Below are 134,382 nucleotides of genomic sequence, written 5' to 3'. Positions count from 1 at the left end.
AACTATATAAAAAAAACTAGTTTTGATGTATCACTATGCTTGAAAAAGGCTCCATGGAGGAGCTGAAACGTTGCTATTTGTATATTTCACTTTCTTTTTTTTTGCCATATTGGAGTGCTGCACCATTGCTGTGAATAGATGTATAGATAGATAGATATATATGAGATAGATATAAGACAAATAGATAGATAAATTATAGATAGATATGAATATCTAAAGAGCTGCATATTATTTTTGATAAATATCCAAACATTATTATTATTATTTTTAATAGCAGCCAAGTCAGTATGAATATTTGTCTGAGATGTTAGGACGACCATAACCCCCTGTTCTCTTATACTCACACTTTTGTAGACATCGTTGTTGCCGTCTTCATACTTGTGCTGGATTCGTTCTTCCAGAAAGTAGATCCTCAATTTGAGGCTGAAATTTTCTTTTTTCAGATCATTGAGGTGCTGCGACAATGTTCGATATCCGATAGACATGGTCATTATTTAATCCACCTCCGTTTCTTACACTTTAGCATATTTTAAAAATAAAATATATCTACCGGTATACAAACTCTACACTACCAATCCCAAACAAACACATAAAGCATAAAAAATGTGCATTTCAGCTCCTATGAAATCATAGTGAGAAGTTCTCAGCTGACTGGGAGCTAAGACCCTGGGTCGCCTCCTGCCAGCAGTCCAGCTGAACAGGCTTAGGGGAGACCAGTTGCCTTTTCTTTTTTTACTTTAGGAAGATATTTATGGAATCTCCAGCAGACAACTGTCCGAAATCTCTGACAGGCACAAGTGCTGAAAGCTGATCCCAATAGAAGAGCTGTCACTGGAGCTGGGCTGGGACTTCTCGGTGAAGCAGCTGTCACTTCGGTCAACACGATGGGAACATTTGCTATATTCTGTGCCTTGCAGTAAACAAGTGCTCCAGCAAGACATGGTTGCAAGATAAAGGTGCATAATGCAATAGTATATAAGAATATTTCATAATATGTCATATCAAATCTTAATCTTGCAAACTGTGTAGAGAAACGCGATGGAAAACGCACTCACCAGGAAACTTGCTGGGATGAACAATTTCTTATTTTATTGTAGCGTGCTGTACAGGAATTCAACAGGTACACAGGGAGCTGTAGATGGAAACAGGCAGGGGGCGGCAACTAGTTTCACGCACGTAGGCGCTTCCTCTGGCTCGCAGGGAGCTGTAGATGGAAACAGGCAGGGGGCGGCAACTAGTTTTGCGCACGTAGGCGCTTCCTCTGGCTCACAGGGAGCTGTAGATGGAAACTGGCAGGGGGCGGCAACTAGTTTTGCGCACGTAGGCGCTTCCTCTGGCTCGCAGGGAGCTGTAGAAGGAAACAGGCAGGGGGCGTGCAGGGGGCAGCAACTAGTTTCACGCACGTAGGCGCTTCCTCTGGCTCGCAGGGAGCTGTAGATGGAAACAGGCAGGGGGCGGCAACTAGTTTTGCGCACGTAGGCGCTTCCTCTGGCTCGCAGGGAGCTGTAGATGGAAACTGGCAGGGGGCGGCAACTAGTTTTGCGCACGTAGGCGCTTCCTCTGGCTCGCAGGGAGCTGTAGATGGAAACAGGCAGGGGGCGGCAACTAGTTTTGCGCACGTAGGCGCTTCCTCTGGCTCACAGGGAGCTGTAGATGGAAACTGGCAGGGGGCGGCAACTAGTTTTGCGCACGTAGGCGCTTCCTCTGGCTCGCAGGGAGCTGTAGAAGGAAACAGGCAGGGGGCGTGCAGGGGGCAGCAACTAGTTTCACGCACGTAGGCGCTTCCTCTGGCTCGCAGGGAGCTGTAGAGGGAAACAGGCAGGGGGCGGCAACTCGTTTTGCGCACGTAGGCGCTTCCTCTGGCTCGCAGGGAGCTGTAGATGGAAACAGGCAGGGGGCATGCAGGGGGCAGCATCTAGTTTCGCGTACGTAGGTGCTTCCTCTGGCTCGCTGTGCGAGCCAGAGGAAGCGCCTACGTGCGTGAAACTAGTTGCCACCCCCTGCCTGTTTCCATCTACAGCTCTCTGTGTACCTGTTGAATTCCTGTACAGCCACTAGTTGCCGCTGTGCGAGCCAGAGGAAGCGCCTACGTGCGTGAAACTAGTTGCCGCCCCCTGCCTGTTTCCATCTACAGCTCTCCTGTACAGCACGCTACAATAAAAAAGGAAATTGTTCATTGTTTTCCATCTCGTTTCTCTACACAGTTTGCATTTGCTTTTCTGCCTTTTTGGATTATCGCACCGCCATCTGGGGAACATTATAGCGATATCACAGATACATTCATTGATTGCCTCTACCCAGCACACTGCTTTGTTGCTTTCTACTTCAGCGGTGCCGGACGTATACAAACTCTCTTCCTCCAAAATCTTAATTTTCCAGATCCCATACTGTTTTCTAGTCAGCAGCTTACGTTCCATATATCACCAGCAGATCATAAGTGCTGATCTGGCAGATATTATGATAGGTCAATGCCAGGTCTATTTTAACACATTGGTTAACACAGTGTAAACGTTTAATAAGTGCCCCACCTCTCTTAAAGGGGAACTCCAGTGGAAAAAATATTTTTTTTTTAAATCAACTGGTGCCAGAAAGTTGAACAGATTTGTAAATTACTTCTATTAAAACAAAACATCTTAATCCTTCCAGTACTTATCAGTTGCTGTATACTACAGAGAATGTTGTGTAGTTCTTTTCTGTCTGACCACAGTGCTCTCTGCTGACACTTCTGTCCATGTCAGGAACTGTCCAGAGCAGCAGGAAATCCCCATAGCAAATCTCTCCTGATGTGGACAGTTCCTGCCATGGACAGAGGTGGCAGCAGAGAGCACTGCGGTCAGACAGAAAAACTCAACTTCCTCTGTAGCATATAGCAGCTGTTAAAGGGGTATTCTGGGCAAAAACATTTTATCCTCATCGAAAGTATAGGGGATAAGATGTCTGATTGCGGGGGGCCCACCGCTGGGACCCCTCGCGATCTCCCTGCAGTAGCCCGCATTCTATGCGTAGCTGCATCTGAAGTTTCGGAAACCACTGGGCTTCCGAGACGGGGACATGACGTCACGCCATGCCCCCTCCATTCATTTCTAGAATGCAGGCTGCTGTAGAGAGATCGCGGGGGGTCCCAGCGGCGGGCCCCCCGCGATCAGACATCTTATCCCCTATCCATTCGATAGGGGATAAGATGTTTTTTGCCCAGAATACCCCTTTAAGTACTGGAAGAATTAAGATTTTAGATTAAGATAAGATTTTATTAGAAATAATTAACAAATCTGTTTAACTTAATTTAACATTGTTTTTTCCACTGGAGTACCCCTTTAACTTCTGTATTTTCTGGGATTTATTAAAAAACTGTATTTCTAGCAGTGAAAGTTGACTGGTCCTTTGTGGGTCACTTTACGTGTATTTTGTGAGTTTAATAAAACACAGAGTATTCCTAGGGGTGAGACTGAAACTTTGCTGGCAGTGTCTCTGACACTTGACTAGTTGGTGAGTGACAAATCCCCCTGAAAACAAAACCAAACAAAAAGAAAAACACTTCAAAATCTTTAAAAAAAAAAATAAAAAGAAGAAAGAGCCCCCTGCCATGTTCTCTGTCAGTAAACATGATGGTGGCTGTACCAGCACTGTGGGCACCACCCATTTGCCAAGGCTCAGTACTGGTAGCACCGGAAGCCAGGTGCCTGGGGGTAGTAGCATCAGAATCAGCAAGCAAAATGCCTCCATTTCTTTCAGGGGTTGTGTGGTTTTGGGGGATAATATGGCAATTTTGCACTAGATGGCGCGTTCTTGGCCATTTCAGGAGGAGCCAGGTGTCTGTGGAATTTCCACACCACAGTATCCTGCGGTGTGGAAATTCTTTTCTACTTTCCCAGATGCAGAAAACGTCTTTGCAAACAGAAAGTAAGCCGTAGGCAGGATACTTGTATAGAATCTACAGCTTCACGTACACACATAGAGAAGCATCACAAGGCCGGATGAAACAGTAGAGATGCCCCACAATGTGCAACCTTGTGGCCACTGCTGCTGCTCCTCCAGATATCCGTCATCTCTCTAGCAGCCAGGCCTCGTCCACACGCAGCACATTCTCTGTCTTTCTCTCAGTGTCATGTCCTTCTCTATTCCGTCCGTTGTTTATTGGGCAATCTATGTTATACAGACAACAATATACACCCAGTAACCCTATTGTAGTGCAGCTTAAGGCTGCATTCACACCACGTTTTTGCAATACAGTTCCTGTATAAGGTTTTTGATGAAACTAAACTGTATCAAAACATGTGTACAAATTTTAACCCTTATACGGTTGAAAACTGTATACGGTTTGAAAAATTATGTGCGGTTGCATCCGTTTATTAAGAAAAAAACGTATACGTTTTTAACTTTTCACTCCATTTTGAATAAAGTTTCACTTGTTTGATTAAAATTCCAAGAAAAAAAAACTGTGCAAAGTCAAAAACCGTATGGTGCAAACCGGATGGAACTGTACGCACATACGGTCCTGTACGGTTCCCATTGACTCCCGTGTTAAAAAAAAACGTATATGGTTTAATACAGTTTTTCACCCGGACGAAAAAACATGGTAGACTACGGTTTTGGGTACGGGGAAAAAAACTGACAAAACCATATAAGACGCAAAACGGACTAAACCGGTCTAAAAAGATTTTTTAATAGAAGTAATTTACAAATCTGTTTAACTTTCTGGAGCCATTTGATATATACATTTTTTTTTCCTGGATAACCCCTTTAAGTTCAATGATCTCACTGAATGTTTCCAGAAGACCACTTGTTACCCCATGAATAAAGAACTTAATTCTATACACAATCTGTTCTGACATTCATTATAAAAATATTTTTTCTTATTATAGCACCACGTTGTGTTTCACCCCTCCTGCTAATAGGTTGTCCACCTTAAGGGATTCTACTAAGGGATTCTACCTGATAGGGGCATTACCTACCTATTTACCTATGGTGAGCCTCTACCTGTAATAGAGGGGATTCCCTACCTACTGGAGTCTTCTATCTAATAGGGGAAAATTACTTACAGTGGGGAAAAAAGTATTTAGTCAGCCACCAATTGTGCAAGTTCTCCCACTTAAAAAGATGAGAGAGGCCTGTAATTTTCATCATAGGTATACCTCAACTATGAGAGACAGAATGAGAAAAAAATCCATAAAATCACATAGTTTGAGTTTTAAAGAATTTATTTGCAAATTATGGTGGAAAATAAGTATTTGGTCACCTACAAACAAGCAAGATGTCTGGCTCTCACAGACCTGTAACTTCTCCTTTAAGAGTCTCCTCTCTCCTCCACCCATTAACTGTATTAATGGCACCTGTTTGAACTTGTTATCAGTATAAAAGACACCTGTCCACAACCTCAAACAGTCCCACTCCAAACTCCACTATGGCCAAGACCAAAGAGCTGCCAAAGGACACCAAAAACCAAATTTTAGCACCAGGCTGGGAAGACTGAATCTGCAATAGGCAAGCAGCTTGGTGTGAAGAAATCAACTGTGGGAGCAATTATTAGAAAATGGAAGACATACAAGACCACTGAAAATCTCCCATGATCTGGGGCTCCACGCAAGATTTCACCCCATGGTGTCAAATTGATCACAAGAACAGTGAGCAAAAATCCCAGAACCACACGGGGGGAACCTAGTGAATGACCTGCAGAGAGCTGGGACCAAAGTAACAAAGGCTACCATCAGTAACACACTACACTGCCAGGGACTCAAATCATGCAGTGCCAGACGTGTCCCCCTGCTTAAGCCAGTACATGTCCGGGCCCATCTGAAGTTTACTAGAGAGCATTTGCATGATCCAGAAGAGGATTGGGAGAATGTTATATGGTCAGATGAAACCAAAGTAGAACTTTTTGGTAAAAACTCAACTTGTCGTGCTTGGAGGAGAAAGAATGCTGAGTTGCATCCAAAGGACCCCATACCTACTGTGAAGCATGGGGGTGGAAACATCATGCTTTGGGGCTGTTTTTCAGCAAAGGGACCAGGACGACTGATCCGTGTAAAGTAAAGAATGAATGGGGCCATGTATCCTGAGATTTTGAACGAAAACCTCCTTCCATCAGCAAGGACATTGAAGATTAAAAGAGGCTGGGTCTTTCAGTATGACAATGATCCCAAACACACTGCCCGGGCAACGAAGGAGTGGCTTCGTAAGAAGCATTTTCAAGGTCCTGGAGTGGCTTAGCCAGTCTCCAGATCTCAAACCCATAGAAAACCTTTGGAGGGAGTTGAAAGTCCGTGTTTCCCAGCGACAGCCCAAAAACATCACTGCTCTAGAGGAGATCTACATGGAGGAATGGGCCAAAATACCAGCAACAGTGTGTGAAAAACTTGTGAAGACTTACAGAAAATGTTTGACCTCTGTCATTGTCAACAAAGGGTATATAACAAAGTATTGAGATTAACTTTTGCTATTGACCAAATACTTATGTTCCACCATAATTTTCCAAATAAATTCTTTAAGAAACGACAATGTGATTTTATGGATTTTTTTTCTCATTATGTCTCTCATAGTTGAGGTATACCTATGATGAATATTACAGGCCTCTCTCATCTTTTTAAGTGGGAGAACTTGCACAATTGGTGGCTGACTAAATGCTTTTTCCCCCCACTGTACCTACTGTATGTATCTACCTAATAAAAAAAATGACCTACCTACTGGGGGCAGCTAACTAATGGACAGGGTTGCCTACTCATCATCACCATCCAATCCCCCTACCTTTCCCTCACAAATACACTAACAATGCAGGGCTCTAATGGAGGCATTATGTAGGAATGTGCTGGAAATGTGCTGGAAAAGTAAGGAAACTAATGTGTTTCTGGCAGATTCTGCCGAGATGAGTCATGGTTGGAAGGAGTCTTCATGGTGGTCTGAGTCAGATAAAGAACAAAAGGAAAGAAAAAAACTCCAAGAAGACACCACCTGTGAGTCACTGGATATAACTGCACTGTAATCACTTTATGGTCTGTAGATACAGCTGAGATCTACCACTATATGGGCACTGTACTGGGGAATATTGGCCTGTATATAGTGGTTTTTGCTCAATATCAGTATGGTGATATTATCCAGTCACTATGTGGTGGTAATGGTAGTGGTCATAGTGTGTTTCTTCCCCAGGGTGTTGGGGTAGAGGGGAGGGGTCGGGTTAGGGTATGTGATTGTATGCTGGGGGGAGGTGGGGTTAGAAAGGGTGCAAAAAAATAGCATTTTCTTTTTTTTTATTTGTGTATGCCTATACCATGCAGGCTAAAAGGCTTCATAGAATAATCCCATTGTAACGACTGGAGGTGGAGAAGTGGATCCGCTGGACCTGTGTGGATGATGACGTGGGCCGTCCCAGGGAAGGTGAAGTGTAAGGTGGCCTGGTATTCACCAGAGCCCGCCGCAAAGTGGGATGGACTTGCTGCAGCAGGCGGCACCCAGGTTGCTACCCCTGATTAGTGTTGAGCGGCATAGGCTATATTCAAATTCCCGATATTTAGCGAATATTTGGATGAATATTCATCATATATTCGCTAAATTCGCATATTCATAATATTCGTGTTTATTTTTGCATATGCTAAAATTCGCATAAGCGAAAATTAGCATATGCGAAAATTGGCATATGCAAATTTGCGCATATGCGAAAATTCGTACGCCAGTCTCACACAGTATTATTAGAGCCTTCTTTACACCACACAAGCTGGAAGCAGAGAGGGATGATCACTGTGTTGTGTACAGTGAAGAAAAAAAAAACGAATATTCGTAATTGCGAATATATAGTGCTATATTCGCGAATATTCACGAATTCGCAAATATGCGATATTCGTGAATAAAATTCGCATTGCGAATATTCGCGAGCAACACTACCCCTGATACGACTCGTCCACACAGGCTTCCGAGGTGTAACATGGCGCAGGAAGGATGAGACAACTTGTAGTAAGGACAGGCAGAGGTCAGGGCAGGCGGCACAGGAGCATGGTCTGGAACGTAACAAGGAGGTCAGAGGGCAAGCGGCACAGGAGCAAGATCAGTTCACAGAGCAAGAGGTCAGGCTCATGGCAAGACTAAACACTGGGGAATGCTTTCTCTCAGGCTAAGGAACATAAAGATCCAGCAAGGTAAAAGAGAAAGTGCTGACCCTTATAAGGTCAGCGAGCAGCATAAACCAATTAAGGGCCTACTGGTAGCGGCCACACGCACGCATGCAGACAGAGGGAGCAGGAGCGTGGAGAGGTAAGTTACAGCACGGCCGACGCCTGCGACTGGATCCCTACGTGCTGACAGCTGCGCACCGGGGGACAGAACAGGGGTTCGCTCGTGGCCAGCATGTCTGGCTGCAGTGTAACCCCTAATGTTCATTAATACTTAGACCATTAAATCCCAGTGTATTTTATGTCCCCGTGTGCCCACATTAACCTTGCGTGAAGTCAGGTCGCCCTAAATCAGGGCACACAGGTCAGATATTTGCTAGTAGTCAATACAAGAACATAATGTTCCATACACACAATGGGGGAGATAATTAAAAACAGTGTAATTCTTAGACAGTGTATACTTAGACAGTCTAGGAATGTGCCACATTTATCCCAGTGGTTCACGCTGTTTGATAAGTTAGTAGTATCTTTTAGTTGGCTCATGTTTATGCACTGAAGAGGCCCGCACATCACAAGGAACCACATCCACTGGTGAAGTGAGGTGCAAAAATGGCCAAAAAGTGTCTACAAGAATTTGAAAATGTGGTTGAAAAATTGCTCCAATTTTTTTGAGCAGGCAGTGTTTTTTTTAATCTCTCCAGTAGGTTTTGTTGGTAGCATTTGTTTTGGCATTTTTGACTCCAAACACTACATGATCTAGGTGTGGCATTTATTAAAGAGGAACTCCTCTGCCCTAGCATTGGGAACATTTTATTTCGAATGATTGGAGCAGGAGGCGCAGGTTGTGACGCCACACCACGCACCACATGACGTCACGCCACCCCCCCCCTCAATGCAAGTCTATGGGAGGGGGCGTGGCCCTCCCATAGACTTGCATTGAGGGGGGGGGGGGGGTGGCGTGATGTCACCAGGGGCGTGGTGGGACGTCACAACCCCTGCTGCCTGCTCCAAGCAATCTAAACAATCCTTTGGATAGGGGATAAGATGTCTAGGGGCGGAGTACCCCTTTAAGGGAAAAGTCTTCTTGCAAGTATCAAGAGAATTTTTGTTTACATTTTTTGAGTGGAACAATTGATCACATTTATAATAATTACTATTCTAAGAATATGACCACAACTAAGGATATTCAAAAATAGTTTTAAGTTTTATTTTCACGTAGAGCAGTTTATCCACATATCACTGTCTTATGAAATTTACTACTATTTAAAATGCACGAGAATTCTGGCTAGAGATTAGCACCATATTTATTCAGTGTTTTATAACCTTTTTTTGCTCTGCTCTAGACAAGGGTTGTGATACACTACATTAAACAAACACTTGGCAAACATTTTTTTTTAGTCAGCCAGCCAAGAGGGGGCAATAAGTTTGACAAAAATCTCTAAATATTCACTAAATGTATACAGTGATCCCTCAACTTACAATGGCCTCAACATAAAATAGTTTCAACAAACAATTGTCTTTTCTGGACCATCGTAAGTTGAAACCAGACTCAACATACAATGTACAGACAGTCCAAATCTGTGAAACGTGTCAATGGCCGGAAGAACCGACCAATCAGAATGGGCATTTCACTGGTAAAACCCCTGTATTACTGAAGTGTATGCACTGACTGGTGTCTGGCAGCACCCCCTACAGTACAGGGAGGTATTACATGTTCTGTACTACTCTTTACCTGTATTACTGAAGTGCATGCACTGACTGGTGTCTGGTAGCGCCCCCTACAGTACAGGGAGGTATTACATGTTCTGTACTACTCTTTACCTGTATTACTGAAGTGTATGCACTGACTGGTGTCTGGTAGCGCCCCCTACAGTACAGGGAGGTATAATTATTACATGTTCTTCCCTGTTTTGATATCATCCTGAATAAAATAAATATGGGTATAAATGATGGTCTTCATGGTCTCTGTCCTCTCATTGTAGAGATATTTAGATTAAAAGTGATTTTTCCACTTACATGATATTTACAAAACGACATTATGTTACATGGGGCACATTGACATCCATTATTAGAGTTAAACCTTATCATCATCTTGTTCTATAAGAAATGTCTTGGCATTTGCACTTTTCTACAACGTTTCATTATATATCAGCTATATAGGGATAAAAGAAAAAAAAAGTATACATGTGTGTATATGTATGTGTATGTATGTATATATATATATATATATATATATATATATATATGTATATATAACATTATTGGTACACACGCATTCTACCACGTAAGTTATCTCGGAGATGTTATATTTCCTTTATTTTTATTTATTTTACTTTAGTCTTTTTATTTCTGTTTTTGGTTTGGTTAAACAACTGCCTATCTTATATGTAAGATTGAATCGACAATCAAGTCTTCCTATATGCAGTAAACAACTGTTCGCTGTTTTTGTTGTTGTAAAATAATAAGATGACAGCTGCGCCTGTCCTTTATACATGTTTGCTTTTCTATTTTGGTAAAATTCAATAAAAAAAACTATTGAAATAAAAAAAATGATTACATGTTCTGTACACTTTACCTGTATTACTGAAGTGCATGCACTGACTGGCTGTCTGGTAGCGCTCCCTACATTACAGGGAGGTATTACATGTTCTGTACACTTTACCTGTATTACTGAAGTGCATGCACTGACTGGCTGTCTGGTAGCGCTCCCTACATTACATGGAGGTATTACATGTTCTGTACACTTTACCTGTACCAGGGTTAGCTGCTCCTTTGGACACCAGGTGAGGGCGACTCCATGTTACTTTTTTTAGGACATTGCGTGTACTGTACAGGACCCCGAAGAAGCTCCTGTCCTCTACATAGACCAGTGTTTCCCAAGCAGGGTGCCCCCAGCTGTTGCAAAACTACAACTCCCAGCATGCCCGGACAGCCAAAGGCTGTCCGGGCATAATGGGAGTTGTAGTTTTGCAACAGCTGGAGGCTCCCTGCTTGGAAAACACTGAAATAGACAGTGATTACAGCTCCCAGCAGATCTTTATTACTTTTATATGTAAGGATTTTCTTTATCTATATTAGTTATCTACTTTTTCTTTAATCCTCACTTTTTCCTATTTTGTTGGATGACATTTTGGTGCCTTTAGAACCAATTACCAGGTTTCCATAGAGTTCTGGTCTCAACATACAATGGTTTCAACATACAATGGTCGTCCCAGAATCAATTAATATTGTAACTTGAGGGACCACTGTATTAGCACTGTCAAAATAAAAAACGTTGTATTTGTTGTACGTCCATCGTGAAAAAACATGAACCTTTCTAATAGACTTCATTTCATTTTATCCCATTTTTATAGAGATCATGACATAAAAACAAAAGACCACTAGGGGTCCCCATATCATCCAGAACATAACCCTGTCCAGCTGCAGCATCATCTTCGTCCCATTTGAAGCAAAGTCTAGGACATAGTCCAGTAAAGGAGGGCAGGACTAGTACTACTCTTGGTTGAAGAGACCCAGTGCAGCAGACACAGAAAGGAAGTGAATGCATGGGGAGTGAGGGCGGGCTCAGTGCTTGCCTCAGAATCGCCCCTTCCTGAGCAGTGGATGTCAGAATGAGTGAGTAGCCGAACCGATGGATTTTTGAGCCAAATACAGGAGCTAGACACAGAACAAAAAGACATGTAAAGCATCTGAATGACCGAGTAAGTAACATATATAAGCATTATTCTGTTTCTGTGATATGACAGCTACACTTTAACATTCATTATGAGTCACTATGATAAGTTTGATGAATCTAGATTAGTTCTAATCTGTATATTTTTACTGCACTGCTGAATATGCTGTTATGAAGTAAAACAAAAATATGCCCCCTTTTGTTTCCCTGCAGAATAAGCCAATGCATTGCTGTTCTTGTAAAGTAAAAGAACACTTACTTTGTTTCTACCAAGGGCTTATCCAGAAAAGTATTTAAAGGGGTACTCTGGCGCTAAACATCTTATCCCCTATCAAAAGGATAGGGGATAAGATGTTAGATCGCGGGAATCCCGCCGCTGGGGCTACGCCCCCTCGTGACGTCACGCCCCGCCCCCTCAATGCAAGTCTATGGAAGGGGGCATGGCGGCCGCCATGCCCCCTCCCATAGACTTGCATTGAGGGGGCGGGGGGTGACGTCAAGAGGGGGCGTAGCCGTGATGTCACAATACTCTGTCCCCTGCACAGCCCATCTTCAGCCATCCTCGCTCTGTGCAGCTGAAAAACAGGGGTGCTGCAGGAGAGATCGCGGGGGTCCCCAGCGGCGAGATCCCCGCGATCTAACATCTTATCCCCTATCCTTTTGATATATCCTTTAAACATTTGTTAGGCTGGGTTCACACTACGTTTTTCAAATACGGTTACCGTATACGGTTTTCCGCTAAAAAACGTATGGCAAAAACCGTATGCAACCATATACAACCGTATGACTCCAAATACGGTTTTTCCCCGTATACGGTTCCAAAACGTAATTACGGTTCTATCCGTTTGCATCCGTTTTTGCCTACGGTTTTGCTATTTTGTTGGAATTAGTTTTCAAGCAATTTAATAAAGTTACTATTGTTCTATTGAAATTCCTTCTGCGCATGTGTCAACTCCAAAAAACGGATTAGAAAAACGGTGTGCAACCGTATTCTGAAATTCTGTGTACGGTTCTCATAGACAACAATGTTAAAAGAACCGCATACGGTTCGCATATGGTTTTCCAACCGGAGGCAAAAACGTGGTCGACAGCGTTTTTGCCTACGGTTGAAAAATCGGCAAAACCGGATCCGAGGCAAAACGGATGCAACCGTACACAACATTTGGAATACGGTTTACAATGCATATGTTTTCGGATACTGTCGTATACGTTTTTTTGCGGAAAACTGTATACGGTTACCGTATTTGAAAATCGTACTGTGAACCCAGCCTTAGATGGCTAGGGATGAATTGCAATATATACTGAAAGTTTGGGGTTTTAAGATGTATTTAATGTAATTGTGATGAATGCATACTGCTTAAAATGGAAAAAATAAAGGAATTAAAAAAGAAATAACATCCAGACTAAAAAAATCCAACAGGAAAAAAACGGTAGAAACAATGTGAAATAATTTTTTTTTTTTACAGAAAAGTGGTATTTTTATTCATTTTTTTTTTTTTACAATTAATTTACATTGGAATCAGTAATTGAGGGTCAAACATTGTAAATGAGGCCTCCTAAATGGAACATTGATATCCAAGACAACTTTGTCAAGAAGACGTTACGTTTATTGAAATTGTTATTCGCATTTAGACCGTCTTGAAGTGCTGTTCTTTGTGCCAAAATTTATTCTTTTAGAGAGTTTCTCGGCTTTGGACAATTCCTATTTGTTAGTAGGGTCCGTTGTGATCTGTGAAGAAATCTGGTATTAAGTATTCAATCATCCTGCAGCACCGCCACAGGTGAAATGAAGCATTACACAACACCAATGGGTTGTTTGTGTAATGCAGGACTAAACAGGTCCTCCGGAGCAAGAGGCGCTCTCCACTCCTGAACAGAGGGCTCCCCAATACTTACACAGAATTCTTTAATAGGGTATATGGAAATGGTTTTTCTAGACTGGAGAAGCCCTTTAGAGTATGCTGGAAAGTTAGCAATTTTACTATTTTTAAGCAAGGCATCAAGATAACGCTAACAAAGTGGTAAATTTCTCCAAGAGAAAAACTATATAATAAAATCAAAGAAAGACAACCATTATTTTACATCCTCTTCCCATTATAAGGCCTGTGGGTATAAGTTATAAGGCAGACGTTGGTACATTTTACAGTCATCTTCATCAGTTGAGTTTTGGCACTTGGTTTCTTTGTAAACTGTATTCCTTTGCCTTGAGTCTGAGATTGGCGATGCTGTTAGCCATGTTCATTCCCTGGGCAGGATGGGCATTGACACAAGTGGAAGAATAAGATGTCATGGCACTATGGAAACAAAAATGGCAAGAATGAATTGGTAAGACTTAAGATATATCTCAGCCCCCCAAAATGGCCCCTATCTGCCTTGCACTACTTACAGTCTATGGGGCAGATGGAAACTGATCAGGCCCCCACCTATTCTATATATATATATGTACAGTGACCCCTCGACCTACGATGGCCCCGACATACGATCATTTCAACATGCGATGGCCTCTTAGAGGCAGCATCAACATACGATGCTTTTGTATGTCGGGGCCATCGCATAAACGGCTATCCGGCAGCGCAGACTGCTTCAGCTGCCACCGGATAGCAGTTTACGGTGCCCCGTGAGCTCCGGTGATGTCTCTTACCTGTCCTCGGGGCTCCGGCGCGTCCTCTTCGGGATCCCCTCCATCGTCGTCGCTCTCCATCGACGTCATCATGTCGCTGCGCACGCCGTGCCGTCATCCAATAGGAGCGGCGTGCGTAACAACGTGATGGCGGTGACGGAGCACGCGGATGCGGGGGAAGCAGAGGCCTTGCCGGAACGTCGGGGACACCTCGGGGACGCGGCAACAGCGATGGACGGCAACATCCCGGGCAGCGGTGACGGTCCGGAGCGGCGGGGACAGGTGAGTATAACCTCCTCTAACAGTGGTCTACAACCTGCGGACCTCCAGATGTTGCAAAACTACAACATCCAGCATGCCCGGACAGCCAACGGCTGTCCGGGCATGCTAGGTGTTGTAGTTTTGCAACATCTGGAGGTCCGCAGGTTGTAGACCACTGTCCTATACTTTACATTGCACGGATCCCTCAACATACGATGGTTTCAACAAACGATGGTCCATTTGGAACGGATTACCATCGTATGTTGAGGGACCACTGTATATGTATATATATATATATATATATATATATATATATATATATATTTCATAAGTGTCAGTTGAAATTCACATAATACTTTAAATTATTTAAATATAAAAAAGTTTTAGCACCTGCGCACTGGGATAGCTAACTGAGCAGCCTAGATACAACAAGGTGGATCCCTGTAGTTCCACTCAGAAAGGGGTTAACAGTAATAGAAATCTGTGTATCGGCGCTTATAAATAATGGAATAAAAGTAAGAACTTTAGTTTATCTAATATAACGTATAGATAGCACTTACTTTAACTGATGGCATAAATTCAAATAATTGCAGGGAGTAAAGGGTGTAGCACTCAGTGTTCACTGCAAAAAGGACATACACACAATAATTGGTCCGTAAAAAAATCCTCCAATGCTGTTATAAACCCAGTCTTACTTAATTAACAAAGAGGCAAGCTGGTAATAAACAACACTATAGTATTGCACGACCGGTACTACCTGTACTGTAGATATCGGTACTGTAGAGCTGGAGTTCCACAATGCTAGGGAGCCGATAGCCGGGAGATCTTCCCCGGCCGGAAGCGTCTCACCGGCTGGCTTCCCCGATGTTACTGCACTAAAGCCGTGACCCGCGATATGCTAGTGACGTCACTACTGCATAGTTCTAGGACCAAAAAGGTTCTGACGCGTTTCTGAAAGTACGCTTTCCTTCCTCAGGGGATCAGCTTGCCTCTCTGTTAATTAATTAAGACTGGGTTTATAACAGCATTGGAGGATTTTTTACGGACCAATTATTGTGTGTATCTCCTTTTTGCAGTGAACACTGAGTGCTACACCCTTTACTCCCTGCAATTATTTGAATTTATGCCATCAGTTAAAGTAAGTGCTATCTATACGTTATATTAGATAAACTAAAGTTCTTACTTTTATTCCATTATTTATAAGGGCCGATACACAGATTTCTATTGCTTTAAATTATTGAATTTGAAAAAAAAAAATCATTCATTTAATGCAGACCTGTCAGTTGTTTGGAGGGGAGTTCATACATTACTGTAGTGTTGGTCATACAGCTTGCATTACTAAGATAGACGTCGGGCTGGGTTCTTCTTTATTGAGAGTGCTAATGGCCCCTACTCTTGGCTATGACTGATAGCTTGAGCGTTCAACTAGGAGACCACCCAAGATATCAGTCATAATTGAGGAGCAGGCCATGAATGCTTTCGATACAGACTTCTTTTCTTTTTGAACTTCCTTTCTGTCTGACCACAGTATTCTCTGTCCATGTCAGGAACTGAGTAGGAGCAAATCCCCATAGTAAACCTATCCTACTCTCGACAGTTCCTAAAATGGACAGAGGTGTCAGCAGAGAGCACTGTGGTCAGACAGAAAGGAAATTCAAAAAGAAAAGGACTTCCTGTGGAGCATACAGCAGCTAAGTACTGGAATGATTAAGATTTTTAAATAGAAGTCATTTACAAATCTGTTTAGCTTTCTGGCATCAGTTGATTTGAAAAAAATAAAAAATCTTTTCCAGCCAGAGTACCCCTTTAATTCAAGGTTAATATGAATCATATAAAATACAAGAAGCTGGGCAATGTGTTTGATATGAATCATTTAGAAATATATGAATTAGACCCAGTTCACATGTACATTGTGGCGTCCATAGAAGAAGCCACAACAGAAGCCACAATGCTCTGCCCAATAAATTGCTTGTCAGATACCAATGGTGACTAATGGACTCTATTAACCTATAATGGGATCTGTCAGGTTCTGCTGAGTATTCTTGCATTATGACTAGTTCCAGGTGTATTTGGGAAACTTCAGTGCCACCTCCCTAGACTTTACAAGCGTAGAACATGTTTACCCAGGCTATTCACCAAGGCCATTGTCTGATAAAGCTTTCATTATATTAAAGGGGTACTCCACCCCTAGACATCTTATCCCCTATCCAAAGGATAGGGGATAACATGTCTGATCGTGGGGGACCCCCCCGCAATATAGCATGCGGCACCCACCTGTTTCTGGTCCGGAAGCGCTGGAGGTTCTGGGTCCCAACCACCGGAACGGAAGTCTGTGACCACACGACTACGCCCCCGTGTGACGTCATGCCCCGTCCCCTCAATGCAAGTCTATGGGAGGGGGCGTGACGGCCGTCACGCCCCCTCCCATAGACTTGCATTGAGGGGACGGGGCGTGACGTCATATGGGGGCGGAGTCGTGACATCCCAGACTTCCATTCCGGTGGTCGGGACCCAGAACCTCCAGCGCTTCTGGACCAGAAACAGGTGGGTGCCGCATGCTATATTGCGGGGGGGTCCCCCACGATCAGACATGTTATCCCCTATCCTTTGGATAGGGGATAAGATGTCTAGGGGTGGAGTACCCCCTTTAAATAAGCATAATAGTTACAGAAAGCCCTTACTATATATATTACAGGTGCTATGCGCTTCTTATTATTGTATCTCTCCTGGTTCCTTCTTTCACATAAACACGCGGCTTGACCTCTGGCGGGGGCTTATCCCACTGAGAAAAAGGATCAAGCAGTTGAAACCCAACATGCCTGATCCTTCATTCCCCAACATCATTTGTTGGGGGAGAGTTGAGAGGCCCCAATACACATTAGACTGTCAGACAGTCCTGTCAAAATCAGCCAAATTGTTGCTAATGTGTATGGGGGCCACATAAAGAAATTATTGCTACAAAGTGTCCTAGGGGATATGCAGCCTTATATAAAAACTGTAAATCCAGTAAACAAAAACAAAAAACAAACAAAAAAAAGGTGAATAAACTCAGTTTTAAACTAGGTAAAGTATGTCTTTGGTGATATTGGGGGAGATTTATCAAAACCTGTGCAGAGGAAAAGTTGCCCAGTTGCCCATAGCAACCAATCAGCTCGCTTCTTTCATTTTCATGAAGGCCTGTGAAAAATGAAAGAAGTGATCTGATTGGTTGCTATGGGCAACTGGGCAACTTTTCCTCTGGACAGGTTTTGATAAATCTCCCCCATTGACTACACCCATTATGTGACTCTGCCCCCCCACAGTCATTGATATTCATGAGGACATTATACCTCCGCCCACCGGCCACTGACTGACAGCTGTTTCCTATACTGTATATAACTGGTGGGAGGTGGGTAGGAAGATAGTGTAAGTACTGCCACAAGTAAACACCCTAGATGCAAAGTAGTGGTAGTGTAGGTTGAACTCCGACCCAATCAGGGTCCGTGCGCGGCACACAAAAGGGCCCAACGCACCCTAAACAGTTCGGGGCACAATGGCAGTGCGCACTTAGCCTAAATTAAGAAATAGCTGCGGGAAACTGTAAATTACTTTTCATACTGAGACCAGGAGCCTCTTCAGGGCCCTGTACTGTGCATACAGCATATGAAAACGTTTTCTCCAAGAATCCAGGCTGTCAATCCATGTAGGAAAGTAAATATATATATATACAGTGGTCCCTCAACATACGATGGTAATCCGTTCCGTTTGTTGAAACCATCGTATGTTGAGGGATCCGTGCAATGTAAAGTATAGGACAGTGGTCTACAACCTGCGGACCTCCAGATGTTGCAAAACTACAACACCCAGCATGCCCGGACAGCCAACGGCTGTCCGGGCATGCTGGGAGTTGTAGTTTTGCAACATCTGGAGGTCCGCAGGTTAAAGACCACTGGTATAGGAGGTAAGCCGCTCCGGACCGTCACCGCTCGTCACCGCTGCCCTGGATGTCGCCCTCAATCGCTGTCACCGCGTCCCCGGGGTGTCCCCGACGCTCCGGCAAGGCCTCTGCTTCCCCGGCATCCTCGCTCTCTGTCGCCGCCATCACGTCGCTACGCACGCCGCTCCTATTGGATGACGGGACGGTGTGCGCAGCGACGTGATGACGACGATGGAGAACGCCGACGATGCAGGGGATCCCGAATGAGGACGCGCCGGAGCCCCGAGGACAGGTAAGTGATCGTCAGCGGACCACACTGGGCACCGTAAACGGATATCCGGTGGCAGCTGAAGCAGTCTGCGCTGCCGGATAGCCGTTTATGCGATGGCCCCGACATACAAAAGCACCGTATGTTGATGCTGCCTTCAACATGCGATGGCCCTGAGAGACCAACATATGGTGAAATGATCGTATGTCGGGGCCATCGTAGGTCGGGGGGTCACTGTATATAAGTTTATATATCTATATATATATATATATATATACATATATATATATATATATATATATTAGTGATGAGCGACATTGGCCATATTCGAATTTGCGATATTTCTCGAATATATAGACGAATATTCATCCTATATTTGCGAATTTCGCGTATTTGTTATATTTGCATATTCGCGTATTCGGGGAAGAAAACAGTGACAGGGTGGGCAACTTTCCTATTGGTTGCTAGGGATGTTGTTGATAACCTCTGACAAGTGTATTTGCATCATTCTAATTGGCCCACAAGTGAAAAGAAGGAAAATGCGCATATGCGGAAAAACGAATATTTGCAATTTCGAATATATAGCAAATATACTTGCAATATTCTCAAATTTGCGATATTTGTGATAAAAATTCGAAATGCGAATATTCGTGCCCAACACTAACATATATATATATATATATATATATATATATATATATATATACATACTTACAGCTCACATTGAACTCTATAATAAATTCCTATGCAGTTAGCTCCCCTTAGTGGTAACAGATAGAAAGTGATCATGTTACTCAGCTTCTCGTGGACGGCTCAGAGGGGGATTCTAGGCACTAGAAATAACAACTTTCAAGGTTTGTGCATGAAAGGCATAAAAAGAAATCAAAAGGCCCCATAGAAAATCTCAGACCCCACTCCTGCTAAGAGCTCAGAGAAATGCACAATTTATTTATAGGGAACCTGTCTGCTGCAATTCATATTCCAGACTGCTGACACTGTTAGGCCCTGTTCACACTATGGACAATCCCCTTGCATTAGCCTTCCTTTGATTTCAATGAGAGTTCGGCTGCACAGTACACACCAATGGGCTTATTGAAGGCCCCTGCCACCCCTTTTCATTGCTTATCAAGCGATGCTCTGTACATTTTGTTCTGGCTCTGCCTTGTTCTGCAGCTTCCTGAGTCTTATTACGTTTCTGACCTTTGCTGTCCCTGTTTGCACCAATATGTTTTTGGGTTAAAATGTCCATGAAACCTTTTATCATTGCATTTGCTGATCGTTTGCTCATCATTGCATTTGCTGTTTAATTCAGAGCTAGTATTTTGGAACAAAGATTAAAAGGGGTATTCCGGGCAAAAACATTTTGTCCCCTATCCAAAGAATAGGGGATAAAATCTCCAGTTTCGGAAACCTCCACGTCACCCCACGCCCCCTCCATTCATGTCTACGGCCGTCACGCCCCCTCCCATAAACATGAATGGAGGGGGTGTGGCGTGACATCACGTCCCCAGTCACGGAAACCCGGAGGTTTCCAAAACTTGAGACCCAGCTCCCGAATAGAATGCGGGTGCTGCAGGGAGATCGCGGGGGGTTCCAGCAGCGAGCCCCCCCCCCCCCCGTGATCAGACGTGTTTTTGCCCGGGGTACTCCCGTGGAGAACTTTTTTTTTTTAATCAACTGGTGCCACAAAGTTAAACATATTTGTAAATCACTTCTATTGAAAAATCTTAATCCTTCCAGTACTTTTTAGGGGCTGTATACTAAAGAGAAATCCAAGAAAGAAATGCATTTCCTATGATGTCATGACCACAGTGCTCTCTGCTGACCTCTGCTGTCCATTTTAGGAACTGTTCACAGCAGCATATGTTTGCTATGGGGATTTTCTTCTGCTCTGGACAGTTCCTAAATTGGACAGAGATGTCAGCAGAGAGCACTGTGGTCATGACATCATAGGAAATGCATTTCTTTCTTGGATTTCTCTTTAGTATACAGCCTCTAAAAAGTACTGGAAGGATTAAGATTTTTTAATAGAAGTGATTTACAAATCTGTTTAACTTTGTGGCACCAGTTGATAAAAAAAAAAAAAAAAAAAGGAGTACCCCTTTAAGTTGTATAGCATGACAATGCAATGGCTGTTTTCGAGTTTCAAAATCAGAATTTTTGAGCATGTTAAATTGGTTCATTATTTTTTTGGAATAATTCCTTCAAAAATTTGGCTTAAGTTATGTCTGAACGACAGCACTACTGTGTCCTATGAACACTTCTGGAGCGGTTATTCTGATTGCTCCAATTCATCTCAAACAAAAAAAAAATTCCAACTTTGAATGAAAAGTCATTGGAATTATTGATCCGTCATGAAGTATCATCATTCTTGTATATTCACTACCAAACAAACCAGTGAGCCTCCATGTGTCATACTGTGTCACCGATACACCGATATTGTCTGATCCTGCAGTAAATTATTACTCTTCTCTTTTTTTTGTTCACCTTCAAATAGTAGAAGAGGAACATACCGAAAAGATAGTTACACAAGACTGGAGGATCAGACTACACAGGGTTTGTTTGAAGTATGTAACTATTAGGAGACATAGCTATGCATAGAAGCTGTATGCACAGAAATTCAGTTCCAGATTTCAAAAGTAGTGGAACAAATTATAAGAATTCTTTGCCAAAATGGAAGCTATTTTACTTCAATAGTAACAGTATCCTAAAATAGTACGATATATTTCTCCAACCCATATGGTTACATCTCTTCATGAAACATCTGCATACATTATGGCTCATGTGCTCTAAATGGGGTGAAGAGCCGCTTTCTATCTTCCCCCTACATCTGCCGTCACTGGGGACTTGGTAGGCCTCCATAAACATTAGATGGTTGGCTGATCCTGCCAAAATCAGCATATTTGGCCAACATAAATATATACAGGACCTTAAAGGGGTTATACCAAGATTTAAAGGGCTACTCTGCCCCTAGACATCTTATTCCCTATCCAAAGATAGGGGTAAGATGTCTGATTGCGGAGGGTCCGGCCGCAGGCACCCCCGTGATCTCCGGACCAGCATCCTGGTGTTCTGATCATTTATGTTTAGATCGTTGGCTTGGGGCTTCTGTGATCCAGGAGTCAGACCCCCGCAATCAGACATCTTATCCCCTTAGAGAGTAAATGCAGTGGAGGCCAAGCATGCGCACTGCTGATCAGTTCACTCAGGGGACACAGGACCTCCATCCTTGTGAACAGTCCTAGGGGGTCACACCGCCACCAATCAGCTAGATATCACCTATCCGCGATTCTGTAGAATCTTATTTTATGGGGAATGCAAGTACTTAAAAAACAAACATGAGAGTTAAGAGGTACTTTTTAATATCTACTTGAAGTTTGGTAAAATGTCAGCGTCTTGTACTCACATACTCACCATGGGTAGTTATATTTGGTATTCAATTTTCTCACCAATCTTGGAAAAGGTAAGTTCGCACTTTCGGAGTTTGGGACCACCCACTAAAACGTAGGAGGCAAAACAAAATCTACTGTCAGTCTTAAATCTGCAGCTTAAATATCTATACAAAGAAATATCCTAAGTTATTGAAGGACACAATAGTTAAATGTTATATTTACAGGGGGTAAAATAAGAACTGAACACGTCGCCATTTTTCTCACTAAATATATTTCTATAGGTGCTATTGACATGACATTTTCACCAGATGTTAGTCACAACTTTAGTAATTCATACAAAGAAACCAAAACAAAAATAACCCCAGAAATTACTGTATTTATCGGGGTATAACATGCACTGGTCTATAACACCCACCCTCATTTTTCCAAATTTACAAATTTACCAAAAAGGTTTTTTAACCAAATATCCTTGTTAAAATGTGGGTGCGTGTAAGTGCACGTATACCCCTATAAATCTTTCTGGCCCTGCAAAAGCCGCTGTGGTTCAAGATTTAGAGAGCCTGCCGCCGTCGAGTTTCCATGTCCCTCCCCATCCCCGGCTTTCATATTTACCTGTTGGCGACGTCTTCTGCAGGCTCCTGCAGCGTCCTGCGCCATTGCTGTGCACTGACGAGTGACATCTTCAGCGCGACGTCAATCGTCAGTGCACAGCCACAGAGCAGGATGCCGCCAGAGCTTGCAGGAGATGGCACTGACAGGTAAATATGAAAGCCGGGGATGGGAGGGACATGGGAAACAGGCAGCGGCGGGACTCTGGCCCCACAGAAGCAGCTGCAGTTACATGATTTAAAGCAGCCACACTGCGGGGCCAGAAAGAGTTTATCAGCGTATAACACACAGATAGACTTTTTGCTTAAAATCTGAGCTTAAAAAAATGCATGTTATTTGTGTGTAATAATTTTAAATGGCACAAGAAAAAGTATTGAACACATGAAGAAAGGGAGGTGCAAAAAGGCATGGAAAGCCAAGACAACAGCTGAAATTCATCAGTAATTAAAAAGCAATCTGGCCCCTTTTCAATGCAAATTAATATCAACTGGTACAGTCTCAAATGATGGCTACAAAAAAGTCTCATTGCAAAAGTGTCATACAAGACACATCTCATGATGGCATAAAGCAAAGAGCTATCTCAAGACCTTCACAACATAATTGTTGTAAAACCTAACAATGGCGTTGGCTACAGGCGCATTTCTAAGCTTCTGAATTTTCCAGTGAGCTCTGTTGGGGCCGTAATACAGAAGTGGAAAGACGATCATTTTACCATAAATTTGCCTCGGCCAGGTGATCCTCCCAAAATCTCTGACAGAGAAGAGAAGAATAATGAAGAGTTGTCCAAGAGCCAAGGACACTTGTGAAGTATTTAGTGAGAAAAATGGTGATGTGTTTAATATTTCTCTCACCCGCTGTATATGGCAGGATTTGTTTGTAAGCCCATGATAATGTTAAGCCACTCTAAGTACTAAAATAAAAAACTCTATTTAAAATATAATTATGTGATACGGCTTCTAATGCTAAAGAGGTTATCCTGGAGATATTCCGAGAGGAGATTCTGTCTGGAGTGGGAAGCAGTAAAACAAGACTGTGCTAGGACCGCTCGTCCGCCTGTGCTAGGACCGCTCGTCCGCCTGTGCTATGTAACATCTCGATAGACGACAAAGCATTTATAGCAGATTCTTACGAGTCTTTTGGTGGAGTCTAGGGTCCAGAATTTCCACAGCTTCAAAGAATTCTATAGTTTGAATAGTGCAGCAGAATCCCATTAAAAACAATGGGAGGCTGCTGCACTGTATTTTCAAAGTCATCAGATGTGTATTACACACAAGTACATTTATGTAAAGGAGTGCATATGTGTCATTTTGTATGTGAAATCACCTATATCTCTGTACTGTTCTTCTTCCCCATGGATCTGATCACTTTCTGGTTTCCTCTCTGAATTTTGACCTTGCTGTTGCCAGGCAACAGAGGAAAACTTTCCCACAATCCCCCTTGTTGCACACACAGTAAAGACTAACAAGCAAAATAAAGTTGAACTGAGCATGTGTGACCATCTCTGTGGATGCCCTAAGATGATGGTAACCAATGGCAACAGACAAAGAAGGCGCATAGGAGATAAATATGAATACTACAGCACTAAAAAATATATCCCCTATTCGCAGGATAGGGCATAAGTGTCTGATCACTGGGGGGCCCAACCTCTGGGACCACCCGCAATCTGCTAAACTGGGCCCTCCCTGGTGCATGGAGCGGTGGGTCAGTATGAGCTACATACAGTACATTGTCTATGGGAGCACCAGAGATACCAAATACAGCCCCAGGGATTCCAGAGGTTGGACCATGCACATTCAGACATTTATCCACTATCCTGATGCATGTGCTGGAGTACCCCTTTAAGGCTAGGATTCCACTGAGGTTTTTTGCATTGTGTTTTTTAGGCTTAAAAACGCCAGACAAACTGCCAGAAAAGCTGCCACTGATTTTTTTCTGGCATTTTTTTCTGAAGTTTTTGCCTTTGAGTAGAAATTGCATTTTGGGGCCCTAAGGCCAAATTTGTTGGGTTACAAAAAAAATAAAAAATAAAACTGGAAAAAGAAAATTATTTAACAAAATTTTTATATTTTATAACAAATTTTTTATTAATTTATAAACAGGGACCAATTTATGTGGGCAGACAGAGGCCTAATAATTTAACCGACAATAATAAAAATGTAGAAAGGGGCCATTTAAATGTAAAAATAATATTTTTTTTATAATATATTTTTTTTTATTAGTAATGTATTTTCATAATGTTTTAATAAAGTGTGTGTGTTTTTCACTTTTTTTCTCTATTTTTTAAATTTTTTTAGGTAGTACTACTACAGACTGTTCCATGATGGGAGTAGTAGTACCTGTACTAATAGACAGATCACCCCGGGTGTTACTCCTGACACCCGATGCAATCGTCCTTTCTATTCCAGAGATGCGGAGTGGGTTTCTCCTGCGCTCGCATCTCTGCACTATACAATGGCCAGCCAGTGATGTGAATAGAATTCACATCACTCATTCATATTTTCCGCCCAGAGTGGTAATTGGCCGGATGGTGGCAGCAAATCCCCGCTCTCAGCAGGAAATATGAATTCTATTCACATCACTGGCCGGCTGCAGAGATGCGGAGGGCAGGAGAAAGCCGCTCCGCATCTCTGCAATAGATAGGACGATCGCATCGGGTGTCAGGAATGACACCCGCTGTGATCTGTCCTTAACAGCAGGTACTACTACTCCCAACATAGAGCACACTCTGCTCCATGTTGGGAGCTGTAGTACCTGCATTAATAGACAGATCGCAACAGGTGTCACTCCTGACACCAGATGCGATCGTCCTGTATAATGTACAGAGGCGGGCCGCTCTTCTATGGTCCCCTGTACTGCCGTATATATATATATATATATATTTTATTCATATTTCCCGCAGACAGTTGTGATTGGCTCTAACCATCTGGCCAATCACAGCTCTTTGCGGGAAATATGAAACTGTGAAGTGAATAACTTCACATCGCAGAACATAGTGCAGGATAGCAGGGAAGAGAGGCCATGCTGCCGGCTTCTATACATTATATAGGAGGATCGCAATGGGTGTCAGAAGTGACAACCGGGGCGATCTGTCTATTAGTACAGGTACTACTCCCATAATGGAACAGTCTGTTCCATGCTGGGAGTAGTAGTACTACCTAAAAAAATTTAAAACTAAAGAATTATAAAGTGAAAAAAGTTAAAAACATACACACTTTATTAAACACATTATTAAAGGAAATCTGTCACCAGTGTCACCTGCACTAACCTGTCGGTATCGACAGGTAGTACAGGTGACACTGATGATAACGGTACTCACCTTGTCCCGGTCCGTGGCGAGGATCTCCTGTAATCTTCTCTGGTATCTTTGCTTTGCCTAATGACATCACCGCTGCTGCCCGGGACCCTGCAGAAAGCAGCAGTGGCTTTGGGCATGAGCGGAGCTTAGTGACGTCACCGCTGCTGCTCTCTACTGGTTCCCGGGTCATGGGAACAGCCGCGGTGACGTCATTAAGCTCCGCCCATGCTCCAAGCCGGTGCCCAGAGAAAAGATACCGGAGAAGATTACTGGAGATCCCCGCCACGGACCGGGACAAGGTAAGTACCATTGTCATCAGTGTCACCTGCACTACCTGTCAGTAACGACAGGTTAGTGCAGATGACACTGGTGACAGATTTCCTTTAAAATACATTACTAATAAAAAGTTTAACAAAATTAATTTAAAAAATATATACAATTTTTACATTTAAATGGCCCCTTTCTACATTTTTATTATTGTCTGCTACATTTTTACTTCCCTGCCCGCCCACATAAATTGATCCCTGTTTAAAAATGAATAAAAATGTCATTATAAAAAATATAAATTTCATTAAATACAATTTTTTCCATCACTACTGCATCCTTCTTTCTTTATTTTAATTTTTTTAATAAAAATAAAAAAGGTATCGCCATTCCTTTTTTGGATCGCTAAAGTTCAAAAAATGAATAAAAACCGCTGGAAAAAAACGCCAAATTTAAAACCCACGTGGCATTTTTCTTGCCGTTTTTTCACTCCCATAGACCAATGTGAAAAAACGCCATACTCTGAACTTAAGGTATACTCAGCCCAAAATAGCTGAAATAGCTGAAAAATGCCCAAAGGATTAAAAATTAAAATAAAAAAAAACGCCAAAATGAAAAATACCAAGTGAATCTGGCATTTTGCAGTTTACTATTGACGTGCAGCAAAATGGGCGTTTTTTTCAGCATTTTTGCATGAAAAACCTCCATGGAATTCGAGCCTAAGGGTACTAAAAATGTAGGCTACTAAACTTTTTCAGGGTCACACAAAACTATAAAATTTAGGCTCTTCTCACACTGTTCTCTTTTTGCTGTTCTACTTCTCTATGGAAGCAGCGTGCCCGATTTCATATAGAAAATGAATATATCACAGGGGCAATTAAAATTTTTGTGTTTTCATTTTTGCCCTCCTCACCTTCTAAAAGCCATACATCTTTTATTTTTTCATGTTCAAATCTATTATGAAGTTTTGTTTTTTGTGGGGCCAATTGTATTCTGTATTCCTTTATTTTAACATAAAATATACTGTAAAACTAAAAAAAAAAAAAAAAATGATACATTTTGTAACTTTTTGGTTGGGTTAATTTTACATTTTATGTTCACTGTGGGTTAAAATTGTCATTTTATCTTTATTCTTCAGGCCAGTATGATTACAGTGATGAGGAATTTTAATCATTTTTGTTATGTTTTGCTACCTTTAAATGGGCACTGTCAGATACAAAAACATTTTATATGTTATACATCTTGGCAAAACATTAACCTTTCTAATATACTTCATAAGAAAATTAAAAAAAAATTCTATGAGACAGGAGAGAGCACAGAGGAGTGCTAGTCCACCCTCACTTACTGGACTGTCCCAGAGCATCCCTGAGGTGTTTAGGAGCCCCCCCTGTCCCCTTACGCCCCAGTACTCTCTCTTAAATGGTGGGGAGGATGCGGAGGGGGGGGGGGGGGGGGGGGAGCCCAGGGTCATCCCAACATGTGACCCCTGTTCATATGGCTGACATGTTGCCCTCTCCTGGGGGTACTACTGGTGTGCTCCAACAGCAATTACTCCCTGGACCTTCTGCTGCCCCCTCACCTGCAGTGGGGGATTTACCTGCTGTGGACCCTTTTACTTCATCCTTACCTCCCCCCGCTCAGGCGGTGGCGCTACTCAAAGGGCACCCTGAACTTCAGGCACTCCTGATGCTCCTCCCTACTAAAGCGGACGTATCTGCCTTGGCCCATGATCTGAAAGTAGCATGGCAGTGGGATCTCCAACCGGTCCGACAAGGAGTGTCAGCCCTGCAGGGTAGAGTTGAGGCACTTGAGACCTTCCAAACCTCTGTTCTTGACTCTATAAAGGACATGCAATCTTCCTTACACTCTCATGCCCTCACTCACCATGCGTTAGCGGACCATTTGGACGATATCGAGAATAGGAGTAGGCGGAACAATGTCCGGAACAACATCAGAGGGCTCCCGGAGGCGACATGGTCTCAGGATCTGATACCCACGGTTACGGGCATATTTAACATGATTTTGGGGCGCTCACCAGAGACACACATAGAGATCGATAGAGCACACAGGGCCCTGAGAGCTCCTAGTACAGACCCCGCTCGCCCCAGAGATGTCATCTGCCGTATTCACCGTTACAGCCTGAAAGAACAACTTTTGATGAAAGTGCCTCAACAGGGGGACCTGGACTTTGACGGGGCTAACATCCAAATCTACCTGGACCTATCTAGACGCACCCTTTGTCAGAGAGCTCTGCTCAGACCCCCGTTCCATGTTTTGCAAGAGCGTCGACTGGCATATAGATGGGGCTTCCCCTTTGCACTACATGTCACTTCTGGTGACTCTGTGGCTACCCTGCGTGTCCCGAAGGACCTGCCTAGATTCTTGGAGACACTTCAACTACCACTGATCACACTTCCTGACTGGATTGAGTTCCTGAGAGATCCCTATGACCCTGTACCTATGTATGGGGTGACCCAAAGGCTGGCGACCAGGAGGCCCCACCCTGACTGGCAGTTGCCTCAATGCCAAAGACGCCCCAGATACCGCTCGGAGGGTCTGCCTCCGGAACTCTGAACTGTTGGTGACCTTGTTGTCTCTCCGCAGAGACTGTACCAGACCTAGCCCTACTGTTGTTGGACTTGTTGTTGCTGAACTTTTTCTCTCCTAGGTCCTGTCCTTGCTGTTTGCTCGGATCCCTCTTAGTGATAATATTACTAGCATCCCCCGTTATTATAGTGTTGCTCGCGAATATTCGCAATTCGAATATTATTCGCGAATATCGCATATTCGCGAATTCGCGAATTTCGCGAATATAGCGCTATATATTCGTAATTACGAATATTCGTTTTTTTTTTTTTTTTTTCTTCACAGTACACATCACAGTGATCATCCCTCTCTGCTTCCAGCTTGTGTGGTGTAAAGAAGGCTCTAATACTACTGTGTGAGACTGGCGTGCGAAAATTCGCATATGCGATAATTCGCATATGCGAATTTTCGTATATGCGCATTTTACCTTATGCTAATTTTGTATATGTTAATTTTCACATCTGTAAATGTTCGCATACGCGAATTTCGCATACGCGAAAATAAAACGAGGATATAACGAATATGCGAATATATGACGAATATTCGTCCATATATTCGCGAATATTCGCGAATTCGAATATGGCCTATGCCGCTCAACACTACTTATTACGTGTATTCTATTGTCCTATCATGGCTGTGGACGGTTCTCCACTGCCCCTAGTTATTTGAGTATTGTTATATTAGACCTGATAAGGGTGGGCGTGATCATACACGCCTGTTTGGCAGATTGCATTTCTGCACTCCTATAGACCCTTGCAAGTTCACTTGCTTATTGTTTTAGTTAGGTTCTCCTTTTGGTTTTCTCCCTACCACTCCTTACCTGACTTGTCCCCCCCCCCCCCCCCCCCTCTTATTTCTCTCTTTCCCCTGTCCTAACCTTCTTCTTTCTCTAATTTTTTTTTTTTTATAGTTTGCTCCTGTGGTCTCTGGTCATTGCCTCTCGACTGGTCTTCTTTGCTGAATCTACCGGTCTCTGACTTATGAATTGTGAGTATGTCCACTGTCACTCTAGCTACGTTAAATGTTCAGGGGTTTAATGTCCCAGATAAAAGGTCCAAGATCCTGTACCACATGCACAAACACAGGGTGGGAGTCCTCTGCATACAGGAGACACATTTCAAATCAGGACACGTCCCTGACAATATCAGTCGCTATTATCCCACTTGGTATCACAGCACCAATCCTGATGCGCGTCCATTGGTTTTCACCGTTCATGCCCATTCACGGTTCATGATGTCGTGATGGACCTGGCTGCCAGATATTTATTTGTTAGGGGCCGGATCCTTGACCAGGATGTGACGATAGCGACTATATATGTTGCCAGTTGCGTTCTTCAAGAGACTAGAGACCCTTTTCCGCTCTTTCATCTGGTCAGGACGGCCGTCGAGGATCTCCAGAAAAACGCTCATGAGGTGTAAGCGTTCGGGGGGTCTAGCGGTCCCAGACTGTAGAGCCTACTACGTTTCGGCCACCCTGACCAGGTTATTGGACTTCTTCCACAGCCGTTCTTCCAAAAGGTGGGTGGAGGTGGAATTGGGTGGATCACCCCTGGAGATGAAATCCGCACTCTGGCTGCCATCTGGAACAGTGTCCTCCCGTGTTAGGAGCTCTCTCCCATGGGTTTCTGGAGAACTGCTTGCATCCATTCAAAGACATTTGCCTCGCACGGAGCTCTTCTCGCCGGATGGTCCCTTGACACCACTCCTGGGTAATCCTCAGTTCCCGCCGGGGTCCTTACACTCTTCCTTTCTTGGTATCTCGGGCCCAGCTGCCTTGCCACTGAGGGTGTTCCTAGACGGTACAGCCCTCGATTGCGTTTGGGTAGATCCCTTCTTCCGTTTGAGAATCTGTGCACTTCCCCCTCCCTGACACCTAGAGCGGTCTCCCACATTTATGCTCTTCTGCTAGTGGAGGCAGTGCAGCGCCCGCCGCCCTTTGTCGCGGCATGGGAGGAGGAACTGCAGACTTCAACTGCCCCATATGACTGGACTGCTTCCTTTACATTATGCCACAAGCTTTCGATTTCTTGTAAGGCTCAAGAAACCAATTACAAGCTGCTTTCTCGCTGGTACAGAGTCCCCGTGGCCTTGCACAGAATGTTTCCGTCTGTCTCTGAGCTCTGTTGGCGCTGTGGATTGGCAAGGGGTTCGATGGTCCATATATGGTGGTCCTGTTCCCTCCTTAGCCCCTTCTGGACTATGGTGGTGTCTCGTATTGCTTTGATTACTGGAGTCACGTATCCTAATGACACCAAGGTTCTGCTCTTGACCATCTTGCCTGTGTCCCACAGATCCCCAGTTAAAGTTCTGGCCCACCTTCTGTTAATGGCAGCACGTACAGTGATTCCCAAGAGATGGAAGAACTCGGATCCCCCGACTCTGTCAGAATGGTACTCGGAAATCCTTTTCATATGTAGGATGGAGGAGTTAATGGCAGACTCCTCGGGCCGAGTTGATCGGTTTACAGCTATTTGGAGCCTGTGGCTCTGGTTTGTAGACTCCACTCTGTATAGGGTACAGTAGACTTCTGCCCCCCCCCTTCCCACACACCTCTCCCTGGCCCTGCCCAGCCAATGCCATTCGGCTAGGCGTCCCCTCAAACTGCAGTAGCTCAGAGACTGGCGGATGACAATCTTACAGAGCAAGCAGTTAGTGGGGTAGAAATGGAGGTTGGAGAAACTAGCCAGGAGGCCCAAGTAGGGAGCTGGGTTAATGTAGTTAGAGGGACTGGAAAGGGGGCAAGGAAAAGGAAGGTCACTTCTGCTTCTGATCTCCCAAGTAAAATTGCCAAGTTGGGCGATGATGCGAGGGCCTCAGTATCAGAGATGGCAACCCTAGTGGATACTGTTCTCCCTAACAGCCGGGGGAACAGCTCAACTAGTAGTGTGGGGGATGGTAACGCAGGTAGGCCAAGACAGTTAGTTGTGGTAGGGGACTCTATAATCAGGAAGACGGATAGAATAATTTGTCGCCAAGACCACCTCAACCGAATGGTTTGCTGTCTCCCTGGTGCCAGGGTTCGGCATGTGGTGGAAAGGGTGGACAAATTACTAGGGGGGGCTGGGGATGACCCAGCTGTCGTGGTCCATGTGGGAACCAACGACAGAATACATGGTAGGTGGAGGTCCTTGAAGAATAATTACAAGGAACTAGGTGCCAAGCTGAAGGGAAGGACCTCTAAGGTTGTGTTCTCTGGAATACTTCCTGTGCCATGCGCATCGCAGGAAAGACAGCGGGAGCTTAGGGAGTTAAATGCATGGCTTAAGTCGTGGTGTGAGGGGGAAGGGTTGGGGTTTTTAGAGCACTGGGCTGACTTTTCATTGGGGTACAAACTCTATTCTACGGATAATTTGCACCTGAATGGAAGGGGGTCTGCTGTGCTGGGGGAGAGAATCCTGGAAGGGGTGGCTGAGTATTTAAACTAGGTGAGTGGGGGGAGGATAATAAAGCAAAGAAAGCAGACAGTGGGATGGATAGGTTAGAGAGGGGTCAGGACATAATGGCGGGTGGAGAGGAGTCCTGTGGGGGGAGGTTAAGAGCAGTGGATAAGGAGATTCATGCGTTACAAACCAGCTGTAAAAATAAATGTAGCCCGAAAAATTGTAATCCCAATAATTCAAAAAATTCCATTAGCCCCAATAACTCAATAACTACAATAAGCCCCATTAACTCAAAAAATACCGTTAGCCCCAATAACTTAAATAACAACGTTAGACGCAATAACACAAAAAATCCCATTAGCCCCAATAACTTAAATAATAACGTTAGACCCAATAACTCAAAAAATCCCATTAGCCCCAATAACTTAAATAGTACAATTAGCCCTTATAACTCAAAAAATGACATTAACCCCAATAACTCTGAAAATCCCATTAGTGAGACTATATGTGTAAAACTTAATGGAAATGTAAAGTGTATGTTCACAAATGCCAGAAGCCTAGCAAATAAAATGGGGGAGCTTGAGGCCTTGATACTGGAGGAACATATTGATATAGTTGGGGTCACTGAGACATGGCTGGACTCCTCGCATGACTGGGCTGTTAATCTGCAGGGGTTTACATTGTTTCGCAAGGATAGAATGAACAGAAAAGGTGGTGGAGTCTGTCTGTATGTAAGAAGTGGTATGAAAGTCAATGTGAACGATGCCATAGTGTGATGATTCTGAGGAGGTGGAATCACTGTGGGTAGAATTACAAAAGGAGGGAAATACTGAAAAAATAATATTTGGTGTAATCTACAGACCCCCTAATATCACTGAAGAGATAGAAGGTCGGCTGTATAAACAAATAGAGAGGGCCGCCCGGGCAGGTACAGTGGTAATAATGGGAGATTTTAACTATCCAGATATAGATTGGGGCCGGGGGTTGGCTAAAACTACAAAGGGGAGAAAATTCCTAAATTTATTGCAGGATAATTTTATGGGCCAGTTTGTGGAGGACCCAACAAGAAGTGATGCCTTGTTGGATCTGATCATTTCCAACAACGCAGAGCTGGTTGGTAATGTAACTGTGCGGGAAAACCTTGGTAATAGCGACCACAATATAGTTACTTTTGACTTAAAATGTAGAAAACAAAGACAGACGGGGAAAGCAAAAACATAAAACTTTAAAAAGGCAAATTTCCCTGGGCTGAGGGCTGCACTACAGGACATAGACTGGGGGGAGGTGTTCTCAAATACTGATACAGAAGATAAATGGGACATCTTTAAATCAACTCTAAATAACTATACAGCTAAATATATACCAAAGGGGAACAAATATAAACGATTAAAACTAAATCCTACATGGCTGACACATGATGTTAAAAGAGCAATAAACAACAAAAAAATAGCCTTCAAAAAATACAAATCTGATGGGTCAGCTATAACATTTAAACAGTACAAGGAGCTTAATAAAATCTGTAAAAATGTAATAAAAACAGCAAAAATTCAAAATGAGAGACAGGTGGCCGAAGAAAGCAAAACTAATCCTAAATATTTTTTTAGATATATAAATACAAAAAAACCAAGGACAGAGCATGTAGGACCCCTTAATAATGATAATGGGGAGGTTGTCACGGGCGATCAAGAGAAGGCGGAGCTACTGAATGGGTTCTTTAGTTCTGTATATACTATGGAAGAAGGAGCTGACATTGGCCAGGTCAGTGCTGGTAACACATCATATAATGTATTGAACTGGCTTAATGTAGAGATGGTGCAAGGTAAGTTAAGTAAAGTAAATGTAAGCAAATCTCCAGGGCCGGATGGACTACACCCAAGAGTTCTTAGAGAGGTAAGTTCAGTAATATCTGTACCCTTGTTCATGATATTTAGAGATTCTCTGGTGTCTGGTATTGTGCCAAGGGACTGGCGCAAGGCCAATGTGGTACCAATCTTCAAGAAGGGCTCTAGGTCTTCGCCAGGCAATTATAGACCGGTAAGTTTAACGTGCATTGTGGGTAAATTGTTTGAAGGACTTATAAGGGATTACATACAGGAATACATAGGGGATAATTGTATTATAAGTGATAGCCAGCATGGGTTTACTAAGGATAGAAGTTGTCAAACCAATCTAATTTGCTTTTATGAAGAGGTGAGTAGAAGCCTTGACAGAGGAATGGCTGTGGATATAGTGTTTCTGGATTTTGCCAAAGCGTTTGATACTGTCCCTCACAGACATCTGACAGGTAAGTTAAGGTCCTTGGGCTTGGAAACTTTAGTTTGTAACTGGATTGAACACTGGCTCATGGATCGTACCCAGAGAGTGGTGGTAAATGATTCGTACTCTGATTGGTCCCCGGTTATTAGTGGTGTACCCCAAGGTTCAGTACTGGGCCCGTTGTTGTTTAATTTATTTATCAATGATATAGAGGATGGTATTAACAGCTCTGTTTCTATCTTTGCAGATGACACCAAGCTTTGTAGCACGGTACAGTCTATAGAGGATGTGCATAAGTTACAAGATGACTTGGATAGACTAAGTGTCTGGGCCTCCACTTGGCAAATGAGGTTCAATGTGGATAAATGTAAAGTTATGCATCTGGGTACTAATAACCTGCATGCATCGTATGCCTTAGGGGGGATTAAACTGTCAGAGTCACTGGTAGAGAAGGATCTGGGTGTACTTGTAGATCACAGACTACAAAATAGCACAATGTCAGGCTGCTGCTTCCAAAGCCGGCAGGATATTGTCATGTATCAAAAGAGGCATGGACTCAAGGGACAGGGACATAATACTCCCCCTTTATAAAGCATTGGTACGGCCTCACCTGGAATATGCTGTTCAGTTTTGGTCGCCTGTTCATAAAAGGGACACTGCAGAGTTGGAAAGGGTGCAGAGACGCGCGACTAAACTAATATGGGGCATGGAACATCTTAGCTATGAGGAGCGATTAAAGGAGTTACAATTGTTTAGTCTTGAAATGAGACGTTTAAGGGGGGATATGATAAACGTATATAAGTATATTAATGGCCCATACAAAAAATATGGAGAAAAACTGTTCCAGGTTAAACCCCCCCAAAGGACGAGGGGGCACTCCCTCCGTCTGGAGAAGAAAAGGTTTAGTCTAAAGGGGCGGCACGCCTTCTTTACCGTGAGGACTGTGAATTTATGGAACGGTCTACCTCAGGAACTGGTCACAGCAGGAACAATTAACAGCTTTAAAACAGGGTTAGATACATTCCTGGAACAAAATAACATTAAAGCTTATGCAGAATTATAAAACTACATCCCTTTCCCTTATCCCCTTACATCCTTCCCTCCAATCCCCTGGTTGGACTTGATGGACGTATGTCTTTTTTCAACCATACTAACTATGTAACTATGACCGACGGTCGGGGGGTGCTGACCAGCGGACCTCAGGTTAGTGCGCTGCTTTTTTCTTTTTCTCTTTTCCTTTCCTCTTGCCCCTCCTCTCCTCTCCCTCTGTTCCTACTCTACCTTTGTCCCTCTAGGTCTCCCTTGCCTCCCCTTCCCCTTTTGGTTGGTTTAGTGGATTTATTTTTGTCTGTGTTGACTGGCTTCACCCACCAGTATACTGGTGTTTACAGCCCCTCACATGCACGTCTCTCAGTCTCTCAATTTAGCTCCGCTTAACTCCGATTGATATGTGCTACTAGGCGGTGTTATCAGAATGTTTTCTTATGCCTTATTCACTTGCCTATATTGTTCTTATGCTCGTGATGCTGCCGTTTGTCCTCATGACTTTTGTCTGTATAGTTTTGTCTTTTTTGCTTTTTCTTACAATAAACATATTTTTGAAAGCTAAAAAAAAAAAAAAGGAAATACAATTTTCTTATGACGTATATTAGAAAGTATATTAAAAAGGTTAATGTTCTGCCAAGATGTACAACAGATAAAAAGTTTTTGTATCTGACTTTGACCATTTAAAGGGATACTTGGGTGGAAAGCATTTTTTTTTTAAATCTACTGGTGCCTTAAAATTAAACAAATTTGTAAATTACTTCTATATAAAAATCTTAATCCTTCCAGTACTTATCAGTTGTTGTATGCTCCAGAGGAAGTTCTTTTCTTTTTGAATTTCTTTTCTGTCTGGCCACAGTGCTCTCTGCTGACACCTCTGTCCATGTCCGTCCAGAGCAGAAGCAAATCCCTATAGCAAACCTCTCCTGCTCTGGACAATTCCTGACATGGACAGAGGTGTCAGCAGAGAGGACTGTGGTCAGACAGAAAGGAAGTTCAAAAAGAAAATAACTTCCTGTGGAGCATACAGCAGCTGATAAGTACTGGAAGGATTAATATTTTTATATAGAAGTAATTAAAAAATCTGTTTATTTTTCTGGAACCAGCTGATTCTAAAAAAAATGTTTTTACTGCAGTACCCCTTTAACCCCTTCCTGCCCCAGGACATATGCATACGTCCAAGTTGCTAGCTTGTTAGCGCAACTGGACATATGCATACGCTCTAGCGATCTCCTGCTCTGCGCTGCAGGAGATTGCCGATGGGACCCAGCTGTCAATCACAGCCGAGGTCCCGCTGCAGCTGCCGGGGCTGCGATTGCGATGGTCCCAGCAGCATTAACCCCATAGATGCCGTGATCAATGCTGATCATGGCATCTATAGTGTTGACAGGGGGAGGGTGCTCACAGGGGGTTCAACAATGGTGGCGCCGCGATACGATCGCGGGGCACCGTTGGTTGCTTTGGGAGCAGGAGGTCAGATGATGACCTACTGTCTACCTGCTATGGAAGCCTGTGAGATCCAGCCAGAGGTTGGATCGCACAGGCTGTGGTGTGTGCAGCTAATCAGGTCATACTGTGCTGCAGTACAAATGTATTGCAGCATAGTATAACCAGTAAAAAATGAAAAAAATTATAATAAAAAGTTCTTCAATAAAAGTATAAAGTGTAAATAAAAATAAATAAATGCACCTTTCCCAATAAAAGCCCTGTATAATCATAAAAAAAAATACACAAATCATATACATAATAGGTATTGCCACGTCCGTAATGAGGTGTACTATAAAGTTATAATGTAAATATTTAACAAAATTTTCCAATTTTGGTGCAAATAGTGGAATAAAAAAGATCAAAAGGTAGCATGTATTGCAAAAATGATACCAATAAAAAAGTACAGCTTGTCCTGCAAAAAATAAGCTCTCAATGGCGTTGGACGAAAAATTAAAAAGTTACGGCTGTCAGAAAATGCTAACACAAAAAAGGGAAAAAAATAATTTTGCTCAGAAAAGGAAAAAGAACATATAAAGCTATATAAAATGGGTATCGCCATAATCGTACCAACCTACAGAATAAATATAACATCACTTATACCTCACAGTGAAAACCATGTAAAAAATGCCAGAAATTTTTCAGTTTTTCACAATATTTTTGAATTTTTCACAAAAAATGCCACGTGTGTCAAGAAAAATGCACCACTTATATAAAGTACAATATGTAACAAAAAAAAATCTGAATCGCTCCGCTCAGCTCAGAGAAAGCATTCTAAAGTTATTAGCATTTTAAAGAGACACATGTCAAATAAAAAATAAAAATAAAAAAGTCTGGTCATTAAGGTATAAAATGGGTCCATCCTTAAAGGGGTACTCTGGTGAAACTGGTGCCAGAAAGTTAAACAGATTTTCAACTTACTTCTATTAAAAAATCGTAATCCTTCCTGTACTTATTAGCTGCTGAATACTACAGAGGAAATTATTTTCTTTTTGAAACACAGAACTGTCTGCTGACATCACGAGCACAGTGCTCTCTGCTGACATCTCTGTCCATTTTATGAACTGTCCAGAACAGCATATGTTTGCAATGGGAATTTCCTTTTACACTGGACAGTTCCTAAAATGGACAGAGATGTCAGCAGAGAGCACTGTGCTCATGATGTCAGCAGAGAGCTGTGTTTCAAACGGAAAAGAATTTCCACTGTAGTATTCAGCAGCTAATAAGTAATTTACAAATCTGTTTAACTTTCTGGCAGCAGTTGATTTAAAAAAAAAAAAAAAAAAGTTTTTCCCGGAGTACCCCTTTAAATGGGCACTGTCATGAAAACAAAAAATTGATATGTTGTAGTACTTAAGTACTACAACATATCTCTAATATAGTTTAAAGGACATCTGCAGCGGTACAAACACTTATCCGCTATCCTCAAGATAGGGGATAAGTGTTTGATCACGGGGGGTCCGAACGCTGGGGCCCCCGGCGATCTCCTGTACGGGGCCGCGGCTGTCCCGTGCAGGGGGCGTGCCAGCCGCAGCATGACGTTGCGGCCGGCACGCCTACTCCATACATCTCTATGGGAGAGGCGGGGAGGCAGCATTCGTGCCTCCCCGCATCCCCCATAGAACTGTATGGGGACGGGGAGGAGACGGGGCGTCACCGTCGACCTCTAGGTCGATGCTACGTCACCATGGGCGCTAATGCCGGCGCCCCATTAGGGAGATCGAGGGGGGTCCCAGCGGTCGGACCCCCCGCGATCAAACACTTTCCCCTATCCTGTGGATAGGGGATAAGTGTAATTCCGCTGCAGTTGTCCTTTAATTAAAAAAAGTGATTTTAAAACAGTTTAAAATCACTTTTAAATTCGGCCACTAGGGGTCGCCCTCCTAGTGGCCGAATGCATTCAGCAGTCACGTCACTAATGAATTCCGACTCGTTGAAGCCTGGCAACGAGTCGAAATTCAATCACTGCTGTGCTCGCTCCCGCCTGTCAATCAGACAGGCGGGAGCGAGCGCTTTGAAGGAAGAGGACGCGCGCAGGCTCGGGGACAAAGTAAAGTATTATGTATACATGTATTATGTATATGTTCAAGTATTATGTACACTGTTCACCTATACAGTATGCCTCCAGTTTCCCCACTACAAGTCCCAGCATGCCCTGGGAGTTGTAGTGGGGAGACAGCTGGAGGGACACTGAATAGGTGAACTAAGGGGGAGTGGGTTGAGCGGAGCGGCGGGGCTGGGGGGGTTGCGGGCTGCGCGGCGGGGGTACTCTGGATGAACTAAGGGGGAGGGGGAGTGAGTTGAGCGGTGCGACGGGGCCGGGGGGGGGGGGTTGCGGGCTGCGCGGCGGGGAGCGGTATGTGCTCCGGTGTTCACCTATACAGGGTGCCTCCAGTTGTTTCCCCACTACAACTCCCAGCATGCCCTGACAGCCAATAGATGTCAGGGCAAGCTGGGGGTTGCAGTGGGGAAACAGCTGGAGGAGCCCTGTATAGGTGAACTACGGGCGGAAGTTTTGGCCCCAGCAGGCATCAGTGACGTGGTGCCTGCTGGGGAAGTCTGCCTGGTAGTGAGCACACTACCAGGCAGACAAAAAAGCATTTTTAACATGTGGAAAAAAAAATTAAAGGCAGGGAGGGGGTTAGGGATAGATGGGTAATAGGCAGCGACAGAAAAAAAAAGTGAGGTGGGAGCTACCCTTTAAGGGGTTAATAAACTTTACATTTTTTTTTAAAACAAATAAATGCTTTGAATCACCCTAAATTGACCCCTATAACTTCTTATTTTTATGTCTATGGAGCTGTTTGAGAACTGTTTTTTGCACCTTGATCTGTAGTTTTTATTGGTATTATATTGCGTGGATGCAACCTTTTCATTGTTTTTTATTCAATTTTTTCTGGGATGTGAGAAAAAAAATTACATTTTGACATTTGACATCTAGAAAGTTAGGCTGGGTTCACACATGTCCACCATAGGTGAATTCAGCCTAGATTTCAATGCAACTGATGCCATAACTGATGACAACATGTATCAGTTGTCATCAGTTGTATGGAATCCGGCATCCATTGTCCGGCATCAAAATTGAGAAGCTGGATGACTGTGAACTGAACTGTCAAATGAATGGGATCAATTCTAGCATCAGTTTCCCTCCGGCGCACAGAATGTGAACCTATCCTAAAATAGCTAACATCAGGCCACCTATGAATTACTAATGGTGGCTGTAAGCTGCTCAAAGTAGGCATGTATACAGAGAGGTCAGCTCCCAGAAATGTATGTCATTGGTCACCAATGTTGTAAACTGATTAGAGGTCAAAATAAAAAATTTCAGATATTGAAACGCTATCAATAAGTTTACCATGTGTGTTGGAAGATTTCCCAACACATACAGTACTCACGAATAGAAGAAAAGATTACCAGGTTTTCGGTGCAGTCCACCAAACAGATGAAGCGAGGTATTCTTAGAGTAGATTTATTAGCCAAACATGACGCGTTTCGGAGCATAGGAGCTCCTTGTTCAGATGAAATGGTTCCTATACCATCTGAAGAAGGAGCTCCTATGCTCCGAAACACATCATGTTTGGCTAATAAAACGACTCTAAGGATACCTCGCTTCATCTGTTTGGTGGACCGAAAGAGTGCATACGGTTCGGCTGGAATCCTTCCAGGTTTGGACATCGGGAGGCTGCACCACTTGTATTGATACATGCGCATATCTGGTTGTGTCTATTACACAACCGAGCAAGGTGGGCAGAATACAGTCACATTTGCAGACCATTCTCTAATAAAAAATACAAAAAGCAAAAAAACACAAACAAAAAAATAACAACTTTCCTTTCTCTTTATATATTCTTCATAACTAACTAACTAAATAAATAAATTCATAAATGTTTCCCCACAATTACCTTTACCTTTGCTTTATCATTTACCACTGATCATTTTGTACATTTACACTGGGAGATCATCTTTACAATCAATTCCACTTGCGGATTTTTCACTGCAGAACTTATTATATGGCTTTATATGTTCCTTTTTCTTTATTACAACAAAATCCTCTTTTCCCCTTTTTTGTGTTGCCATGTTATGACAGCCATAACTTTTTTACTTTGTGTCCTACAACATTGTGTGGGGGGTTATTTTTAGTGGGACGAGCAGTACTTTTTATTGGTACCACTTTTCCACTTTTTGGACCAAAATTTGCAATTCTTGCGCTATTATGTTGTTGTTGTTTTTTTAACGGTGTTCAACGTGCAGGATAAATAACAATGGTGTTTTATATAGTACAAATCATTATGCATGTGGCAATAAATATTACCGTATGTATAGGTTTTCTTAATCATTTTTTGGAAAAAAGACATTTATTTTATTTATTTTTTCACACTTTATTTAATGAAAAAGATCAAACCGATAGTTCACCTGTGAGATCTGGCCTATGGCTAGACCTCACAGGCTTCCGTACTCGGCAGTCAGGAGGCCATCAGCTGGTTTCCTGTTGCCATGACAAACATTGGGACCCTGCAATCACATTGCGTGGTCGCTGATGGGGACAGGAGAGCCCCCTTCTCCTGTCATTCCTATGGCAATGAGTAAGCAGCGGCGAGAATCCTACTGGATTTACAAGATTAATAGTCTGCATCCATCAGGTTTAAATGAAGCAATATGATCCACTAATTGAGTGTTTTCCTTACTCAGCATTTGTAGATTACAATTTACTTACCTCATTCAGTCCATTCTATACGCGCAGTTCTTTTTAAATGTGTATAAAATATACACTGTAAATCAAAAACATATTAAACTTTGCACAATGGTAGAGTGTTATATTGTGCTTGCACTCATGTAACATAAAGGTCATGGGTCACATGATCTGGCAGCCATTTTGTTTTATGTGACGATGTCTTTCTGAAACCATTAAAGATACAGAAGTACAAATTGTAGTGTATAGTTACACAATGACCTAGATTCATACATGTTTGTTTCACGTTATTCAACCAAATGGTTCGGCGGCCATACTGAATAATATAAATATTATATTCATTCTATCCGCTGCTGCATGTAATAGTTGCACTGTTACTCCAAAACTCACGAAACGTTGCATGGTGGTAGAGCCGTGAGCTGTGCATAATCTTATGTAACATAAAGGTCATAGGTCACATGACCTGGTAGCCATGTTGGTTTTGTGCCAATTTTTGCAAAATATTCAAAAATCTTGAGTCAGATTTGTTCATTGCAGGTCTATTGATCACACGGTTTAGCCGCCATATTGAATTGTGCAATATTCTACAAACTTTTTCTCTGAAATCGTTTATTAAAATAACCTATAATTTGGCAGACAAAGTTACATAGTTACATAGTTAGTACGGTCGAAAAAAGACATATGTCCATCAAGTTCAACCAGGGAATTAAGGGGTAGGGGTGTGGCGCGATATTGGGGAAGGGATGGGATTTTATATTTCTTCATAAGCATTAATGTTATTTTGTTCCAGGAATGTATCTAATCCTGTTTTAAAGCTGTTAATTGTTCCTGCTGTGACCAGTTCCTGAGGTAGACCGTTCCATAAATTCACAGTCCTCACGGTCCTCACATGTTCTCACAGTCCTCACATGTTCATTGTTACCGCCTGTACCAAGGTTGTTAAAGCATAATCAATATGGCCACCGCTCGCCAATAACATTTAGATAGCATTAATAATAATATGCAACTTTTTTAAATGTGTGTAATATGTAGACTGTTAATCTAAAATGTTATGTTTCTTTGCACAATAGTACAGCACTCACTTTCTGTACCACAATTGATAACCATATTTGGTGGCCATATTGGATTGCACAATATTGTGCAAACTTAGTTATCTCTAAAATAACTGGACAGAACATTACAAAAATTAGCATACATGTTCGCGTTCATGTTCTGTACCACAATTGATCGCTATAATTGGCGGCCATATTGGATTGCACAGTATTCTGTAAACATAGTTTTCTCTAAAATTACTGGTCAGAACAGTGCGAAAATTAGCACCACATTTGGCGGCCATATTGGATTGTGCAATATTCTGCAAACATAATTTTCTCTGAAATTGCTGGTCAGAACAATGTGAAAATTAGTACACATACTTGTGATCACTTTCTGTACCACTCTGAATCACATGGTTTGGCTTCCATATTGGATTGCGCAATATTCTGCAAACATAGTTTTCTCTTAAGTTAATGGTAAGAGAAAACTAATGTGAAAATTAGCAGACATGTCCATGACCATCAGGGGTCACAGCAATCGTGTGCTATACCCCGGCTGTGCAGCTTGGCCACCTGTATTGCTGCTTGCAACTATACTTATTATTATTATTATTATCCTGCCGCAATTAAATGCATGTAACAGCTGCACCATTACTCCAATACTTATGCAACTTTATAGAAAAAATAAATCATTACCTCAAGGCTAATACCAGGCAACCTGATACATGATATTAATGTAAAAATAGGATCGTGCTTCAATTTTGTGTTAAAGAATTGCAAAATTTATTAAAATACATAAGCTAATAAAATTATACAAATGTAATAATTAATATATTAAACCTACTTCCTACCACCATCAGGGGTCACAGCAATCGTGTGCTATACCCGGCTGTGCAGATTGGCCACCTGTATCGCTACTTGCAGCTATGTTTTTTAATGCATTTATTCACTCTTTCATGGAATACATATTTATGGCTCCTATTATAATTTTAATCGTGATCTTGACTTCATAATTATTACTATTATTTTTAGTTTTGTATCTACATCTTCTACATATTCTATGTTTGATTGCTATCTCTCTCTGTATGCGTTTTAAACTTTCATCAGAGGGAGATTCGGACATTGGCACTACTGTCTCTATATTAGACACTTCCACAAACAGAGGCTTGAAAGGCTCGTGCATAAGACTATGGGGGGTGCTCACATTAATAAGGTATAGTTCACATCAAATATTCCATGAAATTTTCAGACTGCTGGAACGGAGCGTCACGACCCCTGCACGAAGTGGGGTGGGCTAGCCACCAGTCCTTTGATAAAGCTGAGGATCCTGCGAAACGTCAAGGCACTGGCTATGTTGACGTCTTGTCGAGTTAGCTTGCAACTAAATAGATATACAGTCATGGCCGTAAATGTTGGCACTCCTGAAATTTTTCAAGAAAATTAAGTATTTCTCACAGAAAAGGATTGCAGTAACACATGTTTTGCTATACACATGTTTATTCCCTTTGTGTGTATTGGAACTAAACCAAAATAGGGAGGAGAAAAAGCAAATTGGACATAATGTCATTCCAAACTCCAAAAATCGGCTGGGCAAAATTATTGGCACCCTTTCAAAATTGTGGATAAATAAAATTGTTTCAAGCATATGATGCTCCTTTAAACTCACCTGGGGCAAGTAGCAGTGTGGGCAATAAAAAAAATTACACTTGAAAGCAGATAAAAAGTTCACTTAGTATTTGCATTGTGTGTCTGTGTGTGCCACACTAAGCATGGACAACAGAAAGAGGAGAAGAGAACTGTCTGAGGACTTGAGAACCAAAATTGTGGAAAAATATCAACAATCTCAAGGTTACAAGTCCATCTCCAGAGATCTAGATTTACCTTTGTCCACAGTGCGCAACATTGTCAAGAAGTTTGCAACCCATGGCACTGTAGCTAATCTCCCTGGGTGTGGACGGAAGAGAAAAATTGATTAAAGGTGTCAACGCAGGATAGTCCGGATGGCGAATAAGCAGCCCCAAACAAGTTCCAAAGATATTCAAGCTGTCCTGCAGGCTCAGGGAGTATCAGTGTCAGCGCGAACTATCCGTTGACATTTAAATGAAATAAAATGCTATGGCAGGACACCCAGGAGGACCCCACTGCTGGCACAGACACATAAAAAAGCAAGACTACATTTTTGCCAAAATGAACTTGAGTAAGCCAGAATCCTTCTAGGAAAATGTCTTATGGACAAATGAGACCAAGAGAGAGCTTTTTGGTAAAGCACATCATTCTACTGTTTACAGAAAACGGAATGAGTCCTACAAAGAAAAGAACACAGTACCTACAGTGAAATATGATGTTTTGGGGTTGTTTTGCTGCCTCTGGCACTGGGTGCCTTGAATGTGTGCAAGGCATCATGAAATCTGAGGATTACCAATGGATTTTGGGTCGCACTGTACAGCCCAATGTCAGAAAGCTGGGTTTGCGTCCAAGATCTTGGGTCTTCCTGCAGGACAATGACCCCAAACAAACGTCAAAAAGCCCCCAGAAATGGATGGCAACAAAGCGCTGGAGAGTTCTGAAGCGGCCAGCAATGAGTCCAGATCTAATTCCCATTGAACACCTGTGGAGAGATCTTAAAATTGCTGTTGGGAAAAGGCGCCTTCCAATAATAGAGACCTGGAGCAGTTTGCAAAGGAAAAGTGGTCCAACATTCCGGCTGAGAGGTGTAAGAAGCTTATTGATGGTTATAGGAAGTGACTGATTTCAGTTATTTTTTCCATAGGGTGTGCAACCAAATATTAAGTTAAGGGTGCCAATAATTTTTTCCAGACTATTTTTGGAGTTGGTGTGACATTATGTCCAATTTGCTTTTTTTCCTCCCTTTTTTGGTGTAGTTCCAATACACACAAAGGGAACAAACATGTGTATAGCAAAACCTGTGTTACTGCAATCCTTTTCTGTGAGAAATACTAAATTTTCTTGAAAAAATTCAGGGGTGCCAACAATTACGGGCTCATTGAACGTCCATACAAGTTTTAGTGCACATTCTTACAGAGCTACTAACATTACAGTATTATGAGACGGAACTTATCTAAAGCTGTAATTTTAACAGTGGTGTGGTTCTGACACCTTGTGGTGTAATTTATTATTACTATATTTTTTGGAACACAATAAAAGGTATACTTTATAGGGAGGGTTCTTAGTTTAGGGTACCCCTTTAGGGGTGTTTTCCCTAAAATTGTTGTTATTTTTTTGCATCACCATGGCACCCTCTGGGGATTTGTGGTATCAAATTGGAAGTTTGAATGGGACTGTTTAATAAATAAACATGGCTGCTGCATGCTTCTCCCTGCTTGTTCCCCTATTCAGTAGGGGTCTCAACAATGAGACAGCGACCGATCAATACTTTTGCCATGCCTCTGTACACTTTTCACAAATTTTGCTTAACAATAATATGCAGAAAAAGAGATAACACCCTCTTTAAATTCCATGTTTTCTATATCAAAACATAATTTGAAAAAAAGTCTGGTCCTTAGAAAGTTTTAAAATACAACATCAGATGAAAAATAAACCATGACAAATCATACCCTGTCATTATTTACTATGCTCAAATGCGGAAGTAGTATGTGAAAAATTAATTACCCCTTTACTACTTAAGAGGTTAAAGTAGAACTCCAGCCAAAATTACCTTATCCCCTATCCCAGCAGTCGGACCCTCCACGATCTCCGGAATGGGACCCCGACTCTGTCAGTGAGGAGCACGTGTTGCCTACTGGTAGCCAGCATGCACTCCATTCATTTCTATGGGAATGCTGTACCGAGATCTCTTCAGTTCTCCCATAGAAATGAATGGAGCGTGTGCCGTCTACCGCACGTGCTCCACACTGAGAGCACTATCCTGTGGATAGAGGTTAAGGTCATTTTGGATGGAGTTCTCCTTTAAATACCAGCCAGGTGCTGCCAGTCAAATGCCCTTGACAATTGATTAACTGATCATCAGCAAGTGACCAGCTTTATTTTCTAATAGCAGTAGGTTTGTCAGTTTTTTGGTCTGGAGCATTTAGTCCTCTGGACACTGGTGAGTGCCTCTTAGTGTTGAGCGGCATAGGCCATATTCGAATTCGGGAATATTCGCGAATATATGGACGAATATTCGCCATATATTCGCATATTCGTAATATTCGTGTTTTATTTTCGTATAAGCGAAAATTCGCGAATGCGAAAATTAACATATACGAAAATTCGCATACACAAAATCAACATATCAGTATTAGAGCCTTCTTTACACCACACAAGCTGGAAGCAGAGAGGGGTGATCACTGTGATGTGTAATGGGAAAAAAAAAATGCGAATATTCGTAATTACGAAAATATAGTGCTATATTCGCGAATATTCGCGAATATGCGATATTCACGAATAAAATTCGCATTGCGAATATTCACGAGCAACACTAGTGCCTCTCCAGAGAGGATGAATAGACCTGGCCACACATGTGTGGTTTACCTCCTTCATTGTGGGAATATATCACCTCCTTTCTGGTGATCAGAGGGTGTCCACCAGTCACGTAGTCACCTATAACTATTTAGAAAAATAGTCACCTACATAACTTTAAATTGTGAGATAATCTCTCTAAACCACCTGCTTAATATTATGTACTTCCCCCTTGGGCAGCCAAAACAGCTTTTATTTATCAAAGCATGGACTCCATTGACCTCTGAAGGTGTCCTACAGTATCTGGCTCCAAGATGTTAGCAGCAGATCCTTTAAACCCTAACATTATGAGGTGTGACCTTATTTTTCCAGCACATCCCACAGATACTCGTAGAGGCCAAGTCAACACCTTGAACTCTTTGTCATGTTCCTTAAACAATTCCTGAACAATTTTCTGCAGTGTGTCCTGCTAAAAGAGTCCACTGCCATTAGAGAATACCACTACAATGACTGAATCAGTGTTTAGGTAGGTGGAATGTGTCAACGTAACATCAACATGAATGTCAAGAGGACCCAAGGTTTTCCAGCAGAACATTGCCCAGAGCCTCAAGCCACTTCCATCAGCTTGACTTTTTCCCATAGTGCATCCTGGTACCATCTCTTCCCCCAGGTAATTAATGTACTAGCACCAGGCCACTTTCTTCCATTGCTCCATGGTCCAGTTTGGATGCTCATGTTCCTATATGTAGGTGGCTTCTGCAGTAGACAAGATCGGCATTGGTATTCTAACCGGTCTACGGCTACACAGCCCCATACACAGCAAATTGCAATAAACTTTGTGTTCTGACACTTAAAGGGGTTATCCAGGAAAAAAACTTTTTTATATATATCAACTGGCTCCAGAAAGTTAAACAGATTTGTAAATTACTTCTATTAAAAAATCTTAATGCTTTCAGTACTTATGAGCTTCTGAAGTTAAGGTTGTTCTTTTCTGTCTAAATCCTCTCTGATGAGACCTGTCTTGGGAAACGCCCAGTTTAGAAGAGGTTTGCTATGGGGATTTGCTTCTAAACTGGGTGTTTCCCGAGACAGGTGTCATCAGAGAGGACTTATACAGAAAAGAACAACCTTAACTTCAGAAGCTCAAAAGTACTGAAAGGATTAAGATTTTTTAATAGAAGTAATTTACAAATCTGTTTAACTTTCTGGAACCAGTTGATATATATAAAAAAAGTTTTTTCCTGGAATACCACTTTAATATCAAAACCAGCAGTAACTTTGCATTACTGTAAGGGTGCGTTCACACTGCGGAATCTCTGCTCGCTGAATTCAGTGAGCGGAGATTCCGTCTGGCGGCAGCTGCCGAAAATACTTCGGCACTAGGGCCGTGGGGCACTGAGCCGTCACCACTGATGGCGGAATCTGCGCAAAGAATGAACATGTTCTTTCTTTGTGCGGAACAAGTTCAGCAGTGTCAACAGGTCTCGCGGAGACCCATTCACACTAATGTTAAGTTCACACCACGGAATTAGGCTTGCAGAATTCCGCCCGTGGAATTCCGCTGGAATTTTGTAGTGTGAACGTACCCTAAGTCTTCTGTCGGATTCGGCTAAACAGGCTAGTCTTCAATGACACCTAGTTACTCTGTCACCTGTTCATTTATTGTCCTTCCTTGGGCAACTATTGGTAGGTACCAACCACTGCATTCCAGGAACATCACACAAGACCAGCATTTAGGAGATGCTCTGACCCAGATGTCCAGGCAACACAATTGGGCCCTTACCAAAGTCTCTCAGATGCCTTCACTTCCTTATATATCAGGAATTCTATTGTCATGAGATAATTGATGCCATTCACCTCACCTGGTTTAATCCAATAGCTGATCAGTCTACCGTATATACACGAGTATAAGCCGACCGGAATTTAAGCCGAGGCCCCTAATTTCACCCCAAAATCCCAGGAAAAGTTATTGACTCGATTATAAGCCTAGGGTGGGAAATACATCATCCCCCCTGTCATAAACCAGACCTCCGTCATTAACACCCTCATCATCATCACCCTGTCATCATCCCCCCTTCATCATCACCGCCTGTCATCATCCCCTTGTCATCATCCCACACCCCCCCTTCATCATCCCCTTGTCATCGTCCCACACACCCCCTTCATCATCCCCCTGTCATCATCCCACACCCCCCTTCATCATCCCCTTGTCATCATCACACACCCCCCTTCATCATCCCCTTGTCATCATCACACACCCCCCCTTCATCATCCCCTTGTCATCATCACACACCCCCCTTCATCATCCCCTTGCCATCATCACACACCCCCCCTTCATCATCCCCCTGTCATCATCCCACACCCCCCTTCATCATCCCCTTGTCATCATCACACACCCCCCCTTCATCATCCCCCTGTCATCATCCCACACCCCCCTTCATCATCCCCTTGTCATCACACACCCCCCCTTCATCATCCCCCTGTCATCATCCCACACCCCCTTCATCATCCCCTTGTCATCATCACCACATGTCATCAGCCTCCCCCTTCATCATCATCACCGCTTGTCAATATCTGATACAGTGGTCTTCAACCTGCGGACCTCCAGAGGTTTCAAAACTACAACTCCCAGCAAGTTCACTCGAGTATAAGCCGAGGGGGGTGTTTTCTGCATGAAAAATCGTGCTGAAAAACTCGGCTTATACTCGAGTATATACGGTATATGTTCAATGCTGTTGAACCCAGTAAACCTCTGCAACAATAATATTTAACATAGCGGAATACTGTGAACATTTACCTATAAGGTGCTGCAGGCCCCCAGGATAGATATTCATTTGGCCGAGGGGCTGGTCGCGGTATTATAGGTTGTTCTACTGCTGTCAGTTCTCCTGAATATGATTTGAGAAGCGATGCGTTCTTATTGGCCAGCATTGCTCTTTCATTTCTTCGAAATTTTGCTCTTCTGTTCTGGAACCAAACCTTAAAAAAAGACATATAACAATGTAAAAAACTATTCAGCATACAAAGCATTATTATTGTTCCTGGGCCAACAATATAGTGAGAATAACAACTGCCCCTGAACTAACCCTGACCAGGAAAGAAGACAAATAAACCAAGATTTCATTTTGGAGAATAGTCGGGTGTATTTATTGTTTATATTCATGAACTTATTGGTATAATGCGCTGGAGTCTTATGTATTGAAGGGAACTATAACCCTTCTAACATGGCCCAGTAAAGGCCTACTTTTGCCATAGAAATAGATGCCTGGAGCTGAACAGGAGTCGAGTTTGCATTTAGGATACGTTCTCCTGGGTTGGATTTGCTGTGGAAATAGATAAACAAACAATCCACAGGGAAATATGTACCAGATTATATGAGAATTTGCAAATACAGTGATTCCTCAACTTACAATGGCCTCAACATACAATAGTTTCAACATACAATGGTCTATTCTTGACCATTGTAAGTTGAAACCAGACTCAACATACAATGCTACGGACAGTCCAGATCTGGGAAATGTGTCAATGGCTGGAAGAACCGACCAATCAGAATGGGCATTCACAGGTAAAACACCTTTATTACTGAAGTGTATGCACTGACTGGTGTCTGGTAGCGCCCCCTACAGTACAGGGAGGTATTACATGTTCTGTACTCTTTACCTGTACCAGGGTTAGCTGCTCCTTTGGACACCAGGTGAGGGCAACTCCATGTTACTTTTTTTGGGACACTTTGTGTACTCAACAGGACCCTGAAGAAGCTCCTGTCCTCTACATAGACCACTGTTTTCCCAAGCAGGGTACCCCCAGCTGTTGCAAAACTACAACTTCCAGCATGCCCGGACAGCCTTTGGCTGTCCGGGCATGTTGGGAGTTGTAGTTTAGCAACAGCTGGGGGCTCCCTGCTTGGGAAACACTGACATAGACCGTGATTTACAGCTCCCAGCAGATCTTTCTTACTTTTATACGTAAGGATTTGCTTCATCTATATTAGTTATCTACTTATTTTTCTTTAATTCTCAGTTTTTCCTATTTTTTTATGACATTTTGGGGGCTTCAGAACCAATTACAGTGGTCCCTCAACATACGATGGTAATCCGTTCCAAACGGACCATCGTTTGTTGAGGGATCCGTGCAATGTAAAGTATAGGACAATGGTCTACAACCTGCGGACCTCCAGATGTTTAAAAACTACAACACCCAGCATGCCCGGACAGCCAACGGCTGTCCGGGCATGCTGGGTGTTGTAGTTTTGCAACATCTGGAGGTCCGCAGGTTGTAGACCACTGTTAGAGGAAGTGGTACTCACCTGTCCCCTCCGCTCCGGACCTGTCACCGCTGCCCTGGATGTTGCCCTCCATCGCTGTTGCCGCGTCCCCGAGGTGTCCCCGACGCTCCGGCAAGGCCTCTGCTTCCCCGGCATCCTCGCTCTTCGTCGCCACCATCACGTTGTTACGCATGCCGCTCCTATTGGATGACAGGACGGCGTGCGCAGCGACGTGATGACGTCAATGGAGAGCGCCGACGATGCAGGAGATCCCAAAGAGGACGCTCCGGAGCCCCGAGGACAGGTAAGTGATCGTCAGCGGACCACACGGGGCACCGTAAACGGCTATCCGGTGGCAGCTGAAGCAGTCTGCGCTGCCGGATAGCCGTTTATGCGATGGCCCCGACATACAAAAGCATCGTATGTTGATGCTCCCTTCAACATGCTATGGCCTCTGAGAGACCATCGCATGTTGAAATGATCACATGTCGGGGCCATCGTAGGTCGAGGGGTCACTGTACCAGGTATCCATAGAGTTATGGACTCATCATACAATGATTTCAACATACAATGGTCGTCCTGGAACCAATTAATATTGTAACTTGAGGGACCACTGTATGCATTTTTCTGTAAATTATGCCAAAAAGTGCAAAGAAAAACAATCGCCGGCCGATGATTTTTGGGTGGGTGGCCATCCATTGAAAATGATCGGGGTTACCTGAACTCGGGCTTCAGTGAGGTTAACCCTCCGTGCAAGGTCTTCTCGTACGAATGCGTCGGGGTAATGTGTTCTCTCAAACACCCGCTCCAGAGCTTGTAGCTGACTGCTGTTAAATGTTGTCCTGTTTCTCCTTTGTTTTCTCTTTTTCTTCTGTTCTGCACTTAACTGTTCGTCTGTTTGGGGAAGAAAATTCAAGCATAAGAAAGGAACAAGCTTACGATATATTTTTAAATGTAATGTATATAAGGTGCGCAATGAGGGCTTCCAAAGAAGTCCTGTGATGGGAACAGGAGGGAAAGTGCATTGGTTTATTATTTGTTACTGTTCCAAGTACTTTGCTTACTAATATCACCATTTTAACAGGTTGTCTTTTATCCCATATAATGTCAAGAGCGATGAGACCAATAACACCCTAAGGGTATGATCACACTGCGCCCGTTAACCGTATCCATCAACATCCCGCCAAAAGGGGGATACCAACCTATACTGGGAACAGGAGCACTGGACCCCATTCACTTCCATGGCTGAATGAAGTCACCTAGTGACTCCTTTTGGGACATATGCGCTATTTTAAAAACACAACAACCCCCATTATGAGTCTGCTTAAAGGGGTATTCTTGCTTAAAGGGGTATTCCTGCTTAAAGGTGTATTTTTTATATGAAGACAAAGAGAGAGGATCGCACTCACGAGGGATTCAACTCTTTATTCCGTCACCAGTACATAAGGCATATACACAAGTGGAGGCGGGGGGGGGGGGGGGGGGGGGGGCAGGAGCTCCGGAACAAGTTGTTTCACGCCTGTTTGGCGCTTCCTCAAGCCGTTGAATGAATTCAGCGGCTTGAGGAAGCGCCAACCAGGCGTGAAACAACTTGTTCCGGAGCTCCTAGCCCCCCCCCCCCCCCCCCCCCCCCCCCCCCCCCCCCCCGCCTCCACTTGTGTAAATGCCTTACGTACTGGTGACGGAATAAAGAGTTGAATTCCTGGTGAGTGCGATCCTCTCTCTTTGTCTTCATTTGAACTTTTATCCTATCTGTTTATGGCAACCCTCTAGCTAGCCCCGCAGCCCCCTCGGATGTAAAGAGTGCCAGTAGCCTTTATTTCTGGTAGTGCTGGGTCCATTTTCTTCTTACTTTGGTATTTTTTATATATCAACTGGCTCCAGAAAGTTAAACAGATTTGTAAATTACTTCTATTAAAAAATCTAAATCCTTTCAGTATTTATGAGCTTCTGAAGTTAAGGTTGTTCTTGTCTAAATCCTCTCTGAGGACACCTGTCTCGGGAAACGCCCAGCTTAGAAGCAAATCCCCATAGCAAACCTCTTCTAAACTGGGCGTTTCCCAAGACAGGTGTCATCAGAGAGGATTTAGACAGAAAAGAACAACCTTAACTTCAGAAGCTCATAAGTACTGAAAGGATTAAGATTTTTTTTAATAGAAGTAATTTACAAATCTGTTTAACTTTCTGGAGCCAGTTGATATATATATATAAAAAAAAAAAAGTTTTTTTCCTAGAATACCCCTTTAATATAGCAGATACGTCCTAAACCGAGTCAATAGGGGTTGGTGACTCCTTTCAGCCACAGAAGTGATTGGGGTCCACTGCTCCCGTTACCAGTATATATCAGCATCCAGTATTCGGTGGGATGCCAACGGATATGATTACCAGGGGCAGTAGTACATTGGTTTTGTGGAGCTTCGCAAGTTTTGGTCCTTTCCATACAAATGTATTATAGGCGCGTTCAAGCCAAGTGTCCTAACCTGACTTAGTTACTGACCAATACTGACACCACTATTGCTCCCTTCACCTCTCCTTTACCTTGGTAAATACCTGCAATCTCTGCAAGCTAAAGAACATTGGAATCACTGCCGTTTTTTTATACAATGTCTACACTGATTGGAGCGTTTCCTTAGACCTTAAAAGAATACATTATTAGTTTAAAACTGACACTTTCATACCTATTTTACTGGCACTTTTTTATTTATTTATTTATTTTTTTCATTTTAGCCTGGTTGGTGTCACACACCGAAATTTTAAAAAAAGGTTCCGTTTTTGTGTGATGTTTTTTTCAGAACCAGCCAGAACCAAGAGTGGATCAAAAGGAATAGTAAATATAAAGAAAGAACTTAAATATGTAATGGTAGTTGGCAGGTCTCTCGTATGAAATCTTCAATTGAGATTAAAGGCCAAATACCTGTTCAGAGGCGCCCCAGAGATGGGCAACATTCTCCATATTTGGTTGCAGATTTTTAAAGGGAACCAGTCACCTGTTCTATGCTGCCCAAACCGCAGGCGGCATGAATCGGGGGCAGGCAGCGGGATTTCGACACACTATGATTTACTCTGGAACATTTGGGTGTTTCAAAGTAATTCTACACCATGGGGGGGGGGATGATCACTGTAGCTGCTCCCCATAGGTGATCCCCGTAGTTCTCCCTAAGGGTCCGTTCACACATACAGGATCCTGCGCAGATTTGATGCGCAGGATTTGTAACTGCAGATGAGAAGCTGCGCTCAGTCATATAGTTTACATTGTAATCTGCAGCAGAAAATCCTGCGCATCAAATCTGCGTACGTGTGAACGCACCCTAAGAGGATGTTCAGATGACGTAAGGGACAGAATCTCCGCTCGCAGAATTCCGCAAGCGGAGATTCCATCTTACAGCCGCCACCGAAATACTTCAGCGGTAGGAACGCACGGCACGGCGCCGTCACCATTGGCGGATATGCGCAAAGAACTTACATGTTCTTTCTTTGCGCGGATCAATTTCAGCGGCGGAATTGTCTGCCGCTGAAATTCCGCAGTTTGAACGGGTCCCCGGAAGACCCATTCACACTAATGTTAGGAGTTCACACCGTGGGAACATACCCCAACTGTACATAGGGAAGGACAAATCATTCAGAGCTGGCGAAGCGGGGAGCAGCTGCCAGAAACTGCCCCAATGACTATTTCTCTGAAACACCTGAGTGTATCAAGGTAAATCATAGTGTCCCAGCATCCAGCTTTTAAATGTATAAGTAGCAGACAGAGACATAAAACTTGAAAAAGTGTTCTGTTTACTATCTCTTCTATGTGAAATACACAAATACAGCGATCCCTCAAGTTACAATATTAATTGGTTCCAGCCCATCGTATGTTGAAACCATTGTATGTTGAGACTAGAGATGAGCGAATTTACAGTAAATTCGATTCGTCACAAACTTCTCGGCAGTTGATGACTTTTCCTGCGTAAATTAGTTCAGCTTTCAGGTGCTCCCGTGGGCTGGAAAAGGTGGATACAGTCGTAGGAGACTCTTTCCTAGGAATGTATCCACCTTTTCCAGCCCACCGGAGAACCTGAAAGCTGAACTAATTTACACAGGATAAGTCATCAACTGCCGAGCCGAGAAGTTCGTGACGAATCGAATTTACTGTAAGTTCGCTCATCTCTAGTTGAGACCATAACTCTATGGAAACCTGGTAATTGGTTCTGAAGCCACCAAAATGTCATCCAAAAATAGGAAAAAGTGAGGATTAAAGAAAAATAAGTAGATAACTAATATAGATAAAGCAAATCCTTACATATAAAAGTAAGAAAGATCTGCTGGGAGCTGTAAATCACTGTCAATGTCAGTGTTTTCCAACCAGGGTGCCTCCAGCTGTTGCAAAACTACAACTCCCAGCAAGCCCGGACAGCCGTTGGCTGTCCGAGCATGCTGGGAGTTGTAGTTTTGCAACAGCTGGAGGCACCCTGGTTGGGAAACAATGGTTTATGTAGAGGACAGGAGCTTCTTCAGGGTCCTATACAGTACACAGTGTCCCAAATGGAGCTGCCCTTACTTGGTGTCCAAAGGAGCAACTAACCTTGGCACAGGTAAGGAGTAGTACAGGACTTGTAGTTCCTCCCTGAACTGTAGGGGGCGCTACCAGACACCAGTCAGTGCATGCACTTCAGTAATAGAGGTGATTTGCCAGTAAAATGCCCATTCTGAATGGTCAGTTCCTCCAGTTGTGACACGTTTCACAGATCTGGACTGTCCGTAGCATTGTATGTTGAGTCTGGTTTCAGGTTACAATGGTCCAGAAAAGACCATTGTATGTTGAAACTAATGTATGTTGAGGCGATTGTAAGTTGAGGGATCACTGTACACTTCTATTCTCTATACTCCTGAAATAGCCATAATAACATTGGACATATCGTTTTAATTACAGTAAATATCACTTTCATTATTCAGACCAGATTTCCTGTTGACGGATTTCCAGATGCACAATAAATCTACTCAGCAGCCTCCTAGAAGACGGCTTTTCAATGCAATTTTGGCTGGTCACCTCAAAGACATTTCACTCTAAACCAGTGGCGTTGCTAGGGTTGGTGTCACCCGGTGCGGTAGAAAATGGCGTCACCCCATACCTACCCCCTTCCCCCAGTAAGTTTTTAGCCTGTTGTGACAGACACCACTGTTGTAGCGCATTGTGAGAAATTCCAGTATAATAATCAGATATACCAGTTGCCACAGAATGGGAAAGTGTTAAAGAAGTTTTCACCATTTAAATATACAGCTCCCAGAATTACTTAAAGGGGTACTCCACTGGAAAACATTTACTTTTATATCAACTGGTGCCAGAAAGTTAAACAGATTTTTAAATTACTTCTATTTAAAATCTTAATACTTACAGTACTTATAAGCTGGTGTATGCTCCACAGGAAGTTGCGTAGTTCTTTCCAATCTGACCACAGTGCTATTTGCTGACACCTCTGTCCATGTCAGGAACTGTCCAGAGCAGGATAGGTTTGCTATGGGGATTTGCTCCTACTATGGACAGTTCTTGACATGGACAGAGGTGTCAGCAGAGAGCACTGTGGTCAACTGTGGTCAGACAGAAAAGAAATTAAAAAAGAAAATAACTTCCTGTGAATCGCTTATACAGCAGCTAATAAGTACTGGAAGGATTAAGATTTTTAAATAGAAGTAATTTACAAATCTGTTTAACTTTGTAGCACCAGTTGATTAAAAAAAATGTTTTCCAGTAGAGTACCCCTTTATGCAGTGGTGAGGTTATGCTGGGAGTTGTAGTTTCACTGACCATAACTGTAGAACTGACAAGCGACTACAGCTCTGATAGGACATAGAGAGGAGAATACACAATGATATCAGTGACGTCTTCTCTATAGTCTTCCCTTATCTAATTCAGATGGTACATACCGCCTGGTCCAGCTAAAACTTCTGTCTGTAGAATGTGACGCCCAGACGTCTCCTCACTATGTCAGCGCATTCTCATCCTCTATATGAAAACAATTATTATTATAAACCTGCCAGACACTGTATCCTCTAAATATAATACTACTATACACTGCACTCTTTGATTATAAACCTTCCATACACCATACCCACTGAATATACTACCAAACACTGTACATTCTGAATATAATACCAACACATACTGTACACTCTGAATATATTACTACCACCCACTGCGCACCTCTGAATATAATACTTAGAGATGAGCAAACTACAGTAAATTCAACTCGTCACAAACTTCTCGGCTCGGCAGTTGATGGCTTTTCCTGCATAAATTAGTTCAGCTTTCAGGTGCTCCCGTGGGCTGGAAAAAGTGGATATTGTCCTAGGAGACTCTTTCCTAGAAATGTATCCACCTTTTCCAGCCCACCGGAGCACCTGAAGGCTGAACTAATTTACGCAGGATAAGTCATCAACTGCTGAGCCGACAAGTTCGTGATGAATCGAATTTACTGTAAGTTCGCTCATCTCTAATAATACTACCACAAACTGCGCCCTCTGAATATAATACTACCACAAACTGCGCCCTCTGAATATAATACTACCACAAACTGCGCCCTCTGAATATAATACTACCACAAACTGCGCCCTCTGAATATAATACTACCACAAACTGCGCCCTCTGAATATAATACTACCACAAACTGCGCCCTCTGAATATAATACTACCACAAACTGCGCCCTCTGAATATAATACTACCACAAACTGCTGGATGATCGGGGTGCTACTAGTGGGGGGGTGTTGCTGAAGGATGATGAGGGTGCTACTGGCCATCCCCCCTGGCAGGATCACCCCCATCATCCATCGGCAGGATCATCCTCCTGGCAGGAGCACCGCCATCATCCACCATCAGGATCTGCTGATGGAGGTGCTGATAGGGGGGGGGGTAGTTGCTGGCGGATGATGAGGGTGCTACTGCCAGGGGGGGGAGCATTAGGTAGGCAGCAGTTCCCCCACATTAGGTAGGTAGCAGTTTCCCCACATTAGGTAGCATCTTTTCCCCACATTAGGCAGCATAGATTCCCCACATTTGGTACCAGTTTCCCCACATTAGGTAGGTACCAGTTACCCCACATTAGGTAGCAATTTCCCCATATTAGGTAGCACAGAATCCCCACATTAGGTAGCAGTTTCCCCACATTCGGTAGCACAGATTCCCCACATTAGCTAGCATAGACTCCCCACATTAGGTAGCATATACTCCGCACATTAGGTAGCATAGACTCCCCACATTAGGTAGCATAGACTCCCCACATTAGGCCGCAGGTTCCCTTGCAGGTTCCCCACAATGCGTCAAAGTCTCCCCACACACACACACACACACACATGCACACACACACAAACAAAAAAAAACACATACAACACAGAGAGACACACACACAAACACACACAGTCAGAGAGACACACACTCACAGACAGACACACAGAGTCACACAGTCACACACAGAGTCACACACAGAGTCACACACACACACAGAGTCACACAAACACAGTCACACACACACACACACACACACAGAGTCACACAAACACAGTCACACACAGAGTCACACAAATACACAGAGTCACACACACACTCAGAGAGTTACACAAACACACACACAGCCACACAAACACACACACACACACAGAGTCACACACACAAACATAGATAGAGACAGACACACACACACTCACCGATCCAGCGCAGCGCGATCCTTCTCACCGGACGCAATGCGAGTGACGTAACTGACGTCCCTCTGCGCGGCCATGCGGTGTGACGTCAGGCCGGCGCAGACGTGGGAGCGGAGGCCGGGCACAGTACTGGTGAAGGTGAGGGGGGGGCGTGATGACGGACGGGCGCACTGAAAGGGGGGGGGTTGCTAACGGACGGGCGCACCGCACACACAGCACAGGGGGGGGGGGGGTGCTGACGGATGGGAGGCCGGTCGGGCACATAGGGGGGTGTAAGTGTAGCTGGGGAGGGGGTGTGGGTGCTGCGGAGTCTTGGTGTCACCCCATTAGGTTGGTGTCACCCGGTGCGGGCCGCACCCCCCGCACCCGGGTCGCAACGCCACTGCTCTAAACAAGTACAACAAGTTATATACAATGGCCTTCATTTACTATTGTAAACCCGACCGGCTTTTGTTGTGTTGTCTGTGCCAATTTTTTGGGTGCATTGTGCCAAAATAGGTCTACAAAACAAGCCCAAAAGGGGGAAAGCCCAAAAGGGGGAAAAGGGGTGTGTTCTCAAAACCCGACCTATTTGCTATTGAATTCACAGAAAATTCTCTAAATAATTGTCTGGAAATTTCTACCAAGAAAACGCTGGACAGAAATTTCCCAATACTGAATAGGGTAGAATCAGGGGTCAAGTCCTGGGAGAAAAAAAAGTGTGGGAACTCACCCAAGATTTCCACTTAAAGGGGTACCCTGCCCCTAGACATCTTATCCCCTATCAAAAGGATAGGGGATAAGATGTCTGATTGCGGTGGTCCGATAAGATGTCTGATGTCTGATTGCGGTGGTCCCGCCTGTGTTCTGGGGACCCCTGTGTTCTCCCCGGCATTCGTTTAGAGCGTTGGGTGCAGAGCCGGAGGCTCGTGATGTCACAGCCACAGCCCTCAATGCAAGGCTTTAGGAGGGGGCACGCCGGCCGTCATGCCCACTCCCATAGACTTGCATTGAAAGGGCATAGCCTTGACGTCACAAGCTTCTGCCCCCCTTCGCCAGTCATTCGGCACGGAGCAAAGTTCACTCCGTGCATCAAATGTCTGGGGTGCCACAGCCAAGATCGCTGGGGTCCCCAGCGGTGGGACCCCCAGGATAAGATGTCTAGGGGCAGAGTACCCCTTTAAGGGCTGGTCCTGCAGGACTCCTGCTAATGGGAAATGCGTTCCTGTTGTGGAAAAAGTGCAGGAACTCCGTTCCCATGAGTTCCTGCAGGACTTGAGCCCTGGGTAGAATCCTGCAAGACGGAAACAACGTTCCACACTAATAAAAACTCAACGCTCTTAGTAAATCAGGGTCGATATCTAGAAATAAAACAATTGCCCTGTAATGGCCGTCTCTACACTGGAATAAAATTGGAATTAAATGAAAAATTAAATTTTGATGATCTCTTTTTTTCGATACAGTATAGTGTATCATATTTGTGGCAGTCCCACCAAAAAAAATGGATTTTCCAAGTCAGTGCGGATTTTTGTGAAACTTAGTAAAAATATACTGGCCTTACCATACATTTTATCCATAGGAAATCTTGTTCCTCCTCGATAATCCAGCCATTTGCACAACACAGGTCAAATTATTAAGTTCTTTCTGAATACTGCATCCTCCTATAACAGGAAGAATCAGAGAATTGGGTTAAAATCTTGTTCCTATGTTCAGCATAGTCCATCTCTATCATATCTGCCCTCATCATAATTCATTATTCTTCACTTTACAGCAGTCGTGGTGTTAAAAAATCTATTGAAACTTTCAAAAGAAGTCTGAAATTTGTGTTAGGAATTTAAAAACAGAAAATGACCGATACATAATCGACCTATCCGGTAAAACCGATACGTAATCGACCTATCCGGTAAAACCGATACATAATCGACCTATCCGGTAAAACCGATACATAATCGACCTATCCGGTAAAACCGATACATAATAGACCTATCCGGTAAAACCGATACATAATCGACCTCTCCGGTAAAACCGATACATAATCGACCTATCCGGTAAAACCAATACATAATCGACCTATCCAATAAAACCGATCCGTAATCGACCTATCCGGTAAAACCGATACATAATCGACCTATCCGGTAAAACCGATACGTAATCGACCTATCCGATAAAACCGATACGTAATCGACCTATCCGATAAAACGATACATCATCAACCTATCCAATACAAGCAGAGCATAGGAAGGAGATTTCAAGAAGCCAAAAACCCTCTAAAATATACAATGCATGATGGCCAATAGTAATAGACTCCTAAAAGGGAATAGCTTAAAGGGGTTATCCAGGAAAAAAACTTTTTTATATATATCAACTGGCTCCAGAAAGTTAAACAGATTTGTAAATTACTTCTATTAAAAAATCTTAATCCTTTCAGTATTTATGAGCTTCTGAAGTTAAGGTTGTTCTTTTCTGTCTAAGTTCTCTCTGATGACACCTGTCTCGGGAAACGCCCAGTTTAGAAGCAAATCCCCATAACAAACCTCTTCTAAACTGGGCGTTTCCCGAGACACGTGTCATCAGAGAGTACTTAGACAGAAAAGAACAACCTTAACTTCAGAAGCTCATAAGTACTGAAAGGATTAAGATTTTTTAATAGAAGTAATTTACAAATCTGTTTTACTTTCTGGAGCCAGTTGATATATGAAAAAAAGTTTTTTCCTGGAATACCCCTTTAATGTAATGTAAAGCCTCCAAAAATCAGCTGGTAAGAAAATGTGACGTGTGAATGTTAGAAAACCATTAAGACACATCGAAAAATGATCCCTATTCTAAAATGTAAGTGTCCAACAATAAATAACCAAATGTCATCACTATGACAATATGCGGCATAGGGGTTTCTATAAAAAAAAAAAACTATAAACAATTAGGATTATGGGGAAAACCACATGCAGCGGCTGAATAATAGAACAGATGTAATTAGGAGGTAACACTAGACTAAAATACATATAATAGGAAAGGTAAAAGTTAGAAAGAGAGAAAGAAAGGTATCGCTTGTGTTACTCCTACTTCCAAAACCATATAAAATAAACACTTTTTATAGTCAATCAACTTAAAATACCGAACGTTCCACAAGGCAATGGTAGTGATGGACTATGCTAACATGCTGATTCTTCAAGGTATAGTAGGTGCAGCAGGATTCATCATACCAGATACATATATACATTATGCTTCTGAATGTCTCTGTCAAAAATGAACACAACCACATGATATAAAAGACTAGAATTTAAAGGGGTTATCCAGGAAAAAAAACTTTTTTTAATATATCAACTGGCTCCAGAAAGTTAAACAGATTTGTAAATGACTTCTATTAAAAAATCTTAATCCTTTCAGTACTTATGGGCTTCTGAAGTTAAGGTTGTTCTTTTCTGTCTAAGTGTTCTCTGATGACACGTGTCTCGGGATCCGCCCAGTTTAGAAGCAAATCCCCCATAGCAAACCTCTTCTAAAATGGGCGGTTCCCGAGACATGTGTCATCAGAGAGCACTTAGACAGAAAAGAACAACCTTAACTTCAGAAGCTCATAAGTACTGAAAGGATTAAGATTTTTGAATAGAAGTAATTTACAAATCTGTTTAACTTTCTGGAGCCAGTTGATATATATATAAAAAAAGTTTTTCCTGGATAACCCCTTTAAGTTAAAAAAAAAACGGCACAATGACAGTCTTACAGTAATGATAGTCTAACATAACGTCTAACATAACCCCTTAAAGGGGTTCTCCACTGTCCCAGTGTTCGGGAACATTTTGTTTTGAACACTGGGTGCGGGGGTCGTGATGCCATGGCCACACCCCTTGTGATGTCAAACCACGCGTGTCGGGTGCTGGGACGTATGCATACGTCCTATAGCGGGAAGGGATTAAAGGGGTACTCCGGCCCTAAGACATCTTATCCCCTATCCAAAGGATAGGGGATAAGATGTCTGATCGCGGGGGTCCCAATGCTGGGGACCCCCGCAATCTTGCTTGCAGAACCCACCTGTGTCCGTTGCACAGAGCGATGATCGCTCCGTGTCTGAAGGGTCACGACTATAGGGCCGGAGTATCGTGACGTCATGACTCCGCCGCCATGTGACGTCACACCCCACTGCCTCCCATAGACGGGCATTGAGGGAGTGGGGTATGTAGGTCATATGGGGGCGGAGTCGTGACGTCGCAATACTCCGGTCCCGTAGTGGTGACCCTTCAGACACGGAGCGATCATCGCTCTGTGCAGCGGACACAGGTGGGTGTTGCATGTGAGATCGCGGGGGTCCCCAGTGGCAGTTCCCCCACAATCAGACATCTTATCCCCTATCCTTTGAGATCAGTCCCTTACAAGTCTATGGGAAATATATGTTACTGAATAACTTTCAAACGGCTGGAGATATTTCGATAATACTTGGTCACATGTTACTTATATGTCAAATAAAAATATATAATAGTTAAGTTAACCCCTGACCTGCCCCCATATGTGAAGGATGGGGTTTTTGTTTCAAGTCCCATGCAAGTGTATAGGACTTCTGGTGCCTTACTGCACAAGCTCCGCTCTGAATCTACTGGTGAATGCGTCAGTCCAGCTCCACCCTCCCTGCATGCCATGTCCCATCTCACAAAGACACGCCCACCTTTTAAGCCACACCCCTTTTATTTTCAGTTTACAATATCTTTGCCACAACGCAGCCCCACTTCAGGACGGGATATGAGGATTAGAAATGAGGATTAGCTATGGGGACAGGATATGGGGACGGCTATGAGGACGGGATATGAGGTCGGGATATGGGGACGAGATATGAGGTCAGGATATGAGGTCGGGATATGAGGATGGGATATGAGGATGGGATATGAGGTTGAGATATGGGGACAGGATATGGGGACGGCTATGAGGACGGGATATGAGGTCAGGATATGAGGTCAGGATATGAGGAAGGGATATGAGGATGGGATATGAGGTTGAGATATGGGGACGGGATATGGGGACAGGTTATGAGGTCGGGGTATGAGGTCGGGATATAGGGACGGAAAATGAAGATGGTATGTGAGGTCAGGATATGAGGACAGGATATAGGGACGGGATATGGGGACGGAATATGGGGACGGAATATGGGGTTGAGATATGAGAACAAAATATGAGGACAGGATATGAGGAGGGGATTTGGGGTCGGGATATGAGGAGGGGATATGGGGTCAGGATATAGGGACGGATATGAGGACAAAAGCTTCCTCCTTTGTTGCTTTTCCTCCCCCACAAGGATAAGGTAGGAAAAACCGGGCAATGCCGGGTACTCAGCTAGTACTAAGATATAATACTACTACACGGCATAATTGTGCTTAGAGGAAAGGGGACATATCCAGCCTGTCATTTAAGCCAAGCGGACCTTGCGCATCCAGGCGCATTATCCAGCGGGCCTCAGCACGTAGTAACCTGGTATCTCTATCTGTGCAAACATCTTCATGTTTTATAATCTCTAGACCTCCAAACTTTAACCCTTCAATCTTGCCTTCATGTGCATCTCATACTCTCGTACTCTGATTCGTAATTGCCTTACAGTTTTTCCTATGTAAAAACGCATACAGCTACATAATAGAAAATAGACAACATAGGTGGTGCGGTAAGTGATTCATTCTTTAAAAGAATAATATGTTTTCCCTATTCGGCCCTAGTTGCAATGTTGAATTACTATTGGGGGCAATCACCCCATTTTTTGTTTCCTTTGGGAATTAGTTTTTTGTTTTTTGATAGTTCTGGCACTGTTCGTATTAAGTGTTTCTCCTAGCGACTTGTTTCTGCGATATGTCACAATGGGTTTTCTCATCGCAACTTCAGTTAGATCGCTGTCGCTTTCAAGAATATGATAATTGTTATTAATCACTGTTCTAATCATAGAGTTCATAGAACTATTCTTGATCGCGAAAACCAAGCGTTTTTCTTGAAATGTATAATTCTTACACTGTTGATAATACTGGGGGGATATCCCCTTCTTTCGAGTCTAGAGGCAAGATCAGTGGCTTGTTCAATATATACTCAAGGGTCACTATTGTTTCTTTTATGTCGGAGGAATTGGCTATATGGAATAGCATTTTTTACTTGTTTTGAATGTGAACTGCTATAGTGTAGAATGGAATTTTTTGCAATAGTTTTTCGATATCCTTTAGTGAGCAGACTGTCACCCTCAGCATATATGGTAAGGTCCAAAAATTCAATTTCTGACGCACCGTATGTGTGAGTATACTGAATATTCATGCGATTATCACAGTTCGGCTTAAATGACAGGCTGGATATGTCCCCTTTTCTCTAAGAACAATTATGCCGTGTAGTAGTATTATATTTAAGTATTATATTCATTATTTAACTTTTAATATGTATTACATTAATTATCCTTTCTTCTACAGGTATATTTTTTTTTTGGTTCGCTCACCTGTTGCGGTCACATGACCTGTTGATTGGATTCCACATTATTTCACATGCAGAGCGCAATGACGTAATGAGGCCGGAAGAAGCGCACCTTGCGCAAAAACTACCGGTGTTCGCCTCTGAGCGCCCACGCACCTCTGCAGTCCTGGCCCCCAGCTGATCGGGTTAGGAGCTTCGAGTCTGATGCTGAGCGGTGAGTGCAGGATATTCCTGTATGCTTTACATTTTATTAGTATGTCTCTATTTAATGAGACAGGTACCCTATAAATATTTATGAATACATTGACAACTGGGTGTTATCATTCCCCTTCACACAGTCTGACATTCTTAGCACTGTTTGTTGTTAGATTGTGACATCAAAGAGTTAATTTAGTCACACATTTCCAGAAGGAATAACAGAGCAATGGCACAGTGCAAAAAAAAAAAAAAAAAAAGAAGCTCCCGAATCTTTATTTCATAAAGAATACAAGTATCTACTCCAAAAAAAAAAGACACGTCAAGGTGGTAACGGGTCTATTTTAGAGGATGCCTTTGTCACAGTGAGTTACGTTTTAATCAGTTGAGGACTGGGTGCTGAGACCCCCACTGATCACTAAAATGAAAAACTGAGCATGTGGTGTATAGACTCATGGAAAATTCCTTTTTATCAATTTATACACTGCTTGCTTAAAGGGGTACTCCGCTGCTAGACATCCTATCCAATATCCAAATGATAGGGGATAAGATGTCTGAACATGGGGGTCCAGCAGCTTGGGCTCCGACAAGATCTCCCGCAGCATCTGGCATTCTAAACAAACTCTGGGTTCCTGCGGCAATGGCCGTGATGTCACACCACGCCCCCTCCATTCATGTCTATGGAAGGGGGCGTGTCAGCTCCCATAGACATGAATGGAGGGGCGTGTCGTGACCTCACGTTCATGACCTCCGGCTCCGGGCGTTGTGAACAAAATGTTCAGAATGCTGGAGTACCAGAGTACCCCTTTAACTCTCAAAGGAAAGCAGAAATAAACAAATGCTTGATGGAGCCCTTCTGCCTCTTCAATTTAGCCATTGTGGGGGTCTCTATCAAAACCCACACACACACACAAACAGAGCATGACACCTTTGGATTTGGCTTATCTTCTTTGGGAACAAAGGATAAAATAAGCTGAAATCCAACCTGTCCGATCCTTCTTTGCCCTGATGTTTGGCATCGTGGATGAGTTGGGAAATGCCTATACACTACATTATTAGCTAGTTGGCCCTCCCCACCAAAATTGTTGGGTTTTCCCAATATTTGTCTCATGTGTTTGGGCACCTTCAGACAATTCAGTCAGCCAATAAGACATTTCAAAGAATCTGGCAAGTAGTGGAGGCCTAAAATCTATTGACCTTTTGCCTATGCTATACATCAGCCTTGTCTTTAAAAGTCATTTCATCTGAAGTATTGTCATAAGAACAAGATCCCGACCCATTACCATGACCAATTATAGGACTATTACATTTTATGGCTCCTTCAGGCTAATTTCTATGCAATGTAAGGACAAAAAGGATGGCTGTAGCATGTAGCATTTTATAGGAGTGAATAGCTGCTAGCATTAAGTAATAAAAGTAACAATACAAATAAAGCATAAAATGCAATAGCCTTTCATTGGCCATAAAAGAACTCATGCTTTCTAATGCTAGAGGGAACCAGGTCACATTGTGTCAGAGTATACATGTATAAGTATATGGCCTCAGTCTTGTAACTGCACTAACATTAAAAAAGCTAAAGCTCTAATGGCTAATAGCAGATGACCATCCCCTTAAGTATATTCCAAAATATGGCTACAATATTATTAATCAGGAACGCATATTTAAGCCTCCAGTATCACACACAGTCCCGAAAAATAAGAAATTAACTGGTCAGAGAATCTTAATTTTGTCATTATACATATAAGCTCTAATGTCATCCTGTTGCAGCCCTAAAATCATATATATATATATATATATATATATATATATATATGCATTAGATAAAGAAAGTACACTTGCACTCACCAGTCTAGTGGTTGTCTGTATTCCGGATTATCCGTATGCTGGGAGACGAATGGATGAGGGTGCTCAGAAGCTAACAGCCGTTTTCGCGCACAGCCGTGTGCTTCTTCCGGCCTGAAGGCCGGAAGAAGCACACGGCTGTGCGCGAAAACGGCTTTTGGCCTCTGAGCACCCTCATCCATTCGTCTCCCAACATACGGATAATCCGGAATACAGACAACCACTAGACCGGTGAGTGCAAGTGTACTTTCTTTATCTAATGCATATGAATACTAGTACTCTGTGACACTTGGCACCACGGCAGTGAAGTGTAAAACTAGCAGTTTCGGCCACTGACACCGCACATATAATTCCAACATCCAGCAATTTATGAATAAAAGGAAATAGAGCAGTGCCCCCCATATTTTCTACAATTATAATATATATATATGGGGTTAGTATTTTACTTGCAGAGACACCATTACTAGTGTGGAGATTTGAAGGCCATTAGGGTAAAAGGAATATCCAGAGCAGCTCAATCACACCACCTTTACAGGTAGCGTTCCCTAAACATCAGCTTTTAGCTCCAATTACAGAGTTTCAGATACTGATTGGGATTTAAAGGAAAACGGTCACCCGTTCACCCGCACTATAATCCGATACACCAGGTTATAGTGCGGGTGAACAGAAGACCGATGCGGGGTCTCAGACTATTATACCTACCTGCAGTCCGGAGCCCTGATCCTCCAAAGGTCCCCCTCTTCCAGCGCTGACGTGCACTTTGAGGCGGGCCCGCCGGCTAGATTTAAATATTCATAAGCGCCGGTCACGTGAGCGCTCAGTAGGCACGCGCACTCACGTAACCAGCGCTTATGAATATTTAAATCCAGCAGGTCTATGGCACTCCCAGTACATCTCCTTATTGCATTTCTCTCTGGCTGCGGAGTTTTAAACATCCTGCTGCCAGATCAATTCAATATCATGTAAAAGTAGGATTTAACTGTTCAGTAGGCAGGTGCAGAGAATAGTAAGTGCGGGACAGGGAGAGAGGACTGGGTGGGTAGAAAGAGAAGATTTATTGCAGGGTGAGAGAAGAGTTAAGGGACAGAGAAGATATCAGAGCGGGGGCAGGGAGAGGGCATGGCAGTGCCGCTGTAGTGAAGAGTGCAGGGAGGACAAGCAGCCTATCACTGTTGGGGCATCAGGAGACTGGAGAAGCTGGGTGGCTGCTTTTCTTCTTCCGTAAAGGGGTTCTCCGGTGCTTAGACATCTTATCCCCTATCCAAAGGATAGGGGATAAGATGCCTGATCGCGGGAGTCCCGCCGCTGGGGACCCCCGGGATCTTGCACGCGTGTTCGCTCCGGGAGTCTGATTACCGGCGGTGTGTGACGTCACTCCTCCGCCCCATGTTACGTCACGCTCCGCCCCTCAATGCAAGCCTACGGCAGGGGGCGTGACAGCTATCACGCCCCCTCCCTTAGGCTTGCATTGAGGGGCAGAGCGTGACGTCACACGGGGGCGGAGGCGTGACGTCACATGCCGCCGGCCCGGTGGTCGCCTGTAATCAGACCCGGAGCGAACACGCTCCAGGCACTGATTACAAACCGGGTGCCGCGTGTAAGATCACGGGGGTCCCCAGCGGCAGGAATACCGCGATCAGGAATCTTATCTCCTATCCTTTGGATAGGGGATAAGATGTCTAAGCACCGGAGAACCCCTTTAAGGTTAAACATCTATAGTTACCTATAAAAGGATGAATATGGCCTTACACATTTGACAAATGTTGGTAGAAGCCATTAATATTGGTAGGACTGGCCAAACATCTAATGAGTATGAAAAGGATAATTAGAATCAAAGGAAAAAAGAATAACATGAGGGATTTCAACAAACCTAAGACTTTGTTCACACACAGAGATGTAAGGTGTTTGCCGGTGGCTTATCCCCCTCTTCCGCCATACATGTATGAGGATAAGAGGCTGTTGGGACAAATAGCTGTTGGCCAACATCTAAAGATGTGTTGTCACCTTTGGATTTTCCCATCATTCCCTATCATTCCCATCAGTGTACCAGTATACATCAGCAAGAAGGTATGTTGATGTACTCCTGGTGGGCCCATTGGGTTTAATAGGTCAAAATTAGTCTACTAGTGACCACTTTCATTCCATTTCTCAAATATATATGTGTCTGTGCAAACTTAGAAGAAATATATGTTCAGTAAATAGACCAGAAGTAATCACTAGCAGACTATGTTCGGGTCATTAAACTCAATGTACATCATACCTTTTTGACAAGTTGCCAACACATTGACATGTGGGGCACAATCTGATGAGAAATGGTCCTAAATTTACAAAGTCCCTCAGCTGGAGGTGTAGTGAATGCATTGTCTTTTATTTATTTAAATTTTAATACATACAAAATCCATTATTACTTACAACATTATCAAAACCAAAGCCTCCCCCCCCCCCCTTTCCCTCCCTCCCCTTAAGACAGCCTGCCCGGAATCCATTATCTTCCTTCCTTTCCCTCCTCCTCTCTTGCTCTTTTCTCCTTTTCACTATCTCCTTTCTCCTTTCTCCCAGGGTAGCCATTTATTCTAGATGTTTTTATTTCTTTCACTGTCCTTAAACAGCAACAACTCATAAGTTCTAACCTTATTTATACCTCCTAACCATTCTTCCCTTGATGGAGCCGCTGGAGCCAACCATTTCCTAAGAATCAAGTTCTTTGCCACTCCTAATACTTGGTGTATAAGATCAATATGCTTGGTTCCCAGTATCTCTAGTCCATAAATTGCGACCTTACGTTCAAAGAGCAATACCACCCCTATTCTAGCTTTAATAGTTTCAAACACTACACTCCAAAATTTTTGCAACTTCGTGCAATTCCATATCATGTGTAACCAATTACTTCCCTCAAACCCACACTTGGGGCATTGTGCATTCTCCCTAACATTAATTTTATAAAGAAATAGCGGTGACTACTGTGCCCGATATACTAACATCAAGAAAGACACCCTTATATTTGCATTAATCGTTGTTCTTCTAATATTCTTTAACACCAATTTCCACTCTTCTTCTGAAATTCCACCTATATCCAGTGCCTGTCCTAACCGTTTGACTACGTCCTCCCAACCCTTCTGACCTAACATTTTATATAGTGTACTCATTATTTTCTTTTTTTCCCCCCTGTGCATTATTATTATTATTTAATATATTCCGTAATGTGATAACACTCTACCTTTAATTTTTCTTTCGGTTCTTCTTGTCCTAGGACATCCTTTAACTGTACATAACCAAAGTCATTACTATTTTTTTAAATTAAAGCGTTCACTCAAACATTCCCAATCTATTATCTCCCCATTGCATTGTATGCATTGTACTGTACATGTATTTTATTTACATTAAATAAGAAGATAAAAATAGTTTTTGATGTTTAATGTAGCACAACTTAACAGGCAGATACAGTGATCCCTCAACTTACAATGGCCTCAACATACAATAGTTTCAACATACAAGGGTCTTTTCTGGACCATTGTAACTTGAAACCAGACTCAACATACAATGCTATGGAATCTGCAAAACGCTTCAATGACTGGAAGAACCGACCAATCAGAATGGATATTTCACTGCTAAAACCCCTGTATTCCTAAAGTGCATACACTGACTGGTGTCTGGTAGCGCCCCCTACAGTACAGGAAGGTATTACATGTTCTGTACTACTCTTTACCTGTACCAGGGTTAGCTGCTCCTTTGGGCATCAGGTGAGGGCGGCTCCATTTTCCACTGCGTGTTCTGTACAGGACCCTGAAGAAGCTCCTGTCCTCTACATAGACCAGTGTTTCCCAAAGAGGGTGCCTCCAGCTGTTCCAAAATTACAACTCCCAGCATGCCCGGACAGCATGCTGGGATTTGTAGTTTTGCAACATCTGGAGGCACTCTGCTTGGGAAACACTGAAATAGACAGTGATTTACAGTAGGGATCGACCGATTATCGGTATGGCCGATATTATCGGCCGATAATCACGATTTTGGGCATTATCGGTATCGGCAATTATCTTGCCGATAAGCCGATAATGCCCCGCCCCCCGCACCGCCCCCACCGCACCGCGACCGCCACCCCCTCGACCCGCCGCACCGCACCTCCGACCCACCGCACCGCGTCGCACCCCCCACCGTGATGCTAGGCGGTATACCGGTATGGATTTTTTCCCATACCGCTATACCGTTCGGGCCCCTCCCCCACCCTCCAAGTGAATAAAAAAATTAAACTTACCCGTAATGGGGGTGGTCCAGGCCATCCTTCCTTCATGTAGTGTCCGGGGGCGTTCCGGGTGGAGGGTGGTCCGGTCCGGGCTGTCCTTCTTCTCCGGCGGGCCTCTTCTCCACTCCGGGCAGGCTCTGGCCTAGTATGCTGCATAGACGCCGCTACGCCGTGACGTCAGGTGCGTCGCTGCGCACGGGCGTCACTGCGCAGCGACGTCTATGCAGCGTACTAGGCCGGAGCCTGCCCGGAGTGGAGAAGAGGCCCGCCGGAGAAGAAGGACAGCCCGGACCGGACCACCCTCCACCCGGAACGCCCCCGGACACTACAGGAAGCATGGATGGATGGCCCGGAGCACCCTGGAAGGTAGGGGAGAGAAGTGGGTGGTGGCGGCGGCGGCCTATGGCCCCGCAAAAGCCACTGCAGATCATTGATTTAAAGCTCCCGCTTTAAATCAATGATCTGCAGCGGTGTCGCAGGGGGTTAAATAGCCGATAACTTATACCGAAATATCGGTATAAGTTATCGACTATCGGCCCTAACCTGCACCGATTATCGTTATCGGCCCTAAAAAACCGATATCGGTCGATCCCTAATTTACAGCCCCCAGCAGATCTTTCTTACTTTTATATGTAAGGATTTGCTTTATCTGTATTAGTTATCTACTTATTTTTCTTTAATCCTCACTTTTTCCTATTTTTGGATGACATTTTGGTGGCATCAGAACCAATTACCAGGTTTCCATAGAGTTCCGGTCTCAACATACGATGGTTTCAACATACAATGGTCGTCCCGGAACCAATTAATATTGTAACTTGAAGGACCACTGTATACATATCACATGATGCCAAGACAAATAGGAGGGCATAGAAAATCCATTAGCAAAGTCTTTTTCGAAAGACCTAGAAGCCATTACATCACCTATACTGAAATAGATGGATTTATGTCTTTTATTTTCAGCCTTAAAAACTATGTTAATATTCTATATAACAAAATTAATATTAAACGAATATTACAAGGACTTCTGTTATTAGACACGTCCTTGTATTTTAAAACATCTGTGTGACATTATTATGTAAAATGTGACAAATGTGAGCCCCGTCCGTACTTCTAATTTCCATGCGGTCTGTCTATTGAAAGATAAAGGTGCCGTCCCGTGTGTCCGACTATCCTGCTCTCCGGCGCTGTAGAAAAGTGCCAGAGGAAACTGATCAATGAAGCGGGACAGTTTAGATTGATCCGATGTTTTAATTTTGTACTAAACTAGTACATGGATTGCAGGATAAAACTTACCAGGAAAGGTTAAAGGACCTTAACATGTACAGTGATCCCTCAAGTTACAATATTAATTGGTTCCGGGACGACCATTGTATGTTGAAACCATTGTATGTTGAGACCATAACTCTATGGAAACCTGGTAATTGGTTCTAAAGGCACCAAAATGTCATCAAAAAATAGGAAAAAGTGAGAATTAAAGAAAAATAAGTAAATAACTAATATAGATAAAGCAAATCCTTACGTATAAAAGTAAGAAAGATCTGCTGGGAGCTGTAAATCACTGTCTAGGTCAGTGTTTCCCAAGCAGGGAGCCTCCAGCTGTTGCTAAACTACAACTCCCAGCATGCCCGGACAGCCAAAGGCTGTCCGGGCATGCTGGGAGTTGTAGTTTTGCAACAGCTGGGGGTACCCTGCTTGGGAAAACACTGGTCTATGTAGAGGACAGGAGCTTCTTCGTGGTCCTGTGGAGTACACAAAGTATCCCAAAAAAGTTACATGGAGTCACTCTCACCTGGTGTTCAAAGGAGCAGCTAACCCTGGTACAGGTAAAGTGTACAGAACATGTAATACCTCCCTGTACTGTAGGGGGCACTACCAGACACCAGTCAGTGCATGCACTTCAGTAATACTGGTAAAGAGTACAGAACATGTAATACCTCCCTGTACTGTAGGGGGCGCTACCAGACACCAGTCAGTGCATGCACTTCAGTAATACTGGTAAAGAGTACAGAACATGTAATACCTCCCTGTACTGTAGGGGGCGCTACCAGACACCAGTCAGCGCATGCACTTCAGTAATACAGGGGTTTTACCAGTGAATGCCCATTCTGATTGGTCAGTTCTTCCGGCCATTGACACATTCCCCAGATCTGGACTGTCCATAGCATTGTATGTTGAGTCTGGTTTCAACTTACAATGGTCCAGAATAGACCATTGTATGTTGAAACTATTGTATGTTGAGGCCATTGTAAGTTGAGGGATCACTGTATAGCTTGGAAGAAAGAAGAGACAGAGGGGATATGATAGAGACTTTTATATACATAAAGGGAATCAACATGGTAAAGGAGGAGAGGAGATTTAAAAGAAGAAAAACTACCACAAGAGGACATAGTTTTATATTAGAGGGACAAAGGTTTCTGCAGTAATATGAGGAAGTATTACTTTACTGAGAGAGTAGTGGATGCATGGAATAGCCTTCCTGCAGAAGTGGTCACTGCAAATACAGTGAAGGAGTTTAAACATGAACGGGATAAGCATAAGGCTATCCTTCATATAAGATAGGGATAAGCATAAGGCTATCCTTCATATAAGATAGGGATAGGCATAAGGCTATCCTTCATATAAGATAGGGATAAGTATAAGGTTATCCTTCATATAAGATAGAGATAGACATAAGGTTATCCTTCATATAAGATAGGGATAGAGATAAGGCTATCCTTCATATAAGATAGGGATAGGCATAAGGTTATTCTTTATATAAGATAGAGATAGGTATAAGGCTATCCTTCCTATAAGATAGGGATAGGCATAAGGCTATCCTTCATATAAGATAGGGATAAGTATAAGGTTATCCTTCATATAAGATAGAGATAGACATAAGGTTATCCTTCATATAAGATAGAGATAGGTATAAGGCTATACTTCATATAAGATAGGGATAGGTATAAGGCTATCCTTCATATAAGATAGAGATAGGTATAAGGCTATACTTCATATAAGATAGGGATAGGTATAAGTCTTTCCTTCATATAAGATAGAGATAGGTATAAGGCTATCCTTCATATAAGATAGGGATAGGTATAAGTCTTTCCTTCATATAAGATAGAGATAGGTATAAGGCTATACTTCATATAAGATAGGGATAGGTATAAGGCTATCCTTCATATAAGATAGGGATAAGCATAAGGCTATCCTTCATATAAGATAGAGATAGGTATAAGGCTATCCTTCATATAAGATAGGGATAGGTATAAGGCTATACTTCATATAAGATAGAGATAGGTATAAGGCTATCCTTCATATAAGACAGAGATAGGTATAAGGCTATACTTCATATAAGATAGGGATAGGTATAAGGCTATCCTTCATATAAGATAGGGATAGGTATAAGTCTTTCCTTCATATAAGAGAGATAGGTATAAGGCTATACTTCATATAAGATAGGGATAGGTATAAGTCTTTCCTTCATATAAGATAGAGATAGGTATAAGGCTATCCTTCATATAAGATAGAGATAGGTATAAGTCTTTCCTTCATATAAGATAGAGATAGGTATAAGGCTATACTTCATATAAGATAGGGATAGGTATAAGGCTATCCTTCATATAAGATGGGGATAAGCATAAGGCTATCCTTCATATAAGATAGAGATAGGTATAAGGCTATCCTTCATATAAGATAGAGATAGGTATAAGGCTATCCTTCATATAAGATGGGGATAAGCATAAGGCTATCCTTCATATAAGATAGAGATAGGTATAAGGCTATCCTTCATATAAGATAGGGATAGGTATAAGGCTATACTTCATATAAGATAGAGATAGGTATAAGGCTATCCTTCATATAAGATAGAGATAGGTATAAGGCTATCCTTCATATAAGATAGAGATAGGTATAAGACTATCCTTCATATAAGATAGGACCAGGGACTATTCATAGGATTCAGATTATTGGGCAGACTAGATGGGCCAAATGGTTCTTATCTGCCGACACATTCTATGTTTCTATGTTTCTATGTACGCTGGATCGGCTGCTCGACCAGCCTGCAGAAATAACCGAGCACCGGACCATGCCGCAACTGATGCACTTTGCCATTAGTAATGGCCGGTGATCTCAGTACTGAGCTGGATCATCGGACATATATGTAAAATTCAACAATAATAATGTTATGGCAGCAAATTGTGGAAAGGTAATTAAGAAATCTATAATTTCGCTAAATTTATTCCCCCATATTTTAAATTGTGTAACTTTCACAAATTCTCTTTGTTTTAACTCCTTGCCATTTTCAAGGTTTGTTGTCAGGGAATGAAAACATTTAGGCTAGGTTCACAGAAAATTTCCGTCCGGTGATTCCGAGCGCGGCCAACGCTGACTGAATCAGTCGGCACTAGGACCGAGCAGACACTGCAGTCTCCAATAGACTGCAATGTGTTCCGCGAGTATTTCCGCCTGAAGTACGAGCAAGATCCTTCTTCAGGTTAAAAATTTTCAAGCGGATTTTTCCGTTCACAAATTCCGCTTCACAAATTCCGAAGTGTGAACGGAAACACATTCACTACACTAGACATTTTAGCAAGTGGAAATTCTGCTTGCGATTTCAAAGCGGAATTGCAGGCGGAAATTCCGTAACGTGAACCTAGCCTTAGGGGGGGAGATTTATCAAGACCGGCATCTCACACACGGATCTAAATTAGTCCCGCAGCAGCGCACAGACATGGTTTCATACCTCTACGTAAATCCAGCGTGCCTGTGCGCCCTTGCTGTAATCTCTGCTAGCTCTATGATAGCAGAGATTTCAGCAACAGTGTAGTCTTTCCAGCAAACTGTAGTGAATTTGATGGGTGTTTGCCCAAAAATTATGTTTTTTTTTTTTTATGTTTTTTTGCCAGATGCACTGTTGAGAAATTCCCCTCAGTGCACGTTCTCTTGTGTCAGATATGAGTGACAATGCACTGCACATCCACCGCAGAAAGTAGAGGTTCACACTAAGGGTGCACGCACACCACGTTTTCGCTATCCAGTTCCTGTGTACGGTTTTCCTTCAAAAACCGTACTAAAACGTATTGAAAACCGGATGTATTGCAAACCGTATTGCAAAAGCATCATACGGTTATGTCCGTTTGGCGACTTTTACGGTTGGGCCCGGTTTTTCAGCCGTGTTCGCAACCGGAGTATACAGCGTTTTTTTAGGTCCGGTTGACCAACCGTATCCTAACCGGATACATTTTTATTAACATGGAAGTCAATGAGAACCGGACTAAACCGCATGAGTGTACAGTTGCATCCGTTTTAATCCCTCCGTTTTTATTATTGCACATGCGCAATGCAAGCCGAAAACACCACCCACCTTCTACAATGTTCTTTCTGGGAAAAACTTTATTTAAAAACAAGGGGAACATTGACCGACGTATACGTTTTTTTAGGGGGAAAACGGATACAACCGGATTAAACCGTACATCACGATTCAAACCGTATACGGTTTCAAACCGGATACAGGTTGATCTATGTGCACACGGTTTAATACGGTTGAGTCCGGTTTTTGCCTATCCGTTTCTTTACAAAAAGCCTCATACGGGAACTGGATAGCAAAAACGTGGTGGGCATGCACACTAACATTTCTGCTTTAGAAGGGTCACACGGACGGATCCACAGCGTATTTTATGCTGCGGATCCGCCGACAATGGATAGTACAGTGTGCCCCCAGCTGTGCCTGCTCGTAGCGGCATACCGCCGCTGCGAGCAGGCACTGCTGGGGGCACACTGTACTATCCATTGTCGGCGGATCCGCAGCATAAAATACGCTGCGGATCCGTCCGTGTGACCCTACCATGAGACTGCGTTTACACTGCATCGGAGCCCTTTTCCAAAGACAAACAACTGAGCTGGACAGTTGTACACGACTGACACCAACGGGTCACAACAGGGCCCATGTACGGTGTCCATTTTAGGACATCAGGAATAAAACAATATGAATTGTGTAGCCTAACTGACTCGAGGTTAACTGGGTGGGTCTATATCCCACCGACCTAAAAATATGTAGAGGGTTATATATAAATTATTATAATATACAAGAACCAGTCCTCTAGAGACAGTGGAAGGAAAAACTAAAAATGAATGAAAAATAAAGAAATAAAAGAAAGCAAAATGATTAATAATAATGTTTGTGAATTATTACTGGGGTGTATGTTTCATGGTGAACCCGAATTGAGGTTGGAAACATATATAGTATCAATCACATTTATTGGATTATAATGCAATATACCGTATTTTTCGCTGTATAAGACGCACTTTTTCTTCCCCAAAACTGGGGGGAAAAAGTCGGTGCGTCTTATACGGCGAATACACCCCCTATCGCGGCGGTCCCTGCGGTCTTCAACGGCCGGGACCCGCGGCTAATACAGGACATCACCGATCGCGGTGATGCCCTGTATTAACCCTTCAGACGCGGCGATCAAAGCTGACCGCCGCGTCTGAAGGGAAAGTGACACTAACCCGGCTGTTCAGTCGGGCTGTTCGGGACCGCAGCTATTTCACCGCGGCGGTCCCGAAAAGCCCGACTGAATAGCCGGGTTAGTGCTTACAGGACACCGGGAGGGACCTTACCTGCCTCATCGGTGTCTTCTCCGTTCAGGGATCCCCTGTATGGCCGGCGCTCTCCTTCCTCGTCATCATGTCGTCGCGTACGTGCGTCGGCGTGCGTAACGACGTGATGGCGGCGACGGAGAGCGAGGATACCCGGCCGGCAGCAGAGACGTTCCGGAGCGACGGGGACACGGCGACAGCGATGGAGCGACATCCAGGGCAGCGGTGACGGGTCCGGAGCGGCGGGGACACGTGAGTATTACCTCCTATGCAGTGGTCTTCAATCTGCGGACCTCCAGATGTTGCAAAACTACAACTCCCAGCATGCCCGGACAGCCAACGGCTGTCCGGGCATGCTGGGAGTTGTAGTTTTGCAACATCTGGAGGTCCGCAGGTTGAAGACCACTATTGGGTTCAAAATCTTTATTTTTTTAGATTTTGCACCTATAAATTGTCTTATACGCCGGTGCGTCCTATAGGGCGAAAAATACGGTACATCAGTGCAGGGCCCTTGCACAAGATATATTTAATATGACTGTTAAAAATATTCAGATAAAAAATTTTAAAAATATAGAATAATAAAATATAGCAATCAGCCACCTTTTGATTAAATTTGAGTCCATTTTTGAAAAATAGAGTCTATGGTATAGGTAAAGTGATGTCCGTGCAGCAAATTGGACTTAAATTCAATGATGGTACATAAGATGCCAGATTGTTCACAGTATTATGAGGAATGTTTAGCAAATGCTGCACTGGTCATACTCTGTATAACCAGTAACTCTGTGAATGCTAAACATTCCGTTTTATTTTTCTGACCACTTTACGATTTGTGGGGTAAAAACTGTATTTTTGTATATAATTCAGTAATAGTTCTGTAGGGTTTTGAGAATAATCCATGGACACACCCACAGATTTACTATTCATATCTTGGCAGATTAGTTCCTGTGTGCCAAAATTTTTGAAAATTGCAACACTTTTTAAGAAACCCCAACAAGCTCACAAATTGTATTTGTACTCTGATAAAGTGGGTAAAATGTTCACACGTTTTTCTCAAAACACTACAGTTTTTTTTTTTGTTTTTTGTTTTTTTAAACCACAAGTCTTAAAGTGTTTAGAAAATTTCCTACCGAATTTTTGTAGAAAAATGTTATGTAGGTAGAAAAATTTTAAATTACTGGTTGTTTTATACATTTTCTGTTAATGGTTTAATTAAATGCTCTTGGAGCGTAATGTGCCACTTTTTTATTAAAAGGGTACTCCGCCCCTAGACATCTTATCCCCTATCCAAAGGATAGGGGATAAGATGTCAGATCGCTGTCAGATCGCTGCTGGGGACCCCGGGGATCGCTGCTGCAGCACCCCGCTATCATTACTGAGCTCTGCACGTAATGACGGGCAATACAGGGGCCGGAGCATCGTTACGTCACGGCTCCGCTCCTTGTGACGTCCCGGCCCGCCCCTGTCAATACAAGTCTATGGGAAGGGGGTGTGGCGGTCGTTACGCCCCCTGCCATAGACTTGCATTAAGGGGACGGGCCGTGATGTCATGAGGGGCGGAGCTATGACGTCACGCTGCTCCGGCCCCTGTATCGCCCGTCATTACGCACAAAGCGAACTCGCTCTGTGCAGTAATGATGGCGGGGTACCGCAGCGGCGATCCCCGAGGTCCCCAGCAGCGGGACCGCGGCGAACTAACATCTTATCCCCTATCCTTTGGATAGGGGATAAGATGCCAGGGGCGGAGTACCCCTTTAAAGGGGTATTCCAGGCAAAAACTTTTTTTATATATATCAACTGGCTCCGGAAAGTTAAACAGATTTGTAAATTACTTCTATTAAAAAAATTTTATCCTTCCAATAGTTATTAGCTTCTGAATTTGAGTTGCTGTTTTCTGTCTAACTGCTTTCTGATGACTCACGTCCCGGGAGCTGTGCAGCTCCTATGGGGATATTCTCCCATCATGCACAGCTCCCGGGAGGTGACATCATCATTGAGCAGTTAGACAGAAAACTTCAGAAGCTAATAACTATTGGAAGGATTAAGATTTTTTAATAGAAGTAATTTACAAATCTGTTTAACTTTCCGGAGCCAGTTGATATATATATAAAAAAAAGTTTTTGCCTGGAATACCCCTTTAATGTGCCACAATGTGTAAATAATTGGTGAAAAAAAACCATTCAGATAACAACCAAACAATAGTAATAGTATCACAACAATAGTAAATCTGGGCCATTGTGTTACAGAACTTTTTACAGGATGGTAACATATAAGTCACCGGATAGGCTGGATTGGTAATTGTCCATTTGTCATCTTTACATAGAGTCGTGTAATCTCAGTCTTTGATATGTTATATACCATGACTGTGATTCTTTCTGAACAAGTATTAAGGGACCTTCTTTGCTTTAGTCTTCACCTAATTTCCTTAATCCTGTGCCCCAGTAATGACAGGGTCACTTTTATCCTGCTATGACTGTCTGAAAGAGAACAAGACTCCCTTTGTTTCTTACTATTTTGGAGCCCTTTTTTGCTTTTGAATAGTTTCTTGATCCTATTATTCCTTTTTTCTTTGTCTGATTCTTTTTTTGTCTATGTTTATAGATATTGTTGTGCAATAGCCAAAGCCATAGCCTATAAAAAATAAAAAAAATACCAACTGGTAAAAAGGTCAGTATTTTGGCCACAGAAGGCCATAATACTGAATGTGCTTATGTAAAGAGTGAACTTTTTTTTTTAAATGGCAATTTTACAGGTGCCAAAATGACCCAAAACATTCTTATTCTGGGTTCAAATTAATGTTAATGGGGGAGTTTTATCAAAACCTGTGCAGAAGGAAAATTTACCAGCTGCCCAAAGCAACCAATCATATCGCTTCTTTTATTTTTTAGAGGCCTTTTTAAAAATGAAAGAAGCGATCTGATTGGTTGCTATGGGCAACTTTTCCTTACCACGGGTTTAGCACAGGTTTTGATGAATCTCCCCCCAAATATATATTTATATGGTGTTATTTACTCTGCATTTGCACTATATTTATCAGCTAGCAGAGTACCCAGTGTCTTCCTACCTAAACCTTGTGGGAGAGGAAAAGCTACAACGCTCCCGTCCTCATATCCTGACTTTATATCCTCTCCTCATATCCCGACCTCATATCCCACTCTCCTATCCCTTCCTTATATCTCATCCTCATATCCCATCCCCTGCACTAACTGTTCTCTGCACCTTTTGGACAGTCGCAGATGTTTAAAAGTCCAGGGCAATCTCTGCAGCCTGATAAGGCTGGGTTCACACTACATTTTTGCCATATTGTTTTCAATCCGTTTTTCTAAAGAAAACCGTATGGCAAAAAAATGGATGGAACAGTATGGATAAAAGTAAACCGTATGCGTTTTTAAACAGTATACTATTTTTAAAAGTGCATACAGTTCCGTCAGTTTCTATAGAAAAAAAAAACATACGTTTTTGAAAATTTTGTCCATTTTTAATGGAAGGGGTCTTGGGTGGGGACTTTAGGATTCAAATGCGCATGTGCAAAGTAAAAACGTATACATTTTTCCCTTATGGAACCGTATACATGTGCGTTTCCCATTGACGTCCATGTTAAAAAAAACTTATGCGGTTGCAGTACGGTTTTTAAACCGGAGACAAAATTGTGGTCAACCACGGTACTGCAACCGCATACGTTTTTTTTAAACAAGGATGTCAATGGGAAACGCACATGTATACGGTTCCATACGGGAAAAACGTATACGTTTTTACTTTGCACACGCGCATTTGAATCCTAAAGTCCCCACCCAAGACCCCTCCCATTAAAAATGGACAACATTTTCAAAAACAAATGTTTTTTTTTTCTATAAAAACTGACGGAACTGTATGCACTTTTAAAAACAGTGTGCTGTTTAAAAACGCATACGGTTTACTTTTTCCCATACTGTTCCATCCGTTTTTTTCCCATACGGTTTTTGATAGAAAACGTATGCGGGAACCGTAGTTGAAAAACGTAGTGTGAACCCAACCTCATGCGATCAGGAGATGTTGCATGCAACTTCAGAGAAGAAAAAAAAAACACCCTCACAAATCCCCCAGGGTAGGTTAGGGTTAATTGAACTCTTCCATATTTTAGTTGTTGACATATAAGGAACATGCGTACTAAATGTCATCAATATATCTCTAGCCATTTATATATATACACATATAGATTGGGATTTTTTTACTTTTACATTGATATTGTGCAGTGAATTGAATGCCAACGGAACAGTGTTCTCTATATTTTGATGATCCCCTCCCCGGGACGTTTAGGTACATTCTTGCAGTGAGTATCTTCCTTTAAAAGGATGTACCCAATCGTCCTGTCTATTGCCTGCTCTACTGGACACGGCACACCGGATTAGCGGTGGGAGCCGGATGTCAATCACAGCCGGGATTCCATCATTACTGCTGAGACCCCATAGATACTGCAATCGGCGGGTCCTGTTGGTTGCCATGGCAGCAGGAGGCCAAATGATGGCCTCCTGTCTGCCAAGTACGGAAGCCTGTGAGGGTCCATCCATAGTCTGGGTCTCCCAGGCGTACCGTCAGTGTAATACTGACAGGCATACCATGCTGCATTACAGATGTACAGTAGTATAGTTTAACAGGGGAAAAGTATAAAAAAAAATGTTTTTCAATAAATAAGTAAAAAATAAATAAATACATTGTTCTTTCCCAATAAAGTCCTATATAATCCTAATTTTTTTTATTTTTTTATTTATTAATTAAAAGTACATAATAAGTATTGGTTATGGCAGTGTTTCCCAACCAATGTGCCTCTAACTACAACTCCAGCACGTCTGGACAGGCTGTTTGGGCATAATGGGAGATGTAGTTTTGCAACAGCTGGAGGCACCCTGGTTGGAAAACATTGGGTTTTTGGCATCAAGTCGTTTGACTACCTCACCGAAGACAGGATCGCCAGACAAATTTGAACCTGGTTCTAGGCAGACACATGTCAAAGCAAAAATCACAAGGAAGCACTGATGGCGCCTAGAGCAGTGGTTTTCAACCTGTGGACCTCCAGATGTTGCAAAACTACAACTCCCAGCATGCCCGGACAGCCAACGGCTGTCCGGGCATGCTGGGAGTTGTAGTTTTACAACATCTGGAGGTCCGCAGGTTGGAGACCACTGGCCTAGAGAGTCTCATATACTATAATGTGCAGCCAAGGAGGGGAGTTTATCCACATTTATGTGTCCCAATTAGAGATGAGCGAACTTACAGTAAATTCGATTCGTCACGAACTTCTCGGCTCGGCAGTTGATGGCTTATTCTGCGTAAATTAGTTCAGCTTTCCGGTGCTCCGGTGGGCTGGAAAAGGTGGATACATTCCTAGGAAAGAGTCTCCTAGGACTGTATCCACCTTTTCCAGTCCACCGGAGCACCTGAAAGCTGAACTAATTTATGCAGGATAAGTCATCAACTGCCGAGCCGAGAAGTTCGTGACGAATCGAATTTACTGTAAGTTCGCTCATCTCTAGTCCCAATCTCTACATTTCTCTGATGTTAATAAACAGTTGTCTGATCCTTATATAAAGGTCTGTTCTCAGACATGTATAGGAAATATTTTATTGACAGAGCCAATGATTATGGTATTTTAACTCCTCTAAAAATGTAAAGATTCTAGATTTTGACCTGTTAGAGAAGGCACAATGGGGGACATTCATAAAAGTGTTTACCCGTTTTTTTTTCTCTTATATTTGTCGCTAAAAAGTCGCAGTTGCGACTACACATTTTTCTTTGCGACAATCCTTCTCCAGAGCAAGAAAAGCAAAAATTATGATTTCAGCTTTTGGAAGCAACTTTCACAAACCAGCTTACGGTAGTTAGAGATTTATAAAATGCAAATGTCGCCAAAAAAGTCGCAATAAAGTAAAAGTTTGCTTACATTTACTCCAGGAAAATCCTGGCTTACTAAAATACCTCACCTACTTTTGCCTTACCTGTGGCAGATTTCAAGATTTTGCTTCCGCGCGACAAATTTATTAAGGCAGTGCAACATAATAATAAATTCGGCGCACGTAAGCAAAACGGCAGTCGGGGAAAAAAATAACTAAAAACAAGAGGACTAAAGCAAGGTTTTATAAATGTCCCCCAATGTGATGATAATAATAGAACATGCGGCAATATACGATGGACGGTCAAAAAGTTTTCACACTTTTTTTTAAGCTCTGTTTCCAAACAAATTACATCCCTTTTCTACATAGTTACCTTTCAGACTGAACTAGTCACGGGACGCACTAAGTGACCACCAATGACTTCTCCTCTCACATTCACATTTTCCAACAAAAATATAAAAGGGCCGAAACTTCTGGACCATCACTTGTATAATCTTATAATCTTATTCTTTCACTCCTAACTTGACATCACAACCAAGTTAAAGGGGTACTCCGGTGAAAACCTTTTTTCTTTTAAAGCAAACAGATTTAAAGTTAAACAGATTTTTACATTACTTCTATTAAAAAATCTTAATCCTTCCTGTACTTATTAGGTGCTGAATACTACAGAGGAAATTATTTTCTTTTTGGAATGCTCTCTGATGACATCACAAGCTCAGCGCTCTCTGCTGACGTTATTATGATCATAAGTCATTATTTATTTATTGTTGTCCTTAGTGGGATTTGAACCCAAGGCCCCAGCACTGCAAGGCAGCAGTGCTAACCACTGAGCCACCAGGCTGCCCTTAGCATACATCTGCTATGCACGGTTGCTAAAATGGATAGAGATGTCAGCAGAGAGCACTGTGCTCGTGATGTCATCAGTGTTCCAAAAAGAAAGGAATTTCCTCTGTAGCATTCAGCAGCTAATAAGTACTGGAAGGATTAAGATTTTCTAATAGAAGTAATTTACAAATATGTTTAACTTTATGGCACCAGTTGATTTAAAAGAAAAAAGGTTTTCACCGGAGTACCCCTTTAATTTAGTCTGGACTATCCTTTTATCCTGCGCTTGTCTCATCCATTAATATATTGTAAAAGGGATTAGGAACATGACCAATAACTTAGGACGCCATCACATATGGCCCGGCGATCCGGTTCAGTTTCACCTGAAAGGAAACTGATGATGGAACTAATCCCAGTCATGTGAATGGGACAGTACATATTTTTACAGCACCTCAATTGGCATGTCGGACCACCAGACATGCCGAACGGGGGATTGCATCTTGCATAAGTCCTGAGCTGGATCGATGGACATATGTGACCGCACCCTTACACTGTAAGGGTATGTTCACACGCACGGATTTTCGCAGCGTATTTGGCTGCAGATCAGCAGGTGAAGGCCCCGCTCTATGCTGGCTTTACATGTGCCTGCTGGTAGCGGCAATACGCCGCTACGAGCAGACTAACTGTAGCGATGTGCGCGGCGTACTCGCACATCACGGCTGCTCTCCCTGTTCTGAGCTTGGCAGAGAGCTCCTGCGATGTGCGAGTATACTGCGACCCACACATCACAGTGTGCCTGCTGGTAGCGGCGTATTGCCACTACGAGCAGGCACATGTAAAGCCAGCATAGAGCGGGCCTTCACCAGCGAATCAACTGGCTCTCGAAAGTTAAACAGATTTGTAGAGAGCACTTAGACAGAAAACAACAACTCAACTTCAGCAGCTCATAAGTACTGAAAGGATTAAAAAAAAATTATAGAAGTAATTTACAAATCTGTTTAACTTTAACTGTAAGTTTGCTCATCTCTACTTATAATGTAGTAGACTTCCTAAACAAAAAGCAGTATGAAAAACATAGGGGGAGCTTTATCAAAACCTGTGCAGAGGAAAAGTTGCTGAGTTGCCCATAGCAACCAATCAGATCACTACTTTCCTTTTAACAAGGCCTCTGCAAAATGAAAGAAGCGATCTGATTGGTTGCTATGGGCAACTCAGCAACTTATCCTCTGGACAGGTTTTTTGATAAATATCTCCCATATTGATTATGTTATTAGGGGGTAATACAGAAGGAGGGAGATTTATTAAAACCTGTCCAGAGGAAAAGTTGCTGAGTTGCCCCTAGCAACCAATCAGATTGCTTCTTTCATTTTTAACAGGCCTTTTCAAAAATGAAAGAAGCGATCTGATTGGTTGCTATGGGCAACTCAGCAATTTTTTCTCTGGAACAGGTTTTGATAAATCTCCCCCCGAGATGTGTAAATACAGCATTTTGGAGTTCTTGGAGAACCGACTATGTACAAAATACAAGTTCAAATGTCAAAACAATAGAAGCCAGTGTGAACATGGCCTCAATACTGCGAATACTGATTTTAACGGACAAGACTAAGGGTACATTCACACGGGCGGATTTTTATTTTTGCGGGTTTCCCGCTGTGTATTTGAAAGGGGGCGGGCTCTTCTCAGCTGTCTGCAGCAGATTTTCCGCGGTGGAATTTACGCTGCGGAAAATCCGGCGCAAGCCCCATTGAAGTCAGTAGGGACTGCAGCGGATTTTCCGCAGCGTAAATTCCGCCGCGGAAAATCTGCTGCGGACAGCCGCAAAGAGCCCGCCCACTTTCAAATACGCAGCGGGAAACCCGCTAAAAAAAATCCGCCCGTGTGAACGTACCCTTAAGCTGGCGTGCAGTCATCCTTGCTATCTATACATGTACATTACTTTTTCCTCTCTTTGTGTATTTTTGTATGACATGTATTTTGTATGTGTACATAGTTTAATAAAAAAAAATTCATGTACAGTACAGTGATCCCTCAACTTACAATGGCCTCAACATACAATAGTTTCAACATACAGTGGTCTTTTCTGGACCATCGTAAGTTGAAACCAGACTCAACATACAATGTACAGAAAGTCCAGATCTGTGAAATGCGTCAATGACCGGAAGAACCGACCAATCAGAATGGGCATTCGCTGGTAAAACCCCTGTATTACTGAAGTGCATGCACTGACTGGTGCCTGGTAGCGCCCTCTACAGTACAGGGAGGTATTACCTGTTCTGTACTCTTTACCTGTACCAGGGTTAGCTGCTCCTTTAGACACCAGGTGAGGACCCTGAAGAAGCTCCTGTCCTATACATAGACCAGTGTTTCCCAAGCAGGGTGCCCCCAGCTGTTGCAAAACTACAACTCCCAGCATGCCCGGACAGCCTTTGGTTGTCCGGGCAAGCTGGGAGTTGTAGTTTTGCAACAGCTGGAGGCTCCCTGCTTGGGAAACACTGACATAGACAGTGATTTACAGCTCCCAGCAGATCTTTCTTACTTTTATATGGAAGGATTTGCTTTATCTATATTAGTTATCTACTCATTTTTCGTTAATCCTCACTTTTTCCTATTTTTGGATGACATTTTGGTGGCTTCAGAACCAATTACCAGGTTTCCATAGAGTTCTGGTCTCAACATACAATGGTTTCAACATACAATGGTCGTCCTGGAACCAATTAATATTGTAACTTGAGGAGCCACTGTATATAAAGTTTGGAACAGTCAACAAGGATTTGCTGAACAGGGGGATCTCCAAACTGTAGACCACCTGTTGCAAAACTCCAACTCGCAGCATGCCCGGACAGCCGTTGGCTGTCCGGGCATGCTGCGAGTTGGAGTTTTGCTACAGCTGGAGGTCCACAGTTTAGAGACCACTGACAAAGAACAATCCCACTGACCAGATGTCTGATTAGTAAATATTAGTAAATAACAAGAAATTATGATTTGTTTTCTAATTAACATAGATTCCCCCCCCCCCCCCCCCCCCCCAGATCATTAGGCTGGGTTCACACACAGTATTTTGGCCAGTATTTGGCGCTCATTATAGGCAAAACCTGCAACGGGGTCCAAAACACAGAATAAGATGCAAATCTTTCCATTATAATTCCTGGTTTTGGAATTAAAATACTGACCAAAATACTAACCAAACACCGTCTGAACAAAGCCTTAGGGCCCATGCACGCTACTTAAATTCAGAGAGAAATTTCCTCGCGGAATCCGCGCTGTCTGGAATCAAGGGTTAATTTTTGCACGAAATGGAAGTTAACCCCTAGGATTCAACTTCCCGTTCACAAATTTTCTTTTTCGGGCAGAATTCTGCTGAAAGAATGAACATGTGGGAGAATCCGGATCCGTGTCGGAAGTTCTGCTAAGGAACTTCCATAGTGTGCACTGGGCAGCAGAATCCTATAGAGATCAATGGGATTCTCCTGCAAGCGAATTCAAGTGGAAAATCTGTAGTGTGAACGGGGCCTTAAAGGGGTATTCCAGGAAAAAAAACTTTTTTTTATATATCAACTTGCTCCAGAAAGTGAAACAGATTTGTAAATTACTTCTATTAAAAAATCTTAATCCTTTCAGTACTTATGAGCTTCTGAAGATAAGGTTGTTCTTTTCTGTCTAAGTGCTCTCTGATGACACCTGTCTCGGGAACCGCCCAGTTTAGAAGCAAATCCCCATAGCAAACCTCTTCTAAACTGGGCGGTTCCCGAGACACGTGTCATCAGAGAGCACTTAGACAGAAAAGAACAACCTTAACTTCAGAAGCTCATAAGTACTGAAAGGATTAAGATTTTTTAATAGAAGTAATTTACAAATCTGTTTAAAGGGTATCTCTCATCAAATAAACTTTTGATATATTTTAGATTAATGAATGTTGAATAACTTTCCAATAGCATGCTAATGAAAAATATGCTTCTTTGTATTGTATTTTTCCCGATCAGTCCTGTCAGCAAGCATTTCTGACTCATGCTGGAGTCCTAAACACTCAGAGCTGCCAGCCTGCTTTGTTCACAGCCAAACAGGCTGTGAACAAAGCAGGCTGGCAGCTCTGAGTGTTCTCCTTTGCAAACAAAGCAGCCTGGCAGCTCGTAGTGTTCAGGACTCCAGCATGAGTCTGAAATGCTTGCTGCCAGGACTGGTAGGGAGACCCCTAGTGGTCATTTCTTCAAAGTGGAAAATTAAATAGAAAGAAGCATATTTTTTAATAACATGCAATTGTTAAGTTATTCTGCATACATTAATCTATAATATATCAAAAGTTTTTTTGATGAGAGGTACCCTTTAACTTTCTGAAGCCAGTTGATATATAAAAAAAAGTTTTTTTCCTGGAATACCCCTTTAAAAGTCATTTTTGCAAGCATCAGTCAGCAGGTGGTTTATTGAGTCTACTGTAGTAAATGTTAAATGCTTCCATATAAATACGTGACTGCACTGTTTGCTCTGTGTGTGATCCTTTTTGGAGAGATCCTTTAGGCCATGTTCACACAGCGTATTTTTTTTTTTTTTTTTTTTTTTTTTAATGTCCGTCCAGAAAATTTAAAGGGGTATTCCAGGAAAAAACTTTTTTTTTTTTTTTTTTTTTTATATCAACTGACTCCAAGAAAGTTAAACGGATTTGTAAATTACTTCTATTAAAAAATCTTAATCCTTTCAATAATTATCAGCTGCTGAAGTTGACTTTCTGTATTCTGTCTGGCAACAGTGCTCTCTGCTGACATCTCTGCTTGTCTTGGGAACTGCACAGAGTAGAAGAGGTTTGCTATGGGGATTTGCTTCTAAACTGGGCGGTTCCCGAGACATGTGTCATCAGAGAGCACTTAGACAGAAAAGAACAACAAAACTTCAGCAGCTAATAAATACTGAAAGGATTAATATTTTTTAATAGAAGTCATTTACAAATCTGTTAAACTTTCTGGAGCCAGTTGAGATATATATATATATATATATATATATATATATATATATATATACATATATATGAACGTTTTTTCCTGGATAACCCCTTTAAGGTGGACAAACCGCAAACAGTGGGCTCCGCAGAACATGCTGGCACTAGGACCGCATGGAAATGGGCTGTGTCCATCATAGACAGCAATGCATTTCTGAGCGATTTCTGCAGAAAGAAATGACATGTCAATTCTTTCTGCGGAGGCTGAAATCGGAATTTCCGCGGCAGATGATTTTGCCGTGACTCTGGTTTAACGTCATTTCCAAGTGGAAATTCCGCCATGTGAACAAGCCCTAAGGCTAGGTTCACACTGCGGAATCTCCAGGCAGAAAATTTCCACCCGGAGATTCCAAGTGCGGACGGCGCCGACTGATTCAGGACCGCGCTGACACTGTAGTCTCCCATAGACTGCAATGTGTTCCGCGAGTATTTCCGCCTGAAGAATGAGCAACGCCATTCTTCAGGCAGAAATTTTCAAGCGGATTTTCTGTTCACAAATTCCGAAGCAAGCGGAATTTCTGGCTGGAATTTCAAAGCTGAATTGCAGGCGGAAATTCCATAGTGTGAACCTAGCCTTACATTGTTCCTCCTTTGGAATTGATATCACCCAGTATGAATAAACCTAAAACATCTAGAATCTACCTGGACCCTATTCGCATATTCCCCCTACACATCTATGATGTCAGATTTAGGCTGCGATTACAAATGCCCAAAAAACATCTATACTCACTGCATGGCATTTCTTGGGGAGGCCAAAAACGTTGTAGCCAGATGTTAGCAGTGCCCCCAGCTGTTGTAAAACTACAACTCCTAGCATGTCTGGACAGCCTTTGCAACAGCTGGAGGCACAATCTGGTTGAAAAACGCAGCAGTAGGGAAGTATGAAACTCCATACCTACATGGCATTTTTATTTATTTATTTGTTTGTTTTTAGGCTCAGGGACAGTTTGGGGCAAATCCCAGCATGCTTGAGTGTATGGCGTTTTTTGTTTTTGTTTTTTTGTTTTTTTTCAAGAAATGTTGTCTTTTTTATTTATTTATTTATTTTTGCCCCCTAATTGATTTCTATGGGGTGAGGGGGGGGGGGGGGAATAAACATCAGAAAAAAACGCTGTGTGTAGACATTGGCGTTTTTTTCCTTCAATAGAAATCCTTGAGTCACAAGATAAAAAAAAAAATCATATAACTTGTAATAAAAAATATAAAATAAATAAACAAATAAATACATACATAAATAAATAAAACTCCTGTTTTTGGACAAAACGCAACAAAAAGTGCATTATCGGAGTAAGAAAAAAATAGAGGGCAGTTTTTTTTTTTTATGACATTTTTTTTTATGCCAAACAAACGCATGTGTCTGTTCCCAGTCTTATTGCTTTTGGATTTTGACTTAGATCCAGATCATCCTCTGTTGTTGTCAAAAGCCGAAGAATACAGAACCTGCTGGGCACCAAAGCTACTCTCGGCAGGAATAGCGCAGCGCAGTGTGCAGAGCGTCTCTACCAGCCTTGGGCGCTGTTCTGACAGTGCGGTGCGTCCTGTGTGCGGCTCTAGAGCACACAGGATATGTGAGCTGTCAGATCACCCCACCCGATGCGCTTGTTCGAGCCCCTACATGTGGATTTCTCCCTGTGCCGAGCGCCTCTATTTCCTGCAGCCTGAAGTCCCGACCCGACTACTAGGGGGGCGCCCAGGCGCCGGATCGGGACTTAAGTTACTTTTCTATCCGGCTGCTCTGCATTTCTATACATTATATTAGTGTAATAGATATATACATTTTCTAAGGTTGCCCATCTCATCTATATCTACCACCTGCCACCGATATGTCCCTCTATATCAGTGTTTCCCAACCAGAGCGCCTCCAGCTGTTGCAAAACTACAACTCCCAGCATGCCCAGACAGCCTTCGGCTGTCTGGGCATGCGAGGAGTTGTAGCTTTGCAACAGCTGGAGGCACCCCTGGTTTGGAAACACTGCTTTACATACATCGTCCGGTAATTGCCGATTCTTAATTGCCGGTAATGACAGCTACTATCACTTATGGAAGTCCATAAATTCCTTGTATTTTTAGTGTAGTTATGTAGTTATATTTTTAGTGTATTATGTAGTTATATAGCACAGTATGATGTAGTTATATGACACAGTATGATGTAGTTATATGACACAGTACAGTATGATGTAGTTATATGACACAGTACAGTATGATGTAGTTATATGACACAGTATGATGTAGTTATATGACACAGTATTGTGTAGTTATATGACACAGTATGATGTAGTTATATGACACAGTACAGTATGATGTAGTTATATGACACAGTACAGTATGATGTAGTTATATGACACAGTATGATGTAGTTATATGACACAGTATTGTGTAGTTATATGACACAGTATGATGTAGTTATATGACACAGTACAGTATGATGTAGTTATATGACACAGTACAGTATGATGTAGTTATATGACACAGTATGATGTAGTTATATGACACAGTATGATGTAGTTATATGACACAGTACAGTATGATGTAGTTATATGACACAGTACAGTATGATGTAGTTATATGACACAGTATGATGTAGTTATATGACACAGTATTGTGTAGTTATATGACACAGTATGATGTAGTTATATGACACATTATGATGTAGTTATATGGCACAGTATTATGTAGTTATATGGCACAGTATGATGTAGTTATATGACACAGTATGATGTAGTTATATGGCACAGTATGATGTAGTTATATGACACAGTATGATGTAGTTATATGACACAGTATGATGTAGTTATATGACACAGTATGATGTAGTTATATGGCACAGTATGATGTAGTTATATGACACAGTACAGTATGATGTAGTTATATGACACAGTACAGTATGATGTAGTTATATGACACAGTATGATGTAGTTATATGACACAGTATGATGTAGTTATATGACACAGTACAGTATGATGTAGTTATATGACACAGTACAGTATGATGTAGTTATATGACACAGTATGATGTAGTTATATGACACAGTATTGTGTAGTTATATGACACAGTATGATGTAGTTATATGACACATTATGATGTAGTTATATGGCACAGTATTATGTAGTTATATGGCACAGTATGATGTAGTTATATGACACAGTATGATGTAGTTATATGGCACAGTATGATGTAGTTATATGACACAGTATGATGTAGTTATATGACACAGTATGATGTAGTTATATGACACAGTATGATGTAGTTATATGGCACAGTATGATGTAGTTATATGGCACAGTATGATGTAGTTATATGACACAGTATTATGTAGTTATATGGCACAGTATGATGTAGTTATATGGCACAGTATGATGTAGTTATATGACACAGTATGATGTAGTTATATGACACAGTATTGTGTAGTTATATGACACAGTATGATGTAGTTATATGACACAGTATGATGTAGTTATATGACACAGTATGATGTAGTTATATGGCACAGTATGATGTAGTTATATGGCACAGTATGATGTAGTTATATGACACAGTATTATGTAGTTATATGGCACAGTATTATGTAGTTATATGACACAGTATGATGTAGTTATATGGCACAGTATGATGTAGTTATATGACACAGTATGATGTAGTTATATGACACAGTATGATGTAGTTATATGACACAGTATTATGTAGTTATATGGCACAGTATTATGTAGTTATATGGCACCATATGATGTAGTTATATGACACAGTATTATGTAGTTATATGGCACAGTATGATGTAGTTATATGACACAGTACAGTATTATGTAGTTATATGGCACCATATGATGTAGTTATATGACACAGTATTATGTAGTTATATGGCACAGTATGATGTAGTTATATGACATAGTATGATGTAGTTATATGGCACAGTATTATGTAGTTATACGACACAGTATGATGTAGTTATATGACACAGTATGATGTAGTTATGTGGCACAGTATGATGTAGTTATATGGCACAGTATTATGTAGTTATATGACACAGTATGATGTAGTTATATGACACAGTATGATGTAGTTATATGACACAGTATGATGTAGTTATATGGCACAGTATTATGTAGTTATATGGCACAGTATGATGTAGTTATATGACACAGTATGATGTAGTTATATGACACAGTATGAAGTAGTTATATGGCACAGTATTATGTAGTTATATGGCACAGTATGATGTAGTTATGACACAGTATGATGTAGTTATATGACACAGTATGATGTAGTTATATGACACAGTTTGATGTAGTTATATGACACAGTATGATGTAGTTATATGACACAGTATGATGTAGTTATATGGCACAGTATGATGTAGTTATATGACACAGTATGATGTAGTTATATGACACAGTATTATGTAGTTATATGACACAGTATGATGTAGTTATATGACACAGTATGATGTAGTTATATGACACAGTATGATGTAGTTATATGGCACAGTATTATGTAGTTATATGACACACTATGATGTAGTTATATGACACAGTATGATGTAGTTATATGGCACAGTATTATGTAGTTATATGACACAGTATGATGTAGTTATATGACACAGTATGATGTAGTTATATGGCACAGTATTATGTAGTTATATGGCACAGTATGATGTAGTTATATGACACAGTATTATGTAGTTATATGACACAGTATGATGTAGTTATATGACACAGTATGATGTAGTTATATGACACAGTATGATGTAGTTATATGGCACAGTATTATGTAGTTATATGACACAGTATGATGTAGTTATATGACACAGTATTATGTAGTTATATGGCACAGTATTATGTAGTTATATGACACAGTATGATGTAGTTATATGACACAGTATGATGTAGTTATATGGCACAGTATTATGTAGTTATATGGCACAGTATGATGTAGTTATATGACACAGTATGATGTAGTTATATGGCACAGTATGATGTAGTTATATGACACAGTATGATGTAGTTATATGACACAGTATGATGTAGTTATATGGCACAGTATTATGTAGTTATATGGCACAGTATGATGTAGTTATATGACACAGTATGATGTAGTTATATGGCACAGTATTATGTAGTTATACGACACAGTATGATGTAGTTATATGACACAGTATGATGTAGTTATGTGGCACAGTATGATGTAGTTATATGGCACAGTATTATGTAGTTATATGACACAGTATGATGTAGTTATATGACACAGTATGATGTAGTTATATGACACAGTATTACGTAGTTATATGGCACAGTATGATGTAGTTATATGACACAGTATGATGTAGTTATATGACACAGTATGATGTAGTTATATGGCACAGTATTATGTAGTTATATGGCACAGTATGATGTAGTTATGACACAGTATGATGTAGTTATATGACACAGTATGATGTAGTTATATGGCACAGTATGATGTAGTTATATGACACAGTATGATGTAGTTACATGACACAGTATTATGTAGTTATATGACACAGTATGATGTAGTTATATGACACAGTATGATGTAGTTATATGACACAGTATGATGTAGTTATATGGCACAGTATGATGTAGTTATATGACACAGTATGATGTAGTTATATGACACGGTATGATGTAGTTATATGGCACAGTATTATGTAGTTATATGACACAGTACAGTATGATGTAGTTATATGACACAGTATGATGTAGTTATATGGCACAGTATGATGTAGTTATATGACACAGTATTATATAGTTATATGACACAGTATGATGTAGTTATATGGCACAGTATGATGTAGTTATATGACACAGTATGATGTAGTTATATGACACAGTATTATGTAGTTATATGACACAGTATGATGTAGTTATATGACACAGTATGATGTAGTTATATGACACAGTATGATGTAGTTATATGGCACAGTATGATGTAGTTATATGACACAGTATGATGTAGTTATATGACACAGTATGATGTAGTTATATGACACAGTATGATGTAGTGATATGACACAGTATGATGTAGTTATATGGCACAGTATGATGTAGTTATATGACACAGTATGATGTAGTTATATGACACAGTATGATGTAGTTATATGACACAGTATGATGTAGTTATATGACACAGTATGATGTAGTTATATGACAGTATGATGTAGTTATATGACACAGTATGATGTAGTTATATGACACAGTATGATGTAGTTATATGACACAGTATGATGTAGTTATATGGCACAGTATGATGTAGTTATATGGCACAGTATTATGTAGTTATATGACACAGTACAGTATGATGTAGTTATATGACACAGTATGATGTAGTTATATGACACAGTATGATGTAGTTATATGGCACAGTATTATGTAGTTATATGACACAGTACAGTATGATGTAGTTATATGACACAGTATGATGTAGTTATATGACACAGTATGATGTAGTTATATGACACAGTATGATGTAGTTATATGGCACAGTATGATGTAGTTATATGACAGTATTATGTAGTTATATGACACAGTATGATGTAGTTATATGACACAGTATGATGTAGTTATATGACACAGTACAGTATTATGTAGTTATATGACACAGTACAGTATGATGTAGTTATATGACACAGTACAGTGTGATGTAGTTATATGACACTGTACAGTATGATGTAGTTATATGACACAGTATGATGTAGTTATATGGCACAGTATTATGTAGTTATATGGCACAATATGATGTAGTTATATGACACAGTACAGTATGATGTAGTTATATGACACAGTATTATGTAGCTATATGGCACAGTATGATGTAGTTATATGACACAGTACAGTATTATGTAGTTATATGACACAGTATTATGTAGTTATATGACACAGTATGATGTAGTTATATGACACAGTATGATGTAGTTATATGACACAGTATGATGTAGTTATATGACACAGTATGATGTAGTTATATGGCACAGTATGATGTAGTTATGACACAGTACAGTATGATGTAGTTATATGACACAGTGTTATGTAGCTATATGGCACAGTATGATGTAGTTATATGACACAGTATGATGTAGTTATATGGCACAGTATTATGTAGTTATATGACACAGTATGATGTAGTTATATGACACAGTATGATGTAGTTATATGGCACAGTATTATGTAGTTATATGACACAGTACAGTATTATGTAGTTATATGACACAGTACAGTATGATGTAGTTATATGACACTGTACAGTATGATGTAGTTATATGACACAGTATGATGTAGTTATATGGCACAGTATTATGCAGTTATATGGCACAATATTATGTAGTTATATGACACAGTACAGTATGATGTAGTTATATGACACAGTACAGTATGATGTAGTTATATGACACTGTACAGTATGATGTAGTTATATGACACTGTACAGTATGATGTAGTTATATGACACAGTATGATGTAGTTATATGGCACAGTATTATGCAGTTATATGGCACAGTATTATGTAGTTATATGACACAGTACAGTATGATGTAGTTATATGACACAGTATTATGTAGTTATATGGCACAGTATGATGTAGTTATATGACACAGTATGATGTAGTTATATGACACAGTATGATGTAGTTATATGACACAGTATTATGTGGTTATATGACACAGCATGATGTAGTTATATGGCACAGTATGATGTAGTTATATGACACATTATGATGTAGTTATATGACACAGTATGATGTAGTTATATGACACAGTACAGTATGATGTAGTTATATGGCACAGTATGATGTAGTTATATGGCACAGTATGATGTAGTTATATGGCACAGTATGATGTAGTTATATGACACAGTATGATCTAGTTATATGACACAGTATGATGTAGTTATATGACACAGTATGATGTAGTTATATGACACAGTATGATGTAGTTATATGACACAGTATGATGTAGTTATATGACACAGTATGATGTAGTTAGATGACACAGTATGATGTAGTTATATGACACAGTACAGTATGATGTAGTTATATGGCACAGTATGATGTAGTTATATGACACAGTATGATGTAGTTAGATGACACAGTATGATGTAGTTATATGACACAGTACAGTATGATGTAGTTATATGACACAGTATGATGTAGTTATATGACAGTACAGTATTATGTAGTTATATGACACAGTATTATGTAGTTATATGACACAGTATGATGTAGTTATATGACACAGTATGATGTAGTTATATGACACAGTATGATGTAGTTATATGGCACAGTATGATGTAGTTATATGACACAGTACAGTATGATGTAGTTATATGACACAGTATGATGTAGTTAAATGACACAGTATGATGTAGTTATATGACACAGTTTTATGTAGTTATATGACACTATATTGGATACTGTATAATTTATCTACTTATACTACACTGTATTAGAGTCTGTTTGTATGATCTACTTATAATACACTATATTAGATTATTTTTTGTATAATCTATTTATAGGACACAATATTATATACTGTATGTATGATCTACTTATATGACACTGTATTATATACTGTATGGATTATCTACTTTTATGACACTATTAGATAATTTTTTGTATGATCTACTTATATGACACTGTATTAGATACTATATGGATGATTTACTTATATTAATACTGTATGGAGGATCTACTTATATTAATACTGTATGGATGATCTATTTATATTAATACTGTATGGATGATTTACTTATATTAATACTGTATGGAGGATCTACTTGTATGACACTTTATTAGATACTGTATGTATGATTGATTTACTTATATTAATACTGTATGGATGATCTACTCATACTACACTCTATTACATATGGATGATCTGTTTATATTATTAGACTGTATTAGATGGATGATCTACTTATATCAGTGTTTTATAAACTGTGATGCTCCAGCTGTTGCAGAATTACAACCATCAGCACACCATAAGAGCAGAAAGCTGTATTGGGCATAGTGGGAGTTGTAGTTGTGCAACAGCTGGAGAGCCATCAAGTTGTGAGACACTGGTTTATATGTTAATGTTATATTTTATATGATATTTTTTAATATAATATTATGCTGTATTACATACAAATGATGTTTTTATATGATAAGAGTTAGTTATGAATGATTAATTTTGAAATATTTTTATTTTATATTATTATAATGTATTAGATATGGATGATCTGTTTATATTATTATAATGTATTAAATATGGATGATCTTTTTACATTATTATACTGTATTAGATATGGATGATCTGTTTATATTATTATAATGTATTAGATATGTATGATCTGTTTATATTATTATAATAGATATGTATGATCTGTTTATATTATTATAATAGATATGGATGATCTGTTTATATTATTATAATAGATATGGATGATCTGTTTATATTATTATAATAGATATGGATGATCTGTTTATATTATTATATTGTATTAGATATGGATGATCTGTTTATATTATTATAATGTATTAGATATGGGTGATCTGTTTATATTATTATATTGTATTAGATATGGATGATCTGTTTATAATATTATAATGTATTAGATATAGATGATGCTTTTATATGAATGTAGCACATATGTATGATCTGTTTACATTATTATAATGTATTAGATATGGGTGATCTGTTTATATTATTATATTGTATTAGATATGGATGATCTATTTATAATATTATAATGTATTAGATATGGATGATCTGTTTATATTATTATAATGTATTAGATATGGATGATCTATTTATATTATTATATTGTATTAGATATGGATGATCTATTTATATTATTATATTGTATTAGATATGGAGGATCTGTTTATATTATTATATTGTATTAGATATGGAGGATCTGTTTATATTATTATATTGTATTAGATATGGAGGATCTGTTTATAATATTATAATGTATTAGATATGTATGATCTGTTTATAATATTATAATGTATTATATATGGATGATCTGTTTATATTATTATAATGTATTAGATATGGATGATCTGTTTATATTATTATAATGTATTAGATATGGATGATCTGTTTATATTATTATAATGTATTAGATATGGATGATCTGTTTATAATATTATAATGTATTAGATATGGATGATCTGTTTATATTATTATAATGTATTAGAAATGGATGATCTGTTTACATTATTATAATGTATCAGATATGGGTGATCTGTTTATAATATTATAATGTATTATATATGGATGATCTGTTTATATTATTATAATGTATTAGATATGGATGATCTGTTTATATTATTATATTGTATTAGATATGGATGATCTGTTTATATTATTATAATGTATTAGATATGGATGATCTGTCAATAATATTATAATGTATTAGATATGGATGATCTGTTTATATTATTATAATGTATTATATATGGATGATCTGTTTATAATATTATATTGTATTAGATATGGATGATCTGTTTATATTATTATAATGTATTAGATATGGATGATCTGTTTATATTATTATAATGTATTAGATATGTATGATCTGTTTATATTATTATAATGTATTAGATATGGATGATCTGTTTATATTATTATAATGTTTTAGATGTGGATGATCTGTTTATATTATTATAATGTATTAGATATGGATGATCTGTTTATAATATTATAATGTATTAGATATGGATGATCTGTTTATATTATTATAATGTATCAGATATGGGTGATCTGTTTATATTATTATAATGTATTAGATATGGATGATCTGTTTATATTATTATAATGTATTATATATGGATGATCTGTTTACATTATTATAATGTATTAGATATGGATGATCTGTTTATATTATTATAATGTATTAGATATGGATGATCTGTTTATATTATTATAATGTATTAGATATGGATGATCTGTTTATAATATTATAATGTATTAGATATGGATGATCTGTTTATATTATTATAATGTATCAGATATGGGTGATCTGTTTATATTATTATATTGTATTAGATATGGATGATCTGTTTATATTATTATAATGTATTAGATATGGATGATCTGTTTATATTATTATAATGTATCAGATATGGAGGATCTGTTTATATTATTATATTGTATTAGATATGGAGGATCTGTTTATAATATTATAATGTATTAGATATGTATGATCTGTTTATAATATTATAATGTATTAGATATGGATGATCTGTTTATATTATTATAATGTATTAGAAATGGATGATCTGTTTACATTATTATAATGTATCAGATATGGGTGATCTGTTTATAATATTATAATGTATTATATATGGATGATCTGTTTATATTATTATAATGTATTAGATATGGATGATCTGTTTATATTATTATATTGTATTAGATATGGATGATCTGTTTATATTATTATAATGTATTAGATATGGATGATCTGTCAATAATATTATAATGTATTAGATATGGATGATCTGTTTATATTATTATAATGTATTATATATGGATGATCTGTTTATAATATTATATTGTATTAGATATGGATGATCTGTTTATATTATTATAATGTATTAGATATGTATGATCTGTTTATATTATTATAATGTATTAGATATGGATGATCTGTTTATATTATTATAATGTATTAGATGTGGATGATCTGTTTATATTATTATAATGTATTAGATATGGATGATCTGTTTATATTATTATAATGTATCAGATATGGGTGATCTGTTTATATTATTATAATGTATCAGATATGGGTGATCTGTTTATATTATTATAATGTATTATATATGGATGATCTGTTTATATTATTATACTTTATTAGATATGTATGATCTGTTAACATTAATTTAATTCATTAAATATGGATGCACTTTTTATATTGTCACAACGTATTATATGTAATGGATTTATGCTATTACATTGCATTAGATATGGATCCTATGTTTGTATTATTCTAATGTATTAAATATGGATGACGTGTTTTATTGTTAGATCGCATTAGATTTGAACTGTTTATAATATTACAAAGTATTCTATATGACGCGTTTATATTATTTTACACTGTATTATATATAATCTATGTAGGTTACTATAATATATCCAATACCTATGATGCATTTATATTACTAAACTGCCATTTTAGACATAGATAATCATTTATATTATCATAATCTATTACAAACATACCGATGTATTTACATAAGACTGTAGATATGGATGATCTATAGACTCTTAGATACATAGGCTTTTTTTTTATTTATTTATAATATAATGTATTAGATACATATTATGTATTTATATGATTAAACTGTCGTTTTACACGAGAATAATTATTTATATTACTATAATCCATGACAAACAGACGATGTATTTGCAGAAGACTCTAACTATGGATGATCTATAGCAGTGTTTCCCAACCAGGGTGCCTCCAGCTGTGGCCAAACTACAACTCCCAGCATGCCCGGACAGCCGAAGGCTGTCCGGGCATGCTGGGAGTTGTAGTTTGGCCACAGCTGGAGGCACCCTGATTGGGAAACACTGATCTATAGACTCTTTTAGATATGGCTGCACCTTTTATAATATGATGTATTAGATACATTATTATAGACTGTATTGCATATAGATGATCTATAGACTCTTAGATAGGGATACACTTTTGATAATATGATGCATTAGATACATTATGAATTGATATTATTAGACTGTAGCATATAGATGATCTATAGAGTCTTAGATACTGATGCACTTTTTATATTGTGCTGTTTTAGATACCTACTATGAATTTATATTATTAGACTGTATTGCATATAGATGATCTATAGACTCTTAGATATGGATACACTTTTGATAATATGATACATTAGATACATTATTATGAATTGATATTATTAGACTGTTGCATATAGATGATCTATAGACTCTTAGATAGGGATACACTTTTGATAATATGATACATTAGATACATTATTATGAATTGATGTTAGACTGTAGCATATAGATGATCTATAGAGTCTTAGATACGGATACACTTTTTATATTATGCTGTTTTAGATACCTACTATGTATTTCTATTATAAGACTGTTGCATATAGATGATCTATAGACTCTTAGATAGGGATACACTTTTGATAATATGATACATTAGATACATTATTATGAATTGATATTAGACTGTAGCATATAGATGATCTATAGAGTCTTAGATACTGATGCACTTTTTGTTTTGTGCTGTTTTAGATACCTACTATGTATTTCTATTATAAGTCTGTAGCATATAGATGATCTATAGACTCTTAGATAGGGATACACTTTTTATATTATGCTGTTTTAGATACCTACTATGTATTTCTATTATAAGACTGTTGCATATGGATGATCTATAGAGTCTTAGATACTGATGCACTTTTTATATTATGCTGTTTTAGATACCTAATATGTATTTCTATTATAAGACTGTATTGCACATAGATGATCTATAGAGTCTTAGATAGGGATACACTTTTGATAATATGATGCATTAGATACATTATTATGAATTTATATTATTATAGACTGTTGCATATAGATGATCTATAGACTCTTAGATAGGGATACACTTTTGATAATATGATACATTAGATACATTATTATGAATTGATATTAGACTGTAGCATATGGATGATCTATAGAGTCTTAGATACTGATGCACTTTTTATTTTGTGCTGTTTTAGATACCTACTATGTATTTCTATTATAAGACTGTATTGCACATAGATGATCTATACATCATCACATCATCATTACACATCAGAGCTTCTTTATAATAACATTACAGAGGGGCTTACTTTCTTGTTGTGGGGTGTCACTTCCACTGGTCAGTCCAGGAGACTCCAGTAAGCTCCTTCCACTTTCCCCAGTATCCTCCTCGGCCTGAGCTCCAGCCATGTCGGCCGATTCCTCCAGATCCAACAGGTGGCTGACTGAGAAATTCTTCTTGTGCTGCAGGTTGTCTAGCCCTGCTGTTATAGGGGTCTCCAGACGCCCCCCGATAAGTCCTTGCCTGTCCAAGAGCTGGTGGTTATAGCTGGAAGTCATGATGAGATGACCCTGGTCCTGCAGATATTGGATGTATCTATTCAGCTTCTGGACCGATCCCGTCCTGTTCTGTCCCAGGCTGTTCAGTAAAGCCAATGTCCTGTCGGTGTCCTCCTAGCATGCATGAAGAAGCTCAGGCCCGGCACATCCTGGGCTCCTTTCCTCTTCCCTCCAGAGCTGCAGATCTGATTCCTTGCAGATGTCCAAGTCTTCTCTGTTTACTCCTCTGGTGCAGGGAAGAGCTTAAGCAGTCCTGGGAGTTTTTTTTATTTATTTTCCTCCCTGCACAACTATTGTTTCTGTGACTTGGATCCAGAACTGTTTGGCACATCAAACACCACAGCCTGGCATGGAGGTGGAGACTGTGAGGGAAGGGGATGCAGACTGGAGACCCCCAGGGAGGACCACTCTCCTAATAACAGCCTGTAATTACGTGGCAATGCCTTTGTGCTGCTCCTGACGTTCTGCAGATCCCGAATTCTCCTGCAATAGAACTTTTCTCACCCCACTTGTCCTCCTAGTAATTCCTCCTCCAACCAGAGCTCACCAGGACCTGCCAAAAACTCGTCCCACCATTTCCTTCTTTAGGATGATTGTATTTGCACAGGACTGACAGCAGCACCATGCCAGCCATTCTCTAATCCAGTGTGTCTCCAGCTGTTGCAAAATTACAACTCCCAGCATTGCTGAGAGTTGTAGTTTTGCAACAGCTGGAGGAACACTGTTTGGAGAACACTGCTCCAGTAGAGAAATAATTCAATGGCATTCATGCCCATGTTCTTGTTTGGATACAAAAAAAGTCAAACCTGGAGCAATTCCTCACCCTATGATGGACATTTCAGCAGGCACAAAAGAGTCCATATTGTATCCTTCTATAATATATTTTGTATTATTTATATTATATTTTATCCTTTTATATATCGTAACTTCTATATATATATACAGTACTTAGAACTTTATTTATAAACAAAATGTAACAGTCAGCATATCTTGGAAAGTTGCCTATTTGTAAACTGCAACAATGTATTTTCTCATTTTCACACTGAGTCTCTTAGGCTGCATTCACATCTCGTTTTTGCAATACGGTTGCCGTATCCGGTTTCAGCAAAAAAAAAAAAAAAAAAAAAAAAAACGTACTGAACCGTATTCCAAACTGTATGCCTAGATATTACATTGACAACTGTAGCATCCGGTTGCGTACATTTTGCTTCATTTACGGTTGTATGCTGTTTTTTTCCGCACACCAAACCGTGATAATTTAAAAAAAAAAATGGTTGTCTATGTGAACCGTATAGAACCGAATGTGCGTGCGGGTACATATGGTCTGCACAATACGGTTTTTCATTTATTTATAAAAAATTTTTTGAATTTTTTGGGGGAAATTCAATAAAAAAAGAACTTTATTTAAAATGTTGACAAGCATAAAACCGTATCCGTTTTTTTTTCAAGGAAAACGTATGCAAACGGACATCCGTTTTCAAACCGTATACATTTTAAAAACGTGAGGAGGCATATACGGTTGCATACGTTCGGTCCGGTTTGGTGACATACGTTTTTTGTACAGAAACGGGATACGGGACCCGTATTACAAAAACGAGACATGAAAGCAACCTTAGTCTAGCAGCCATGTTTTCCAAACAGTGTGCCTCCAGCTGTTGCAAAACTTCAACTCCCAGCATGCCCGGACAGCCTTCGGCTGTCCGGGCATGCTGAAAGTTGTAGTTTTACAACAGGTGGAGGCTCACTGTTTGGAAAACATTGGTCTCCCTGATGTATAGTTCCAATGTATACCTATGACTGATCCCACGTTAAAGGGGTACTCCAAAGGGAAAGAAAATGTTTTCAAATCCTCTGGTGCCAGAAAGTTATACAGATATGTAAATCACTTCAATTTTAAAATCTTAACCCTTCCAGCACTTATCAGCTGCTGTATGTTTCAGAGGAAGTTGTGTAGTTCTTTCCAGTCTGACCACAGTGCTCTCTGCTGCCACCTCTGTCTGCGTCAGTTATTTACCAGAGCAGGAGCAAATCCCCATAGCAAACCTCTCCAATTATGGACAGTTCCTGGTGCAGTCTGAGTTGTCAGCAGAGAGCACTGTGGTCAAACGGGAAAGAACTCCACAACTTCCTCTGGAGTATACAGCAGCTGATAAGTTCTGGAAGGATTAAGATTTTTTTTTTTTTTTTTTAAGAAGAAAGTTACAAATCTGCTTTGTCTGTGTTTCTCCATCAAGAAAACCATGATGAGTATGTCCCGAACTGAGTCAAGCAACATCCAGCAGGCTCAGTTTAACACAAGGACTGAGCTAGGTCTCTGCTCAGGGCTGTCAGCCCATGATGGGAGTTGTAGTTTTGCAACAGCTTGAGAGCACCAGGTTGGGGAACACTGATATATTATCTAATCTACACTATGTTTTCATGTTCTATCAGTGTTTCCCAACCAAGGTGCCTCCAGCTGTTGCCAAACTACAACTCCCAGCATGCCCGGACAGCCATTGGCTGTCTGGGCATGATGGGAGTTTTCATTTTGCAACAGCTGGAGGGCAGCTGGTCTGAGAAAACTGATAGATTATCTAATCTATACTTTGTTTTCATTTTATATCAGTGTTTCCAAACCAAGGCGCCTCCAGCTGAAGCCAAACTACAATTCCCAGCATGTCCGGGCAGCCTTCGGCTGTCCGGGCATACTGGGAGTTGTAGTTTTGCAGCAGCTGGAGGCTCACTGGTTGGAAAAAAACCACTGATGTTATACAGTAGAGGCGAACAACAGTAGTCATTTCCTCATTATCTTTCCCAATACGTTTTTTCAGCTCTATGTTTTCACTTTAAGGTTTTATTTGACTCAGATACAGTCAATGATCCATTTCCCCCAATTCCTTTCATACTATGTTATATGGGATTCTCAGCTGTGTTTGATAAATATCCTGTTTTATTATAGACATGAAACTGATATCTACATTCTGAATGTACAGGATAAAGCTTCCACTAGGGGGAGCAAGCTGAATAGGGATTTGTACAGCTGGTAATTAGGGATGAGCGAATCGAATCTGACAAATCCGAATTCGTTACAAATTTCAGGAAAAATTTGATTTGCAATGAATGCGAATATCGCCGCAATTCGATCACGCAAATTGCTTCAGTAAACTCCATTTAGGCTCCAGGGCATCTAAAATGGATCCACATGTGAGGACATGGGGCAATGAATCCTGGGAAGGTGGGAACAAGGGTAGGTGGGATGACCCTGAATCACATGCAGCAGGCAGCCTATCAGCAACCAGCCACCCCTGTGATGTCACAGCCCTATATAATCGACAGCCATCTTGCGGCCAGTCAATTCAGCCTTTTAATGCAGAGAGATAGAGAGGGACAGACAGCGCAGTGTGTTGCACAGAAAAGCATTTTTACAGCAGCGATTCACCTCCCAGTCACTACAGCGTTCTATTACAGAGAGGGACAGAGAGCAGTTTGTCGCACAGTGTGTTGCACAGAACAGCAGCGATTCACCAGGCAAGGCAAAAGTACACACTGGCTGGTGTTGTACACAAATACTTTTTTAAGGGTACTGGAGCGCATTGTCCTCCCCTCATAAGTGCATACCACATACATACATCTAAGTGGTGTACTATTTTGTTCCTGTTAAAGTCTTAAGGGCCTAGATACTGTGAAAGGACAGCCAAAAGTACACACCGGCTGGTGTTGTACACAAATACTTTTTTAAGTGTAGTGGAGCGTATTGTACTCCCCTCCTATACGCACTAAGTATATAAGGCAGAGAAATGCCAGGACATGCACATTGGAGTGGCGGAGGCCTAAATTCATCAGGCAGAGGTCGCAGCAGACTAGGGGCGCGTGGCAGCAGGGGTCGCAGCGAGAGGCCTGAGCTCCCGGTATCAGCTAGCGGTCGTGTCACGACCAGCAACCCATCTGCCATCATTGACTGGTTAACACGGTCATCCACTTCATCACAAGTGACATCTGACACCCCCAGTCCAACAGTTGTTGGGTTCCTCAGACACAACCCTCAGTTGGCATGGCCCGGGAGCAGTCCCTGTCCTCCCATTGCCTCTGTCCTACGCTGTTCCCTCCCCCAGAGAAGTATCTTATGCTGTGGGTTCAGCTCCACTATTTAAAGGGGTAGTTCAGTGGTGAAAAACTTATCGCCTATCCTAAGGATAGGGGATAAGTTTGAGATCGCGGGGGGTCCGACCGCTGGGGCCCCCTGCGATCTCTCTGTACAGGGCCCCGGCTCTCCGGCCAGATAGCGGGTGTCGACCCCCGCACGAAGCGGCGGCCGACACGCCCCCTCAATACATCTTAATGGCAGAGCCGGAGATTGCCGAAGGCAGCGCTTCGGCTCTGCCATAGAGTTGTATTGAGGGGGCGTGTCGGCCGCCGCTTCGTGCGGAGGTCGACACGCCCCCTTCCCGCGGGCTCTCGGGGCTCCGTACAGGAGATCGCAGGGGGCCCCAGCGGTCGGACCCCCCGCGATCTGCAACTTATCCCCTATCCTTAAGATAGGGGATAAGTTGTTCCCCACTGAGTCACCACTGGACTACTCCTTTAATGAGGACAATCCAGAGGACAGTCAGCAGCTACTGCCCAGCCAAGAAGTGAAGGAGGTATCCGCCTCTTTCTCCGCTAGAAGGGCAAGTAGAAATGAGGAGAGTGGTGTGAGAGGTGGTGTTGCGAGCGTTCAGGCTCCTGAAGCAGATACTGTTGAGGAACCTGAGGAGGACATAAGTGACGTGCAGACATAATTCGATGATGATGAAGCCGATCGCACTTGGTAGCCGAGTGCAGAAGGGGCTTCATCATCATCAGGAGAAGAGGGTTGCCGGTTGCCCGTGAGGCAGCAGCTGAGCCAGCAAGGTGGTAGATTGGTTGGCCGTCCGCATGGTGGCAGAAGTGGAAAGTCTGGAGCCAAACTTGCCCAGGGTGGACCTCCTGCTTCGCGGAAGCCTATCTTCCCGGGAGGTAGTGAAACAGGGGTTCCTGGAGTTGGAGGCAGTAGCAGTCAATCAGTGAGCATTGTTGGTGGGAAAATCGGCTACTCGGCATTGTGGCAGTTTTTCATCAAGCATCCGAAGGAGGTCAACATGGCCACATGCAAGATGTGTCGGCAAAAGGTGAAGCATGGGCAGGGTCCCAATGTTGGCACCACGGCCCTGCGTCAACATATGCAGCGTCACCATATAGCGGCCTGGGAGAACCGTGGCTCCAATGTGGTGGTCCAGCCTGCTGCATCACCCAGTGGCACGCTGCTCCCTGTTTCAGCCAGCCAAGGCTCCACCACCTCCTACTTCTGCTCCTCCTACTTCGAGGTAGTCATTCTGCCAGCAATCCATCGGCGAAGCCATGTCCAAGAGACATGCGTATGTCCAAGAGACAAGAGTATGCGAGCACTCATCCAACGGCACAGAAGCTGAATGTGCTTCTGTCCAAGTTGCTGTTGCTGCAGTCCCTCCCTTTTCAAGTGGTGGACTCTGCACCTTTCAGAGAACTGATGGCTTGTGCTGAGCCGAGGGGGAGAGTCCCAAGCATTTCTTTGTGAAGAAGGCAGTACCAGCCCTGCACAATTTTGTGGAACAGAAGGTGGGCCAGTCCTTGAGCCTGTCGGTGTGTACCAACGTGCACTGCAGCGCCGACGTGCGGAGCTGTAACTATGGTCAGGGACAATACATGTCCTTTACGGCCCACTGGATGAATGTGGTTCCTGCACAGCCACAACACCGACTTGGACAGGTCATGCTGCTTCCGACTCCACGCTCTCAGGCCATTGGTCCTGTGACAGTGTGCTACTCCACCTCCTCATCCTCCACTGTGTCCTCAGCCTCCACTGCACGGACAAGACTGGGTGCTCCTTCAGCATACCATGTGTGCAGGGCACGGCGGTGTCACGCTGTTCTTCATATGGTTTGCCTTGGTGAACAGAGTCACACAGTAGAGGAACTGCTAAAAGTCATTCATGAAGAAATAGAATCATGGCTTACTCCACGAAAACTGGAAATGGGAACCATGGTGACCGACAACAGGAAGAACATCTTGTCTGCGCTGCGACAAGGAAGCCTGAGCCATGCTCCCTGCATGGCACACGTGTTCAATCTGGTTGTCAAGCGGTTCCTGAAGTGTTCACCCCATCTGCAAGAGATCCTAACAATGAAAAGGAAACTTTGCATGCACTTCAGCCACTCGTACACCGCAAAGCACACCCTCGTTGAGCTGCAGCGTTAGAACGGCATCCACCAACATAGTCGGATTTGCGACTTTTCCACAAGTTGGAATTCCACCCTCCATATGTTGGACCAACTATACAAACAGAGAAAAGCCATCACCGATTTCTTGATGATCCAAGCGGATAGGGAGACTCCCCTGTGTAACTTCATCGTCAACCAGTGGCAGCTCATACGTGACACCTGCCGTTTGCTCAGGCCCTTTGAGGAAGCCACATTATTAGTCAGTTGCCAGGATTACGGGATAAACGACATCATTCCACTGCTTCATCTACTACAACACGTGTTGGAAACGATGGCTGGTCAGGGCACTGGAGACATCTCACGGCCACATGAGCCCTGTGGGGGCTGAACTGGAGGAGAAGGAGGAGGGGGAGGGGCACAGTGGAGCACAGTTTACGTTTAGCGAGATGAGCATTTTTTCTAGTCATCTGACAGGAGAGGAGAAGCAGGAGCAGCTAGAGGGTTATGAGGAAGGCGAGACAGAGGACCCAGACACAACATGGCAGTATGCAGTGGGGATGGAAGCAGGGAGTCCCTCAGAGTCACGTGCACAAATGGCACGATGCATGCTCACTTGTTTGCATAGTGACCGCTGAATTGTCACCATTCAGCAGCGGGATGATTTCTGGCTCTCCACCTTATTGGGCCCTCGCTACCAGCACAAAATAGGGGCCTTTTGTTTACACCCACTGAGAGGGAGGACAAACTAACCTACTACAGAGACATCCTACGTAGTCAGTTGGCTGATGCATATCTGCGCCATCGTCTATCCTCTCGCAGGTCTGACTCGGGGGGCCCTCTGCGCTCACCTTCCACTGCCATGGCTGCTGGGGAGGGGTGGGGTGGCAGGAGCAGTACCAGCTCCATCAGCAGCAGCCTAAATCTACAATCGTTGATGAGTAGCTTTCTTCACCCGCATAGTGAAGCAACTCATCAGCAGCAGGTAGACCTGGAGCAGGACCTGAAACAGCAGGTGGTGGCATACCTTGACAGGACCATGCCAACACACCTTGAAGATCCGCTGGACTTCTGGGCAGCCAAACTTGATTTGTGGCCGCAACTAGCAGAGTTTCCTAGCTTTAGAAAAGCTGTCCTGCCCAGCCAGTAGTGTGCCATCAGAGTGGGTGTTTTGTGCGGCAGGGGCCATAGTAACCCCAAGGAGAACTCGTCTGTCCACGAAAAATGTGGAGAAACTGACCTTTGTGAAGATGAATCAGGCTTGGATCAGCCAGGATTTCCACCCACCAATGCCTGATGCATCAGAGTAGATTGACCATGGTGCCACACCAACACTTCACAAATATGTATAGTGCCAAACAGATTTACGGCGCTGCTCCCCAGTTACAGACAATCCTCCACATCAGACCACAAGTAAATATTCAGGATATGCATTACGTAAAACGTAACTTTTAATAATATGCTTGGGATAAAATATATGAACCACCGATTTTTTTTAAATCAAACAAAAGGAAAGGTGTGCAAAAAACACCATGTGCCACCTACACCACCAAGTAGTGATGTGGTGCAAAGACCTCTAAAAAGGTGGAAGGGATCAACATATGGTCCATTGTAACCGGTGGGGGTAAAAACTTCCCCTGTAAGGCCCAACTCTCGGATTATTAATTACCTTCTTGGCAAGTGTTACTTGCCCTAAAAAAGGCAGCCCCACACAGGAACCTCTCCCTATTTCCCTCTACAAACACTGCCATTTCCCAGGGTTTTTATGTGGAAATAGAGAGTTTCCTCTGTGGGGCTGCCCTTTTTAGGGTGAGTAACACTTGCCAAGAAGGGAATTAATAGGGCAAGAGTAGGGCCTTACAGGGGAAGTTTTTACCCCTACTTGCTACAATGGACAATAAGTTGTTCCCTTCCAACTTTTCGAGGAAAGTGTTACTTGTCTTATAAAGTGCGCCCCACACAGGAACGAATCCCTATTTCCACCTAAAAACCATGGGAAATGGCAGTGTTTGTAAGGGGAAATAGGGGGAGGTTCCTGTGTGGGGCCACCCTTTTTAGGGCGAGTAACACTTGCCAAGAAGGGAATTAATAATGCGAGAGTAGGGCCTTACAGGGGAAGTTTTTACCCCCACCAGTTGCAACGGACCATTCGTACTTCCCTTCTACCTTTTAGAGGTCTTTTGCATCACATCAATACTTGGTGATATAGGTGGCACATGGTGTTTTTTGCACACCTTTCCTTTTGTTTGATTTAAAAAAAAAAATTTGGGTCCATATATTTTATCCTAAGCATATTGTTAAAAGTTACGTTTTACGTAATGCATATCCTCAATACTTGTGCACACTAATGCTTTTACAAAAGAGACCGTATTCTTCTGCCTACCTGCCTCAGCTACTATTCTGATCCTGCCACCTGCCTGATGCCACACATCTGATGCCAAGGGTACTGGTATTGCCACCCACCCCACCACTCTGTCACCGGGTCACTTTCAGGACTCCTGATGCTGCTGCTGCCACCTCCAGGCTGTCTCATTCTGCCATCATATGTTCTTCTCATGCTGATGCCAACTCCCGGCTGTTTCATTCTGCCACCATATGTTCTCCTCATGCTGATGCCAGCTCCAAGCTGTCTCATACTGCCACCACATGTTCTCATGCTGCTGCCAACTCCAGGCTGTGTCATTCAGCCACTATATGGTCTCCTTATGCTGCCACCACCTCCATGCTGTGTCATTCAGCCACTATAGGGTCTCCTCATGCTTCCGCCACCTCCAGGCTGTGTCATTGAGCCACTATATGTTCTCCTCATGCTGCCGCCAACTCCAGACTGTGTCAGTAAGCCACTATGTGGTCTCCTCATGCTGCCGCCAACTCCAGGCTGTGCCATTCAGCCACTATATGTTCTCCTCATGCTGCTGCCACCTCCACGCTGTGTCATTCAGCCACTATATGGTCTCCTCATGCTGCTGCCACCTCTACGCTGTGTCAATCAGCGACTATACGTTCTCCTCATACTGATGCCACCTCCAGGCTCTGTCATTGTGCCGCTCTGCAACAGTGATTCTAATGGTGACGTCTCTGATCTGCATGTCATACTGAATAACTGAAGGGAAACTGACGCTAGAACTGATCCCATTCATTTGAATGGGACAGTTCATAATCATCCAGTGTCTCAATTTTGACGCCGGATGGTTGGACATGCTGAAGGGCACCGGACAAGGGAACGCAGCTTGCTGCGTTCCCCTATCCGCTGTCCAGAAACAATGGACGCCAGATGTCACACAACTTATGACAAACTGTCATCAGTTGTGGCATCAGTTGCGTCGAGATTTAAGCTGAGTTCACCTATGCCGGATGCCGGACATATGTGATCCCAGCCTAACAAGACAAATGTAAACATATCTGGGCAGATTGACTAATGTGTTTCTGCCTTTTAGGTAAAATGTTCACAAATTTTTTTTTACTGCCATTTTTTAGACCTTAAAAACATAAATAAATAAAACAAAACAAAAAAAAAAGCCACAATTAACTGTTCGGTTATTTTGAACTTCCAAGATGCAGTTTTTGTGCGATTTATTCATATGACTCATTATGTGACTCAAATTGAAAATTGGGGAGGTAAAAAGACCAATTATTTGTACAAAAAGTTGCACAAATTTTGCGAAGCAGAGACATTTATGTGAATTTTCTACACCAAAAAAAGGCTCTATACCTGTTGATAAATTTGTGTCGATAGATGTTTTTATCCAGGTTCGTACTGCTGGAGTCACTGTTATTGTTTGGTTGATAATCATGACTGCATGCAAATGATGGATAATAAAGTAAAAAAATATTTGTATTTATATTATTTTGTTATTTTTATTAATAATAATAATAATAATAATAATTTTATTTTTGTTATTATTATGTGCACCATTAATTTTCAATGTTTTAGATCAGGATCACCCTGGACTTTCATCAAGTAATATATGCACCAGAAATATAAAAGTACATAGTAATGACAAGTAAATCATAAGCAGATATTACTCCAGCGATGACAGCATGTATGTAGGCAGAGGATAACATTCTGTAACAGTAAGCACAGAATTAGCGATGTAAAAAACCCTCCTGTACACTGATATGATACAGGTCTGTATGTTTAGTTGAAAGAGCCCAAGGTATAGTCTACATAATACAGTAAGCAATGTCAGGTGTCTATACATGCAGCAGTATAGTACAGTATAATGAGAAAAGTATGCCGCAGCCAACACTCCGTAAAACATCTTTTTTATTGGAAATGCATATAAAATCAAGAAGGAAATTGCTTAAAAACACTGAATACAAGTAAAGCTAATAAAAAAAAGAAAATGCAAGCGAAAAGTCTTACATGTTTCAGATCTACATGATTCTAAGCTTACGATTCCACTTGGCTTTTTTGGGAGAAAAAAATAAAAAAAAGCCATACTTACTATACGGCCTTTTTAAGGGTCAAAAATGCTGTGGCCAGAAGTAAGCTGGGAGTTAATAGGGAAATATTAACCCCTTAACGACCAAGGACGTATAATTACGTCCTTGCCAGCTCCCGCGATATAACGCGGGGGTCACGCGGTGACCCGGTGTCATATCGGGACCTGGGGCTAATAGCGGGCGGCAGCAATCGCGGTGCCGCGTGCTATTAACCCTTTAGCTCAACTTTGAACGCAGCATCTAAAACGAAAGTAAAAGCTTCACGGCTGCTCAGTGGGGCTGATCGGGACCACCGCAGTGAAAATGCGGTGTCCCGATCAGCTAGGACGCGAGGGGAGGTCCTCTTACCTTCCTCTGGTGCGTCCGTTCAGCGATTGATTGCTCCAAGCCTGAGATGCAGGCTTGAGCAATCAACTGCCGATAACACTGATCAATGCAAAGCTATGACTTTGCAGTGATCAGTGTAAAAGATCAGTGTGTGCAGTGTTATAGCCTCCTATGGGAGCTATAACACTGCAAAAAAAAGTGTAAACAAAAAGTAAATAAATGTGATTTAACCCTTTCCCTAATAAAAGTCCAAATCACCCCCCTTTTCCCATTAAAAAAACAACAACATGTAAATAAAAATAAATATAAACATATGTGGTATCGCCGCGTGCGTAAATGTCCAAACTAGAAAAATATATCATTAATTAAACCGCACGGTCAATGGCGTATGCGCAAAAAAATTCCAAAGTCCAAAATAAGGTATTTAAGGTCACTTTTTATATAATAAAAAAATTTATAAAAAGCGATCAAAAAGTCCGATCAATACAAAAATGGCACCGATAAAAACTTCATATCACGGCACAAAAAATTTGCCCTCCTACCGCCCCATATGCGGAAAAATAAAAAAGTTATGGAGATCAGAAGATTACATTTTTAAACGTATACATTTTTCTGCATGTAGTTATGATTTTTTCCAGAAGTCCGACAAAATCAAACTTATATATATATATATATATATATATATATATATATGGTATAATTTTAATCGTATGGACCTGCAGAATAAAGAAAAGGTGTAAATTTTACCAAAAAATTTACCTGAAGCCCCCAAAATTTACATTATGACGTTTTTTCTTTAATTTCGTCTCACAATGATTTTGTTTTCCGCTTCGCCGTAGACTTTTGGATAAAATGACTGATGTCACTGCAAAGCAGAATTGGTGGCGCATAAAATAAGCCATCATATGGATTTTTAGGTACAAAATTGAAAGGGTTATGATTTTTAAAACGTGAGGAGGAAAAAACGAAAGTGCAAAAATGGAAAAACCTTAAAAGTCCTTAAGGGGTTAAACAGCATACAGACATGTTTATTTTTCTTTTGACATTTTTCCCCTTTTTGTGCCATTTTTAGGCTCAGGGCTAGTTTTCCTAAAAAAAAGCAGAATGTTCAGAGTATGGTGTTTTTTTTATTTATTTTTTTTGTTCTTTGAGTTCAGGAAATCCGCCTAAAGATTTTATAGGAGAAGAAAGAAAGAAAAAAAAAAAACACCATAAAAAATGCAATGTGGATTTTAAGATGACATTTATTTCTGGATTCTCCTCCCCACCCCAATACTTCTTTAGAAATCTTTCGGTCACGTGATAAATGAACCACATGACTTCTAAAGAAAAAGAAAAAAAAATGCAGGGGATAAAACATCAAAGAAAAACACCTATACTAAAAACCAACCGTTTTTAAAAAGCCACAAAAAGTTGCATCTTAAGAGTGCAAAATGAGGGCGCAATTTTGTGCAAGTTAAAAAAAACGCTACACCAAAATTGTGCGGAATGGCAGGTCTAGGCAGCCCTTTTTACCTGAAAAAAATACCAGACATAAAGTACACCCTCATTTCGCATTCCCAAGATGACGTTTTTAGGGCTTTTTTTTATTTTATTTTTTTTAAATAGTGGGTTTTAGTCTTGGTGTTTTTTTTTTGGGGGGTGTTTTTCCTGTGTTTTTATCCTTTCAAATCATGTTATTCATTCATCCTGTGACTCAAGGATTTCTAGGGGGGGGGGGGGGGGGAATGCTGTGGCGCAATGGAAAGCTTGGAATATAAGGATCTACAGTACGTCTACAGGGTCCATACACCACATGCTTTGCTCTCTGAGAAAAGACGAGGAAAGAAAGGAACCCAGCGATCAGTCAATTGGCTTTAATGATTGTGGGGGTCTCGGCAACTGGACCAACATTGATCAAAACTTCTGACATGCTAGATATTCTTTAAGGCATCTAACACTCTGGCCGAGTGGGAACATATGGCTGCATCTGCAATACATTAGTATGTGTGAAGCTGTATTATGGCTGTTTGTTTTATATGTTGAACATGTATGTATAGTGACAGTATTATTCCTTGATATACACACCATGTCAAAAAACACTATAGTTCAGCATTTTTCAACCAGTGTGCCGCAACATATCCGTAAGTGTGCCAGAGCTAACGGCCCCAGGGGCTTGTGAGTGTGACCATCCCTCTATCCCTGCGCGCATCACAGTCACTTTACTTTACTTGCTGCCCAATACACTTCTATGGGATTCCGCACTCCCATTCACACTTCTGAATTTCCGCTTGCGGAATTCCGCAAGCGGAAATTCAAAAGTGTGAATGGGAGTGCGGAATCCCATAGAAGTGTATTGGGCTTTCATTTGAGGCGGAATTCCCCTTGCGCAAATTCTGCCGTGTGAATAGACCCTTAGGGGTGGTTCACACTGGTATCCATTTGGGGTAGTGTGTTTAAAGGTGTAAAGGTGCACATTGCTTATAGTGGGGGCTTGGGTTAAAAGGGTTACCAGGAATAGAAAAAGTGAGGCAATTTCTTTCACAAACAGCACCACATCTGTCCTCAGGTTGTTTTTGGTATTACAACTTGGCTCCATTCGCTTCAATGGAACTGTGCTGCAATACCACACACAAGCTGAGAACAGGGGTGGCGCTGTTTTTGAAAAAAATCAGGTTTACTTTTTCTAATCCTGGATAACCCCTCTAACAAAAAAGAAACAATGGAGTAATAGCTGCCTTTAGGCTAAGTTCACATAGTATTTCAGTCTGTATGTGTTTTGGACTTAAAGGGGAACTCCGGTGGAAAAACAATGTTTTCAAATCAACTGGTGCCAGACAGTTAAACAGATTTGTAAATTACTTCTATTTAAAAATCTTAACCCTTCTAGTACTTATCAGCTGCTGTATTCTACAGATATGCTACAGAGAAATTTGTGAAGTTCTTTTCAGCCTGACCACAGTGCTCTCTACTGACACCTCTGTCCGTGTCAGGAACTGACCAGAGAAAGAGAGGTTTTCTATGAGGATTTGCTACTAATCTGGACAATTCCTGACACGGACAGAGGTGTCAGCAGAGAGCACTGTTGTCAGACAGAAAAGAAAATCACAACTTTCTCTGTTTTATATAGCAGCTAATAACTACTGGAAGGATTAAGATTTTTTTAATAGAAGTAAATGACAAATCTGTTTAACTTTCTGGCACCAGTTGATTTGAAAACATTTGTTTTCTACTTGTTTCCATCGTAGTTCCCCTTTAATCCTGGTCTTGGCTAATATATTTAGTCTTGAGCGGCATAGGCCATATTCGAATTCGCGAATATTCGCGAATATATGGACGAATATTCGTCATATATTCGCGAATATTCGCATATTCGTTATATTCTCGTTTTATTTTCGCATATGCGAATTTCCGCGTATGCGAAAATTAGCATATGTGAATATTAACATATACAAAATCAACATACGCGAAAATGCGCATATGCGAAAATTAGCATATGCGAATTTTCGGACGCCAGTCTCACACAGTAGTATTACAGCCTTCTTTACACCACACAAGCTGGAAGCAGAGAGGGATGATCACTGTGATGTGTACTGTGAAAAAAAAACAAAAAAAAAAAAACCGAATATTCGTAATTACGAATATATAGCGCTATATTCGCGAAATTCGCGAATTCGCGAATATGCGATATTCGCGAATAATATTCGAATTGCGAATATTCGTGAGCAACACTAAATATATTGACCAAAGTACTAGGTGTGAACACAGCCTTGAAGTGTACATAAACTTTTATTCAACTTCTGACATATCATAGTTACTTCTTATAAGTTGTTATAGGTAGCGGTCCAGCTGTTGAGACCCTCACCGATCACTAGAATGAAGGAAAAGAAGTGCTTGTCTGAGTGCTTTGTCCTTTTCTTTTATGCTCAGCTTTCCTTAGAAGCACACGGAGTACATATTCTATAACAGCGTATGACAGTTCTCTGTGCTGTCCTCAACAGAGATAGGGAACTTATGTTACATTACCACTTGGTGGAGAATTGGTGATAGCCAAGTAGAGTGTTCAGCTGTCTCAGCAGCTCTGAGAATGCAGGAGACTCGGAGCCCTGTTCTTGAGATCGGTGAGGGGCCCTAGTGGTTGGAAACCCACAATGACTTAATGTGCCCAATTGGACCCCCGCGATCAGACATCTTATTCCCTATCCTTTGGATAGGGGATAAGATGTCTAGGGGCTGAGTACTCCTTTAATAAATTAGATTAGAAAAAAGATTCTATTATAATTCCAAAAACAGCCCTGCTCTTTGCCATGGTCTGTCTGATATTGCAGCTCATGTCCATTCAAGAGGCGTGTGCATGGAGGCTGTATTGAGGCATATGGAGTCCTGAAGCTTATATAAATAGACACCCTGCATTCCTGCGTAGTGTTCCATGGGAATGCATTATGGAGATAACTATTTTTCTGTTGGAATTCTATATGAAAAACACATTCTTACGTCGCTATATCAAATCCATATATTTCCAAAGGTGCCATTAACATAAAATATTCACCAAATGTTAACAGCCCAAGTAATCCATACATATAAAGAAAAGAAGAAATAAGCTGAGAAATAACATTGTGTAATAATGTGAAATGACACAGGGAAAAAGTATTGAACATTGAAGAAAGGAAGGTGCAAAAAGGCATGGAAAACCAAGACAACAGCTAAAGTCTATCAGTAATTAAAAAGCAATCCAGCCCTTTGTCAGTGCAAATTAATATTAGCTGGTTCAGTCCTATCTGATTACTACAAAAAGGTCTCATTGCCAAGGTGTCACACAAGACACATCTCATGATGGGTAAAAGCAAAGAGCTGTCTCCAGACTTTCACAACATAATTGTAAAATATAACAATGGTGTTGGTTACAGGTGCATTTCTAAGCTTCTGAATGTTCCAGAGAGCCCTGTTGGGGCCATAATAAAGAAGTGGAAAGGCAATCATTTGACCATAAATTTGCCTTGACCAGGTGCTCCTCACAAGATTTCTGACAGAGAGAGAAGAATAATCAGAAGAGTTGTCCAAGAGCCAAGGACACTTGGCTTCAAAAAGACCGGGAATCAGCAGGTACTGTTGTCTCAAAGAAACAGTATTTAGTGAAAAAATGGTGACGTGTTCAATACTTATTTCACCTGCTGTACAGCCTGTTCACCAACACTAAAACCAGTCCCAGTGAAGTGGAGTCACAGACAATGAATACGTAAATTGAGCCGGCAAAGCACCGTCCCCTGCGCGCCATTCACTGAATTTAACAGAGGATCTTCTGGGAAACATATCTCAGGACCTACTGGACAATTTAAGTAAGTGACCCCTCGTTGGACTCCTGTTCAATCACACTATAACCCAGTGTATTGGATTTAGTGTGGGTGGACAGGCGGACAGTTCTCCTTTACTGTCAGATTAAACCACTGTTCTCAAACTATGGGAGTCTATACATAAGAGATTTCCTAGAAGGCAACAGCATCAAAAGTTGTCACACACAATAGATATAGATTTATTTTAGCTTTCTCAAAGATGCTTGGCATGGGGTAGGCGAAGCAGTCAAGCAGATTATAGAATAAAAGAGTGCATTACTATACCCCAGTATTATTGAGGTAAGAATGTGAGTAGGGGTTCCCTGTGAGTGAAAACATTTTTCAGAGGTTCCACCATAGTCGTAAGGCTGGGAATGACTGGAATAGATTTATGGGGACACACGACCACTGTGTACTATACACTTTGTACCGTAGAAGACTATGCTAACATCTGTCAAAAATAAAGGACTGTCATAACTGCAGATGTGCCATATCCTTTTCATTATAAAATGTCGTACAAATAAAAAGTAGCACTCTTAGCAACCCATCACGTTTACACACATCATTTTGTCATTTTTTTTTAAATTTTGCTAAAATACAGCGGCCAGATCCTAATGGTAGTTATTCGAAGAATATCATGTTCTGTACACCTACTGCATTTTACTTGTGGCTTTTTTTGAGTGTTTTGATCCTAAAGTCATTATTTACAAAGTGCAAAATGGCCTAAGTTTTTTAGGATGTTTGCCACCCAAGGTACAAACTGAACCAAATGCTTAAACAGGCACTGTCATCTGAACAAGCTTAACATAGATCAATAGTACAGGCGAATAGAAGAAACTTTGTAATATTTTTATTAGTTTCTTTCTCCTGTTATCAATCTTTTTTCCTCCCCATCCCCCCAAGGCTAATCCGTCCACCAGCTTTGGAAGAGACTGCAAGGTCTCAGAGTATGCCCAGTAACCTTTCCTATTCATGCGAATGAGACAGTTCAAGCCCAGTCTAGTAAGACCTCTCTCTAAAAAAAACAGCTCAGGCAAGATGACTGCACCCATAATGTTGTACAAAAATGACATCGAAAATAGAAACAGAATTGAAAGAAAAAGAACATGTTTCAGTATCTGGACGATACATCCCTTTAATGAGTAATATCCCTTTACCATACAGAAGTTTTGATTGGTGGGGTCTGGGTGCTGAGACCCCCTCAACCACTAAAAATGGGGTAGAAGAGTTGAGCTGAGCACTGAGCCCATTTGTTTATATACTACATTGCTCGGTGCTCTTACAAAAACTGAGCTTGCGGTGTATAAATTTACAAAAAGTTTGTAAAATTTGTCTGGAAAAAACAGCATTGTCTGAGTGACTTGTATGTGTTATCTGGTGTTATTTTCTAGATGTTAGGATCAGATAGGGCTCAGACACCTGGGGCGGGAAGAGATCTGCCTCAACATAGCCTCGGGAAAAAAAAGACAAAATACTATAAATGCAAATCTACCACTGTTACCGTAAGGCTGGAACTCCACTGAGGTTTTTTTTTTTGCAAAAATGCCAATTTTCCCGCACAGCGTTTTTTCTGTGAAAAAACACCGCGGCCAGATGTTAGCTGCAAGTCAATGGTAAACTGCAAAATGCCAGATTCACTTGGCGTTTTTCAGTTTGGCGTTTTTTTTTTATCCTTTTGGCATTTTTCAGCAATTTCGGGCTCAGAGGCTGGATTTTCAAAACGCCCAACAAAACCTAGTTTGGCATTTTTTGCCCTGAAATCGTGGCATTTTCATCCCACAGAAGTCTATGGGAGAGCAAAACACCAAGAAAAACACCATGTTGGTTTTAAATTTTGCGTTTTTGCAGGCGGTTTTTATTCTTTTTTGGACTTTAGCGATCCAAAAAAATTATGGAGATACCTTTTTTTATTAAAATTTCGTAGGGTACCATAAAAAAATTAATAAAAAAGATACAGTAGTGATGGAAAAAATTGAACCTAACGAAATGTATCTTTTTTTATTACGAAATGTTTATTAATTTTTAAACAGGGATCAATTTATATGAGCGGGTAAAGCGCTAAAAATGTAGTCGACAATAATAAAAATGTAGTGTGTGTGTTTTTCACCTTTTTTTAAATTTTTTTAATTTTTAGGTAGTACTACTACTCCCAGCATGGAACACACTGTTCCATGATGGGAGTAGTAGTTACCTGTACTTATTGACAGATCCTCTTGCATAATGTATTGATGCGGCGGCAGCTCTTCTCTGGTCCCCTGTACTGAACTATATATACACATATTCATATTTCCCGCAGAGCTGTGATTGGTCAGATGGTTCCAGCCAATCACAGCTCTCTGTGAGAAATAGGAACATGTGTATATACACGGCCGTGCAGGGGACCATAGGAGAGCGCCGGCCGCTGCATCTATACATTATACAGGAGCATCACAGCAGGTGTCAGAAGTTACACTCGCTGCGATCTGTCTATTAATGCAGGTATTACAGCTCCCAGCATGGAGCAGAGTGTGCTCCATGTTGGGAGTAGTAGTGCCTGCTAAAGGACACATCACAGCGGGTGTCACTACTGACACCCGCTGTGACCGTCCTGTCTATAGCAGAGATGGAGCGGCTGTATACATCGCTCACATCCCTGCTCTGCACTATACTCCGGGCCGGCCATTCACTCATTCATCTTTTCCTCAAAGAAAGTTAAACACATACACACTTTATAAAAAAATTTATAAAAATTTTGTTATAAAAAATAAACATTTAGTTATATACATTTTTACATCCCTACTGCATCTTTTTTTTTTTTTTTTTGGTACCCAACTATTTTGTAAAAAAACGCAAAAGGGGCCAAAAACGGCAAATTCCACACAAAGGTAAAAACGCAAGAAAAAACGCCAAAACGCAGGGAAAAACTGTGGCAGTTTTTTCTGGCGTTTTTTCTGGCGTTTTTATGCCACGAAAATCGCAGGTCCTAGCCTAATAGAAGAGAAACTAAACGTAGTAAAAAATGGAAGAAGGAGAATCTGATTTATGATTTCTAACAATTGTCCTTCAACAAGGATATTTAAAAAACAAAGGAACAGGAGCGCCGGTATAAACAACATGCCTTTTAGAAAAGCGAAAAAGGATAAGTTACAGTATTGCGTGAGATCGGAACACAGAGTTGACTGAAGGAAAACTGAAGTTCATGTTTTCCAGTGGCTCAAGCATAGGTTGGGAGCTGCCATCGGCAGACAAGCAGCCCCCAGATCTAGTCAAAAAGCTGATGCCATCAAAGGAACATAAACTGGAACCAGATGTCCTCTCCTCGGCTGTTTCCAGGCATTTAATTAAGGAACTTGGATGAAGAGACGTTTTCAGTCCGGTGGCTACAGTTCTTTCCCTTTTAGTTCCCTAGTCCTGGAGATTGTATTTATGCCAGTGGAACATGTGTTTGAATAACTTTGCCTTGTGTCTTCAAGACTTTGGATTAAAATGTTGACATTGTGGTTACTGTATATGTATAGCTATGTACAATCAGTATTAGAAATAGACTAGATTATTTGCACATTGTGAAGTTAAAATTAATTCTTTAGCCATTTTTTTTTAACATAAGTCATATTGTCTAAACAAGCTACAATTAAATAAAAATAGATTCTTTTTGCAAACAGAATTGTGATGGTAAAATTGTACATCGATGACCTAGTCCAGTGTTACCCAACCAGCATGCCTGGACAGCCAAAGGCTTTAACAAAATGAATACAAAAGAAAGCATACCTTCAAAGTGCCCCTCCTTAGGAGGGATAGTCCCTTCTTAGTTATCAAAGAAAACATGTGATCATAAAAAATAAAAAATAAAAATAAATCATGTTTTAATATAAGTTCAGAGATAAAGGGATATTTCTCTTTGGTTGGCTATTTTCACTTTTTCCTGATTAGTCAAATGGGAGGGAACTTAATTTATAAGGGTGTGAATACTAGACTGAAGTGGAGGGTTGAGCCTGATCACCCTTAGGCTAAGTTTCTACTTGGCTTTTTTTTTGGCCCAAAAAAAAAAAAAAAAAAAACGCCAGAAAAAAAGCCACAGCATTTTCATGTGTTTGGCATTTTTTTCTTGCGTTTTTTGCATTTGAGTGGGAAGTGCATTTTTGGCCCCTTTGGCATTTTTTTTGGTACCCAAAATTTGTTGGGTACCAAAAAAAGAAAAAAGATGCAGTAGTGATGGAAAAAAAATTATTTAATGAAATTTACATTTTTTATAACTAAATTTTTATTGATTTTTAATAAAGTGTGTGTTTCACTTTTTTTTCTAATTTTTTTTACATTTTAAAGGTAGTACTACTACTCCCAGCATGGAACAGACTGTTCCATGATGGGAGTAGTAGTACCTGTACTAATAGACATATCGCCCGGTGTATGCAATCCATAATATAGCAGAGATGCATTTTTCCACCCAGAGTGGTGATTGGCCGGGTGGTTGCAACCAATCACAGCTCTCAGAGGTAAATATCAATGAGTGATGTTCTATTCATATTACTGGAGTATAGTGCAGAGCGCTGTATAGAGCCGCTCCATATCTCTGCAATAGAGATAGAGACGATTGCATTGGGTGTCAGGAGTGATACCCGCTGTGATCTGTCTTAATTGTGTGGTGTCCCGGTACCGTATTGCATACCGTACCTTGTTAGAGGTCCCCAAAGTCAGAGTTCCTAGGGACGTCGGGGTCCCTCTTTTCTATTTAACCCCTCGTCACCCCTCAGTTAGCTAATATTTGTGCAAATATAAATGTAAATATGCATATTTAAATGCCTACCTCTTAGCGTTGCAGGACCTTAGGTCATGTGACTCGGTGTTCAGAACTCTATGGTTGGTTGAAGGACCTTTGGTGGTTCTTGTGTCAGGTGTTCACCCACAATGCCATGTGACGGTGACTGACAGCTGTATGGACCAATCCAAAACCACTCAGCCCCAGCCCATATAAGGGAGCTGCAGCCATTAATCTCTCTCTTGGGTTGCTGATTCTGGACGAGGTAGGACCTCCACAACTTACAAAGACAACTACTAGGCCAAAGCCTTGTGGCCTCGGCCTACACTAAAGACTGTGAGTTCTTACAATTCCCCGCTAACTCTGCAAGATCACTGGACCTAAACCTACCCCTAAATCCAGCGGATCTAAGCTACAGAATCTTTCTAAACTAAAGAGAACTTACCCGGTCCCAACCGCTGTCAATCGCTGCTCGCTGCTATATATATACTCTGTTATCTGGACTGTTACCTGTTACTGCATGTTACAGAAAATCTTCAGTAAAGTTTCAACTAGTTTTCAGCTAAGCACTGGTTGTGGACAATCCGTTATTCTGCACTCACCTATCGCTCTTGGGAAGGGTGTCGATAGGCCCAGCATTACCTCAGCATTTAACCCTCACCCTGGCGTCACGAGTGACAAGGGTTAATAAACCCCTGATATCTAACCAGCAACACCCCAGCTACCCTACATCCCCCACAAGGCACCACAATTGCAGGTACTACTACTCCCAACATGGAGCACACTCGGCTCCATGCTTGGAGCAGTAGTACCTGCAGTTAAGGAAAGAGTGCAGGGGACCATAGAAGAGCAGCTGGCCGCATCTATAAATTATACAGGAGGATCACAACAGACCCGGGTGATCTGTCAATTAGTACAGGTACTACTACTCCCATAATGGAACAGATAAAAAAGTGAAAAACACACACACACTACATTTTTATTGTTGTCGGCTATATTTTTTGTGCCATGCCCGCTCACATAAATTGATCCATTTAAAAATTAATAAAAATGTTGTTATAAAAAAGATAAATAAAGTTAAATCCAATTTTTTCCATAACTACTGTATCTTTTTTTTTTCTTTTAATGGTACCCTACGAAATTTTAGTAAAAAAAAGGTACCTCCATCACTTTTTTGGATCGCTAAAGTCCAAAAGAGAATAAAAACCGCTTGAAAAAACGCCAAAGTTAAAACCCACATGGCGCTTTTCTTGGCGTTTTGCAACATCTGGAGGGCCACAGTTTGGGGACCACTGCTCTAGCTCATAGGCTAAGTAAAGGGGATGACACTGGAAAGCATAGTTGGTGATGTCCTGGGTCATGTGATGTACTGCTAGTGCAGAAAACAGGTGGGCTCATACTGCCTTTTTGCCTGTGTTTCATTGATTCATTTACAGTGTGTTTACAGTGTGTTTTATTTTACTGTATAGATTTTTCTTTCCAAGTGTATAAATCGTATACATTAACAGAAACAATAAACGCAGTGTGAACCCATCTAAATTAAATTACTTTTTTGATGTGAGCAGGGGGAGTAAAGTAAAAATATCTTAGTCTTAACAATGCTTTTAAAAATGTCTACAATCAGTTGATCGTTGTGCTAATGTTTTAATTAAATCATTCAAGCAGAAAATGTATTTAAAAAAAAAAAATAGACCAAAAGGGCTTGTGCACACTATGGACATTCTGCTCAGAATTTCCAACAGTAAATTCCAACAAGGAATTTGATTCCGGCAAAAGAAAAAGCATGTTCAGCATAATTTTACCGGCAAATTCCATGCAAAGTTGATGCAAATTCCGGGTGAGATGGATCCACTGAGGGTAATGTCTTGTGAAACTTCCTCAGTGTGGACATATCCTAAGGGCCCATTCACACCATTGAATTTACGAGCTGCATTGTGCTCGGAAATTTCAGTGCAGCGGCCTCCTATTGTTTTCAATGGGAATTTTTACCAAGGAAATTCTGGATTCTGGGCTCCACTGAAAGAATTTTGGCACAATTCTGCATGGACTGCATTTCTGTGAAAGGGGTCTGAGTGCCGATTGATTTTGGCCTTGACCGCTATAGACGGAATCTCTGGGCTATATTTTGGAGTGTCATTGAGCCTTTAGTGTCCCATTTTGACTGTCCAAAAAAGTTGAGAGGTATGGAAAAATTTAGTAGGTGCCAACAGCAACCAGATTCCAGCTTCCTAAAGGCTGTGTTTCCAATGTATAATGGCCCTCATTTACTATTCTAAACCCGACTTGTTTTGTTGTTTTTTTTTGTCACATCTTTGTCTACGACATGTCGCAGACATTGTGCGCCAGTCTGCGACACGATGGGACATTTTTTCCTGACAGACCCGATGTGGATTCTCCCAAACCTGAAAAAGGGGCGTAACCCGACATTTCTGAGCTTTCCCACGTATTTATAAAGCTTTCAAACCCGAATTTGTTGAATTGTTGTGGATTTTTTCCCGACAACTCAGAGGAGTTGGAAACCAAAACCAACAAAACCCACGTGCGACAAACAGGATGCGACATAATAATAAATACCAGTGGAAAAAAGCAATCGGGTGAGAAAGCAAAATAGACTTACAACGCGATTTTCTAAGTAAATGAGGGCATATGTTGTGGTGTCCCGGTACCGTATTGCGTACCGTACCTAGTGTGGAGGTCCCCGAAGTCAGAGTAACTACGTTCAGGTGGGACAGCCCCTAGTCGCCTCTCCTCAAGTCTAACTTTAATGTTAATACATGTCTATAATTAATAATTATATCTATATTTCATAGGAATGTATAGTACTTAACCTGTTCAGCATCGCAGGACCTTCGGTCATGTGACCATGCTAGTAACCTTTATGGTATGTTGCAGGACCTTAGTAGGTCCTTGGGTCACGTGTTACCCACAAATCTCTGTAATGGTGATTGACATCAGTATGGACCAATTAGTGTTAGTCCAGCCCCTGCCCATATAAGGGAGCTGCGTCCAATTATCGCTCTCTTGGGTTGCTGCTCTCGTGGATGCTAACAGACTAACAGGACGGTGTGCTACGCAACTTTCAAAGACACGCTAGGCCTCAAAAAACCTGCCGGCCTCAGCAGAACCAAAAATCGTGAGTTCAAATCTAAATCCCTGCTAATGCTAGCGTGACTACTGGACCGCAACTAATTCCCCTAAATCCAGTGGAACAGCGCAATAGACTAAAAGACTCTGAATGCTAAAGTCCCAACCATTGTCAATCTCCAAAGGAAGGCTGTTGTTATGCTAAGAGACTGTTATGTTAATGAAGTGTACATAAAATCTTCAGTAAAAGTTAACACTGTTTACAGAAGCTCTCTGGATGTGGACAATCTATTATTCTCTACCTAAAACCCATTATCATCTACCTTCCTATCGTTCCTGGGAAGGGCGGTGGTAGGAAAAGCTTTATTGAGGAGCCCCCACCCTGGCGTCACGAATAGCAAGGGTTAACAAGCACCCTTTGATTACCGCACAGCTACACTCCCCATACCCTACACCCCCCCAGGCTATCACAATGTCTAGTTGGAAAACTTCTGGCAGACATTCCACAGACAGTGGGCACCGGCAGAACATGCCAGCACTAGGCCCGCTCGGAAATGCGCTGTGTCCACAGAAAGATTTGACATGTCCATGCGGGGGGCTGGAATTGGAATTTCTGCGTCAGATGTGTACACGGTACAGCAAAATCCCATTGAAAACAATGGGGCTCAGATTATGCTCACACAGTGTATTATCAATGGCATCCATTAACGTTAATCTTTTTGTCCTTTTCGGTCTTGTTCACATGGGCGGATGTTTTGCGAGTTTTCTGCAGTGGCTTTTAGCCGCGCTGGATTTTTCTCAGCGGAAAACCCACGGCGGACCCCATTGAAGTCAACGTAATCTGTTGCGGATTTTCGAAACCAGTAGAGTGAAACGCACAAACGTGTATAAAAATTAGGCATTAAAAAGAAACAAAAACGCAGCGTGAAGCCAGCCTAGCACAAAGGGTCCTTGTTGGCTATATCAACCAATTATAACACTGCTTTCATTTTCACAGTGGACTATAGGACATACAAGCTGCGATGTGATTGGTTGCTATGGGGAACAATTTTATCTATATTGAAAACTGCCCACCAGCCAATCACTGAGCCGCTTTCACTTTACCAGTACAAATTCGAGAGCTAAAAAGCTGATCTCTGATTGGACGTTACCCTCAGCAACCAATCAGAGCGCCGCTTTCATTTCTCATACTGCAGCTAACAAGGTCTGAACGTTACCAGGGCAACAAAGGACGCCGTGCTAGCGCAGCCTATGAATGGGGCTCAGATCGCTCTTTCCTCCCTGTTCCTCCATAATACACTATACAGAGGCCGGGGATAGACAGACAGCGCCTCCCGCAGGGATTTCCTCCAGGCAGCGCCGGGCAGTCCTCGTAGGTCCTGAGCCGGGACTGTGACGTGGCGGCTGCGTGTGAAGCGGAAGCCGCTTGTGTGCAGTACAGGGAGGAATTGTCCGGACACCTATGGCGGGGTGGGCCGGATTCTCTGAGGACGAGCTCCGGAGGATGAGGTCCCGGCGAGGTATAGTATACTCCCTGCACTGGCTATATCCGTGTACCACAACCTGAGACAAAACTACAACTCCCAGCATGCCCGGACAGCTGATGTCTGGGAGTTGTAGATGTCACTGTACGTCCATGTTCACACTGGGTGCGTTTACCCTGGACAGTGAACTGGGGCTAGTGTGCTATGGATAGGGTCAGTGGTCTCCAAACTGTGGACCTCCACCTAATGCAAAACTACAACTCCCAGCATGCCCGGACAGCTGAAGACAAGTTTTGACATTGGTTGGAGGATACTGGTCTATAGACTCGCTCACAGGTAGATGTTAGGTTTGTGTTCACACTGGGCACATTTACCCTGGACAGTAACCCAAGTCTAGTGGACTATGGATAGGGTCAGTGGTCTCCAAACTGCGGACCTCCAGCTGTTGCAAAACTACAACTCCCAGCATGCCCGGACAGCCGTTGGCTGTCCGGGCATGCTGGGAGTTGTAGTTTTGCAACAGCTGGAGGTGCACAGTTTGGAGACCACTGGTACTGGTGATATGTCGGACCACAGCGCTAGCATGAGCGCTGCCACTCCATTCACCAGCGAGGGTAGATGAGTTCAGTACTTGGAAAAGCGCAGTCCGCACCATTTATCCTGGGACAACTTTGTCCCTGTTCTCGGATCAGCAGGGGTCCCAGTGGTCAGACCCCCACCAATCTGTAGGTAGGAGATAACGTAAAGTAGTGCTGGGCGGTATACTGGTTCATACCGAATACCAATTTTTTTTTTTCCTGCACGATATGAATTTTTTCCATACCGCAATACCGGTTGGGCCCCTCCCCCCTGGAATGAATGAATTATCAGCCGCAGCGTGCTGTCCCCACATCGGGGAACCAATCATATCTGACCCGTGGGCCCTGTTCTACTCCTTTAAAGGGGTACTCTGCCCCTGGCATCTTATCCCCTATCCAAAGGATAGGGGATAAGATGTCAGATCGCTGGGGTCCCGCTGCTGGGGACCCCGGGGATCGCCGCTGCGGCACCTCGCCATCATTACTGCACAGAGCGAGTTCGCTCTGTGCGTAATGACGGGCGATACAGGGGCCGGAGCAGCGTGACGTCATGGCTCCGCCCCCTCATGACATCACGGCCCGTCCCCTTAATGCAAGTCTATGGCAGGGGGCGTGACGACCGCCATGCCCCCTCCCATAGACTTGTATTGACGGGGGCGGGCCGTGACGTCACGAGGGGCGGGGCCGTGACGTCACGAGGGGCGGGGCCGTGACGTCACGATCCTCCGGCCCCTGTATCGCCTGTCATTACGTGCAGAGCGATCTCTCTCTGAGCAGTAATGATAGCGGGGTGCTGCAGCAGCGATCCCTGGGGTCCCCAGCAGCAGGACCCCGGAGATCTGACATCTTATCCTTTTGGATAGGGGATAAGATGTCTAGGGGTGGAGTACCCCTTTAACCCTTGAGGTGACATATGATTAGTTCCCTGATGTGGGGGACAGCGCAGCCCTGTGCTGATAAACATGGGGGGGGGGGGGGGTTTGAGGTGGGGGGGGGCTTAGAAAACCAGAACATTGCCCGCCCGCGGGTCACATGATGTGGGGGGGGGGGGGGGTTGGGAAATACTGTTAAATTCTGTGGAACCGCCATAACTTACAAAAATACCCTGATACACATTTTTGGTCATACCGCCCAGCTCTAATGTAAAGTGCAACTGTCCTATAAAATCACCATGTAAAACTGTGTATGGGCTGTATATAGGTCCATGTATACGGCAGAGATTCCCTTGGCTGCTTATTCTGTAGCTTTATCTCCAAAATAATGACTTTGTCCAACAGTCCTGAATAGTCAGAGTCCTGGTCCGCAATGCCCCAGGGACCGCCATGCTTTTCTCTGCCTACGTCATTGCTTCGCTGCTGTGTGATTGACACAGGTCCGCCGCTGCTCCAGTGCTCCCTGACAGTCCTGCAGCGATGACGCCCTGTCAAACCGTGCGTCCATTGCTGCCGATGACTGATCTCTGTGGTGCGCCAAACGCGCTAGAGTTATAGACATGGGCCGCCGACCACCTAAAGTTCCTGCTCCTTCGCACTTCATTGTGATATCCAAACACAAGGAAGTGGCTCCTGTGCCAGCGACTGGTCAAAGTGGGGACCCACCTAAAAGCAGTGATTGGCTTTGAGAGGAGACCAGAAAGTGCGGTGTAGCAGGGACCAGGCACCATCAGAATGGCAGCGGTGGGTGATCGGCGGTAGGCAAGGGCAAGCTTTTCCTTGAATTTTTTTTTTTTTATTCTTTTATCCACAAACAGAAAAAGACTTTTAACTTGTATTTGTGAGTTAAAGGGGTACTCCTGTGGAAAACAAGTTTTATTATTATTATTATTATTATTATTTTATATATATATATATATATATATATATATATATATATATATACATTTTTTTTTTAAATCAATTGGTGCCAGAAAGTGAAACAGATTTGTAAATTACTTCTATTAAAGGAAAACTGTCATATGTTATGAGTCCTACCTTACCCGGATGCGCTGCGCTGTTCGCCCGTTATAGCAGATTTTCTGTATATTTAAATTAGCTGCTAACTGGCACGGGCGGGGTTACTGCCTTCATCTGGCACTGTGACGTAACCGCCGCCCAGCCCGCAGCATCGCCCGGCTAATGAATAATCATATAATGTCTTACACACTCCTCATCCCGGCCAATACTGCGCATGTGCGGGATTTCCTACTATACCCATCTTCAGCGCTGGAGTAAGGTTGTAGACATGTTCATACCTACCATCTATTAGCAATGTAATGGAGCAGCGCTGAAGACCGCTTCCGGCTGTAGTAGGAAATCCCGCACATGCGCAGTATCGGCCAAGATGAGAAGGAGAGTGTAAGGCATTATATGAATATTCATTAGCCGGGCGATGCTGCGGGCCGGGCGGCGGTTACGTCACAGTGCCAGATGAAGGCAGTAACCCCGCCCGTGCCAGTTAGCAGCTAATTTAAATATACAGAAAAACTGCTATAACGGGCGAATGGCGCAGCGCATCCGGGCAAGGTAGGACTCAAAATGTTCAGCGTCTCCCGCACTTTCCATCGGTACCTGTGGATAGTGCGGGAGAAAACATATGACCGTTTTCCTTTAAAACATCTTAATTCTTCCAGTACTTCTCAGCTGCTGTATACTACAGAGGAAGTTGAGTTGTTCTTTTCAGTTTGACCACAGTGGTCTCTGCTGACACCTCAGCCTGTGACAGAAACTGTCTGTAGTTGGATAGGTTTGCTGTGGGCATTTGCTCCTGCTCTGGACAGTTCCTGACCCAGACAGAGGTGTCAGCAGAGAGCACTGTGGTCAGACTAGAAAGAACTACACAACTTCCTCTGAAACATACAGCAACTAAGTGCTGGAAGGGTTAAGATTTTAAAATAGAAGTGATTTACATATCTGTATAACTTTCTGGCACCAGATGATTTGAAAACATTTTCTTTCCCTCAGGGAATCAACCCCCCATTGCTGGTCCCTGGTGGTGCTAATGCTTCGGGCAAAATTACTAACAGAGGGGTGGAGGAGTTAAATATAGACCTGTGGCCCTGGAGGAGTGGGTAGTTGGGGGGGGGGGGGGGGTGTTATGTTCCTGATCCTGAGATATACCTACAGAGGTGTAGGACTGTTGGGAAACTACAGGATATTTCAGCCGCTGAACAAAGTAGGCCTCTTAAAAATGAAAGAAGTGATCTGATTGGTTGCTATGGCCAACTGCACCACTCTTCCTCTGCACAGGTTTTGATAAATCCCCTTCAAAGTGTCATCATTTTCCGCACATTTGTGACTAGTTTAGAGCCTTTTCATTTACTGCCTTTATATCTGTTATCCAAAGGTGAGGCCTCAGCTATGTACTTTATTGTGGTGTTTTATAGCTGTGCTGCAGGGAGGTATTTTTACAGACTCCATGTGGCTCTTCCTTGTATTTGCCCTTTGTCCCAGTCTTTCGAGCACTTGCCTCGGTTTCTCTTCCAGCTTGTGCACATTGTTACAAGATTTGAAGCTGCAGAGTTCAAAGTAAACGAAATGACTGAACACAGCTTTAAATCCTGCAGCTTTAAATATGCGCACAATACTGTATGTTCAAATATACCCTAAAACATATCTCCTATCTGAGACCCCTGTGATCTCCAACATGGGTTCTACGCTGACCTGTCTCTGGCACTCCCACAGACTATGCATGGAGCGTGTTAAGATTCGCCGCTCCCTGTAGTAGGGAGAGTCAAAGTCCTGTTCCGAGGATCGCGGGGAGTCTGAGTCCCCCCACTATCGGACACTTATCCCCTATCCTGTGGATAGGAGAGATGGTTTTAGGGTATATTCAAACGTTCAGTATTGTGCGCATATTTGAAGCTGCAGGATATGCGCAGAATACTCTACCTGTGAATACACCCTTAGGGGCTGGAATACCCGTATAAGATATACACATTATATAGTGTATCTTTTTTATTTTTATTTACACAGAGTTGCCGGATCCTAA

The 134,382-nt window shown here is 41.8% G+C and overlaps 3 protein-coding genes across 6 annotated transcripts in view; 1 reads left to right on the top strand and 2 right to left on the bottom strand.

Moving 5' to 3' along the window:
- The window catches only part of PDE4DIP (phosphodiesterase 4D interacting protein), a 190,313-nt gene extending 189,813 nt beyond the window's left edge, over positions 1-500 (bottom strand). Inside the window, exon 1 of the mRNA XM_056528102.1 lies at positions 345-500. Within this exon, the coding sequence (XP_056384077.1) occupies positions 345-491 (147 nt within the window). The 5' untranslated portion in view covers positions 492-500. The remainder of the gene's footprint in view (positions 1-344) is intronic.
- A 12,748-nt stretch (positions 501-13,248) lies between these two features.
- On the bottom strand, positions 13,249-104,811 carry PRRX1 (paired related homeobox 1). 4 transcript variants are annotated; one of them, XM_056523682.1, is made up of 5 exons: positions 104,013-104,811; positions 52,270-52,445; positions 50,085-50,266; positions 22,241-22,331; positions 13,249-14,063 (listed from the first exon to the last, which is right to left on the bottom strand). In XM_056523682.1, exons 1-4 carry the CDS (start codon positions 104,260-104,262, stop codon positions 22,280-22,282), a joined length of 660 nt encoding a protein of 219 aa, XP_056379657.1. In that variant the 5' UTR covers positions 104,263-104,811; the 3' UTR covers positions 13,249-14,063; positions 22,241-22,279. The 4 variants fall into 4 exon arrangements, 3 of the variants coding, with proteins under 3 accessions (XP_056379657.1, XP_056379656.1, XP_056379658.1); XM_056523681.1 differs by having other exon boundaries at positions 22,249-22,331; XM_056523683.1 differs by lacking the exon at positions 22,241-22,331.
- A 24,716-nt stretch (positions 104,812-129,527) lies between these two features.
- GORAB (golgin, RAB6 interacting) overlaps positions 129,528-134,382 on the top strand; it is a 15,856-nt gene continuing 11,001 nt past the window's right edge. The window contains exons 1-2 of the mRNA XM_056523680.1: positions 129,528-129,874; positions 134,367-134,382. The exon at positions 134,367-134,382 is cut by the window's right edge and continues 297 nt beyond it. Of these exons, the coding sequence (XP_056379655.1) occupies positions 129,817-129,874; positions 134,367-134,382 (74 nt within the window). The 5' untranslated portion in view covers positions 129,528-129,816. The remainder of the gene's footprint in view (positions 129,875-134,366) is intronic.

Source organism: Hyla sarda, chromosome 6 (genome assembly GCF_029499605.1).
Source record: "Hyla sarda isolate aHylSar1 chromosome 6, aHylSar1.hap1, whole genome shotgun sequence".
NCBI lineage: Eukaryota > Metazoa > Chordata > Amphibia > Anura > Hylidae > Hyla > Hyla sarda.
This window is presented reverse-complemented; position numbering and strand designations above follow the sequence as displayed.

Bases quoted from the DNA above. Each gene is read 5' to 3' on its own strand.
- PRRX1 (XM_056523683.1), bottom strand. From the start codon at position 104,262: ATGACTTCCAGCTATAACCACCAGCTCTTGGACAGGCAAGGACTTATC. The intron at 52,446-104,012 runs GTAAGCCCCTCT...TTCCCCAAACAG, and splicing joins TGACACCCCACAACAAGAAA to ACGAACAGTTAAGTGCAGAA. The intron at 50,267-52,269 runs GTAACCCCGATC...TCTTTTTTTAAG, and splicing joins TCACTGAAGCCCGAGTTCAG to GTTTGGTTCCAGAACAGAAG.